This window comes from Acomys russatus, chromosome 16 (genome assembly GCF_903995435.1).
Source record: "Acomys russatus chromosome 16, mAcoRus1.1, whole genome shotgun sequence".
In the NCBI taxonomy this organism is placed as follows: Eukaryota; Metazoa; Chordata; class Mammalia; order Rodentia; family Muridae; genus Acomys; species Acomys russatus.
Window position 1 is genome coordinate 9,937,000 of NC_067152.1, and position 141,407 is coordinate 10,078,406.

Here is a 141,407-nt window from a genome sequence, read left to right on the forward strand (position 1 = left end):
ACAGTTTTCAAGAATCACTTCTCTCCTTCCATTCTGTGGGACCCAGGGATTGAACTCAGATTGTCGGGCTTGGTGGCAAGCACCTTTATCTGCTGAGCCATCTCACTGGCCCTAAGTATCACATTTTATAACTCTGATCCCCCTTCAGCCAAGACAAGCCAATTATACAACAGGCTCTCTAACCAAGCGTGACCTCCCCGTAAAAACTGCGGTCCGTAAACCATCCTGATCTTCTCTTGACTCTGCCGCCTTTTATTTCCCATCCCCTGGTATCATCCTCCCCTTTCAGCCAGAGTTACGACTTTCAGATGGATGACCACAGTCTCAATAATAGACAGGGGGCTATTTTATTCACTAAGGCACGAGGCTGTGGTACAGCTGGCAGGACGAGAAGGTGTAATTATACTGAATCTTAGAGCCACCAGCAATGAATTTCTGTATAAAAGACTAGATTTGCCATGTATTATTTACGCCGGCATCAATTTTCCCAGCTGGCTCTATTTACTGTGCAAACTCCCGGCTGTCTGTTTATGGGTTAGGCCACGGTTCAGCACCTCTGGTTACACTATACTGAGGAAGAGCCCCACGGGGCACCATGCATATGAAACAAGTGTCTGGTTCACTGGGAGCAGGTCACATCCTTCCTCCCTGGTAAATTATATCCCTGGGACAGCAGGCAGCTATCTTCTCACCTATCAGGGTGAGGTATGCAGCTGTGTGAGACCCAGGCAGCAAGCAGGGAAGGAAGAACTCCCACTGCCAGAACTCAGAAACAACCTCCTTGGGGGACACCAGGGGGCTCTATGGTTCACAAGGCCTCATATATATAAAGAGGTTTACATTTCTGAGGCTGTTTGTACTGAGCAACTCAGAGACAAAATAGGTACCATCTTGCAGGTGGGAAAACAGAGGCCAAAATAAACGGGGGTTAGGGGGAGCAAAGGCTTCCTGGCTCAATTACTGTGTGAGGGATGGGTTTAGGAGTCAATGGTGAACACAGGACCAGGAAGCTATTTATCCAGTCACTACTGTGTTTCTTCAGAGCTGTGCCAAGCTAGGTTGACATCAACCCTCAGTGGAAACGTACAGTGGACAAAGGAAGGAAAGCCGCGACGTCAGAGGTCTTCTAGGTCTCCTGCTGCAGCAGCCTCCGGCAGTGGCTCGGTGAGATCCCACACAGTGAAGCTGGGGAAACTGAGGCTTGTCTTCCGATGAGCCTGAGCCATCTGCACCGCCGGGTCCTAACTGGCAGCGAACTGGGAAGGAAGGTGTGAGGGCCTTGAGGCTGTCCCTTTTCCAACCAACGGTGTCACGTCTGTTTGTCAGGCAATTCTGGGCTCTGGTCCTCAGTCCCCAATGTCCCAATGTCTATCACCTCCCGTAGACCTGTTGGCTGGAAGAAGAGATAGGAGATGGGGGTAGGTAGAATTAAGCAATCTAAGCTGTGTGTGGTGGTGCTGCCTTTAATCCCAGCATTTGGGAGGCAGAGGCAAGCAGATCTCTGTGAGTTGCAAGTGAGGCCAGCCTGATCTACAAAGTGAGTCCAGGACAGCCAAGGCTAACACAGAGAGACCCTGTCTCAAAAAAACAAAAAAAAACCCAGCAAAAACATAATTAAGCAATCTATGTGGTTGGCTTTTGTTTGCTTGTTTGTTTGTAGACAAGAGTTTCTCTGTGTAGCCTTGTCTGTCTTTGACTCGCTTTCTAGACCAGGCTGGCCTCGAACTCACAGAGATCCGGCTGCCTCTGCCTCCTTGAGTGCTGGGATTAAAGGTGTGTGCTACCTTGCCTGGCTTTAAGTGGTTGGCTTTGTTTCATGGTTTCAACATCAAAGAATCCTTCAATGAGATACCAGCAGTGGAGAATAGGGCAGAAGAGGGAGGGAGGGAAGGTGGGAATGGGAAGATACAAGTGAGGGGATAACAATCTGGATGTAATCTGAATAAATTATAATAAGTGTTAAAAAAAGAGAGACCAGTGGTCATGGAACCACCCTCTCCCGGCCCGAGGTTCCCCGCAACACCAGCGCTGGCTCACCTGGCGGGGAGACTTAGTCAGACACACTGTGCGTTGGCCACTACCTAGTGTTCCAGCCCCTTCAGTGACATCCAGGAGAATCCGGGTGCTGGGCACGAAGCTCCAGGAGCGTCCCAGAGCAGGTTTGAACCTTCTACCATCCCTGTCTCTGGTCAAGTGGTTGGTCACCTGCAGAAAGGGACGAAGATCCATGACCGTGGTACCAAAGACACCTGTTCCTACAGCCTCCGTTTCAGACAGGAAACCTGAGACTTTTGGCTGGTGCTACAATTTAGAGCTGAGTGTAGAGCCTCAACCCAGGGTTCCTGACCTGAACCCGGTTTTCCACAAAGTCTTTGGGCCTGACACCAAGTAAGGGGCACAGGGTCCATTTATTCACTCTTTCCTTAAGTGGAGCCAGTGCTGGACTTGTAGCCGCGACAGGCATCCCATGCCCAGCCCTTTGTGTCTGGAGTGTCTGTGTATGGGGAAGAAGGAAGGTTTGGATGAGGAATCCCAATGTGGGACTAATTTTTTTTTTTTCCGACACAGGGTCTCTCTGTGTAGCCTTGGCTGTCCTGGATTCGCTTTGTAGACCAGGCAGGCCTTGAACTCACGGCGATCCTGGGATTACAGGCACGCACCACCACGCCCAGCTGGGATTTAAAGTGTGCATCACCACTGCCTGGCTCGACAGCACACTCTTAACTAACTTTCTAACTAACCTTGTTAAAGACAAAACAAAAATAACATGTCACTCTTATTTTCTGTGTTCTTACATATATATATATATTTCTATTTTCATGACTGAATGAAGAACCAGTACTCTCAACCACTGAGCCATCTATCTCTTATCCCCTATGTTTATTATTTTTAATTGTGTGAATGTTGGTAGTGCTGACGCCCATAGAGGCCAGAGTTGTCAGATTCCCCTGGAGGTAGAATTACAGGTCATTGTAAGCCACCCAGTGTGCCTGGGACTGGGAACTGGCTCATTCTTTAGATTTACCTCAATAAATACAGTTTAGAGATGAGTGTGCTGGTGCTCGCCTGTAATCCCAGCACTCGGGAGGCAGAGGCAGGCGGAGCTCTGTGAGTTCGAGGACGGTGTGGTCTACAAAGTGAGTCCAGGACAGCCAAGGCTACACAGAGAAACTCTGTCTCAATAAATAAATAAATAAAACTTAGGGGTTGGAGAGATAGCTCAGAGATGCTCTTCCAAAGGTCCTGAGTTCAATTCCTGGCAAGTACATGGTGGCTCTCAACCATCTATGATGAGATCTGGCACCCTCTTCTGGTGTGTAAGTGTACATGCAAACAGAACACTATACATAATAATAATAAACAAATAAATCTTAAAACAAACAAACAAAGAAAGCCGGGCACGGTGACGCAAAAATCGCCTTTAATCCCAGCACTCGGAGGCAGAGGCAGGCGGATCGCTGTGAGTTCGAGGCCAGCCTGGTCTACAAAGTGAGTCCAGGATGGCCAAGGCTACACAGAGAAACCCTGTCTCGAAAACCAAAAAAAAAAAAAAAAAAAAAAAAAAGAATGCTAGTTGTTTGCCACCTGTAATCCCAGCCCTGGCGTCCCACAGAGAACTGAGAAGCAGAGACTAGGGGAATCAGCTGGAGCAGAAGCAAAGTGGCTGAAATAAGACAGTCTTAAAAGCACGGTGGACAGAGAGAACTGGCTCCCAAAAGTTGTCTTCTGCCCTCCATGTGTGCTCCATGTGTGTGCCATGGCACACACATGCCTGCACTCTTCTGAGCATTAACACACACACACACACACACACACACACACACACACACACACACACAGAATAGATTATTAATTTAAAAAAAAAAAAAACAGAACAAAAAGCAAGATAGACAAAAAGCAAAGTAGTTCCTGGTCCATTATAACCCATGGTCCACGCTCCTCTCTGAGCTGTGGAAGCTGGGCTCTGGGCTCTGTTCCCTTCAGTTCCCGGAGGACAGTTAAGAGGAACAGAGGACAGTGTTCGAGGTGAAGCATCCTTACCACCACTGCCACACCCAGGTCCCGGGCCAGGATCTTGAGCTCTCGGGCCAGTTGCATCATCAAGGCCAGGCCTGGCGGGGAGGAAGAGACAAGAAAGGCAGCAGAGGTCCAAGGACAGGGCTGGGAGGTGAAGTCCCCACCCTGTCCCCAGGCTGTCCTTTAATACTTACCTTCCCTCTGCTGACCTCCCAGAAGTGGGGCAACTACCGCAGTGACAGAATCTACAATCATGACCTTCACGGTGCCTGAAGAAGCTGTAGCCTATTAGGATGGGGGGGGGGGGGGGGGAAGTGGGTAGTGTGAACCAGTGACCTCTAGGGGATGCCCAGGGCAGGCTCCTCGGCTTGTAATCCTGGCAGAGGCAGGGGCAGAGGCAGAGGCAGAGGCAGGGGCAGAGGCAGAGGCAGAGGCAGGGGCAGAGGCAGAGGTGGATCTCTGAGTTTGGGAGGCCAGTGTGGTCTACAAAGCAAGTCCAGGACAGCCATAGCTACACAGAGAAACCCTATCTCCAAAAAAAAAAAGTGGAGGCCAGTGGGATGGCTCAACAGACAAAGGGATTGCTGCCCAAGCCTGCTAACCAAAGTGTGATTCCTGGAACCCAGGTCAAGGTGGAAAGAGAGAACCAACTCCACAGAGATGGCCTCTCTGACCTACACACACACACACACGAAGTTTAGACCAGATGGCCTCTCTGACCTACACACACACACACACACACACACACACACACACACACACACACACTAATGAAGTTTAGACCAGGTGGTGTCGAGAGCTCACGCCTTTAATCCCAGCACTTGGGAGGCAGAGGCAGGTGGATCTCTATGGGATCCAGGCAGATCCTCCTGCCTCCACCCTCCCCGGTGTTGGAATTAAAGGCGTGTGTCCCCACCGCCAGGAACAAAAGTTTTTCTAATTGAGTTGAGTGAGTAATGCAGAGGGGAAGACAATAAGTCCTGTCCTCAAGAAGCTCACTGTTAGCCGGGCGTGGTGGCGCACGCCTTTAATCCCAGCACTCGGGAGGCAGAGGCAGGCGGATCGCTGTGAGTTCGAGGCCAGCCTGGTCTACCAAAGTGAGTCCAGGATGGCCAAGGCTACACAGAGAAACCCTGTCTCAAAAAAAAAAAAAAAAAAAAAGAAGCTCACTGTTGTACAGGCTGGTGGGCCTGTAAAACATGAAGCACTTGAAATTAAGCACTAAGAAATTCCACCTGGTGGAGGGGGTGGTGGAAGTGGGGGGGGCATGCATGTGCAAACACAGCTGCAGCTGTTAAATTGGGCATCCACTCCAAATATAGTCTGTGCTAGGACACCTGCCCTCATACAGCTAACACCTGGCCAGCTGGCTAACGCAGAAACAGGCAAATCAGCAGGCTCACCTGCTGGGCCATGGTGCCCCGAAAGTCGTGCAGCAGATCCAGCAACCGGAAGATGTCAAATGCGTGCACCACCTGTATCCTCTGGAGAGCACCTGCCTGGGAGATGGGGAAGAGAAGCAGGCCCTTGGAGACGGTGATCCAGGAAAGCCATAAAGAGTAAGTAATCACAGAGCTGAAAGGGCAAAGAGGCACTTAGACACGGTGCTTGGCATCCACAATGGCAAATGGATTTTGCCTAATGGGCCAGATCTCACAGTGGTGACTACCTGGGTGCTGAGCTGTAAGACGTTCAGAATTCAGCAGGAAGGATGGATATGATTGATTAGTGATGCCTGCCATGGGCAAGAAATGGGCTGGAAACAGAGATGCTAGGTGTTTGCCAGCTTTGATTTATGGTATGCAAAGACCTGGAAGTTCCTGGAGAGAATCAGTGCAGGCAGCATCCAAGCTGGGATGATGACGTTAACACCGGCAGCTTTGGGAACGCAGAGGACTCTCACGTTTCAAAGCAAGAGCTGATGACGACGTCATAGATTCATACCATGTAAAGGGTAGTGAGGTCTCTTAGCATCGGGATTTTTTTTTTTTTTTTTTTTTTGGTCGTATTGGGTTTTTTGTTTTGTTTTGTTTTGTTTTTTTGTTTTTAATGTATGTGCATTGGTGTGAGGGTGTCAGATCTCAGAGTTACAGACAGTTGTGAGTTGCCATGTGGGTGCTGGGAATTGAACCTGGGTCCTTTGGAAGAGCAGACGGTGCTCTTAACCACTGAGCTATCGCTCCAGCCCCACCATCGGGATTTCTTTTTTTTTTTTACATTAAAAAAAAAAAAATATATATATATATGTATATATATATATATATATTTATTTATTTATTTATTTATTATGTATATAGTGCTCTGCCTGTATGTACAACTGCAGTCCAGAAGGGGGCATCAGATCACATTATAGATGGTTGTGAGCCACCATGTGGTTGCTGGGAATCAAACTCAGGACCTCTGGAGGAGCAGCCGGTGCTCTTAATCCCTGAGCCATCTCTCCAGCCCCGGCATCGGGATTTTTCAAGGAACCCAGCTTACCTGTTTCTCCTCTTCTTTGGTTCTAGCCTGCAGCAGCTGGAGGAGGCGGGACGCCGTCATTCCTCCGTTGGTATCAACATACAGTACATTCTGCTGCAGGCTGTGGGCCACACTCGCAGCCACACAGAGACACACCTTCAGAGACAGGATGGGGTGCTGGGTAAATCTAAGCCCTTGGAAAAGAGCAAGGGCCGTCAGGCAGCTCCCCACCACATCCTACCCAGTCCAACAACATGCACTTGCCAGGGCCGTGCCTGCTCTTGGCAGCCATCTTGTCTGTTCTGACCATGAAGCCCACAGGGACACCTTCAAGAACACCCACCTCCTACTCCCCACTCCTCCCCCACCCCCTGCCACCCCCGCCAAGGAATCCAGGACAATGCACCCACCTCCCTCAACCCTCCCTACAGTTGGCCCCTTGAGTTACCTGGGTTTTGCCGCTGCCTGGGCAGCCAGCGATTTCAGTCACCTCCCCAGTATAGAGGCCAGCATCAAGTAGTTTGTCCAGGCTGGCGGCAGAAGAGGAGCGAACCGGAGGATGGGCAGAGAGAGGAGAGAAGAAGCTGTGGCACACGCCTTTAATCCCAGCACTCGGGAGGCAGAGGCTGGTGGATCACTGTGAGTTCGAGGCCAGCCTGGTCTACAAAGTGAGTCCAGGACAGCCAAGGCTACACAGAGAAACCCTGTCTCAAAAAAAAAAAAAAGAAACCTGCAGATACATTTGGAAAGTAAGCCAGGCCTGGTGACATAGGCCTTTGATCCCCACGTCAGGTGGGCCTGACCTCTGTGAAGTCAATGGCGACATAATGAAACCCTGACTCTAAAAATGTGTGTGTGTGTGTGTGTGTGTGTGTAGACATAGCTTAATGGTGTAGTGCCTGCTTAGCACATGTAAAGCCCTGAATTCAATCTCTAGTATCAAGGGGAAAAAAATGGGAGCTGAGGGGGGTAGGGAGCTGGCACTCACTAATGTAGAATCTTGTAATCTATGGACACAGCAAGTCTCGGCATTTATTTGGGTCACCTTTGATCTACTTCATCAGCATTTTTAATTTTCAGCATACAAATTCTACACGGGCTTTGTCAGATTCAGACCTTAGTATTTCATTTTCTTAGATGCAGCAGCAAATGGCACTGTGTTTTTAATTTCAGTCTTCACGTGTTCATTGTGAGTTCAGAGAAATGCAATTGATTTTTATGTGTTGATCTTGTATCCCCAGACCTTGCTAAACTCGCTTATTAGTTCTGGGAGTTTGTAATTATTTTTTATTTGCTTGTTTTTTGCCTGCCTCCCTCATCTCCTAGAAACACCCTTGGGGCAAAGACTGGGCCTTTATCCCTGCTGTGTCCCCAGTATTAGCACAAAGCAGAAAACCCTGAAGGCACACAGTAAATGTTACTGAAGAAATGAAAAGAACAGTGGCTTGACTGTTAAAACTCTGGCTGTGGAAGCCTCAGGGTGAACCTCAAAACATGGCCACTTCTAAGCCCAGTTCCGCCCCTGAACCTGCCATGAAACAGGTCATTACCCGCCATGCTCTGCCCAGGACAGGCACTGAAGATTCTGTGTCCCAGCCTGGACCAATACCTGACCATGCATCTCCCTAACTCAGCAAGAACAGTCCTGGACCGGACGGCAGGCATCTGAAGAGGTTCTTGGTGGCCAACCACAACCCATCAGCTCATGAGAAGCAGCAAGCAGCTGCCACTCCACCTAGTTTAACTCCAGGGGCCATGGCGCTCCTGCCTATCAACGTGCTCAGGTTTTTCCACCCACCCTGTGGCTCCTTGGAACAGGACACGTTAGGTGTGTTTAATAAGCATCTACTTAGTAGGTCTCCAGCCTCCGCTCTTTCTGAATCCCATTCTCTCAAGAGACAGGGGAAGCCTGGTTTCCATCACAGCAGTTCCTCCCCTCGTGTTCTCCCGGGTGGGGCCCAGACCAGCTGCATCCGCCACACAGTCAGAGAGTCTAGAGCTCCACAGAACCGCTTCTGGAGTTTAAGAACCCCATCCAGGTGGGGGCTGGCATGATGACTCAGTTGACAAAAGCGCTTGCCTTGCAAGCATGGGGACCTTAGCTTGAGCTTCAGAACTTACATAAAAAACCAAGTGGAGAGGCTGGTAAGGTGGCCGAGGAGCTGGCTCACAACTGCTGAGGGCATCTGGTACCTCTGGTCTCCACAGGCCCCTGCATCCACATGCACATATTCACTCACAGATACATTTACATGCTAATTAAACTAAAGTAAGTTTTTAAAAGAAAAGCCAGCTCTGGGTGGTGTGAGTTTATAGTTCCAGTGGTGGGAATGCAGAGACGGATGAGTCCCTAGGCCTCGAACTCACAGGATCCGCCTGCCTCTGTCTCTTAAGTGTTGGGATTACAGGCGGGTGCCACCACGCCTGGCTGAATCTCTGGTTTTTGACTCCAATTAAGAGTGGCGCATGCCTTTAATCCCAGCACTCAGGAGGTAGAGGCAGGTGGATCTCTGTGGTTCGAGGCCAGCATGGTCTACTAAACAGCCAAGACTACACAGAGAAACTGTGTCTTGAAAAACAAAACAAACAAGCAAACAAACAAAGAATCCATCACAGGGCTGGAGAGATGGCTCAGTGGTTGTTCTTCCAGAGGTCCTGAGTTCAATTCCCAGCAAACACATGGTGACTGACAACCATCTATAATGAGATCTGATGCCCTCTTCTGTCATGCAGATGTACAGGAAGACTGAATATACATAAATAAATCTTTTTTTCTTTGTTTGTTTGTTTTGTTTTTGTTTTTTCAAGACAGGGTTTCTCTGTGTAGCCTTGGCTGTCCTGGACTTGCTTTGTAGACCAGGCTGGGCGTGAACTCACAGCAATCCTCCTGCCTCTGGCTCCGAGTGCTGGGATTAAAGGTGTGCGCCACCACTGCCCGGCTCATAAATAAATCTTAAACAAAGCAAAACGAAACAAAAGAATCCATCACAAAGCCGAGTGTGATGGTGCACACCTGTAATCCCAGCACTCAGGGAGGCAGAGGCAGGCAGAATCTCTGTGAGTTCGAGGCCAGCCTCATCTACAAAGTGAGTTCCAGGACAGCCAGGGCTACCCAGGGAAATCCTGTTTCAATAAAACCAAAACCAACCAACCAAAGAACCCATCACTACATTGGGGGTGGGGTGGGCTGGAGATGGCTCAGCAGCTAAAACTCCCTGCTACTCTTGTAGATTTCAGTTTGGTTCCCTATAACACAGCAGATGCCTCACTCTCCCCGGCAACTCCAACACCATGAAGCCCAACTCCCTCTTCTGGCTTGCATAGGCATCCACATATACATGGCAACCCCCCCCCCACACACACACAAATAAACAAAAAAAGTTATTTTTGAGACAAGGTCTATTACATAGCTCTGGCTGTCCTAGAACTCACTATGTAGACCAGGCTGACCTCAAACTCACAGAGCTCCACCTGCCTCTGTCTCTCAAGTGCTGGAATTAAAGGCATAAACCATCATGACCAGCTAAAATAAAATCTTAAACAACAAAAGAAAACCAATCCACCAAACACTTAACTAAGAGATCCCACCTGTGTGAGGTACTTCCAACCCCACCTCCTGGCTCTGGCTCTGGGGCAGGGCACCTACCACTACAACCCCTCCGCCCCCCCTCCCCCCCCCCCCTGCCCCCTTACCTCTGAGCATAACAAAATGTGGAGGGACTACAAACCAGAACTGCCTAGAACGCAGGGGCTTGTGGGATTTCTCCCCACTGAACTTGTCACCAGTTTATTCTTCCAGTCACTCACGCAGACAACCTCCCTCATGGTTCCTGAAGACCTTATTCCAATGGAGATGAACAGGCAAAAGCTCTGACTTGGCAAGACAAACCATCCTCAGCGTTTCCCACGGTGTGCCATCTGCTCTACTGCCCTGCAAAACTTACACCCGCGTGCCTCAGCCCTCCTCCGAGAAGGCCTACAACAAAGGGCCCTCCTTAACCGTCGTTTAATGTGTGGCAATCACAAGTGTCACTTACTTCGACCACAGCCTCACCTCCAGAGTTGCAATGTTAACACGCGCTACACAGGCACAGCACACTGCAGGCAAGTCTGAAAACCCAGCAAGCCACCTTTGAGTCTTCAAACCCACACCCCATCTCATAATTAAGTCTCTTGCCACATCTCTCCTTCCACATGTCTCTCACAAACCCTGGATCAGACTTACACAACCCAAACCAGCGCCACCAGATCCCTGTTGGCGTCCCCTCGCTGGCCCGTCCAATCCACACAGCTCTGCCCCGTGGCCTACAAAAGCTTTCACAGTGGCCTCTCACCTTCCGGGGTACACCGGGAACACCCAAGCTACCATCTAGTTGAGCCGGTCCCTGACCCTGAGTCCCCATTTCTTCACATGTATAACGATGACTTCAAAGGGGGGTGCGCTCTCATTAGGGGTTGTGATGGGCAAATGAAACACATGCCGTGAAATGCTAAGCCCAGTGCCAGAGTCAAGGGAAGCCCTCAGGGAAAGCTCAGTGGTTGGTCTGCCCATGCCAAGGCCACCTGTGCAACTCCAAGCAGCCACCCCCCCCCAATCCTCCACCCCCTCCTCCACCAGGATGCCCGCAGCTGCAATCCCGCCAGCGTACCCCTCTTCACTGCTCCTTCTGTGTACACCGGTTTTTATAAGTTCCCTGGGCCCCAAAGCCACTGTGCCTGCCCGCTGCACTTACAAGTCTCCCATATACAGTAGCCACCGCGCTTGAGATACTGAGCCTCACTCCTGCAGATAGCATCTGCATGTGCCTGGCACCCAGTAGGCGCTCAGCCAATGTTTGATGGATTACAAACACAGACCCCCCCCAACCAGCGAGAGCAAGCACCAGACTGTGCAGACCTTGCCAAGAGGATGTGTTATGGAAACAGCAAGGGCCAGACCAATCCAAAGACCTTTGTGATGGCAGTGTTATTCATCACACTCCGCACAAACAGGCCAGGAGAGAGGTCAGGCTCACTTGGGCCAGAAAATGCCAGTTGTCATCCAATTCCTTCCCAACCCCGAACCACAGAGCACAACGTAACTGCTCTTTTCAGCGAGTGCACGTCCCCTGCATGCACATGTGTCATGTCGTGTCCGTGTCGTATGTCACACACACACACACCTGCCCCCCCCCCCCCCCCCCGACCCAGAATGGCAAAGATAACAGGCTCTGGCCTCACCTCTTCTGGCTCCTCCTCTTAAGCTAATCACAACGGAGGTCCCAGCGTTTCTCAACCCGAGGGTCGCGACCCCCTTTCCGGGTTGGACAACCCTTTCACAGGGGTTGCATATCAGATATTTTTATGATTTATAACAGTAGCAAAGTTACAGTCATGAAGTAGTAATGAAAATAATTTTATGGTTGGGGGTGGGGGGAAGTCACCACAACCTGAGGAGCTTTATTAAAGGGTGGCATCAGTAGGAAGGCTGAGGACCACTGTCCTGGGGTCAGAGCATAGGTGCAGACTCCCAGGAACTCTCAACCCTGTACCAGTCTCATTTGCCTTAGCCTTAAGTATCATGGACTCTGCTGAATAATAGGATATTAGTGATGTCTTGTGTTATAGGACGGTGGCTCTTGACTGGGAAAAGTTGGCTCCCAGGAGATACTGAGTCATACCTGGAGACATTTTTGATTGTTATAACTGGGGGCAGGAGAGGTGAGCTTGACATCTGTTGAGGAGAGCCCAGGGATGTTGCCAGATCTCTCTCAATGCACAGGATTGCCCTACCCAAGCAAATAATGACCCAAGTACCCAAGAGTGCTGAGGCTATAGCTTTGCTCTAAGGAAAAACCAAGGGGGTCCAGATGCCTGTAGGTTCCTTGACAGCTACAGACTACCCTCAGCAGCCCCGCCCTCTCTAGTCTCGGTTCAGAGAGACTCTGTTTTCACCTTCTTGCCCCGGTAGACATACAGACCTTCCAATGCCGGTGGACAGGATGGCAGTGGAAGTCTTCAACTCTTCATAGAGATCTGCGCCATTTAAGGGGAAAGCCGAGAACTGCGCCAGCAACACCCTCCTCAGGGCAACCAGGGCCTGCCAATAGGAAGGACATTCAGGCTCCAGAGCAGCCAGACTGCCCAGTGATCTACCTAGCCGGCATTTGCTCATCCCTGCCCTCCGCCCCCAGCACCCGCAGAGCACTCCGGGGGTCTAGTGCTCCCCTCCCCCATCTACTTCGGGGGAACTTTGATCCTGCAGCTTGGGGACCCGCTCTGGAAGACAGGTTGGCATGGAGCTTGCAGATCGCGAGCTCACCTTGTAAGACAAGCCACACTTCTGAGCTACTTCCTCTAGATCAGCAGCTGCCAGGTCCGCCACTGGAAAGAGACCAAATGCAACTGATTGGCCACAGGCATGGCTTAGCCTTGTCACGCACGCTTGCCTTTTCCTCTGCTGTGAATGGGGTTAAGGTCTTATTCTACTTCCAATCTGGAGCACTCAGGCACTCACGCAGGACCCGGCGAGGAGCCCAGCACACAACAGAGTCCTCTGCCCCCGGCTTGGCTCCCGCGAACCCAGCCTCCCCAGGAGGTCAGAGGAGGAGAGTGGCCTTCCTGTTAGAGCGAAGCACCCCGCACGTGTGCCAAGACCGTGGCACCAACCTCCGCGGTCGTGCCAATATTGTGTGCTACGCGCCCACGCGGTCACCTGTCTTAATCTTTCGGCCCCTCAGAAGCTGGACGATCTCCTCCGTGAGGCCCGGGCACAGCCCTGCCCTGAGCATGCCCATGTTCCCTGCAAACTTAGGACGCCCTGAGGGCTATCTGTCCCGTGGGCGCCCGCCGAGTCCCCAACTCCCGGAGTCTGTTGGTTTCACTTCGGGAAAGGACCCAGGCGCGCCAGCGCGGGAGGAGGGGGCGGGAGGAAAATGCAGGTCGGGATGAGGGACACTAGCTCTTCCCAACTCGCAGGACTGCCGCGCCCTGGGCCCGCCCCCTTCCCGGACGACGCTTCCGGGTTCCGCGACGGGAGCGCCTTTTGTGGGACAGGCCTGCAGCGCCATCTGCTGACCAAGTGGGCAAACGCGGCGGCCTTGAGACTCAGGCAGGGCCAGCCACCTTAAACACACAACACACACACACACACACACACACACACACACACACACACACACACACACACACACACACACACACACACACACACACACACACACACACACACACACACACACACACACACACACACACACACACACACACACACACACACACACACACACACACACACGATGGGTCGCATTTATGCTAAGGAGACAGACAATGAAGAGGAATCAGTTCAGATCGTTACAGACTGTATAATCAAGCTGAGATCCTGCAAAGCTCTCAGAGGGTACATGGACCCCTCTATTTTCCAAAAAAAAAAATTTTTTTTAATCTTCATGTATATTGGCGTTTTGCCTGCGTAGGTATCCGTGCACCCCCTTGCATGCCTGGTGCCCGAGGAGACCAGAAGAGGAGGTCAGATTCCCCTGGACTCCTGGACTGGGGTTACAGACGGTAGTGAGCCACCACGTGGGTGCTGGGACCTGAACCCTGGTACTCTGGAAGAGCAGCCAGTGCTCTTAACAGCCAAACCATTTGTCTGGCCCCATATATTCCAAAGGTTTTAATGCAAGTAGGGGAACACTTGGGTATGTAGAACATATGAGATACAGTTTACTATTTTTGAAATGTTCTCTACCACGTCCAGTGGAAGAAATAAAGCAATTTCCCAAACCCGTGTGTGAGGCTCCATTTCTGTCTGTACTCTGCAGCTGAAGGAATTGGAGTTTAAAGATTGTTACTGTCCTGTCAGGCGTGGTGGCGCATGCCTTTAATCCTAGCACTCGGGAGGCAGAGGTAGGCGCATCTCTGTGAGTTTGAGGCCAACCTGGTCTACAAAGGGAGTCCGGGACAGCCAAGGCTACACAGAAACTCCCTGTCTCAAAGAACCAAAAAAATAATAATTTTTAAAAATTGTCAATCTCCGAGTTACACAGCTGGTAAACACAGAACTGAGTCTCAAGTCCACTTCCAGCTGCAAAGCCAGTGTTGGAGAACTTGTTCCCTCTTCTCTCCAGAAGTTGTGGGTGTGCCTTCTACTTGTACCCTGCCTCTCATAGCAGAGAAGTCAGGCCCATTTTTTAGAAATATCTCCACGTGTTCACCATTGTCTCTCAATCTTTCAAAGTATTTGGAATTCTAGCACTAGAATCAGCTAGTCTGTGGCTTTCTCTACGCCTGTGCTACTGGCTTCCGTGGGACTTGAGTTTAGATGCCAGGATGGGGAGCCTTAGCCTCCGGAGGCAAAGTCTTTCTCTTCAAAGACTCTTTGGCTCAGGCCAGGTAGTAGTCTCTCTGTCAGTAGCCTGCCCCTCCTTCAGGGGACAGCTCTAAAGGCTGTTAAGCCCTTTGAAGTCCTTGGAGGAGGGCAGAGGAGCTGTGACCACAAACGTGGCCTAGAAGGGGCCTGTATGTGTTGGAAGGAACCGTGCAGTTTGTTTCTTGCCTTAGCCCAGAAACCCTGACCCAGGCTTTTGAGCTGTCCAGCTGCACAGCAAACCCCACATCAAGGGGAGGGGTGGCCCCCTAATTGTTACACCCTGTGACGATTGTGAAGTCAGCTCACTGCACACCTATCTCACCCAAACTAAGGGTGGGACCTTTGCCTCAGTTTCTCTCTGCTTCCTGATGGCTGGTTGTCCTGCACGGTGCTCTGATCCCACCAATACCAGATGGCAACGGAGGTGTTCTGTAAAGTGGGGGGTGGGGAGGAGGCTGTACCAAAGAAGGAAACTCTCAGTGTTATAACTGCAGTCGACCAGCTGTCGAAGTCCTGTCTAAACCCTAAGTTTATTAACCGGCCTGTGGCTACCAAAGGTCTCCCACTTTCCTCAAGACGCGGCTTGGTCAACTACCCAGAGGAAGGCACCACCGATGTCATGTAAGATACAATTTGGGGTCTTCCTTTCTAAGGCTGGAGAAACTTTGCAGGCCACTGTGGGGTCCTTCAGGGAAGAAAATGTTGTGTGTGTGGAGGGTGGTGAGGGCTCCCGCCTGCAGCCTACATCCCCTGAGCCCCACATCAGTTCTGAGAGCATGTGGGCTGCCCACTCTAAGAGACCTTGCTGGACTAGCCAAGGATTAGAATGCTCCTTCTGCTTAGCACTCTGTCCCATTCCAGGCTTTTCCTCTTTATTTCTACCACTTTAGTGACTACCTTCCTGCTGAGAGTCCAGTGAGTCTGGCTTTTCTCTACTCCATGCTGCAGAACTCTTTTTTCCCTTTTTCTTTCTTTCTTTTTTTTTTTTTTTTTTTTTTTTTTTTTTTTTTTTTTGGTTTTGTTTTGGTTTGGTTTTTGGTTTTTTGAGACAGGGTAATAGCCTTGGCTGTCCTGGACTCACTTCGTAGACCAGGCTGGCCTCGAACTCACAGAGATCCACCTGCCTCTACCTCCCAAGTGCTGGGATTAAAGGCGTGCGCCACCACCACCCGGCCCAGAACTCTTTTACTTTGGGTGAGAAATATGACCCAATGTCAAGCTGGGGACTACAAAGCTGGGAAGCATAGTCTCTGCCTTCAAAGAATGTCAGGCCTCATAGGTCTCATGCAAGTGGTGTAGGTTGTGGGGGACATCAGGGAACAGCGAGGGTGATACAGCACAGCCTGGTAAATGCCATCACAGGGCACCTTGAAAAGCCAAGCGTTTGGGACAAGGTGCAGAGAAGGACGAGATTCTAGAGGAAGCAGCGTCTAAAGAAGATCTCCAGGGAAAGGATGTTAAAAGGAGATGACACAGTCTCAATTGAAGTGACCCAGGAATGGGGCCTGGGCTTAGCTTAATGCTCTGCTGTTGGGGCTGGAGAGATGGCTCAGTGGTTAAGTGTGCCGCCTGCTGTTCCAAAGGTCCTGAGTTCAATATTCCCAGCACCCACATGGTGGTTCACAACCATCTGTAATGTGATCTGATGCCCTCTTCTGGCCTGCAGGTGTACATGCAGGCAGAGCGCTGTATACATAATAAATATTTTAAAAAATGCTCTGCTGTTACTGTCTTGAGCCGCCATGTGGGTGCTAGGAATATTGAACTCAGAGGTCTTCTTTTTTTTTTTTTTTTTTTTTTAAGACGGGTCTCTCTGTGTAGCCTTGGCTGTCCTGGACTCGCTTTGTAGACCAGGCTGGCCTCGAACTCACAGCGATCTGCCTGCCTCTGCCTCCAGAGTGCTGGGATTAAAGGCGTGCGCCAGGAGGCCTGCCTTGAACTCAGGTCTTCTACAAGAGCAGCCAGTGCTCTTAACCACCAGCCCCAGTCCTGAAATCTTCTACCTTTTCTTTCTCTTTCTTCTTTTTTTCTTTCTTTCTTTTTTCCTTCCTGAGACAAAGATTTCTCTGTGTTACCTTGGTTGTCCTGGACTCCCTTTGTAGACCAGGCTGGCTTCAAACTCACAGAGATCTGCCTGCCTCTGCCTCTCAAGTGCTGGGATTAAAGGAATGTGCCACTATGCCTGGCTCCAGATAATTTCTTTTAAAAAAGGTTCTGTGCTTTAATTTTCACTGAGATCTACAGTTTAGATGAGAGAGGGGTGTGTGCATTCTAGGTCACCATGAGCTATTGTGACCTGGCTGAATTAACCATTGTTTGTAGAAATATTCATGATTTACTTAGGGGTAGGAGTTGGGGGAGGGGGGAATCTCAGGCATGGAGTCCTGAGTTCAAATCCACATTGTACCACTTAGATAAATAACCTCAGCCAAGTTCAAGAGCTAACACCCATCCAGCAGGGTTGCTGTGGGAATCAGGAAACAGATGTCCTGCAAGCAGTCCCAGTGGTCTTCTGTGCCCACGTTAGCCCTAGGATTTTCAGTAGGAAAGTCTGTTTTCTTATTGTTGTTTTTCAAGACATGGTTCCTCTGTGTAGTTCTGACTGTTCTGCAGATGGCTCTGTAGACCAGGCTGGCCTCGAACTCAGATCCATCAGCCTCTGCCTCCCAAGTTCTGGGGTTAAAAGCCTGCACCACTACGGCCCAGCTTCTAGTAGGTGACTCTGAAATAGTCTTAGGACATTCTGGATAAATGATGTCAGCATCCTGACACGTCAGCCTATAAATAGCCTATAAATAAGCAGGACTTAAAGAATCTGCTTCAAGCTGGGCATGGTGGCGCATGCCTATAATCCCAGCACTCGGGAGGCAGAGGCAGGTGGATCGCTGTGAGTTCGAGGCCAGCCTAGTCTACAAAGCAAGTCCAGGACAGCCAAGGCTACATAGAGAGACTCTGTCTCGAAAAACCAAAAAAACAAAGAATCTGCTTCAAAAATCAAGGGCTGGGCCTGGAGAGCAGGCTCAGAGGTTAGGAGCACTGGCTGCTCTTCCACAGGTCCTGAGTTCAATTCCCAGCAACCACATGGTGGCTCACAAGCATCTAAAATGAAATCTGGTGCCCTCTTCTGGCCTGCAGGTGTATATGCAGATAGAGCACTCATACACATAAAATAAGTAAGAATGTAATTCCTTAAAAAAAAAAAAATCAAGGTCTGATGGGAGCTGAGGGATGAATAAATGTCTCAGGAATTTGTGGGTTAGAGCGCAGGCAGGGCATATGGCCCCTGAAGCACACAGGAAATAGGAAGCTGGACTAGTCTAAGGTAGACGGGGCTTGTTTACAGGCCAGGAACTCTTAGTGGTAGAAACCAGAAAGATAATAATTAGACATGGGACCAGAAGTCTCAGAGCACATCACAAGGGACAAATCAGTCTGTGATAGTTTTAGTTATATATGTATGTTGTTTTTAAGGACTTAAAAGCTAATTTTTGTTTTCTTTTGTTATATTTTTTGTTTTTCAGACAGGGTCTCTGTGTAGCCTTGGCTGCCCTAGACTCCCTTTGTAGACCACACGGGCCTCGAACTCATAGTGATCCGCCTGCCTCTGCCTCCCAAGTGCTGGGATTAAAGGCATGCGCCACCACTGTGTGGCTTAAAAACTAATTTTATCTTTTTTGGGGGGGGGATAGGGTGGGGGGATTGGTGCACACTTTATCAGCAAGACAATGTAGGGTCATGTATTTCCTTTTTTTGGTTGGTTTTTCAAGAGAGGGTTTCTCTGTGGAGCTTTGGCTGTCCTGGACTTGTTTTGTAAACCAAGCTGGCCTCAAATTCACTGGGATCCGCCTGCCTGTGCCTCCTGAGTTCTGGGATTAAAGGCGTGTACCACCACGCCCGGCTCATGTATTTCCTTTGTTAATAGCAAATAATAGCAACAATACACATATCCACGCAGGGACTGGAAAGATGGCTCTGTGCTTAAGTCTTGCAGAGGACCAGGGTTTGGTTCCTAGCATCCATATGATGTCACAACTATCTGTAACTGTAGTTCCAGTAGATCCAAATGCCTTGTTCCGGTCTCTGCATGCATGTGGTGTACACATACCCATGTAGGGAAGACACCGACACACATAAAACTTAAAAACAACCAAAATCCATGTCACACAAAATAAAACATGAAATAGACAGGACAGCCAAGGCCTCTGCTACATGTATCAGTGCAGACAAATCAAAACACAACGTGAAGCAGAAACCAAGTTTTGGATAGGTTATTACTGGATGATGCCTTTTATTTATAGAGTCTAGAGACAAGCAAAGTACTAGGTCTCGCCTTGGGTTAACATACATATGCAATAAGCCCAAGATGACACAAGTGAATAATAAACAGAAAACCAAAACAAAACCCTCTTACTCTGCTGGCTGTGTCAGCTAGAGGAAATGCAGTGTGAGAGAAGCATCCAGGAGTCTTAGCAATGGCAATATGGTTTTGTTGTTTTTGTTTTGATTTTTTGAGACAGGGTTTTCACTGTGTAGCCTTGGCTGCCCTAGACTTGCTTTGTAGACCAGGCTGACCTCGAACTCACAGGGATCTGACTGCCTCTGCCTCCTGAGTGCTGGGATTAAAGGCGTGCGCTACCACGCCCAGTTAGCAGTGTCTTAATTTCTGAAGTTGGATCAGAGCAAATAAAAAGTGTAATACGTGGGGCTGGAGAGATGGCTCAGAGGTTAAGAGCATCGACTGCTCTTCCAAAGGTCTTGAGTTCAATTCCCAGCAACCACATGGTAGCTTACAACCATCTATATATAATGAGATATGGTGTCCTCTTCTGGCTTGCAGGCAGGATACATAATAAATAATCTTAAAAAAAAAAAAAGTGTAACATGTTAGCCGGTGGTGGTGCATACTTTTAATCCCCAGCACTTGAGAGGCAGAGGCAACTGGATTTCTGTTGGTTCAAGGTTAGCCTGGTTTACAATGTGAGTTCCAGGACAGCCAGAGCTACACACAGAGAAACCCTGTCTTGAACCCTCCTCAAAAAAAAAAAAAAAAAAAAGAGTATAATATGTGTGTCTAAAATGTGCCAATTAAAAAAAAAAAAAAACAAACATAAAAATGGAGGGTGTTTTAGTTACTGTTCTATTGCTGGGAGGAGACACCATGACCAAGGCAGCTTACAGAAGAAAGCATTTGATTGTGGACTTGGCTTACAGTTTCAGGGGGCTAGCCCACCCATCGTCATCACGGCAGGAAGCATGGTGGCAGGCAGGCAGGTGCAGAGCTGGAGACATATCTTACATCTGACCCCCAAGTTATAAGCTCAGAGGGAGGGAGTCAGTGGCTTAGTTGGTGCTAGCTTTTGAAACCTCAAACACACCCACAGTCACATCTCCCACAAAGCCACACCTCCTAATCCTTCCTAAACAGTTCTACCAGCTGGGGACCAAGCATTCAAACATGTGAGTTTATGGGGGGATATTATCATCCAAACCATCACAAGGGAACAAGGTGTTTTGTTTTGTTTGGCTTTGTTTTTACTCTTTTTTTGAGTAGAGTCTTTTTGTTTGTTTGTTTGTTTGTTTTTTGAGACAGGGTTTCTCTGTGTAGCCTTGGCCGTCCTGGACTTGCTTTGTAGACCAGGCTGGCCTCGAACTCACAGTGATCCACTATGAGTGCTAGAATTACGGGTGTTGTTTGTGTCACCACACCCAGTGGGAACAAGAGCATTCCTCCAATATATGAATTGCACATAATACAGACTATTAATTTGATATGCTTTATAATTAATTTAGATGTCATTAAATGTACTTAAATATAAATTACATTAAATGTGAAGTAACAGTAACGTATTAGCAAAGAAAATTAGCTTAGCCAGGCATGGTGGCGCACATCTTTAATTCCAGCACTTGGGAGCCAGAGAGAGGCAGATCTTTGTGAGTTCGAGGCCAGCCTGGTCTACAAAGGGAGTCCAGGACAGCCAAGGCTACATACAGAGAAAAAACAAAACAAAACAAAACAGAAAACTAGCTTAATTTACTACTTTCTTATTAGGTACTTACGACACTTCTCTTTACTCTGGTCAGTTGCTGTGCTCATTTTTCTGAGACACTTGCACTTCCCATTTTGGTGGGAAGATTCTGCTTTATCAGTTTCTAAAATTGTGGTTCTCAGAACATTAAATATCAGAACCATCTGAAGATCCAACTTAAAATGCAGCTTCTGTCCCCACTGGAGTCAAGAATGTACCGTTTTAGTGAGCAGCCTGTGACTTTGAGGCCCTGCTGCCTGCAGTGGCCCGTTTCAAGCTATCTGACAGCCGGGGATGCTCATAGAGGGAGCTCCTGGGGCATGTGTTCAGGGTTCCTCAGGCTGGACGCCTTGTGGGTAGCCTCTGCCATCCTCCAACATCCATATCCTTCCCACTCCAGGAAGCAGGTACCAGTAGAAGATTCCGAATACAGCTCCGACGACACGAGCATGTCCCCCATATCATCCACTCTGTTGAACCCCATCAAACTGGCTGTGACCCAGCCCAACAGCAGCTTCTTTGCCGGGATGCTGGAAGGTGAGCTGAACAAACTCAGTTTGTCATCAGTGGCTAAGAACGCAGAAAAGGAGAATCTGGCCATCTGCCCCATCTTGTCTAAGTCCCAAGTGGCCACCAGGGGCCTGTTGGACCTTGACAACCCTGCGCTGGACACAGACACCTCCTCCACGCACTCTGAGTCTTCTGTGGTCATGGATGTGCCGGAGGCTCCCTTCATCTGCGAACACACTGCTGGTGACTCCACAGCTGTGGTGCGTTTTCCTCTTTGCACTGAGTGCTAAGCTCCACGGGAAGGCGAGGGACTCCCCACTGCATTCTGACCTCCCTCTAGTTCGACTGTTTAGAAATGGGTTCACTGCTTCCCTGTTTAATGCAGAGGAGATCTGGGCTAAGCTTATCAGGAATTCAGAGAGGAAGGTTACTTTCAACTGAGCAACGCCTAGACCTGGCAAGTGTAGAAGTGAGCTGCAGCCTTGGTGTGTCCCGAGGGCTTCCGACAGTCATGTTCCCAGCCTTGTCAATACCTAGACTCCAACTCCTACAAGGCTTGAGGGAGGCCTGACACTGGGCAGTGCTGACACAGTCCCTGGGGATGGAATGAGGTGAGTGGGTGGAGCTTCTCCTCCTTTCCTGTGCTGCAAGGCATTATGGTTGCATTTTCCTCCAGACCTGAGTGAGCTCTGGCATGCACAGGAATGTTAAGGGCCACTGTCATGGACTGCACCTTACGCCTCGCCCCTGCCCCCGCCCTCTCCCCACACCATCATGGGCCAGGCTAGACCTGAGGAAGCCTGGGCTCTCTCTTTCCCTAGATTTCCTGGATGTACGCTGCGGGCAAGCAGCAGGTCAGTTTCTACCAGGTGCTGCTGCAGGAGGCAAACAAAAGAGGCAACGAGGAGATGCCCAAGGTCAAGAACCGCCCGTGGATCTTCAACAAGATCCTGGGTACCACGGTCAAGCTGATGGAGCTGAAGCCGAACACGGCTTACTGCGTCACAGTCCGTGCAGCCAACACGGCCGGGGTGGGGAAGTGGTGCAAGCCCTATAAGGTAAATTCTGGAAGCAGAAAGGCCCAGGGCTAGGGAGGGAAGTCTGATCCTTAGAGAACAAAGTCAGAACCATTGGCCCGGATAGGTGAGAAACTACCAGGGGGTGGTCATGGGCAGAACCCCTCCCCCCTTCTGCCTCCCTGCCAAGACTCATGTCCTTGCTTGCTTTCTTTATGCCTGGGCCAACAAACATTCATTCCAGACTGTTCTCTGAGAGGTAGACAGGGTTAAGCTATTCAAGGCCCATTAGAGATGCAAACTGGTTGGTTAATTGTAGTAATACCATCACAATGTTATTTTCCAAAGCTATGAGGTCGCATATTCCTTAATTCCAATAACTGTGAGTGGACCAAGAATTATGAAGAGAAAAGGGGAAGAGACCAAAGGGTTTAGGGGTAGAGAGAAGCCCACAGTGACTGCGTTGCATGAGGCTAAGATCTTACTTAGCAGCAAGGTGGTGGAGACGCGAGAGAGCCCGGACTCTAGCCTGGGAAGGCATCCTGAGGGTGCTTGTTTTATTTCAGTTTGCAACTATGCCTACTGACTTCAACAGCTTCCCAGAGAACAATCCCATCCAGGTCACCGTGCAGCGCAAACAGCCTCAGCGGAGAACTGTGTCCATGGGGACGGATGAGATGCGGAGGCTGGAGGATCTGGAATACCTATATCCGTATTAGAGGAGGTGTGGCGCCAAGGGTATTCCTTGCCCACTGTCAGCCCTGGCCCCTAGTCCTCAGGAACCTGACCCATGCAATTTATTATACCACCAAGCACCATGCCAAAGAACCACTAGTCACCCACCAGCCCCAGGGCCCGGGGCACACACGTACCAGAGCCTCACCTCCCCGGGGAGCGTCCGTGGACGGAAAGGAGCCCCATTCATCTAGAGACACCTTGGACTGAGCCAGGCTCAGCCACTGCCCAAGAGCTTCTAGGCACCCTCCTTCCTCCCTGACCTGGGCTGGCTCCAGGTCCCTCATTAAAGAACTGAAGGCCCATCCAGTACCCTGAGGTAATGCTTCCTGTTGCTGTAAGCCTACGCTGGGCCAGAACACTGTCCTCTAGTCAGAACCAACAGCCCAGCAGGTAGAATAAAGAGTAAGGATGGCTGGGTGACAGGCCGACGCTCAGGACTAAGTACCCAGCTTCCCGGGAAGTCCTGGCTGAATGCTAGCTCTTCTCCTGTTGTGAGGTACAAATAGGTCAGTGTCTCCAGGGACTCAGGTAAATCATCTTAACGTGAGGCCATTCGGGCATGGGTGTAGGGTCACTGTGACACAGATATGCCAGACACTAAGCAAATATAACTGTGTCTCTCCTGCAGACCTATATTGATGCTGGGGGGTGGGGGGGGGGAGGCGGGGCTGAACACCCAGCTGGGTAATGTGCAAAATGTAAAAACCCCAAATAGAGCTGGGAAGCATTAAGGATCCAGTACTAGGCAGACCCAGAAATTCCACCGCAGATAACTAACGGCCACGAATAGACAATGCTGAGTCCCAGCTAGTTATTTACAGCAAGGGAACATGACAGCAGCTTCTTACAGGACAAAGGTCTAAGTCAAGGCCTGAAAGACTTGGGTATCCTTCATCCCTTCAAGGTCCTCTGAGAGCACAGTCCCTCATCACTCTGTGCCCACATCAGCTACAGCCGTCCCACACCACCGCCTCCCTGCTAGCCATCTGTCCTTTGGGACAGCCCTGGACGGTGACCATAGGTAGCATGGCCTTAACCTTTCTTGTGGCTGCGGTCACACTGGTCTCTTACTGTGAAGCAACAGAAAGGACAGCTTCCTGACCAGCATGGGCTGCTGTCATCCAGTGCGAGGGAGGGACCAATGGGCCATCTCAGAATCCTCCAATGAGGGGTGCTGGTGGTTCTAGGACATGAACACAAAATATAAATTATTTATTTGGCCACATACAGCCTTGGGTCTGGGCATGTACAGTTGACACTTGGAAAAAGGACACGGAAGCCAGAGGCCTGGCTTTTCCACTGCTGTCAGCACCAGTCAGTAATGCCCATAGCTTAGCTCCATGTTGTAACTTCCTGGGAATGTCACACACTGGGGACCTGTCCTGGGCAGGGGGCCATGTGCATCCGTTGGTCTCTGGCAAGGCAGGCAGAGGCTCAGTCCAGGTAGGGGTCAGGAAGCTGTGGAGTTCATCTTCTCCATCTGTGGGGAAGGAGGAGTAATGCGGGGAGGGATCCATGGCGCCTACACCCTGTGAGGAGCCTGGCACTGGCTCTAGCTCTGAAACTCAACTGTGTACCTCAGCCAGGACCTCTATTTCCGTCAATCCTGCCTTGTGGTCCTGCAGTGCCTACCAGCGAGCATCAAGTCACTGTCACAAGCACAGTGCTTTAGGTGTCAGTGTTCACCCTTCTGTGACCGTCCTGTATAGAAAAGTGCTGTGTCTGCACACAGAGCGAGAACCAGGATCTGAACCCAGGTCCCACAGCTACAAAGCCTGGTGCTCTATCAAACTACTGCATTATGGAGACCTGGTTCCCAAGCCCTCCCTCCGGAACACAAGAATGCCCCTCTGAATTCCAGGCCATGGCAAAGAGCAGAGAAGGGCTGGCCAGTGTGGGCCAGGAGACCTGAACACCCCAACACCCCAGGATCTAGTGCATCCACTCACATCCGGAGGCACTTGTCTTTCCCTCCGCTTGCTACTCTCTGGCCGTCTGGACTCCAGTCAACAGCATATACCTGAATGGAGGAAGGGGGTTGGACAGCGATGTGCTGACAGTAAGAAAGCCAGGGCCAATCCCAGTCCCCATGGCGTGACCTTACCTCATCAGCATGGCCTGGCAGGTCTGTGGCCAGCTTCTGGGCCTTCACATCCCACACCTTCAGTGTGCTGTCACTGCTGCCACTGACCAACAGCCGGCTATCAGCTGACCAGGCAATCTGGTACACAGCAGCCACATGGCCGCGCAGGGAAGCCAGGTACCTGAGCCAGGGGAAGCCAGTGATGGCTATTAGATCTTCAACATGTCCTCCGTGCCCACCACAGTAGCTCTCAATCTTGGTTGCTTGCTAGCATTGCCCTGGCCCCTGCTAGACCGTTTTAATCATTACTGGTCATTTACTATTTTGTAAAACTTCTCCAGTTGAATTGCTTTGAGGGTGCCTCTTGCTAAGCTTCCAGACCTGCACAATTCTGCATGCCCGAAAGCCCAATGTGCCACCTGCTTAGCCCATCTGCCTGGTGGCCTCCAACATAACAGGTGCCAGCTGACAGGTGGCATGGAGTTAACAGCGGGCCAGGCCCAGCTGGAGCTTTCAAGTTAATAGTCTAGCTGTGATGTCTGGTTAAGCCATTAGGCAGGAGACTCAGTTTCCTGGCTTTCCACAGGAACTAAATTACCATTCCAAAGAACTACGGTGTGAAAATACACAGTGAGCTGGGCTAGGTGGCGCACACCTTTAATCCCAGCACTTGGGAGGCAGAGGCAGGCGCATCACTATGAGTTCGAGGCCAGCCTGGTCTACAAAGTGAGCCCAGGACAGCCAAGGCTACACAGAGAAATCCTATCTTGAAAAAAAAAAAAAAACAAACAAAAACAAAACAAAACACCCCACAGTGAAAGACCATCCTTCTCGGCTCCCACACGTATCATACCTCTTCTCCATCCCAATAATGGCTCCCACCACGCTCCTCACATCAGGGCCTCTCAGACTTTAGCTGGGTGACCTTACAAGATGCAGACTCTGATTCACAAAGTTCAGACTGGAGTCCACATTTCCTTTTTTTTTTTTTTTTTTTGTAACCTTTAACTCAGATCCTTCTGCCTCTGTCTCCTGACTGCTGGGATTAAATGCGTGCACTACTGCCCAGCACAGAGATGTATTTTCTTTTCTTTTGTTTGTTTGTTTTTCGAGACAGGGCTTCTCTGTGTAGCCTTGGCCATCCTGGACTCACTTTGTAGACCAGGCTGGCCTCGAACTCACAGCGATCCGCCTGCCTCTGCCTCCCGAGTGCTGGGATTAAAGGCGTGCGTCACCACGCCCGGCTCCAGAGATGTATTTTCATGTTTAAATAAATACACGACTGCAGGTGCCTGTGACGGCCAAAGGCCTGGAACTGGAGTTACAGGTGGTTGTGAGCTGCCTGCTGTAGGTGTTGGGGCTTGAACTTGGGTCCTCTACAAGAACAGTATATGCCATCTCTTTGACCCCCACATTCTGCATTTCTGGCAAGTTCCCAGAGCTGTTGGTGCCACTGGTGTGTGGAACGCGCTCTGAGGCCAACACAAGAGGCACAACACAGTTCTAGCTGCTGTTCATTCTCTCTAGGGACGCTGCATCCCTACTGTGACTAGCCCTGAAGATGTCATTTTACCAATCGGAGTTCAGTGCTTAGGTGAGAGGCCTATGTGTCAGAAGCGTGGCTGAGGAAATTAGACCCTGTTAGTGTCACACAGGTAGAAAGTGGCGTCACCAAGTTTATGCCAAACCCCACTGCTGATATGGGCCGGCCCCCACGCCTCCACTCACTTGCCCGTCCTGCCATCCCACAGCTTGATAGACTTGTCGAAGGAGGCACTGGCCACGGTGCGGGAGTCAGGAGAGAAGAGCACCTGGTTGATGAGGGCCTGGTGTCCCGTCATCCGTGCAAGGGGCTTCTTGTCCTCTGCTGGGGACCACAGGAATAAGGTGAAGTCATCTGAGCCAGATACCAGCCTCTCTGGGCCTTGGCCCTGGGCAAGAAAGCACAGTGTGTTGGATGGGGTCAGATGCTGCCTATGCAGCAGTGACAGAGGCCAGAACGAGGGAAATGAAGCCTGGCCATAAGGAAAAGGAATTCTATACATATGTGGAAGGAATCCTAAGACACAAACCAAGGTACAGAATGGTGGTGAAAGGCTCAAGGGGCTTTGATATGTGGGTTGTATTTTATGTATATACGGTCTATGTATACTGATTGTACGAAGTACCAACTACTGGTAACCCTAGATGCTTCTAAAAGCATCTAGATGAAAGGTGCTACCATGCCTGGCTTTGGCGCCCAGCAGAGGCAGAGGTAGAGGTAAGTGGATCGCTGTGAGTTCTAGGCCAGCCTGGTCTACAAAGTGAGTCTACGATAGCCAGGGCTACATACAAAGAAAACCCTGTCTTGAAAAACAAAAACAAAACAAAAAACAAAGCAAAACAAAACAAAAGGCATGCATCACCATGCCCGGCCTGAGCCATCTTTCCAGCCCATGTTTTATAAATTTAAAAAAAAAAAAAAATCAAAACATTATTTATTATTTATTATGCAGAAGAGGGCACCAGATCACATAATAGATGGCTGTGAGCCACCATGTGGTTGAGACTTGAACTCAGGACCTCTGGAAGAGCAGTCAGTGCTCTTAACCCCTGAGTCATCCTTCCAGCCCCTTAAAAAATTTTTAAAAACTATTTTATTACATTGGTGTTCTGCCTCCATGCATGTCTGTGTGTGGGTGTCAAATCCCCTGGAACTGGAATTACAGTTATGAATAGTCATGTGGGTGCTGGGATTTGAACCAGGGTCCTTTGGAAGAGCAGTCAGTGCTCTAAACCGCTGAGCTGTGTCTCTAGCCTGGATCATAATCTTGTATCTTTTGAACCTTAAAAAATGTATATGTGCTCCTCAGACAACAAATAAGAGACAATAGAAGTAACTAAGATAAAAATTAAACCATGTCCAGTGATTAGCCGGGCGTGGTGGCGCACGCCTTTAATCCCAGCACTTGGAAGGCTGAGGCAGGCGGATCCCTGTGAGTTCAAGGCCAGCTTGGTCTACAAAGTGAGTCCAGGATAGCCAAGGCTACACAGAGAAACCCTGTCTTGGAAAAAACAAACAAAAGATTTAATGATTATGAAGGATAAACAGAAACACTGAAGCGGGGCTAGAAGGGAGAAGCCCAAGTGACTGGAGTTTCTGTGATCAGATGAGAAAGAGCCCTGAACTGGGGCTGCACGCTGGTGGCACAGACTCACCCGCACGAGGTTGTAGCGGCTCGCTGCCCTCTCCTTCAGCTCCTTCACTGTGCGGGTACCAACGGTGGGGTGAGGGAGGGGAAGAGATAAGGGAGACTGGTTAGGCATCCATCCACTAGGCTGGAGAACTGGGTCCCGGCCAGGCAGCCTGCTCCCCTCCTCGCTCTTACTCACAGGACCCCCGGAGGTCTTGGGCATTCACTGTGGCCTCAGCAGGCTCAAAGGCCCCCGTGCGTAGGGCATAGTCTGTGTTGAGCGTCATGGTGTTCACCCAGTGGCCATGACCTTGAAGAGTCCGGCACAGCACGCCCTAGGGCAGATGGAGACAGGTCAGATACACACACAGATACATAGGAGATCGGGGGGGGGGGGGGGGGGAGTGATCACACTGAATACCCCACCGTGGGATAGGTGACATGGGACAAGAAACAGGAGCTTGAGAATTTATCACTGATGCTTGATCATCTAAGTCAAACTGCACCTGGAAGCTCAAGCCCCCTCTTCATTTGAGAAATTAGTCCTGGCCTGTTTCAGGGCAGACGAATGCATCTGAGTAACAGGGTTTACCTCATCAAATGGGCTTGGTAGGTGGCAAACAACTAAAAGGCTCAACGATGACCCAGAATCCCCACAATGCTGTGGCACTGACCACTGAGCTGCCGCTCCAGAAGCCCTGGCTGGACTCCTGGGACAGTTCTGGACACACCAGACTCTCTGATACCAGTCTGTGACTGGCACGGCAATGACACCATGGTCCATGACCCTCTCCCAGCCCTTACGTCATGGGCCCTCCAGACTTTGATGGTGCGGTCCTGGGATGCAGAATAGAGAAGGCCGTCTCCTCCCCAGCGGAGGCAGGTGACTGACTGGGTGTGCCCGGTGAGGATGCGCTCGCAGCGGCCTGCAGTTGTGTCCCAGATTCGTACGCTGCCATCTTTGGAGCTGCTGGCCACATAGCGGCTCTCTGGGTTCCTAGTGAAAGGGGGAGGGTGGGAATGTGACCTTGGGCCTGATGTGGCACCACCTCTCTGCCCATACTGTGTCTCATTCCTGACCCAGAGGCCAGGGACAACCTGTCGAGACAGGTTTCTGACTGTACAGAGAGGCTGTGCTCAGGTGGCATGAAGGATGTACCCTCCCCCCCCACCCCCCATGTAGCAGGGGGTGTGGCCACGCAATCACTGACATCCCAGTGCTTCTTTCACTCTCTCCAAACAAAGTCTCCATACTGAGGAGGGAGAGGAGAAAGCTTTAATGCTAGTGTGTCTTAGCTAAGGTGCCACTTACATGTGAAGGGGCTCCCAGCTCAGGCCTGTGATCCACTTGCTGTGGCCGGTGAGGGGCCTGCCCACCTGCATCCCCGTGCTTGGGTCCCACAGGAGAATCTGAAAGATAGAAGCTCGTAAAATAACTTCCTGCAACCTGTCCCACCAAACACCTCCCAGCTAATCCCCCAACATGCCCTTCTAGAGACCCGGGAGACCATTCTCTGCCCATTTAGCCTGATGCCACGTACCTGGCCGTTCTTGCAGCCCGAGGCCAGTTTCTTGCCATCTGGGGACCAGGATATGCTAAGGACCCAGTGCCGGTGCCCTAAGAAAGCAGGGGAGGGAGAAGGGAGCTCCGTTCATCTTTATCTCTAGCCAGTGCCTAGCAGTGCATGGCATCCGATGAACGCTTCTCGACCAAGGGTCAAATAAGGAGAGGAGAGGGAGAGCACAGCCCGAAAGCTACAGCTGCAGCTTGCCGCAGGTAACAACGCCACTTTCTAGTAGCTGCACCCTTGACATACGGCCTGAGGTGCTTCTGTATACACAGCCCCTTCTAACATCAGCCCTAGGATGAAAAGCATAAATCATCCCTCATTCTCCAGATGCAAAAACTAAATCTTGGGCTGGAGAGATGGCTCAGAGGTTAAGAGCACCGTCTGCTCTTCCAGAGGTCCCAAGTTCAATTCCCAGCATCCACATGGCGGCTCACGACCATCTGTAATGAGATCCAGTGCCTTCCTGTGTCGGGAAGGTGCACATACGGGCAGAACACTGTATAAATAATAAATCTTTTAAAAAACAAAACTAAACAAAACAAAAAAATCTAAACCTTAGGTAGAGTTCAGGCCATGTGCTGAACTCCTTGATGTGGTCCCCTGACTACCAGCGGCACCTAGAACCTCTTAGAAATGTACTCAGGCCCCATCCTAGATTTGCTCAAACAAAAACTCCAGGAGAGTACAGAATGGCATAGTAAGGCTCCTAGCTGGCCTCTTGTATTTCAACAAGCCCTCCAGGTGACGCTGGTCCATGCCGAAGTCTGAGAAAGCTCCCGGCAAAGGTTGGGTTTAAGTCAAGTTGTCCCTGTTACCAGGGGTTCGGCTCCTCCTCGTATCCCACATTGGTCCAGCAGCTGCTTGTTTCTAAGTGGCTGACTGGCCTCAAGAAACTGGGCGGCTGTGAACAAGATGCTAATGGGCTGGATTCTTCTGAGCCCTACAGGAGCTGCTGAGCTAGGCACACTTGGCACACAGGAAGACCCCTTAACCGCACACCGACCTTTGCAGGTGAAATGCGGTGTCTCAGTGCTGAGGTCCCAGAAGCGCACAGTGGTGTCTCCGGAACCACTGGCTAGGTACCTGGGGAAGAGATGCTGCTTGACTGCTGCAGTGGCGGGGCCCACCCTGACCTGAGACACTACACATGTGCATTCCTGCTGCCTCTCCAACCATCTTCTGGGAACAGGCTCTCCTTTCCCTGGGAGGAGAAACAGGACACTGACACTATCTAGGAAAAGACCCCAGGAGGCCACGCTCTCTTCTTTCTTTTGACAGGATTAGCTACACCCATCCATCTGTCTATCTATGTACTTTTTGTGGGTTTTTTTGGCGGGGGAAAGAGTATTGAGACAGGGTTTCTCTGGGTAGCCCTGACTGTCCTACTTGCTCTATAGATGGGCCTCGTCTTGAACTCAGAGACCCACCTGCTTCTGCCTCCTCAGTGCTGGAATTAAAGGCCTGCACTACTACTACCTGGGTCAACTGTTTGTTTTCTTGGAGTACTAATGAGGAGAAATGATTTGTTTTCATAGGGAAGTGACATGCAGAAATCTGACTTGTTTAAGGAGCACAGCTTGGAAAGGGATAGCTCAGTCCTCCAGAGGTCCAAGATAGACTCTTCCCAGCCAGGTATCCTTAGCCTTTGGGGACCAAACCCCAATAAGAAAGTTTCTTACATGCAACTTGAGTCCAGACCTCAAGCCTATGGCAGGTAGCCTAAGACCCCATGGATCCTAACTCTGGAGGGCTTTCTCCATCCACCCCAGTCGGAGGCTGCATTCCCACAGCCCGCCGATTCTGCCGATGTCCTTACTTTCCCGTAGGGCTGAAGGCCACAGAAATGACTGCTTCGCTGTGACCCTCCAACGAGCTGGTGCACCGCGTCACAGCTCGGACCCTGAAGACAGCCTGGGGCTGGTAAATGATGTCGACGATTTTCTCTGTCTCCACAGACTGGGACTCCAGCGTCTTCCCCAGCGAGGACACAATCTCAGCATCGTGGACATAGAAAGCAAGGGGCAGGGGCTCCTCCTGAGGGCAAGAACGTGCAGTAAAGGGCAAGTGTGCCACTGAGGGATGAGGGCCTGCCCTCTGTGAAGGGGAAAGCCACTGAGCTTGCGGGGGTGGTGGGGTGGTAGGGGTGAGGCTATCTTTTTCCAGTCGCCTTGCCTGGGATACCCTCATTCTTCCCTACTGCATATGATCATATTAGACGACTGGGAAGTAATCCAAGGTCACTCACAGACTCTTGGAGGCCTTTTTAACTACATCTCACAACCTTGGGAAATAAACATTACTATCCCTACTTTATGTTTTAAAAAAAAAATGCTTAGTGCAAATAAGTAATTAGCTCAAAGCACTGACCCTCACAACTTTTTTTTTTTTAGGTCTAAGATGCGAGTCAGTTCACAGCCTCATATACTGTTTCTGAAACCACCTACACAACGTTGCACCTGTAAAATTAATATTCAAAGGTCGGGGGTCCACCAGCTATGTGCGTATGTAAACCTGCCACTCCACCCCAACAGAGGGCAGCATTAGTTAACACTGGCGGAAAGCTTAAGAGCACTGGTTTTGAGTGCAGTCAGACCGATCTGGGCTCCAATGCTCAATCCCAACTATTGCGTACCACCGCGTGAATAATTTAATCCCTCTGGGTATCTCTGTAAAGTGGGGATACTTATGTTGGGCTGGGACAAGGAGTCACGGAAATCCTGCATCCGCTTAATTCACAACCCAGCCTGTCCGCAGGTGGGACAATATACAGAACATTTTTTTTCCCCAGGGGCCCGCCAGCGCCACCAACTCCCAGTGAGCAGCCGGGGTTCCCGGAACACTGCGGCTTCATCTTGGGGTGCTCACCTGGGCCAGCAGCGCGTTGCATACGAGCTGCAGCTTGTCCGGCGTGATGTCCACGGGCACGTCGAACGGGGAGCCCAGCAACTGGCCGCCCTCATCCTGGAACTGCACGAGAAGCCGCTGCACGTCATCCGCCGCCGCCTCGTCCTGCGGAAACAAACCGGGAAGCTGTCAGCGCTCCTCCGCTTCTCTCCCTCCTGGGTACCCCAGGCAGAGACCCAGCATCCCGTCCTGTGCGCGTACACCCACCGCCACAGCGGCCGCCATCCTGCGTCCCCACGTGGAGGAAAAGCGAAGCGGAGGGACGGAGCGCCAGTTCCCTGTTACGCGGGGCAGCCGCGGGCCACAGCGCCGTCTCCTGTTCGGAGGAGCCAGGCTGCTCCGGAGGCCGAGATTGCCAGTGACGGCATTAGGCGGCCTCCTTCTGCGCCTTCTACGTCATCCCTCGCGGGATGTCCTCTTTCACCCACTGCACAACAGCGCCTCTTGTAAATTTTAGGAGATGACGGTAGCCAAACCGCGGAGAAGTTAGTTGATTTGCGCGCCTAGCTCACAGAGGCGGGGAAGAGCAGAGGCTGAGCATTCCCGGGTCCCGGCAGCATCCCTCTTTTCTTTATTGGTTGCTTTGTGGTTTGTTTGGTTGGTTCGTTCTCCCTCCTATCCTCACCCCACCCCCCGCCCGAGGCAGGGTTTCTCTGTGTTAGCCTTGGCTGTCCTTGACACGCTTTGTAGACCAGGCTGGCCTCGAACTCACAGCAATCCGCCTGCCTCAGCCTCCTGAAGGCTGAGATTAAAGGCATGCGCCACCATGTTTTGTGGTTCTTATCTATCTGTCTGTCTGTCTATCTATCTATTTTTTAAGAGATTTATTTATTTTTTTATTCATACAGTATTCTGCCTGCGTGTGAGCCACAGGCCGGAAGAGGGCATCAGATCTCATTATAGATGGTTGTGAGCCACCATGTGGTTGCTGTGGAGTGAACTCAGGGCCTTTGGAAGAATAGCTAATACTCAACCTCTCAGCCCTCTCTCCAGGCCAATTTATTTATTTTTGAGATAGGCTTTGTCTGTATAGCCTAAGTAGACTTTGAACTCTGTGATCCTTTTGCTTTTGCCTCCCAGGATGGCATGCTGGGATTATAGGATGGGCCACCCTGCCCAGCTGTCTTGGCATTTTACTGAGTTTTTTCAAGGTGATGCCCCCTACTGTATCTGCTTTTTCATAGGTAGTTTATTCTGTCTGGAACTGTTATGGACAGAATTGAGTCTCCACTCCCCTCATGTATAAGTTGAAAGAATACAGACCCTATTTAAAAAAAACTAATAAACTGGGCAAGGTGGCGTGCCTTTAATCCTAGAACTCAGGAGGCAGAGACAGGTAGTTTGAGGCCAGCCTGGCCTACTGAGTGAGTTCCAGGATATCCAAGGACTACACAGGAAAGCCCTGTCTTGAACAGTCAAACAAACACCAGCCAACGAAACAAACTAATAAAAGGTAAAAGAGGCCGGAAAGGTAGGGCCCCTAGCAGATGGAGTCATTGTCTTCAGAAGGGGAGAACCCTCCAAAGTGCACACCCGGCCCCTCCTTTCTCCTTCTCGATCTCCACCTCAATGTGCACTGTAAGCACACACAGAGAGAAGCTATGTAAACCCAGAAGATGGCTGGATGTAAGCAGGAGGTGGGGGTGGGGTGGGAGGGGGAGGGGGGAGCAGCCACACCAGAAGCCCACCCTGATAGCACCTCGCCAATACTGTACTCCCAACTCCAGAGCTGTGAGAAAGTACATGTCTGTTATTTAAACTCAATTACCCTTTGCTTAGGAAAAGCCTTTCCAAGGACGTTGTCTTTCTTGTTTTACGTTTCCCAAACACTCTGCCGTTCCTCACCGTCAGCCATGCAGTCATGTCCCCTGCTGGGATAGGAGACACAAGCAAGGCTTGTGGCGTGAATTACTGAACCAGGAGTCGAGTGCAAGGAAGTTTGGTCCAAAGGCCACAGAACCAAAGCTTCTCTGCTAGTTGACAACTTTTTATCATAGTAACTTATGGCTCGGGCCACAAATGAGGTTCCCAGCTTGGGATCCCACGAGAGCAGGGAAATCTATCCACCTGCCCCCCCCCCCCTTACTATTCAAAAACTGTGTGTTGAGATGGACATGGTGACACACAGCTCCGGTGGCTGTTCAGGTGGCTGAGGCAGGAGTGTTGCTGAAGTCTAGTGTTAAGGGACAACCCTTGTGTTCAACAGGGCAGTGGGACCTGTTGTGCAGCCACATTCTAAAAGCACAGCCGTACTTGCAGAAGCTGTTATGGGGCTCTTTGTGGCTTGTTCCTCGGTATCTTTCGGGTGTGTTTTGAAATATATGGGAAGTGTGGGGAGAAGAGAGCAAAGTGGAGCAAAGGACAAGAATGAAGATACCGCTGGGCGGTGGTGGCGCACGCCTTTAATCCCAGCACTTGGGAGACAGAGGCAGGCGGATCTCTGTGAGTTCGAGGCCAGCCTGGTCTACACAGTGAGTTTCAGGACAGCTGGAGCTACACAGAGAAACCCTGTCTCGAAAAACCAAAAAAAAAAAAAAACCAAACAAACAAAAAAAATAGAATGAAGATTCCATCCATCCATCCATTCATTCATAAAACACGTCCAGGGCACTGTCTGCCAGGCTCTGTACCTGGGATAGCAATAGGTAACACTCCTGAACAGCATCCTTGACCTCCTGAAGCAGACACTGAAGGGCAGCAGAGTTCTGACGCTCAGTCAGGATAGCCTTTTAAAGCTGGCTGAGGAGAAACGAACAATGCTGGCTCCCAGAGAGTGCCATCGCAGTGGCGATGGCCGCTTTTGAAGAGGGAGCCTCTTCTTGTCCTGGGAGATATCTGGATCAAAGGAAGGTGAGTCACAGTCCTGGAGCTCAGGGAAGTCCAGGTCCCCAGGGGAATTAAATCTGATGGAGAGGAAGCGAGCGGCCATCCAAGGGAGTCACAGCTAGATGGGGGACCAGCACAGGCAGGGAGGGAACGGGAGAACTGCGCCCCCAACCGGCAACCTACTCAACACACACCGAGTCAGCGAATCTCGCCGGGCTTTGCAAAAGCAGGCTCTTTTGAGCAGACACATCGCTGTGAACAACTATGAAGAGAAATCAGGAAGGGGTCTTCCACCGCTCTGCTCTCGTTTCCCCTCTGGGAAGGCATTTCTGGAAGTCTCCAGAGGGACCTGGGCAGCTGCTCTGTGCCCAAGTCTATCAGCCCCGTCAGCTGTCACTTTGCTCCTAAAATAGCAATAGCTGGGGGAGGGCTGTTTATCTGGGACAGATGAGGAAGTGGCATTGTAACTTTGCTTAGGCAGGGCAGGCCTCCAAGCGATATTCCTGTCTCTTCTGGATCTTTCTCCCACACTTTGAGGTGTGAGTGCAAAGTCTCCAAAGTCTTGCAGGACTGCCCCTGAGTGGGGTGCTCAAGGGCCAGAAGGTAGTCAGCCAGCGTCTCCACGTGGCCATGGATGTCCAGTCCGGGCAGGAGGAGGGCCCTGTATCAGTGACAGCTTCCAGGAGCACCTGCCGCCTGTGGCCAAATATAGTCTGGAGTCACTGGCTGGGGTGATAAAGTCTGCGGGCTAGGGGGTTGGGAGGAGCAGAAGGAAGCTGTGTGAGGTAAACTGCAGAGCTCAGAAGTGATACCCAGGAGACGGCATCCTTGAGAGACAGTGAGTATAGACTGGGAAACTGAGGGGGGGGGCTTTGGGGAGGTGGTTGAAAGAGACAGAGAGGGAGGGTATATGGACTCTGACAACCCCCTCAATGGGGGTCAAGCTCCAAGCAAATACCAATGTCCTTGGGGATAGAGTCAGTGGAACTGGGGGTGCTGGAGTGAATACCTCCCAGGCAGAATACCACCGTACATTGTGGAGGGGGGAAAACCAGGGGCGCTAGCTCTCAGGCCAAGATCCCTGCCGGGGGGGTTCCAGCAGAAGGCTGACCACACAGGGCTGCCGATGTCCCCACAGATGGCAGAGGCAGAGGCAGCACAACTGAAGGAGGAAGGGAACCAGCACTTCCAGCGCCAGGACTACAAGGCGGCTACCAAGAGCTACAGCCAGGCCCTGAAGCTGACCAAGGACAAAGCCCTGCTGGCTATACTCTACCGGAATCGTGCAGCCTGTGGCCTGAAAATGGTCTAGCAGACAGGACAACTTGGGTGGGCGGTGGGCAGTTAGGGGTGGAGCCAAGGTTGTGATGGCCTGATGGAAATGAGCCATCATCATCTTCACCATGCCTTCTGGACCCCTTGAGTTGGTATATGTGCCTCTTACTGGCCGGGCCAGTGCCCTTGAGAGGCAGAAACCCACCGGGCACAGTTGGCCCAACACATGTGTTTTTCATGTCTTGGGCCACTCCTTTTAAGAATAGCTCTGTGACAGCCATTGTTATCATTTCTATAGTGCAGTCAAGAAACCCAAGGTTCGCCTTGGCGTAGTGGCACACGCCTTTAATCCTAGTACTTGGGAGGCAGAGGCAGGCGGATTGCCGTGAGTTCGAGGCCAGCCTGGTCTACAAAGCTAGCCCAGGACAGCCAAGGCTAACACAGAGAGACTCTGTCTTGAAAAACAAAAACAAACAAAGAAACCCAAGATTCAAGCCAGGCGTGGTGGCGCACGCCTTTAATCCCAGCAGCACTTAGGAGGCAGAGGCAGGTGGATCACTGTCATTTTGAGGCTAACCTGGTCTACAAAGCGAGCCTAGGACAGCCAAGGCTACACAGAGAAACCCTGTCTTGAAAAACAAACAAAACAAAACAAAACAAAACAAGAAACCCAAGGTTCAGAGAGTATGAATAACTTGGCCAAACTTTTCCAGGTGGCAGAAGAGCTGGCATTTAGCCTGGGGTTGCCTGTCACTAAAACCCATACTTTTCTGTGCCGGGCGTCCGATAATCTGTAGTTCCTAGGCTAACTTCTTTCCTCGCTTAGGGAACACTGGTTGTCTCTATAGCGCCTTCCCATCGTCCCACCCCCCACTAATGGAGCTTCTTATTCCTGTTTCTCAGGAGAGCTATGCCCAGGCAGCTTCCGATGCTTCTAGAGGTGAGCTCCATACTTTACCCTCGCCCAGCATAGCTGAGCAGGAGTTTGGATCTGGCTTCCATTGGTTGGAGGTGCTGTTGCTAGTCTGTGGGTTCTGAAGGTCAAGGAAAAGCAGGAGATGGGAAAGAAACATCTGGCAATATTTAGCCCAGGGAAGGCCACTCCCAGGTGGGCTCAGGAGGGCTTAGCTTCCGCTTGAGAGCTCCAGGGCCAGACTCAGGATAAAAAGACAAAAGTGCAGGGATAAGTTTGGGCTGAAATAGGGAAAGGTTTTCTGGTTGTCCTGGAACTCCCTCTGTAGACCAAGCTGGCCTCGAGCACACAGAGGCAGCTTGCCTCCGCCTCCTGAGTGCTGGGATTAAAAGCCTGTGCCACCACCTTCTGGCTGGGAAAGTTTGTGTGTGTGTGTGTGTGTGTGTGTGTGTGTGTGTGTAGTTGCCTGGCTACCTCAGAGACGAGGGGGAGCTGAGCACCCTATTTCTTGGGGTATACAAGCACCAGTCAGATGGGCCCCTGATGGGACCCCTGTGATAGAGGAAAGCCTTGGGAATCAGATAGAAGTTGGGGTATGCTGCTGGGAGGGGTGCAGGGGGAGAGAACTTTAAGCTTTCTGCCAACCTTTGAGACTCTATGGATCTTTCTGTCTATCAAAATGATGCTATGAGCCAGATGGTCCCAATGGGCATCGCTAAGGAAGATGGCTTTCTTGGGCAGTGGGATAGGGAGGGAGGAAGAGTCTGTAGTCCAAGCTTCTCCTGAGGACCTCCCTGTCTCCTGTCTGTAGCCATTGACATTAACTCTGCTGACATCAAAGCACTGTATCGGCGATGCCAGGCACTTGAGCATCTTGGCAAATTGGACCAGGCGTTCAAGGATGTGCAGCGCTGTGCTACCCTCGAGCCAAGGAACCAGAACTTCCAGGAGACACTGCGGAGGCTCAACACCAGCATCCAAGAGCAGGTAAACCGGACTCTTCCAGAGAGAGAACTGTGGCTGCTCCCATCCCATTCTTAGGGAGGTCGGGAGGTGAGGACAGAGACAGTATGGAACGTGGGCACTCTCCATGGAAGAGACAGGCAAGTACACCTTCCTGCAAGTGCTGGAGAGGGCTGCGGTGCTGGCTGAGGGCACAATCTACTCACGGCTATAGTTCTTTTAAATTTCAGGTGGAAGCATTGACAAAAAATTATGATCACCTAGTGAGTCTGCACTGTGACTCTAGGGGAACAAAGGTAGCCAGGAATTCTTGGGAATGAGGGATAGAGGGTCAGAGTCTGTGGGAACATGAGACCTTTGCAGGAAAGATGGAGAGCCAGAACCAGAGATAAGGAGCCCTGTATCCCCCTAGCTCAGCTACTGACTTCTTTTTGGTTGACCCCTTAGATGTGTCGGTTTCCTCCTGTAAGAAAGAGCAGGAAGAGCCAGGCGTAGTGGCGCACGCCTTTAATCCCAGCACTCAGGGAGGCAGAGGCAGGTGGATCTTTGTGAGTTCAAGGCCAGCCTGGTCTACAAAGCGAGTCCAGGACAGCCAAGGCTACACAGAGAAATCCTGTCTCGAAAAACAAAAAAAAAAAAAAAAAAAAAAAAAAAAAAAAAAAGAAAAGAAAAAAGAAAAAGAAAAGAAAGAAAGAAAGAGCAGGAATCCCAGCACTCAGGGGAGGCAGAGACAGGTGGATCTCTGTGAGTTCGAGGCCAGCCTGGTACCCTGTCTTAAGCAAAACCAAGGGGAGGGGAGGGGGGAGAGAAAGAGAGAGAGAGAGAGAGAGAGAGAGAGAACACGCACAGGAGGGCTATAGCTCATTCAGCCCTCTGCTCCAAGACTCAGTAACTCCTGTGTGTCTGGAATGGCCTGTGCCTGGACCATGGCACACTGTCCAGAGTGCAGACTCAGTGTTGGGGAACTAGAAAAGAGATGGAGATGAGAAAAGGGGTGGGGGGAAGGAGGAGCCTGTCCACCCAAAGAGGTGAGCCCAGAGTAGCAGAAGTGAGGAAGAGCAGCTGTCAGCTGTAGGAGGCATGGGGGGAGCTGGCCAGCTGATCACTCGGGCCACCTTATGACGGATCCAGAGTGCTGCAGGGTGGCATGAGTGAGGGTCTCCAGCCCCAAACAGAATGGTTTCCTCTTCTTTGGCAGGATGCTTAAAATCCATTTCTGGTTAATGAGCCTGGAGGCAAATTTCTACTTTAGTCTCCCCTTAACCGTCTAATAGTTGACTGCCTGTGAGAATCTTAAGACTAAAACTGGCCCGATGTCTCCTGTGGCCGTTGTGATGGTTGAATGTAACTAGACTGAGAACTTTGTAGGTCAAAGATTGATTTTGCTCAACTTTTTTTTCTTGTTTCTTTTTCTTTCCTTTTTTTTTTTTTTTTTTTAGGGGAGCAGGTGAGGAACAGGGTTTCTCTATGTAGCTCTGCCTGTCCTGGAGCTCACTATGTAGACCAAGCTAGCCTTGAACTCACAGAGACCTACTTGCCTGCCTCTGCCTCCTGAGTCCTGGGATAAAAGGTGTGGGCTACTGTCCCTGCTTTTTGTTCACTTTTCTATCCCTGGCATCTAGAACAGTGCCTGGTATAAAATGGTCATTCAATTAACGTTAAAAATTTATTCATTTGTTCGTTCGTTCGTTCGTTTGTTTGTTTGTTTGTTTTTAGAGACAGGGTTTCTTCATGTAGCTTTAGGTATCCTGGAACTCGCTCTGTAGTCCAGGCTGGCCTCGAACTCACAGAGATCCATCCGCCTGTTAGGACAGCACTAGGATCCAGAGTATATCTTCTGTTTTCTGAATTGAATATACGAAGAGTAGGCAGAAATGGTGTGGGCCGGCTGCTTGCCTCACGTCGGGCTCTGTCCTCTCTCCCCAGCTCCGTGTGCAGTTTTCCACAGACTCCAGGGTACAGACGATGTTTGAAATCCTTCTCAACGAAAACAGCGAGGCTGATAAGCTGGAGAAGGTGAGCGATGAGTCATGATGGCCAGCAGGGGTCGCTCTCTACACGCGGCTCCCGATTAGGGTTTCCTTGACTTGAGAGGTAAGAGCGCTTGGTCCCTGAATATGGAGAAACCTTGCTCAGAGTTAATCCCACAGGAAACCGGCAGTACAGCAACCACATACGGTAATAGCTACACATTTTGTACAGGACACACACTGGAGTGAAAACACCCCCGCACAGTAGAGCCTGTTTGCACTCAGTCAGGTTGATCAGGAGTTAAAGGTCAGCCTAGGCTACATAGCAAGATCGAAATAAACCAACATAAAAATGTGAAATAATTAGGAAATGTGTTCTCAGATTCCACTAGACAGACTTTAAGTGTGCTGAAGCCACGGGTACAAACAAGATGGGCAACACAGCCACAGAGCACACTCACCAACGCAGCATCCTGTCAGAGAGCAGCACTCTGGACTTGTTTCCGTTTTTCAGCATTTTTTATTTTCTACAATTCTGTAAAAGGAGAAGGGAGTGTCTTAGAAAGACTTCCAAACCTTCTAGAGAGGTAAAGGGCATTAAGTCTAAGCCAGGCATAGGCCTTTAACCCCAACATGTAGAATGTAGAAGAGGGTCAGGCATTCAAGGCTAGCCTCTGCTACCTGGGACCTCTGAGGCCAGGCTAGGCTGCCTGACATGGCCAGTGAGATGGCCAGTGGGTAAAGGTGCCTGACAACCTGAGTTTGATTCCCACAGTGGGAGAGAACCATGTTGTCTTTAACATATATATCCCCTCTCCCGTAATAAATAAATAGTTAAAAAAAAAAAAAAAAAAAAAAAAAAAAGAACTTTAGGGCTGGAGAGATGGCTCAGAGGTTAAGACCACTGGCTACTCTTCCAAAGGTCCTGAGTTCAACTCCCAGCAACCACATGGTGGCTCACAACCATCTATAATGAGATCTGGTGCCCTCTTCTGGCCTGCAGGTGTACATGCAGGCAGAGCACTGTATACATAATAATAAATACATTAAAAAAAAAAAAGAGAGAGAGAGAGAACTTTAAATAAATAAATAAATTGGCACTAACCATTAGAAAGACCAAGGTTAGGGTGAAGCCACTGTGGCAAGTTGAACAGCAGGGTCAGATGATATCTTTGTTTAAAATCAGATGTTTTGCTCATTGAAATTTTTGGCCTTGATTTTGATTAAAAAGTACTTCATTAAAAAAAAAAAGTACTTCATTAAACATTACTTAATTGGATACTGGGCTTTTTGTTGTGTCCTTAGATTTTGCACCTTCCGGGAATGCCTAACTTGCCTCACTATAATTTTGGTCCCAAGAAACAAACACTGACACATCCTAATAATGTTTTTTCTCATTTATTTACCATATACAGAAGTCACACTGGGGGCTGGAGAGATGGCTCAGTGGTTAAGAGCACCACCTGCTCTTCCAGAGGTCCTGAGTTCAATTCCCAGCAACCATATGGTGGCTCACAACCATCTATAATGTGATCTGAAGCACTCTTCTGCAGAAAAAGCACTCATATACCATAAATAAAAACAAATAAAAAAATTTTTAAAAGTTACACTGATGTATTAAAGATATTGAAATATTTACTGGTAACAGTCATCTTAGCTAAATCTTTTGCTCTTTCTCGTGGTCTTTTCAGCCTTTGAGTGAACATTGAAACGTTTTGCACTTATTTATATTAAAAATTTGGTTGACGATGCCTGTGAGGAACCACGGTGTTTTGTGACCAACGAGTTCACATGATACAAAACGTGTTTTACAACTTCTCTGAGGCCCTAAGGGGGTGTGATGGATAAAGCCTGACCTGCTAGCAGCGTTCAGGTTACATCTACCTGACTCTCGGCCGTGTCCCTGACGACTCCCGTCCCTGTCTCCGTGGATTCTCTGGCCCCTTACTTCTCTGCACCGAAGGCCTTTTAAGGCTGAAATCTCAAGTGGGAAGGCATCAGAGTGAGGAAAGACTTGGTGACTTCCTAGTTCCTTGACTCAACTGCCTCTTTTTTTTTTTTTTCCGAGACAGGGTCTCTTTGTGTAGTCTTGGCTGTCCTGGACTCATTTTGTAGACCAGGCTGGCCTCAAACTCACATTGATCCACCAGCCTCTGCCTCCCAAGTGCTGAATTAAAGGCGTGTGCACCACGCCCGGCCTTCATTTTTCTTAAGATGAAGCCTGGGGGGGAGGGGGGGAAGGCGCGTCACAGAGATGCTATGACTGGAGTGACCCAGTAGCAGGACCTGAACTCAAACCCCTGGGCTTTCGAGTCCTATTTAGTACACTCTGCGCCCACCATCTTCCACCCTCCAGAGAACCCCCTCACAGCTTCAGATTCCCTCGGAACGGATAACAGGAAAACAAAGCAGGCAGCAGTCATGTTAAAAGGACCTGACTTTAACATGTAAACTATTTTCAGCTCTCCATCCTTTCCCATCCATCCGTAGCAGGCACACGGTTTTCTTTTTTACACCGTCACACACTGAGTGAATCTATGACCCCAATTCCACCTGTCGGCATCGTTTCATGTGACTTTGTTGTATCTGCGGCCTCACTGGCTGTGGCATATTTTCTCAAGTTGGTCCTTATACCAGTTGCTTTGATTTTTTTTTTTTTTTTAATTATGGTCTTGGGCTGTTTCCAGGAGTAGGTCTGTAGGAGGAGAGAGTACAGCAAGGTACTGCAGATACAGACGGTGCACTGGCCCCTGCACTGGGTTCATGGGCAAGGCCTCCATCTGGCTTCCTGACAGCCTTTGTCGCTTCTCTCTCAGGCTGCCAACAACCTCATTGTCCTGGGCCGCGAGGAAGCCGGGGCTGAAAGGATCTTCCAGAGCAACGGGGTTGGCCTGCTGCTGCAGCTTATGGACACTAAGCGGCCCGAGCTGGTGCTAGCTGCCGTGCGGACCCTGTCCGGCATGTGCAGCGGCCACAGAGCCAGGGTAAGGGCCTGGGGAGTGGGCTAGGTGGTGTGGATGGCAGCTGGTCCAAGGAGGCAGAGGGTGGCACGTGGTCAGGGCTGTGGCTGGCATGACTAGAACTTGAGACAGAGCCTAGAGGGTCCCCTGCCTCTCAGCCTGGGTCCTATGAATTATGGCTCCAGAGTGCTACAGGCTGTTTCTCTGAAAGCTGGAAGTGGGCTCGACTAAGCAAAGGTGGTGTTGATAGGGGATTGCAGGAAGAGCTGAACGCAATAATGTGTGTTTCTTCATATTCAGCCTTTGAGTTCAGTGTATCGTCTACACTTAGATCTCAGTGAAGTCCTGCACATGCACGGACTCAATGCCCTCAGGACTCCAGTATGGGGTGACATAGCTCAGAGTCGCCTGGGGGAGGTTTCCCAGCCTGTGGGTCCCCGCCTCCTCCCCCCTCCATCCCCCGCCACCCCAAGTTCCTTATTGCATTAAGTGGACAGGGTGGTCACCACCCACTTTTTTTGTTTGTTTGTTTTTTGTTTTTTTGTTTTTTGAGACAGGGTTTCTCTGTATAGCCTTGGCTGTCCTGGAACTCACTTTGTAGACCAGGCTGGCCTCGAACTCACAGCAATCCACCTGCCTCTGCCTCCCGAATGCTGGGATTAAAGGTGCATGCCACCATGCCCAGCCTACCACCCACTTCTTAACCTGGGTGCCAGACAGAAGAGAGGGGCAGGGTGGCTGACTCTGTCTGTTCCTTCTGGGGCGTAGGCCACAGCCATCCTGCACACAGTCCGCATAGAGAGAATCTGCAGCCTCATGGCCACGGAGAATGAAGAGATAGCCCTGGCTGTCTGCAACCTGCTCCAAGCCATCATCGACTCCCTGTCTGGGGAGGACAAGAGAGAGCATCGAGGGAAGGAGGAGGCCTTGGTTCTAGGTAGGAGATATTTTTCTGTTCTGGATCAAGTGGACTTCAAGACAGAGCCAGTCTGGGGCTGGAGAGATGGCTCAGAGGTTAAGGGCACTGATTGCTCTTCCAGAGATCCTGAGTTCAATTCCCAGCAACCACATGGTGGCTCACAAGCATCTATAATGTGATCTGATGCCCTCTTCTGGTCTGTAGGTGTACATGCAGGCAGAATACTGTATACCTGATAATAAATAAATAATACATCTTAAAAAAAAAAAGACAAAGCCAGTCACCACCTTGTGTTGGCATCTCCTGCGTGCAGAGGTGGCCTGGTTTGATTTTAGTATGTATGTTGAGGTTATAAAAAAGGAAAGTGGCATAAGCTACGGAGTATGGAGTTGTCAGCTTTTCATCCTGGAAGGCGCTATGGTAGCAATGGCTATATCAGTGTGACTGTGTTCAATGCCACTCAATTTTATACTTAAAAATAGTTAAAATGGTAAATTTTATGTTAATTGTATCTTATAGTGTAACAGAAGCTCAGTGGGGTGACTTGGGAAGACACAGAAATCTGTGAGGAAAAAATGTTCTCCTAAACAAAACCCAAACTCAATCAGAGAATCACCAGAGCCTCCCATATTTTCTTATCCTTGTAAATATATTTATATAAGTATCAATTAAAAATTAGAATTCTGAGCCAGGCAGTGGTGGTATGCACCTTTAATCCCAGCACTCAGGACGCAGAGGCAGGTGGGCCTCTGAGTTCAAGGCCAGTCTGGTGTACAGAGTGTGTTCCAGGTCAGCCTGGTTACACAGAGAAACCCTGTCTTGAAAAAAAAAAAGAATTCTGCTACAGGTATTTTTAAACTGTCTTCCTGAGTGAGATCAATGTTACCTGCCTTGTGCTTGGAGTGTGTGATGTCCCCCACAGGATTGTGTGTTTCCATACCTGGTCTCCAGTTGGTGGAGCTGTTTTTAGGAAGTTATGGAACCTTCAGGAGGGCCTCAGTGAAGGAAGTGGGTCAAAGGATTCCAGCTGTCTCTCTGTCTCTCTGATCTATGTATTCCGATCCACTCAGATAAGAGCAAGTAGCCCCATGCTTCCAAGGCCACAGCTATGAGCCACTTTTTCAACGCCCTTTCCAGCAGGAACCAAATGTAGCTTTTCTTCCCCAGATTCCTAGCAAGGTGTACTGAACCAGTTGTGAGGAAAATAACTGACACACACATACACCATTTAATATCATTCTTTCTTTTTACACAGGGTCTCTCTATGTAGTCTATGCTGGCCTTGAACTTCCCCTCCTCCACTCTGAGTCTTCCAAGTACTGGGATTACAGGTGTGCACCACCAAGCCAAGCCCATTTGATAGTCTTAAAATTATTCCAATTTTTTTTTTTAAGAGAAAGCATTCTTTTTTTTTTTTTTTTTTTTGAGACGGGGTTTCTCTGTGTAGCCTTGGCTATACTGGAACTCTCTTTGTACACCAGGCTGGCCTCGAACTCACAGAGATCTGCCTGCCTCTGCTTCCCAAGTGCTGGGATTACAGGTGAATGCCACCACGCCTGGGTATTCCAATATTTTTAATAATTACTTTTATATTTCTTTTCTTTTTGTGGGGTTGAGGTTTCACTATATATCCCCAGCCGTCCTGGAATTTACTATGTAGACCAGGCTGGTCTTGAACACACAGAGATGCACCTGGCACTATTTCTTGAGTCCTGGGATTAAAGGAATGTCTCGTTTACGTTTGATTTGTTTTCTTTTTCTTTTCTTTTCTTTATTTATTTTTGGTTTTTCAAGACAGGGTCTCTCTGTGTAGCCCTGGCTTTCCTGGACTCACTTTGTAGACCAGGCTGGCCTCGAACTCACAACGATCCACCAACCTCTGCCTCCCGAGTGCTGAGATTAAAGGCATGTGCCACCATGCTCGGCCTTCATTTTATTTTATTTATTTTTATTTTTGATTCGTTTTCAACACACACACACACACACACACACACACACACACACACACACACCAAAAAACCAAAACCAAAAACCAAAAAAAACCAAAAAACTCTTAGTTTTCTTCCAGCACATAGAAGTCCTAAACATTATTTCATAAGTTCTTGATTAGCTGTCAGGATCAAAAAACTGTATTATAAACAAGTTGATGATAGTTCCATAAATGTAGATACCACAAGTCATCAACAATCTGTGTTACCGGATATTGATGTGACTTAAAATTTTTACACCCCAACATTCCATTCTTTAGTTTCATCTGTGTTTGCAGCTGTAATTAATTTTTTGGGGACAAAATCATAGAGATGGGTGGGTGTTCTAGGACTGTGAAGAAAAGTGAGGCTCTTTCTTCATTGTCCCCCCTCTCTCTCTGCTTTTTGTTTTGTTTTTGTTTTGAGACAGAGTCTCTCTGTGTAGCCCTGGCTGTCCTGGATTCGCTTTGTAGACCAGGCTGGCCTCGAACTCACAGCGATCCACCTGCCTCTGCCTCCCGAGTGCTGGGATTAAAGGCAAGTGTGCCACCACCGCCCGGCTCCTCATCCTTTCTGAGAGGAACAGTAGTTTGTACTCTTGTTATCCTAGTCAAGCCCGGAAGCTTGAAGCTGTGCTCTTAGGAGCCCTGAGGAAAAAGGAAGGCTTTGTTCAGGGGCCAAAGGGTAGAAATTTGCTCCTCACTGCCAAGGGTGTTGAGAGTGGCAGGCGTGTGACAAGAACAACGAGGAAGAGAGACTAAGAGACTACTGGAGGGAAGCGGTGTCGTGCCTCTGAGTTGGCACTCTTTCATGGCCTGGCATTTTCCATCACAGCAGCCAGTCTTTAGCGTAGCCCAGGGAAGAGGGACAAGGCAACTCTAGGACATTGGATCCTTTGAAAGGAGAGTTATAGATGGATGTGAGCTACCATGTGGGTGCTGAGAATCAAGCCCCCGGGTCCTCTGTAAGGACAGGCAATTCTTTTAAGCACTGATCCATCTCTCCAGCCCCCTGGAAGGTATTTAAAAAATAAGTTTAGCAAGTGGGGGGTGTGGTGCATGCCTGTAATCCCAGCACTTGGGAGACAGAGGTGGGTGGATCACTGTGAGTTCGAGGCCAGCCTGGTCTACAGAGTAAGTCCAAGATAGCCAGGGCTATACAGAGAAACCCTGTTTCAAAGAACAAAACAAAAAACTTTTAGGGCTGGAGAGATGGCTCAGAGGTTAAGAGCACTGTCTGCTCTTCCAAAGGTCCTGAGTTCAATTCCCAGCAACCACATGGTGGCTCACAACCATCTATAATGTGATCTGGTGCCTTCTTCCGGCCTGCAGGTGTACATGCAGATAGAGCATTCATACGTTAAATAAATAAATTTTGGTTTTTCGAGACAGGGTTTCTCTGTGTAGCTTTGGCTGTCCTAGACTCTCTTTGTGGGCCAGGCTGGCCTTGAACTCACAGCAATCCGCCTGCCTCTACCTCCCAAGTGCTGGGATTAATGGCATGCACCACCACGCCCGGCATAAATAAATCTTTTCTAAAAGAGATTATTAGCTGGCTGGTGGTGGCACATGCACTGGCACTCAGGAGGCAGAGGCAGGTGAATCTGAGTTCAAGTCCAGCCTGGTTTTAAGTTCCAGCATGGCCACAGTTACATAGAGAAACCTTGTCTCGAAAAACAAAACAAAACAAAACAAAACAAAATAGTTTACTAAAACCATACAAAGTGTCCCTGGATTACTCCAGTCATTGCCTGGCAATGGGGGTGGGGGCTTTCCAAGAACAGGGGCTGTTTGAAGACAGAGGGGCTATTGGAGGAGACAGTGTTTGATGGCCAGAGTGACCCTTGGGGGTCTGTTGCTTGGGGATTTCTTTGCTTTTGTGAGGAGGAGGTGTGAGGTGGATAATACTGTCTTGGGAAACTCACATGTGCCCTGTACCAGTTACTTTTGAATGACCAAGGTCTTCACACCGGACAACAGCTTCAGGAAGGATCTATTTTGCTTGCATGCTCAGAGGGTTTATCCAGTGGTTGTTTCAGACATCATGCTGTGGGAGCAGACAGAGGAGGAGGTCGCTCACCTCATGGTGTACTAGAAGAGGAGTGGGGGAAAGGAAGAGGAAGTAGAAGAGGGGAAGGAGGAGGAAGAATAGAAGGAAGGAAGGAGAGAGATGGGAGGCATTATCTGGAACAAACAGCTCTCAAGGATCTGCCTGGAGTAACTGCCTTCCTTCAATCAGACTCCATCTCCTACAGGTTCCAGACTCCAACCCTCCCACCGCCCCATAGCACCATCAAGCGATAAGCATCCCACATAGTAGCCTGTCAGGAGGATGTTTCCTATTCAAACTGTAACACTCAGAAAACAGTGGGTTCAGGCCTTCCAGAATCCTTCTAGAAGTTTCTGCCATTCATGGTCCTCTCTATTTGCTCTTCTCCTTTGTTCTTCAGACACCAAGAAGGACCTGAAGCAGATCACCAGCCACCTGCTGGACATGCTGGTCAGTAAGAAGGTGTCCGGGCAGGGCAGAGACCAGGCACTGAACCTGCTCAATAAGAACGTCCCCAGGAAGGACCTGTCCATTCACGACAACTCACGCACCATCTATGTTGTAGATAACGGTGAGATGGGGCGAGGAGAGGGGCTTGAGGTTTGGTCATGCTGGGAGGGTAGGCTCAGGGACCAGTCTTGGTATAGAGAGAAGAGGGAGGATGTTGTCTGGAGACTGTCTTCTGTCAACTGAAGACAGGCATTAAACACATTAGGATCCCTGTGGGCTCGATGAAGTGGGTAGGTCAAGGCTCTGACTTAAGGGCAAGGACATACCCAGAAATGGGTAGCATCCCAAGACATTGAATAGAGCCACCTAAAAGACAGGGTTGAGTGTTGGTAACAAACAGGACTCTACCAACCATGGGGTAGCATGCCTGATGTCTCATGCTTGCTAAAACACTGAATGCCTTCCAAAGGGGAGAAGATGATCTCACACGTGCTTTATAGCAAGCAAAGTGAAAATGCTCTACCTAGCAGCTAGTCACTAAGTCCACGTGGGCGTGTGTTGTCTCCCGAATCAACTCCATCTGTGTAGGAACCACACCTGTGGCGTTGGAATCTGCCATGGTTAATTCTCCCACAGGGTTTTATGACATACAGCCCAGGCCTTGTTCTAGAAAACCCAAGTCAACTTCCATTAGATAACACAGCCCCACACACCCACCCAGCACAGTGCATATGCAAGTACTTAGATTTTAAGGCTTGACCCCAGTGCTTAAGGACCTCTGCCATGCACCCCCTACCCCAGTTCTGGTCTCTGCATATGTTCTGAGAGCCAAGCAGTGCTGACCCTGCTCCGCACTGGGATGAACTATGTAGTTTATGGGATGGGGAAAGTGTGTGTGTGTGTGTGGAGGGGGGGAACATTTCTTATTCTCCTCCTTGGTTGGAAGGCACTAACCTGAATATCACTCACGTGAAAACCAAGTGCATTTAGAAATCCCAGTAAGACCAGTGCAAAGCTGCATCATGATGCATGTGTGTAATTTGGACAGGGCCAGTGAGGGTGTTTCAAGAGACTCAAACCCAAAGTAAGCTCCTGGCTTAGGAGGAGGCACAGACTGACAAGGGGGGATGTCCTGGGTATTCTCACAGGAGAGAAGTGAGAGGGGTCCATAGGTAAGATGGAAGGGCAAAGTAAGAAGTGAATTTGGGATAGTGGAGCAGGTGCACTGAGGTGTGTGTGTGTGTGTGTGTGTGTGTGTGTGTGTGTGTGTGTGTTGCCAACCAGGTTTCAGTGTCTGGGTTAGCTCACCAGGCCCTCCCTTACTTACATCAGAACCCTTTTGGTATATGAGTTTGTGACATAATAATAAATATGTGTTTAGCCTCTACACCCTCTATGAGTTATGACATGTAACTCATAAAACTGTTCTGATTTTCAGTAAGCGTCTTTTATATGCTGATGAGACTAGTGGCTGGGGTGCCTGCGAGAAGTTTAGAAGGAGCAAAAGGAAGTTTCAGGGAAGCTAGCCATGTGATCAGAGATGGGGAACTTTCTACTCTTCCCATCCTCATCCCTCACCGAGACCTTTGACCTCACTGGAAAGGAGAGAGCCCCAGATCGAGACAATCACTGACAGTGATGTAATTAATCATGTCATATCATGAAGTCTCTTTTTCAATGAAGCAAAATGCAAACCCACCCCTAACTGAGGAAGGTCAGAGCTTCAGGGATGACAGACATGCCAGGCCTCTGGGAAGGCAGCACCCAGCACCTGATGATTCTGGAGCTCTGCCTCCATCCCTCTCCCCAGGAGCCATCCCCATACATTATTGGCCTGATAAGGGGATCCTGAGGGTCTCTGTTTGTAGGCATGTTGGGCCTTTCATATGCAAAGGAAGTACTCCCTGCCCTGAGCTCTGTCCACATCCGGTTGCCTCACTGGCATCGTTAGCACTCAGTACCCATTCCTGTCATGTTTACGTGCCCCCATGCCACACCGTGTTAAAGGCAGGACAGATACGGGGCTCGATTACTAATCTACTTACTCAGAGAACACGTGAATCTTGAATTTAGTCTGGCGGAGGAAGCCACTGAAGCTTCTCCAGTAAGGAAACGAGAAGAGATGATGATAAACCTCCTAAGGAAATGGTAGATGTTTGAAGAGCGATTACGCTTCCGGGTGGGAGCTGGGCCATTTCTGTGCATTATCTGACCAAGTCCTCAAGTCTATAAATATGTTGTGGCTTTTTTCACTTTTGTAAATGAAATACTGAGGATACTGAGGCCTGAGGAAAAGACAGTATGAAGTCGTATATGAGGAAGTTCAGATACAACCCACGAAGTGAGATCTACTACTGCTGAGTTTAAGTATGGTAGAATATCGGCCACGCAACAGGTGGCTTCCTCCACGGGGCCAGAGTCACACAAAAGGCAAGGGCCTCTTGTCTCCCCACCAGTACTCTGAACTCTGGAGAGGCTGTGTACTGTCTAAAGCCATAGCTGGTGGGGAGCAGGCGGTGAGACATTTTTGAGGGGGACAGAGACCCTCAGGAATATCACTTGCTATTGTCACCTCTTAGGTCTGAGGAAGATCCTGAAGGTGGTGGGGCAGGTTCCGGACCTGCCCTCCTGCCTGCCACTGACTGACAACACCCGCATGCTGGCCTCCATCCTCATCAACAAGCTGTACGATGACCTGCGCTGTGACCCGGAGCGCGACCACTTCCGCAAGATCTGCGAGGAGTATATCACGTGAGTTCCCCGGAAGAGACAATAGCCACCTACGGCTGTGTAGCCGGTCACGCCCACCTTCAGTAACTTACAGAAATAATGGCAATTTATTACCCCTCAGTTGGATGGGTATTTGGGACCTGTGTATATACACTGTGCGAGTGTGGCTTGGGGCCTCCCATCAAGTCACAGTCACCCTGGCCTGGGCTGTTAGCCATGCTTGATGACATCAAGACTGATGGCTTGATGGTTTGGTTGGGGTTTAGAAGATGCTTCTAGGAGGTTCTACTCACATGGCAATGCACTGGTGCTGGCTGCTGGTGGAGAACTGTAGATGTGGACCACTCCATCAGCTGGTGGAGAACTGTAGACGTGGACCACTCCATCAGCTGGTGGAGAACTGTAGATGTGGACCACTCCATCAGCTGGTGGAGAACTGTAGATGTGGACCACTCCATCAGCTGGTGGAGAACTGTAGATGTGGACCACTCCATCAGCTGGTGGAGAACTGTAGATGTGGACCACTCCATCAGCTGGTGGAGAACTGTAGATGTGGACCACTCCATCAGCTGGTGGAGAACTGTAGACGTGGACCACTCCATCAGCTGGTGGAGAACTGTAGATGTGGACCACTCTATCAGCTGGTGGAGAACTGTAGATGTGGACCACTCCATCAGCTGGTGGAGAACTGTAGATGTGGACCTACTCCATCAGCTGGTGGAGAACTGTAGATGTGGACCACTCCATCAGCTGGTGGAGAACTGTAGATGTGGACCTACTCCATCAGCTGGTGGAGAACTGTAGACGTGGACCACTCCATCAGCTGGTGGAGAACTGTAGATGTGGACCTACTCCATCAGCTGGTAGAGAACTGTAGATGTGGACCTACTCCATCAGCTGGTGGAGAACTGTAGATGTGGACCATTCCATCAGCTGGTGGAGAACTGTAGATCCCCCATGTGGTCTGCTCCATCAGCTACTGAAGAGTCTCTTTCTCCCCTTACATGCTCCCCCCACCCACTACTTTGAAACAGCTGTTTGTTAATTCCAGTGATCCCCCAATGTGTACATTGTCCAGATTTCTGGAACACTATTCATGTCTCACAACCTGGGGTGTGGCTTAGGAAGCTGCACCCTAGATGGGACCTAGGTGGGTGAAGACTTTTCCTCTATGTCCTTTCTGTCCTCCTAGGGTGACCCGCTGCTCTTATAAAGCCAGGGAAGAAACCTACATTTATTTTGCTTTTGTTTAGAAAAGGTCTCACTACGCGCCACCTACTGGCCTAAAACTCTCTATGTAGATCAGGCTGCCTCAAACTAGGAAAGATCAAGTGCCAGGGCTGATTATTTCATCCCTACTTTTTTGTTTGTTTACTTGGTTGGTTTTTCGAAACAGGGTTTCTCTGTGTAACAGTCTGGGCTATCCTGGACTCACTTTTGTAGACCAGGCTAGCCTTGAATTCACAGTGATCCTCCTGCCTCTGTCTCCCAAGTGCTGCCACCATGCCTGGCTTTCACCCCTACTTTTGGGTGCTCCCCCCACTGCCTCAACTCATGATGTCCCAAATCACTTGACCAAGGGCACTTGTCAGGTGCCTCACTGGGCCTGTCTGTGGCTGTGACTATGTACTGTCCCCTCCGAGGTTGGGAAAGCTGGAGCTGTTGGCTGACAGCCATCTTTTGGCTGACAGGGTCTTTTCTTGGCCCTGCCCCAGCTCAGGGGGCCGTCTCACCCTTCGCAGCGTAACCAGTATCTAGTGACTTGTCACTCACCCCAATTTGAAGTGACCCTCTAAGGCACCCCAGCTCAAAGCTCATCAAGGGAGAAATTTTGGGGGTGACTGCATTGCAGGACAGTGCACCATCTCTCAGCGCTGCTTCCTTCTCTACCCAATAAATTTGGTTGACCCCCAAAGCCAGAGTGTGCTTCCAGGGGGACATACCTCGTGACTAGCTGCGATGTCATTTATCCTTCAAAAACAACAGCAAATATGCTCTGTGTTTATAGGCCAAAAGGCTGACACTCAGAATGGTTCAGTGAAGTGCCCAATGTCAACGTAGCTCATGAGTGGAGGCAAATTTAAATCTCCCCCCTACATCTATTCTTTTCACCCCCTTGGGCTGATTCTCTTGGTCACTCTTGCCCTCTGTTTTAGGGGCAAGTTTGATCCCCAAGACATGGACAAGAATGTAAATGCCATCCAGACGGTGTCGGGGATCCTGCAGGGGCCCTTTGACCTGGGCAATCAGCTGCTGGGCATGAAAGGTGTGATGGAGATGATGGTGGCCCTGTGTGGCTCGGAGCGTGAGGCAGACCAGCTGGTGGCTGTGGAGGCTCTCATCCACGCCTCCACCAAGCTCAGCCGCGCCACCTTCATCATCACCAACGGAGTGTCCCTTCTCAAGCAGATCTACAAGACCACGAAGAATGAGAAGATTAAGATACGCACCCTGGTGGTGAGTGGACTGGGTACTGAGTGCTAGAGGTGCTGGGATGAAGGAGATACGACCCCATCCTTGGGCATGTATGTGTCTTTTTTTTTTTTTTTTTAAGACAGGGATTCTCTGTGTAGCCTTGGCTGTCCTAGACTCACTTTGTAGACCAGGCTGGCCTCAAACTCACAGCAATCTACCTGCCTCTGCCCCCTGAGTGCTGGGATTAAAGCCGTGAGCCACCACGCCCGACTAATGTCAATTTTTTTTTTTTTTTTGAGACAGGGTTTTTCTGTGTAGCCTTGGCTGTCCTGGACTCACTTTGTAGACCAGGCTGGCGAACTCACAGCGATCCACCTGCCTCTGCCTCCCGAATGCTGGGATTAAAGGCGTGTGTCACCACGGTCTGGCAGCTGATTCTTCTTATCCCTTCTCCACAGGGGCTCTGCAAACTTGGCTCAGCTGGGGGTTCAGACTATGGCCTCAGACAGTTTGCTGAAGGGTCAACGGAGAAGCTAGCCAAGCAGTGTCGAAAGTAAGAGTTATGTCTCCTGGACCCTCTACTTCCTCATGGGTCTCTATGGGGGGCTTCTAGAGGGGTGTGCTTCCGTGACATCAGGTGGGAAGAGACCCTTCACTGGATACCTGCTATCCTGAACCCGAGTCACTCTTTGCCAGAGCCCTAGCTCCCTCCCCAGCGGTTTCTCCACTTCTCCACTTCCAGGTGGCTCTGCAACACTGCCATAGACACCCGGACACGGCGCTGGGCTGTGGAGGGCCTGGCCTACCTCACGCTGGATGCTGATGTGAAGGATGACTTTGTCCAGGACATCCCTGCCCTGCAGGCCATGTTCGAGTTGGCCAAGGCAAGAGTGGTCCAGAGGAAAGGGTGCGCAGCCCTGGTGCTCAGGGCTCTGCTGGCTGCCCCCTCCCCAGTGAAGCTGCGTTGGCTCTTTCATTGAGTGGCCCTCATCTTGCCTGGTTGTAGGATTCATAACTCTGTCTTGGCGAGATGACAGGACAACATGTCTAGGCAGCGAGATCCTGAGAGAGTTTAGACAGTGCCGGGCCTCTCCGGGTAGTGTGGGAGGGGGTTCACTAGGATCAGCTTAGAGGCTTCCACTGACAGACCACCAGTGACTCCTCTCTGATTTTTTCCTAACCTGGGGCCTCCAGACCAGTGACAAGACCATCCTGTACTCAGTGGCCAACACCCTGGTAAACTGCACCAACAGTTACGATGTCAAGGAGGTCGTCCCTGAGCTGGTGCAGCTGGCCAAGTTCTCCAAGCAGCATGTGCCAGAGGAGCACCCCAAGGTGGGTACCCGGAAGCTCGGACGAGGAGCTGTGCCGTTTGACTATGACAATAGTAGTGTTTCACCACTAGGTGGCGCTCATGATGTCTGACTTTTAATTTTCTGACTGTTGTGGGGCGGGGATGGCTGACGATTTTGAATCTGATTAAATAGACCTAACCGAATGTTTTGCAACATTTGTTGCTGATTTCATGGACACTTACGTTTTATTTCATGCTTTCAAATAATAAACGTTTGATTTTCTGGCATATCTGGACTCAGGGATATGAATGACAAGTAGGAGCAGAGGTTCCTACGGCCAAATGTCACAAAAAACCTATAATACAAGGGTAGGTATGGAGATGAACCCTATGCAAGAATATATTTGCATGTCATTTGCATTTGAATGAATATGGAAAAACACTCCCAGCTAGTGAGATCCTTTGACTTTTAGGAAATGATAAAAGTCATATCTATGCTGCCGAATGGAACGGTGGGCAGTAGAGAGGACTTAGCCACGCAGTGACGTCATTGCCACAGGACCACTGCTGGCAGTTTCTTGTGTTACAGAGAATCCTTTTTTCTTTCTATCCTCTATAGTTAACAATCAGAATCTGAGTGTCGCTTTGTGGCAGACATTGGGAAGATACTCACGTTGCCAGCTCATTCTCTTAATGGTTTTCATTTCTTTTCTTTCTTTCTTTCTTCTTCTTCTTCTTCTTCTTCTTCTTCTTCTTCTCTTCTTCTTCTTCTTCTTCTTCTTCTTTGTTTTGTGTTTCTTTTCTTTCTTTTTTAAAAAAGATTTATTGATTATTTATACAGTGGTCTACATGTACACCTCAGGCCAGAAGAGGGCATCAGATCACATTATAGATGGTTGTGAGCCACCATCTATTGCTGGGAATTGAACTCAGGACCTCTGGAAAAGCAATCGGTGCTCTTAACCTCTGAGCCATCTCTCCAGCCCCTTGTTTTGTTTTTCAAGACAGGGTTTCTCTGGGTAGCCCTGGCTGCCCTGGACTCGATTTGTAGACCAGGCTAGCTTCCAACTCACAGCGATCCACCTGCCTTTGCCTCCCAAGTGCTGGGATTAAAGGTGTGTGTCCATACCGGCCTAGCTATTTTCATTTCTTTATGATATAGGGCATTTCATTTCTTTATGATATGGACTCAGTGTCTCGTGCATGCTAGGCAGATGCTACCACTGAGCTCTATCCGCAGCCCTTACTATGCACCATGCCCCTGTCCTGTCCACTCCCCCACTCTGATGATCTGTCCCAATGACTCTACCTGGCGCTGACTGACAACTGGTCCCTTCCTCATGTCCATCCATTCGTCCCCTCCAGGACAAGAAGGACTTCGTAGACATGCGGGTGAAACGGCTCCTGAAGGCAGGTGTCATATCTGCCCTGGCCTGCATGGTGAAGGCAGACAATGCTATCCTCACGGACCAGACAAAGGAGCTGCTGGCCAGGTGCAACCAGGGTGGGGGCAGGGAGACTGGAAGGCGGGAGGCTGGGTGGAGGGGTTAGAATGTTTGAGGCTAAGCCAGCGATGAAGGATATGGAGAAGAGGTCACTACAGTTGATAATTTGCATCAGAAGGTGACCTCCGCCCCTTTAATCACCTTTTCCTCAAAGACGGAGGGTAAGCCAGAGGGCTGGCTAGGGTCCAGGCAATAAATAAGTCCCAACCACCCGGACTAGAAAGGCATCCAGGTGAATGGGCTTCCAGGAAGTCCTGGTATCGCCTCCTGGTAGCAGTGATAACTCAACAGAGTTATGAAGGAAGAAAAGGAGCCAGCCAAATGCAGGGAAAGGCAGCAGCCGGCCTTTCTAGGCTTCTGCTGTTGTGCTGGGTTTCCTGGTTCTGACTGGCTTGGGTGTGATTCTTGGGAATTCGGTACAGGAACAGCGAATATTCATTCTCCCTTATCGTTGGCACTGCAGGGTGTTCCTGGCACTCTGTGACAACCCGAAGGACCGGGGCGCCATTGTAGCTCAAGGTGGTGGCAAGGTAATTAGGCAAGATGAGCTCCTTGCTGTCCTAGAAGAGTGTGTCTGTCTGTCTGTCTGTCTGTGTCTGTGTGTGTCTGTGTGTGTGTCTGTCTCTGTGTCTATGTGTGTGTCTGTCTGTGTCAAGACTTCTCTTGCAGTGCGAGTTTGCTCTACTTCTTTTTAGCTGTGCGAACTTGGGCACGGTGCTCTCTCTGAACTGTAATTTCTTACTATGCAAAATGGAGAAGAAGAATCATAGTCTCACTTTTCAGAACGCTGTGAGAAATAGATTAGGTACACTCTATTCACAGTAGCTGCTCCATAAATGGTGGCTGGTAGGATTATACTTAGCCCGGGCAAAGTGTAAAAAACAAACAAACAAACAAACAAACCAAAAAACCATAGCTACTATCATCATCATCACTCAAGACAGGGTCTCACCATGTAGCCCTGGTTAGCCAAGTTATTACCGTGTATGTAATCCAGGCTGGACTTGAAATTGTTGTAATCTTCCTGCGTGCTGAGAGTTTTGCCCTGTGCTACAACACCTAATAAAAGTCAACCTATTGAAGCCGGGCGTGGTGGCACACGCCTTTAATCCCAGCACTCGGGAGGCAGAGGCAGGCGGATCGCTGTGAGTTCGAGGCCAGCCTGGTCTACAAAGGGAGTCCAGGATGGCCAAGGCTACACAGAGAAACCCTGCCTCGAAAAAACCAAAAAAAAAAAAAAAAAAAAAAAAGTCAAGCTATTGATTATTTTTTCCAAAACTGAGGGAGGAGTGAAGGTAGGGACTCTGGTAGTCACTGGGAGCCAGGGCGGTGAATCCTTGACAAGTATTTAATTGTTTTATGTGGTGTTTGGGTTGGTCAGACTTTGCCTCTGTGGCGGATGTCTGAGATAACTTCAGAGGAAGAAAGATTGATTGATTTGGGTTCATGTTCTCAGGGGTTCCCTTTCCCGATGGGCTCACTGTGGCTCAGCAGTGAGGCAGAGCCTCTTGGCGGCTGAGTGTGAAGCCAAGCAAAGTTGCTGGTTTCGTGAGTCAGGACCAAGTGGGAGGAAAGAGAGGGAAAGAAGAAAGGAGGGAGAAAGGAGAGAGGGCAGGAGGGAAACAGGATACAACCCTTAAAGTCATGCTCCAGCGATGTATTCCTTCTCACCACGCCTTTCCTCCCAATAGCGCCTTCAGCAGTGAGGTCATCAATGGGTTAATCTGCAGATTAGCTCAGAGCTCTCCAGGGTCCAGCCTCTTCCCCATCCACTGATAGCTGGAAGCCAAGCCTTGCACACAGGAGTCTTTGAGTCTTTGGTACTTTGTCTAGATAGGAGCAATGTTTTTTTTTTTTTTTTCAAGACGAGGTTTCTCTGTGTAGCCTTGGCTGTCCTAGTCTCACTCTGTAGACCAGGCTAGCCTTGAACTCACAGCGATCCACCTGCCTCTGCCTCCCGAGTGCTGGGATTAAAGGCATGCACCACCACACCTGGCTCCAGGAGCAATGTTCTGAAGCTGTTTATGCTCCGAATCTCTGATGAGACAGATGAATGGATGGACGGACAGACAGAGGACAACTGGAGCCAGAGGAGGAAGAGGCCTCTGGATGTCTGTTGCTGGCTAGTGACTGCTCTCTCTCTCTCTTGCAGGCCCTGATCCCCCTGGCTTTGGAGGGCACAGACGTGGGCAAGGTGAAGGCGGCCCATGGGCTAGCCAAGATTGCTGCGGTTTCCAATCCGGACATTGCCTTCCCTGGGGAGCGGGTGGGTATTTGAGAAGCAAGGGATGGGGGGAGAATGGGGGGGTGAACGGGAATGAGGGTGCCATCATTGCTCTTAGGGGCATGTCCCCTCATCTCCTCTGCTAGGAGAGGGTTGTGGTGCTGTCCCAAGGAGGATAATGAATCAGAGGCACCTGGAGACCAGGCCTGCCCTACCTCTCATGAGCATGGTTGTCCTACCAGAAATTTAGCCTTCTCACCTGCACAGTGAAAGGGAGCAACCCGACCTCCCAGGATCCCAGAATAAACCAGATAGAGTGGGAAAGAAAGGGCTTTGGAAACATAAAGCTCCAGATGCAAGACACGGGGAAATACTGGCATCTCACCTGAACCGTGTATTCCCCGCAGGTGTATGAGGTGGTGCGGCCCCTCGTGAGTCTCCTGGACACACAAAGGGACGGCCTTCAGAACTATGAGGCCCTCCTCGGACTCACAAACCTATCTGGGCGCAGCGACAAACTTAGGTAAGCAGGGCGAGTCGAGAGGGCAGAGAGGTACAGAGAGGTGTCCGTTCATAGAGTGTTTGGATGAAATTTTGTACGTACCACATACTGACCCTGCTGCTGGAATGACGGCATCAAAGGCAAAACAAGGCTAGGAGGGGTTTGAGCTGGTACCTTATCAAAACATACAGGGAGCCGGGCGTGGTGGGTGGGTACACGCCTTTAATCCCAGCAGTCAGGAGGCAGAGGCAGGAGGATTGCTATGAGTTTGAGGCCAGCCTGGTCTACAAAGTGAGTCCAGGACAGCCAAGGTTACATAGAGACCCTGTCTTGAAAACAAAACAAAACAAAACAAAAGAAACAAACAAACAACAACAACAAAACCCACACAGGGATAGTATAAAGCGGATGGCACTGCCTCCTAAGGCAGAAAGCAACGGCCAGCTGGACAGAAGGGTTAGCGGGTAACCCTTCTTGGAAGCAGAGAGATGGTGGGCTGTATTTTAAGTGGCAGACAACCTGGTCTTACTGGCTCCTGCTTGAAGGAAGTGTACCGACTCATGCAATGAAGTTGGGGACAAACCAGTCAGGTGTGGTTCGATGCAGGGATTACAAAATTACTGATCAGCCAGTCCCCTCCTCCCCCCTTCCCTTTTGTTGTCTTAACTTCCAGGTGGACTTTTTCTCCTCTCTCATGGTCACAGGCTGTCTCTCGGCCTCACATGCAGAAGGAAAAGGGAGAGAATTTCCTTGTCCAATAATAATAAAGACGACTCTCCAACATTCATCCTGGAGCCCTTTGCTGTGCCTGGGAGACAATTGTCACGTCCTTTAATTCATATCCATTGGTGCCTCTTCTGGAGGTGGCCTCGGTGCCCTGGACAGGCTGAGGACGTGGAAGGGGAGGGACCTTGCGTAGATGGAGGAAGGACCCTGCGTGACCAACATCCCATGCTCACTGCTGGGGGGGGACTCAAGGCCCTTTCTTCCTCACCCTTCCCCTCTACTCCAGACAGAAGATCTTCAAGGAGAAGGCCTTGCCAGACATTGAGAACTACATGTTTGAAAATCATGACCAGCTGCGGCAGGCAGCCACCGAATGCATGTGTAACATGGCGATCAATAAGGAAGTAAGGCTGGGGCTCTGGAGGGATGGGGTGACCAAGATAGGGATGCTGGGCTTGAGATGAGGCTGGGGCTCTGAGATGGTACAACAATGCAGCATTTTGGTGAGAGAACCCAGGAGCCCCCAGTTCACATGTAGACTGTGGCCCCCATTTCCCCGGTGGGAAGAGCCCTAAGGCAACATTTTCATAGCATAACATACCAGGCTGAGTCTTAGTCTGGGTGAGACGGAAGGAACCATTTCCCTGAGTTAATGAAGCCTAAATAATGTCATGCCAAGGCAAGCTGGCAGATCAGGGCTCTTGGAGGTCAAGAGAGGCTAGACCATTTGTAGTCACTAACGAGCCACAGGACAGTAAAGACATGCTAAGGTACAGTTCTGGATCACTTTAGAACACCTCTCTTTGAATGTCACCAGGGCCATGGAACCTGCAATGCATCATAGCTTTACTGACCACGGGATAATCATAGGATATATAAAGAGCACCAATTTTGGGGCATACCATAAGGCTTCATAGTAAAGAAACCAGACAAATTATGACTCTCTAATGACTATCTTCTTTTCATGGTGACCAAGCATCACTGTGCTTGCATGGTACATCAGAGATGGGACAGGACCAGATCTGAGACACTTCTGGAATGTGAGCCCTCCCTCATGCAATGACAGTGTGGGCCTGAGATTCTTCATGTCTATACCTAAATCAACTCCTAGACCCTCTCCTCTAAGCAGAGGGGTTTTCTAACTTTTCTATTGTTGTGATAAAACACCAGTGCCACGGCAGCTTATAAAAGAAAGTGTTTGATTTGGCGCACAGTTTCGGAGCATTAAGAGTCCATGATGGCCGACCAAGGGAACAGCTGAGAAGCCACAACTTGATCCACAAAGGGAGAGCACTAGAATCACAGGTCTTTGCAACCTAAAGCTACCCCCAGTGACATGCCTCTTCCACAAAGCCACACCTCCTAATCCTTCCCAAACAGTTCCACCACTTTTTTTTTTTTTTTTAAAGATTTACTTCTTTATTCTGCATGCAGTGCTCTGCCTGCTTGTACCCATGCAGGCCAGAGGAGAGCACCAGATTACAGTATAGATGGTTGTGAGTCACCATGTGGTTGCTGGGAATTGAACTCAAGACCTATGGAAAAGCAGTCAGTGCTCTTAACAGCTGAGTCATCTGTGGCCATTCCTATTCTAACCAGCACATGGAGGAAAACCCAATTTATGAAAGCTTGCTAGAGTAAGGCAGCAGGGACTGAGTTACCAGAGTCCACTAGAGGGTTAGCCTAAGGCTGAGCTGGTACCTGGCAGTTTGTATGGGAGGAAAAGAGGTGCATCCAAGGAGTCAGGGATGGTGGTGGGGTACAAAGAGGGCAATGTGACAGACTCCTCCCTAGGGGGAAGTACCTGCTGCTGCAACAACAGAATCAAATTACACAGTGGTCTTAAAGGGACAGAAGTTCACTTCTGATCATGTCAGAGGCCATTGAGTTGGTGGCTTGTCTAAACAGTGACTTGGAATTCAAGCCTTCTGGGGCACCAAGAAATGCCTCCCTGGAGTGCTCTCTATTTGGCAGGGAGTAGGAATGACCGTAGAAGGCAAATCTGTGCCACTTACCCAAGGTGGCCTGCCAGTGACAGAGCTCAACTCTGCTTCCACTCTTCCATTCAATCACTGATGAGTGGATCGTGGCCACATTGAAGTGTAAGACAAGGGGGGGGGGCTGCAGTCCTTGGTGGGGGCAGCTACTTCCAGTGACAGCTGGGCCCACAAGAGAGGACCATACTGACCTCTTCCTTCATACCCTCCGCTCTGATGGCTACTGCTCTAGACCCAGGGAGATGCAGATGGAGGGCCTTACCTGGGTATCTGTGGCTGCTATCCTCTTTCAGAGATTTACATTTTGGATATTTGCACCCAACCGAATGGGAACATCCTAATTGTCCTTGTTCCCAGGGACAGCAAACCCATTGCACAGCACGCCCCAAAGCTCCCCCGAGCTGTCATGGGAGCAGTCTGTATTCCCCAAAGAGAAGTCACATCTTTTCCTAGTGTAGAGATGCAAACAGAACGGGCAGACCACACAATATAGGGGAGGTGGGAAGCACCCCCTTTCTCTTTAGCCCTTTGGCTGTGGGGATGTGTAACCCTTTCTCTCAGGCAATGAGGAAAACGCTTTATGCAGGAACAGCTCAAAGCAAATCTCTCAGAGATCCTGGGTCAGAGGCCAGAGATCCTCTCTCCCTCGCTGGGAGGTGCAGGTGTGGGGCATGTCTCACCAAGTGCTACACCTGCCTGTACCAGGTTCAGGAGAGGTTCCTGGCCGATGGGAATGACCGCCTTAAGCTGGTGGTGCTGCTCTGTGGGGAAGATGACGACAAGCTGCAAAACGCAGCCGCTGGAGCCCTGGCCATGCTGACTGCAGCACACAAGAAACTGTGCCTCAAGATGACACAGGTGGTAAGAGCAGGCTGGGGACAGGGGAGAGCTGGGTAAGGTAGAATCTCCCAACCCTCGGACCACACTGCCCCAGCTGGGAGTTGGTCCCCAACACCTAAAGTGAAGGAGGACTGTGCCTGTTGGCCTTTACTACCACTGTTTGGACTTCCTGAGTACATTAGCTAAAACCCTCTGACCACAGTGTGTCCCGGTGCCTTTTGGGTGCACATAAGTTCTCCTGAAGTATAGTTACAACCTGATACACATTATTGCTGAGGGGCTCACGAGCTCCCCAGTGAAGTGTGGGAGGGGTTGGGACACTGCAGGAAGCTGGTGGTGATTTGGCAAGCAGGCCATAGGTTTCCTGCCACGGACAAGATGATTGGCTGTCATGGTAAGGCTGTGGCCACCTCAGCAGCTGTAATGGGAATAATGCTGTCAGTCTCAAGGGTGAATATTTTGTTGACTCCCCACACAGGCTAGCTCAAGGGCGTTCATCTCCATTAGAGTGAAGAGGTCAGCTCAGTTCAAGCATCTAGAGTAGAGGCTGGCTCCTTTACATGGTCAACTGAAGGGTGTGTGTGTGTGTGTGTGTGTGTGTGTGTGTGTGTGTGTAGTCTCTGAGTTCCATGGAGGCTTTCTGTCCTGCCATTGGAGGCCTCTGCTGGGAACTGCTCCTCTTGTGTAGACTTTGGACTTCAGTCTCTTTTGCTGTGGCAAGCTCTTCAAAACTATAATGCTTTTAAGCATCACCCGTGGAGATAGAACAGTTTCCCTTGGTATTTTGATTCAATAGATTGGGGCCTGGGAGGGGACTGCTGGCCTGGGGACCACACTTAGGAACCATTGTTCTAGAGTTGCTTTTCCTGGAGTAATTAGGGGTCCAATGGACATGTGGTCAACCAGGACACTTTGGTGACCCTTTGCACTTCTCCTAGGTGGGACGCTGTCCTAAGGGGATGTGTATAGGACAATATATATATATATATATATATATATATATATATATATATATATATATATATATACACATAATTTGATATTTCCAATCACCTTGGAAACTAGAGGACTCCTATCTCCTAATTTTTCCACTGGGGAAACAGATTCAGAACTGTCACCTGAGGAAGAGCAGCAACAGATGAGGCCATGCGCATGACTTAGGTGAGGCCATGCAGATGGCAAGTGCTGAATGGGGCCCGAGGACTGCTCTCTTTGAATCCAAACTCATACAGAAGATGTTTCTTCTGCTCTGCTACCTCATGCGTGCCTGTCCAATGCCAGGAATCAGCTCCTGGATGTGCCGTCAGCTTCCTCCCTGTCTCCCAGGGTGATGAGGGAGGCGGGGCACTCATATATAACAGTCAACTGTTGTGGCTGGCGGATGGAGAAGGAATGAGGACAGGATTCGCTTTGGATTCTTGCGTTGTTTAGTCCAGTTGAAGCCAAGGCTGGAGAGCATGCCTGTGTGCCTGGAGCGCTGATCTCAAAAGGCACCTGGTTTTACAGAAGCAAGCGTTGTCTGTGTGCCCCGCTCGAGGCATCTCCTTCCTTAGCGTTCTGTATCTTCATTCTGCTGAGATGCTCAGTGGACTTGTCTTTCTGTTTTTCAAGATGCTTAAAAAGATAAATGGGTGGGGGCTGGGGAGACAGCTCAGTGGACAAACTAGTTGTTGTGCACGTGTGAGGACCAGAGTTTTGGATCCCTAACAACCGTGTAAAAGGCAGGCAGGCATTGTGGATGCTTGAGATCCCAGCATCCCCAGGGGCAAACTGGCCAGCTAATGCAGCCAATCAGTGAGCTCCGGGTTCAGCTGAGAGATGCTACCTCTCCAAAGAAAAGTGGAATGTGAGCCAGGCGTGGTGGTGCACGTCTTTAATCCCAGCACTCAGGAGGCAGAGGCATGCAGATATCTGTGAGATATGAGGCCAGCCTGGTCTACAAAGTGAGTCCAGGGCAGCCAAGGCTAACACAGAGAGACCTTGTCTCAAACAAACAAACAACAACAACAACAACAAAAACCAAAAGAAAAGTGGAGTATGATTGAAGAAAACACCTGACATCAATTTCAGGCCTCTGAATGTACACACAGACATGTGCATGTGCACCTGCATGCGTGTGTATCTGCATACATGTGAACATGCATATATATGTGCACACCACACACACAAACACAAGCAGAATGAATGGATGGATGGATGGATGGATGGATGGATGGATAGATGGACAGACGGATGGGGATGTTAGTCTATTTTAGTCTATTACTGTTTACAGATATGTCGTTATAATCAAGTTATTTAGCTGTGGGCGTGGCCGATACTTTTTTGTTTCTCTTGTTGTCATGTCTTCTCTCAGCATCCTCACTGATCCCCCAAATCATCCCTTACCCATTTCCACTCTGCAGACAACCCAGTGGCTGGAGATCCTGCAGCGGCTTTGTCTACATGACCAGTTGTCAGTGCAACACCGGGGCCTGGTCATTGCCTACAACCTGCTTTCAGCAGATGCAGAGCTGGCCAGGAAGCTGGTGGAGAGCGAGCTGCTGGAGATCCTGACTGTGGTGGGCAAGCAGGAGCCGGATGAGAAGAGGGCAGCTGTGGTCCAGACAGCCCGGGAATGTCTTATCAAGTGCATGGATTATGGCTTCATCAAGCCAGTGTCATAAAGCGTGGTCCACAGGGATGCTGGGGTTGGTCCTGATCTGGGATCTGTGAGCCGGATCCTCCTAAAGGGTCAGTTCAGCTAAGGATCACAGAAGTGGAATGAAAGTTCGGTACAAAGGAAAGACTTGGTTGTTCCCTGAGTTGTGAATCTTCTCCTTGGTCCTGGGAAAGTTTGAATGTTTCTCTGGGTGCCTTACTCCCATCTCCCTAAATTTGTCATATCCCAGAAATTCCTAGGGTAACTTCTCTGTGCGATCAGAAAACAAGGAGGATGATTCTGTCTGTCTCTGTTCTGAAGATAACAGGCTGTAGGCTGATCTCTTTGTTTTGTTTTGTATTTAAAAAAACCTGTGTAGTGCCAAGGTGGGAGCTAACAGGTGTGAGACCATAAAGATCCACGCTGTCATCCAGTTTGGATGCTGCTCTCTGCTCATTGTCATGACCTCCTTCCCGTACATTGAAACCATGTGTCCCAACTGCATGGGCCCTGTCCAAGCCCCATGCCCACTCCTGTCACCCAGCTGCAACGATAGCACAGTTTATGGTCACAGTGGGACACGGTTTGTCTCAGAAAGTCTTTCGTGCAAGACAGATATGATGACTACCAATAAGATCAACTCAAAGTCCTCTAAGCAAAAGATAAATAAACATTAATGAATATTAATGTTAGTCTCCCAGGGAAAGGTCTGACATTGCTAGACCCAGCTGAGTTCAATGTCATTACTGGCATTAGTCTGTGTAGGAGTGTTTTTCTTCCTCTTAGTTCCACATCTGATCTCTGCGTTCCTCTGAGTTGACCTCATTTTGTGGTAAGCTCTCTGCTCATGCTAGAAAAAGCAGACACTAACAGCTCTGGACTTATGTAGTTGTTATGGTTCATTCTGGAAGAGAAGAAAAAGGACCAGTGGCTTAGCAGATACCCACAGACACAGACTGATTAGGGTTAGCAAGAAATGTGTCTCACCACACAAAAGTGTACTTTGGGCAAAAAAACTCACCCACCCCCACACACAAAACATAACCAAAAAAACCAACCATATATTCTGTGTATTATACTTAGCCACAGAAGAGTGGTACACTCATTTGTCTCTTAATATGAACTTCCTAGGATGATTAAGAATGCTATTTCAGGGTCAGAAAGATGGCTCAGTGGTTAAGAGCACTGGGATGCTCTTCCAGAGGACCTAGGTTTCAATTCCCAGCACTCACATGATGGTTCACAACTGCCTGTAACTCCGGCCCCAGCAGATCGGATGCCTCCTTGGACACTGCACAGATGTAGTGTACAGATTTACACATAATCAAACCACCCATAAACACAGAATTAAAATGAAGTCTATCTGCCTTATGATTTATAGCAGTAACAAAATTACAGTTATGATGTAGCAACAAAATAAATGGCTGGGTGATAGCGGTTCATGTCTTTAATCCAGCACTCAGGGGCAGAGGCAGCTGGATCTCTGAGTTCAAGGCCAGCCTGGGCTACACAGATAGTTGCAGGACATCATAACTTTAGTATGCCTCAGTTCTACCCACACTTAATGAAGGGTCAACAGCTCTGAAGCCAGATGTGGTGCCACATCTGGATTACCAGCACACAAGAAGCAGAGGCAGGAGCCTCATGAGTTTGAGGCCACTCTACATATCGAGGCCATGACTAAAACAAACAAAAACACTTGACATCAGCATTGGCTAGAAAGTGACATTCGAGTTTTTGGCCCTCGATACAATAATTAAATTATTTTGGTACAGTAGATATAAATGTCTAATATCCCTGGGATATCAGATGGGGGGCAGAGAGAGAGAGAGAGAGAGAGAGAGAGAGAGAGAGAGAAAGAAAGAGAGAGAGAGAGAGAGAGAGAGAGACAGAGGAGGTGGGGGGAAGGGAGATATTGATTGATTGATTGATTGATTATTGGAAAATGTTGTACTGTCAGGATGTGGGTAAAATCTTAATGCACTCTCAGAGAATGGGCACAAACATAGGAATCAGAGCTTCTCAGCTCTTTTCTGCGCTCTGCTAACTCACACATGGGCTTGTTTCCCAGTAGGAAACTGCTGACTAGACACTTTTATTCTGACAGAATGACAATCAACACCGGGCGGTGGCCTTTTTGAAAATATACGTTAATTAGCCATAAGTGACATGCTGGCCCTCTGCCCAGACTCTCCTCATTCTTTTCCACACTTAGGGGTGGGGTGAGTGGGTACACAGTAAGCTACTTACAAGAAACCTTTCTCGGACATAGCTCACAGGTCTAACCCGTTTCCTACCTCGTGAGGCTGGTTGGACAAATCTCATCTTTGGGAGTTGGAGAGATCACATTCCTTAGTGTGAGCTTTCTGCCAGCGGTCCAGGAAGAGGCAGGGGAAAGCCCTCGCACTTGCTGGGGAAAGTGAGTTTCTTAATCTGATTTTTGCTGCCTCTCATTATCTGGATGAGAGGCAGTTAAGAAATGATATGGGTGGGGCCTGGGCGATGACTCCATTGAGGACCTGAAGATGGTCACTATGGTCCATTTAAAAATCTGGGCATGGTGGTAAGTGCTTGTGATAGTACGGTCGGGTGGAAACAAATGGGTCCCTGGGATTTGCTGTGCAGCCGGCTAAGCTGGATTGTTGAGCCCTACATCTCAGTGAGAGCACCTGTAATGAAAAACCAAGGCAGGAGCTAGAAAGTTGGCTCAGCAGTTACGAGTTCTTACTTGTCTTGAAGAAGACCTAGGTCCTGATCCCAGCATCCACATGGTGGAAACTGCAAGAAATTTCCACACCGGGGTATATGATCCCCTCTGGGCTCCTTGGGTAGCAGCATTCATTCATGTAATCCACTTAAACTCATGTGGGAGCACACAGTTGCACATGAATGTTTTAGAAATCTAGAAATAAACAGGCAAAATCAGGCTGGCTGGCACTGGAGGAGAAATGACACTGGAAGTGATTCTTTGACTTCCACACGCATGCTCAGGACAAATGCACAGCCACCCCATATACGCACCCCGCTTCAAATTAAAACAGAAACCAGTGATTGTTCGTGGCCTACAGCGGTGGCCCAGTGGTTAAGAACACTGCCTGTTCTTCCAGAGGATCAGGGTTCAATGCCCAGCGCCCATGGGCAAATCATAAGTGTCTGTAATTCCAACTCTGGGGAATCAGAGGCATGCACATACATATAAGCAAAACATATATGCTAAAAAGAAACATTAGCAAAAAAGAATTTGTGTATGGGTATGGTGTGTGTGTGTGTGTGTGTGTGTGTGTGTGCACATACTACTCAAAAAGGAAGCTTACTTTACTTAGCCAAGAGTAATCCTGGGTGTGTTATGTGGACTGAAGATCAAGAGCCAACCATGATGGCGCAGTGCTCAACCACAGAGCATCTTCAAGTTGGTGGAGCTGCGAGTTGCATCGCAGTGCTCTGGCATGGTTGTCTTTAGTTAGTTTTTTTTGGTTTTTGGTTTGTTTGTTTGTTTAATTGGCTGAGGTTTTTTTTTGTTTTTTTTTTTTTTTTTTTTTTTGTTTTTTGTTTTTCGAGACATGGTTTCTCTGTGTAGCCTTGGCCGTCCTGGACTCACTTTGTAGACCAAGTTGGCCTCGAACTCACAGCGATCCACCTGCCTCTGCCTCCCGAGTGCTGGGATTAAAGGTGTGCGCCACCACGTCCGGCCCTAGTTAGTATTTTTAAGGTCCATATGAGTCAGTGGGGGATCCTGTTCTTAAATTGCGGGTGTTTTAGAAATAGAATAAAGGGCCCATGCCCTTTATTTTAAAATGAATAAATGTCATCTGGAGCTTGTTTTTTTTTTTTTAAAGATTTATTTATTACGTATACAGCATTTTGTTTGCATGTACACCTGCAAGTCAGAAGAGGGCGCCAGATCTCATTATAGATGGTTGTGAGCCACCATGTAGCTTCTGGGAATTGAACTCAGGACCTTTGGAAGAACAGCCTGTGCTCTTAACTACTGAGCCATCTCTCCAGCCTGAGTTTTTTTTTTTTTTTTTTTTTTTTTTTTTTTTTTAAGATTATGTGTATGTGGCAGTACACGTGAATGTAGGGGCTGAGAAGACCCCGCCCCCTGCTTGAAGTGACAGGTACCTTCTCACCCATCTCAGTGGTGAGGACTGACCTCTAAAAGAACAGGATGCCCTTGACTGCCGAGCTCCCCCTACAGCCCACTGGAGCAGTTTGATATTCAAGGAAAAATGGGCTAGAATGCCAGGGTCCCCCCCATACCTTTTGCCCTCACACAAGGATGTCTGCTGCCCGTGGCACATCTGTTACGGCCGATGAGCCTGCACTGGCACAGCACAATCTTTCAGAGTCCGTGCTCTGTGTCAGGATTCACTCTGGGTTGTGTAGCTTGTGGATTTTGAAAAACACCATCACTACAGTGTATGCAGAAGAGGCTGTCACTGTCCTTAAGGCCCTCTGAGCACAGTGCCAGCCAGGTAGCTTCTTGGTAGGCAGTGGCTGCAGCACACACAGGAAGTGTGGTGGTTAAGCAGCTAATTTCCTTGTTATCGAGAAATCGAAAGTTTCTCCAGCTGTTTTGGGCCTCCCTTTTGTTTTGTTTAACAACTGCAGAGAGAAAGAAAACATGTGTGCAGAAAGAGACTGGACGGGCAAGCGAGGGGCAATCCATTCCCGAGCTGACTCTTGGCGCCTGCTGTCTCCGACTCCGCCTGATGCTGACTCAGACCCCGGATCTCTTGGAGGCGTTTTCTCCTCTAGGTTATAGTAAAACTGCAGTCTCCCTTAATCCAATCGTACCTAGCTAAGCTACTGTGCTTTGGCTTTATGATCTTGTTTTTTTCCTTCCCAAATCAGGGTTTCTCTGTGTAGCCCAGACTGGCCTCGAACTCAGAGATCCATCTGCCTCTGAATCCCAAGTGCTGGGATTAAAGACTGTGCCACCACTGCCCAGCTATGAATTTCTTTTTTAAAATATATACTTCATGCTGAGTGATTTCTTTCTGTTTGATAGGTTACAAGAACAACCACCTTAGTTATAAATGTTATACATATATGTCTTATTTTTTATTTTATGTGTATGAGTGTTTGCCTCCATGTGTATCTGTGAACCATGCACACGGCCGTGCTCTCAGAAGTGGATGTCAGATCTCCTGAAAATGGAGCTACAGAGAGTTGTGAACCATCAATGTGGGTGCTGGGAATCGAACCCAGATCCTCTGGAAGAGCAGGACATGCTCTTAACTGCTGAGCCATTTCTTCAACTTCCCAAGCACTTGTTCTTAAAATTTAGCATGAATTTTCAAAAGGTCTCCAACTTTAAACTTCAATACTAACTCAGCCCAAAGACTAGGTAGCTTAGACTTGCAGGACACTCCAAGAAAACAGGGTCTGATTTTTTTTTTTTTTCTTACTGAAAAAGTCATAACATGGATACTTTAGTCCTAGCTTGAAGCATTTTTTTTTCTTATTTATATATATATAAAAAAATAAGACTGGGTGGTGGCGGCGCACGCCTTTAATCCTAGCACTTGGGAGGCAGAGGCTGGTGGGTCTCCATGAGTTTGAGACCAGCCTGGACTACAGAACAAGTTCCAGGACAGCCAAGGCTACACAGAGAAACCTTGTCTAAAAAAAAAAAAAAAAAAAAAAAAAAAAAAAAAAAAAAAAAGTTGTAAAAAGCTTTCATTACAATGGTTTTGCATTTATTTGCTCACATGCATATGTGTGTGTATATACGTATGTCCATGTGTGTGTCTACGCATGTGCATGGTGCGTAAAAGAAGGTCAGAGGGCAACTTGTAGGAGTTGGTTCTCTCCTCCCACTATATACATCCTGGGTATTGAACTGAGGTGTCAGGCTTGACAGCAAACCCCTTTGCCTGCTGAGCCATCTTGCTGGCCTCAAACTGCTTTTCTGGTTAAGAGCCATGGTAGGCCACTTTCCGTTTCCAAGGATAGCAGCTGCCTGGGAGGCCTTGCTCCCATCCCAGCGCTGTGTTGCCGCCCTCAAACTGAGAGCATCCTTGCAGCCAGGATGACTTATTTCACTTTTATTTTATTTATTAACATTATTTTTTAACTTGTGTTTGTTTTCAAAGCAACCTGACCACAGTTTTCCCTGGCTCCGTTCCTCTCAGCACCTCCCCCACTCCTCCCAGTACCCTCCCGCCTTCCCCACTTCCCTTCTCCCCCAGATCCACTCCTCCTCCATTTCCCTTTAGAACAGAGCAGGCCTCCCAGGACTGTCCACTAAACATGACACAACAAGGGCTGGAGAGATGGCTCAGCGGTTAAGAGCACTGGCACTTCTTCCAGAGGTCATGAGTTCAATTCCCAGCAACCACATTGTGGCTCACAACCATCTATGATGTGATCTGATGCCCTCTTCTGGCCTGCAGGTGTACATGTGGACAGAATACTTACTGTACAAATGCAAATAAATAAATCTTAAAAAAAAAAAAAAAAAGACACAACAAAGTACAATAAGATACGCACTAAGCCTCCTATCAGGGCTGGCCAGGCAACCAAGAAGGAGGAAAAGGGTCCCAAGAGCCGAGGGAAGAGTCAGAGACCCCACCTATATATGCACGCACGCACGCACGCACACAGAGTGAGGAGTCTCACAAAAACATCCGGCTAAACAACCACAGCAATGTATGCAGAGGACCTAGCCCAGACCCTTGCAGGCTCAGTGATTGCCACTTCAGTCTCTGAGCCCTTATGAGCCCTGCTTAGTTGAAGCATGCAGGCCAGTCCATGTTCTTGTGGCGTCCACAATCCCACAGGCCCCTACACTTGTTTCTCCTCCTCTGCAGAGGGGGCTCCCAGAGCTCCAAGAGGAAATCTTCAATTTTGGCTCTCTCCTTGCCTAATCTTTGGCTGCAGTGACCTCTCCCTATTTTAAGGCCAGTTGAATCACATCATCTATTGCATTAATTCTCTGCCAGGAAACACTACGGTGCTTTCCAGTTCTTGGGAGTAAGATGGAGATTTGGGGGCAAAGCCTGAGCCCTGGCACCCCAATAAGCTGAACTCAGCAGCCTGTCCTTTTTTTTTTTTTACATTAAAAAAAATTAATTTATTCAGATTACATCTAAATTGTTATCCTATCACTTGTATCCTCCCGTTCCTCTCTCCTTCCCTCCCTCCAGCTTTCACCCTATTCCCCTCCCCTATGTCTGTGACCAAGGGGGACCTCTTCCCCACTATATGGTCATAGGCTATCAAGTCTCATCTTGGTAGCCTGCTTATTCTTTCTCTGAGTGCCACCAGGCCTCCCCACCATGGGGAAGTGGTCAAATATGGGGCACCAGAGTTTACATCTGAGTCAGTGCCCACTCTCCACTCAACTGTGGATAATGTCCTGTCCATTGGCTAGATCTGGGTAGGGGTTCAATGTTTACTGCATGTATTGTCCTTGGTTGGTGCAGTAGTTTCAGCGAACCCCAGGGCCCAGATCTGCCCATCCTGATGTTCTTCTTGTAGGTTTCTAGCACCCTCTGGATCCTTCTATTTCCCCATCCTCCCATACTTCTCTCACCTGGAATCCCAATAGGATGTCCTCACAACTATCCCAATCTCCTGATAAGTGAAGACTTTCATGGGACATGCCTCTTGGGCTAGTGTCCAATTATAAGTCAGTATATACCATGTGAGTCTTTCTGCTTCTGGGTTAGCTCACTCCCTATGATCATTTGTTCCATCCATTTGCCCACAAATTTCAGGATTTCCTTGTTTTTCATGGCTGAGTAGTATTCCATAGTGTAAATGTACATTAGTAGCCTGACCTTAATACAACAATTATGGAAACAAGTAATAGTGAGGAGGAGGAAGAGGAGGAGGAGGAGGAGGCGAAACAGAGACAGACACACACACACACACACACACACAGAGAGAGAGAGAGAGAGAGAGAGAGAGAGAGAGAGAGAGAGAGAGAGCAAGTGAGCAGTGTGGCTCCACTGGGAAAAGGAATAAGTAAAGGGGTTCAGTGACCCACAAGTCCTCCCCTAGGCACCGGCATGAAGCTCAGGGTTAACCAGAGGCAAAGTGTGTGCATAAGTATGTACCCCTGGTCAAGGTGTAGCCATCTTGCGTTCCCTCCAGTCTGTCCTGCAAGATGGTCAGACAAGTTGTCAGAACTGTGTGGAATCTCTTCCTGGAAGCCTTTCTTTCTCTCTCTTTCTCTCTCTCTCTTTTTTATTTTTTTCCAGCGTGAGATCCCCAGGCAATTTCCAATCCTCAGGGTCCACTGTCTCAATGGTCTGACAACCCAAAGGGCGGGCACTCTCTACAATAGTTTTGCTCCTGTCAAGGTGATCATAATCTGAGGGAAAGTGCCAAATGAATGTTCCAAGCCACTTCTGTTTTCCTGTTCACTTAACAGGAAATCAAGAGTTGGACAGGACTAAGCTTCCTTAATAAGACATCCATCTACCCACTGGGATAGGAAACAGGTCAGGACACTCTTGGACCTTAGTGTAGGTGTCCTGAGCGCCAGAAAAGCAGGACTGGTTCTCCCTCCATTAACCATGCTATGCACTGTTTATTTAAACATGTGCTGATAAAATGTCAAACTCCTCCTCCCACTGAACTTGTTTTGATACGATTCTGTTTGTTTGTTTGGTTTGGTTTGGTTTTGGCTTTGGTTTTTGAGACAGGGTTTCTCTGGGTAACAGCTCTGGCTGTCTTGGAACTTGCTCTGTAGTCCAGGCTGGCCTCAAACTCACAGAGATCTGACTGCCTCTGCCTCCCAAGTGTTAGGACTAAAGGTGTGCGCCACCACTGCCTGGCCTTGATAAGGTTTTTTTCTACTTTGTCAAATGGCAAACATTGTAAGGAGCATTTATGAAAAAATTGACTATTAACTTGCTGTCAGGAAAGATAAAGAGGCCTAGAGAGGTAGCTCAGATCTGAGTTTCATTCTTGAAAGTCATGTTCTTGTGATTCCAGTGCCTGGGAGGCACACAAGCAGCTCCCCGCGACTTGCCCAGCAGCTATCTTAGCCTACTTGGTGAGTTCCAGGCCACTGAAAGACTACCCCCCCCCCCCAGTCCATTCCCTCCATCCCCCAATCTGCCACCTCCCACCTCCCACCTCCCCAACCTCCAACCCCAGTCTCAAAACACAAGACAGATGCTGTTTACAGAATGACAGATGAGATGCCCTCTGGCCCTCGGATTGTAATGCATATCTGTAGACACGTGTGTACCTGCACACACATGAACACACACAAGGAGAGTGAGAAATGTGTTTTTGCTTAAAAGGGAATATTTTATACCAGCTATTTGGGTTTCAAAAAGAAAATATAAAGGGGCTGTCTAGGCTCTATGCTCCTAGCTGCTTTCATGGGTGTGGTCATCCTATCCCCGGCCCGTTCCCCCTCCCACCTCAAATCTCTTCAGCCACAAAGCCACAGATTTCCAACATCACTTTCTCTTGAGCTTTTCATGGAGCAAGACTTACTGATTGCAGCCTCCAGCTGTGTTATGCAGACTGCAGGAGAAGGGAGTGCTGGCAGCTGAGTCCCTAACTAACCGCGGGATTATCAATGGCTTTAACACCCGCCCCCTTCTGTTTTTTTTTAGGGTGCTTCTTTAGTCTGTTGGGGACAGGAAGAGAGGAGAGAGGGATTTGTTTCCCCGGCTTTAGGGGTTCTGGGGCTGTCGGCGCCTCGGTTATAAGAAGAGAAATACGTACTTGTCACAATATTAAGCAGAGCCTGAGAACAAATTTAGGGGTTGGGGACTTAGCACAGTGGTAGAACACTTGCCTAGCAAGCTCAAGGCCCTGGGTTCGGTCCTCAGCTCTGGGGCTGGTAGAGGTGGGAGGGAAGACAAAATAACAAAAAGACCAACAAAACAAAACAAAAACAAGGTAACTAGAACCGGAGCAAACTTAGTTCCAAGTATCACAGGGTCCGGCGATCTAGGCTGGAGTCAGCCCTCAGGTAGCCTTATCTGGCTCCCTCCCCCCTCCCGCCTCCAGTTCCAGCATACCCTGCTCCCGATCCTGCCTCAGCCCCATGTAGCAACCTGTCCTGTAGGAAGCGGCGTCTGGAAGGTGCAGGCAGAAGAAAGCAGGGGGAATCCACAGTCTCGAACGTGTGTGGAAGTGGAGGCAGAGGAGAGCTTTCTTTTTCTGCCTCGCGTTCTTCCCGATGCCCTGAAGATCGCGGTCACTTGGTGAGCTGAAGTCCTTAATGTGACAATTCCAGCAGAAACCGAGGAAAAGGATTCTGGGCCAGTGGAGTCTGGACTGTCCCGAGAAGGGCCAGATAGGTTCGGAGAGGTTTGGGGGGACATGAGATTACAGCAGGTTTCCTTCCCTGAGTGACCCCAGAACTATAACCTCCCCATTAAAATGAAAAATAATGATAAGGGGGGAACGTCCTATTCTTTCTTCTCAAAGTTAACGAAGGTTGTTGGCAGCACTGCGGTTTCCTGGTCCACGTGAACAGGACTACTTGTAGAAAATAGTGCCCCACCCACCCCGTGCATCGTCACTGCGCTCAGCTGATATAAAGACAAGAGTTTGCAGGGTAAAAGTCTCCACTGTGGACCCGGACACTTCATCTCTTACACCGGGAGGCAGGCGCGCTGCGGGGGACAGATGCCAGCGGGTAACGGGTCCCCTATAGTCCTTTGCACGATTTTTCTCAAAGCCGGAGTCATCAGGTCTCTCGGCGAGGTTGTGGGAGGTGTGGCGCCTGAAATTCCAGAGTTTGCTTTTCGCTCATTATCCCCAGGCGACAACTTTTAAGGACCGCCGGCTGGGGAGCGCTGGGAGCCCAGAGGCTTGGGCAGCTGGAGGGCTTGGGACGGGGAATCCCAAACTTCCCCAAAGCCAACCTTGTAAGATCTGCCTGCTTCACCGGAGAGCAAATAGCTCAATCTGGTACTTGGCGTTCTGAGGAAGGAGGCCAACTGAGGTCCTATCCAGGGGGCGAGGGGGCAGTGTCGAGTCTATCACCAGAGCCGCCTCTAAGCCTGGCTTGGTGCTCACTGGTCCAGGGGGGCGCGCAGAGCTCAGTTTCCATGACAACTGATAACTCGGTTAACAATAGTTAAATAAGGCAGTCCAAAGAAGCAGGTCTCTAGACTCTGTTTCCCTTTAACACGGGGTAGTTCGGAAAGCAGAAAGGAGAGCGGAAGGGAGGAGAGATGGGGGCATTTGGTAGTAGCTCCTCAGGTCCTAGGATTGAGGTGAGGTGGTGGCTGGCGGATCAAAGGCAAGCCCCTGAGAGGAAGTGGGTGCAGTTTCTGAAGTTCTTCCTGGCCCTCCCTAACCCAAAAGACCAAAACTGGGCTTGTCCTGACTAGGAAATAGAAACTGATCTCTAATGAGGAGGGGGTGGGGTGGGGTGGGGTGGGGCAAAGGACGGCGGGGGGGGGGGCGGCGAGGGGTGAGGGGCGGGAGCAGGCAGAGGGGAACAGAGGTTTCCTGTGGCTCGATCTATACCAGAGCACAGTGACTTAGTGTGACAGCGTCCTGCACCAGAAGGAAGGGTTTAAATGCCAGAAGGTATTTAAAAACTCATCGCAACTTTTGCTCTCTGCCAGTGAGAGAGTGTTGTGGCCATGGGCTTTCCTGGTTCGATACGAGTTATGCCCATCAGAAAGCAGAAATGTGTTTCAGCATTACTGTCACGGCAGGAGGGCTTCTAGTAGCCGCTGTTGAGCCCAAATAACAATCTCTGAAGTCCTGGTGTTTTGGAGGACTTCTTCGTTAGCGAAAACATGAAACAAAACACAACGAAAAACTACTCTCAGGGTTCTTGAGGATATTACGTCCTGCTCTTACTTAACTGTAAGGGAGGAGAGGAGGCTTCTTTTGTGTTGCTCACAGCTGGGAAAGCCAGCTGTTTTCCTCACTATACTATAGGGGACTTGGAGCCTGGAGTGGTGGTGCACACCTTTAATCCCAGCAGAGGCAGGTGGATCTCTGTGAATTCGAGGCCAGCCTGGTCTACAAAGGGAGTCCAGGACAGCCAAGGTTACACAGAGAGAGCCTGTCTCGAAAAACTAAAAAACAAAAAACAAAACAAAACAAACAAACAAAAACCCAAACAAATAAAACAAAAAACAAAAACAAAACGAAACAATAGGGGACTTGGTGGGTCTAAGAAGTCTAAATTTACAGCAAGCAAGGGAAATGGAAAACAAAGATTGAAGGCATCTAGAAGTCTTAAAATACCAGGTGAGACTCACACCTCTCCCCCCATAATCCCAGCACTGGAGAGAGAGTTGCAGGTGGATCTCTATGAGTGTAAGACCAGCCTGGTCTGCATAATGAGTTTAGGTCAACCACATCTGCAGAGTGAGACCTTGTCTTTAAAAAAGTCTCAAAGTGCAGTATGCAGAATTAGAGCCACTGATTTTTTTTTTTTAAACCATAGATTTAGTTTCTATGGGAAAACAAATCAGCAGACACGTGAATTTCCTGGTGGGTTTTGAGCTCATGAGATTCCAATGGAACATTTAAAGCTTGTGTTTTCATGAGGATTTATGCATGTTTGCCTTAGATTTATTGAGGTATTACTGAAGTCAACTCAGGTCAGTTGGGAGAGCAGCCACTGAGCCACCTCTTCAGCACCTCCTTTATCTACTGTAAAACTGGGTTTCTTCTTTCTTTTCTTCCCCCTCCCTCCTTCCCTCTCTTCCTCCTTTCTTTCTGTCCACCTTTCTCCCAACCCTTTCTTTCATTATACAGGGTTTAGCTATATACCCCAGCCCAGGTTGGAAATCCACTAAGCACTGGAATTTAGGTCACCAAGGTGGTCGGCGAGCCCACTTTCCTGCTCTCTGGCTCTGTTTGGTTTCTGGTGGCAAGAAGAACAAACACAGGGTGCCCATCTGCGAGGTAAGCGCGGTGCTGTCCGGCTACACCCTTCCTTCTGTTGCCTCTGCCATCTTCTGAGTGTAATTTAGATACAGATTCTTCAGCAGATACACAAATTTGCAAATGTGTTCTTCAACCGGGTGCTTATATTTTTCACTCTCAACAATATCTTTCAAGAAGGGAAAGTCTTAAAGGTCAGTGTGTTGAGATTTTCTTTTCTGTTTTTTTTTTTGTTTTTGTTTTTGTTTTTAAATGATCCGTCTGTTTGGGGCTAGGGAGGTGGCTCAGCAATTATTTGTCCAGAAGACTTGGGTTGATTCCTAACTCTCATGTGGTGGCTCACAACCATCAGTAACTCCAGTTTTGGGGCATCTAACTCCTTTTTCTGGCCTCTACAGGAACCAGGCACACACACACACACACACACACACACACACACACACACACACACACACACGGACCAAACACCCAGATACATAAAGTATAAATAAGTGAATTATTTTTATTTTTATTTTTTGTTTTTCAAAACAAGGTTTCTCTAAATATCCTTGGCTTACTTTGCAGACCAGGTTGGCCTCGAACTCACAGTGATCCACCTGCCTCTGCCTCCCCAAGTGCTGGGATTACAGGCATGCACCACCACTCTGGGCAAATAAATGAATTTTTAAAAGACCTATTTATTTTATTTTATGTGTCTTGGTGTTTAGCCTGCATGTTTGCCTATTCACCACGTGCATACAGTGCCCTTGGAAGCCAGAGAGAGTGTCAGATTCCATGGAACTGGAGTTACAGACAGTTGCTAGCTACCATATGGGGCTGGGATTTGAATCCAGGTCCTCTGGAAGAGTACCCAGTGCTCTTTCACTGAGCCATCTCTCCATCCCTTTAAAAAAAATATTGTGCATTTGGGGCTGGAGGGATGGCTCAGAGGTTAAGAGCACTGACTGTGCTTCCAGAGGTCCTGAGTTCAATTCCCAGCAACCACATGGTGGCTCACACCCATCTATAATGTGATCTGATGCCCTCTTCTGGTGTGCAGGTGTACATGCAGGCAGAGCACTGTACACATAAATAAATAAAAAAACATTGTGCATTTAATGTCATTTATATGAAATGTCTGCCCAACCCAAGAGAAAAATGCTGAGTGAGAGAGAAAGACAGACAGACAGAGGGACAGAGATAGAGACACAGACAGACATAGACAATACAGAGAGAACATGAATTTGATCAAATACTCTGTAGCAATCAAACCACAACTTTCTGATTGTTCAAAGGTTAGTTGCCTAATAACTGGAAATCTCCCTAATTTTACCTCCACTTTCAAGCCAGGAAGCCAAATATGTTCTCCAGATTAATCATGAAGAATGCTCTGTTTCTAGCAGCTTGCCTCCCCGCCCCCCCCCACTGATAACAATGTCAGTCAGACCATACCCAAGCCTTCCTTAGTCGTTGCTTTGCAGGATTTCCAACTCTTCTGCCTGTGTTTGTGGTCCAGCCAATGCAAGTGGGGGTGGATGACTCCCTTCTTATGGTGAGCTCAGAATCAATACCCCGCCCTCAAGTGAGTGCTCTTACTGATATCCACAGTTTCCAGGAGGTTCCAGAAAGACACCCTCTTACCACCTCCTCCTCTGGATCCCAGCCTTTGGCCAGCGAGGAGCCCACAGGGCCTCTGGTGCATTGCCAATAGGAGCTTGTTGATTCTGCACGGCTGTGGTAAGTGAGCACTGCCACCGAGTTCTCTTCGTATTGAGGTCTCTGCTATTTGCTTTCAGTTTGATACCTGAGTTTTGTCCAAGGCTGTCATTTTGTGGTGTGTTTGGTATCATCAGTCTCTTTCTTTTTACCCCCTTCTCTCTTGTTGTTGTTCATAACAAGGAGAGTTGCAGGGCAGAACTGACCTTACAGACCAACGAATTTGCAGTTTTCCCTGAACTGGTGTCCATTTAGACTGAGAACCATAGGTCACTAATAAAACCAGATATGGCTGGCTCTCCATCCACCCTGAGTTTTTGTCATGAGATTTTAGCTTTGATCCAAAAAGCCATTACTCTGGTTCACAGGCAGCCTCTTGAGGGGACACAGATTGGTGTTTGTGTTCAAAGGTTGGTGACATGAGGCACAGGGTGTGGAGATGTTTTTCATTCTTCCCGATGGCTGACAGCTCTCCAGAGTGTTCAAATTCTAGATACCCTATTCTTAGGAGAAAAAAAAAAAAAAAAACTTGCTTCTTACATGTATACTACTAAGTACCTTCCTAAATGTCTAAAGCCTTCATTAAACGTCCACCCCTATTGCTCCAAATAGTCACTAATTTTGTTTATATGTTGCCCTGTATAACTACAGGCATTCTGTCTGCCTGATCAGATTTGCATTGCATGGATATTCTCTGTGTGTGTGTGTGTGTGTGTGTGTGTGTGTGACTTTTTTGACACAATAGAAACCAAAAGGATCAGAGGATTCAAAACGATCCATTTACTATTAACCATGATAAATTCCTAACAAAATCAGATTGCAGTTTAAAAAAAAAAATCTTAACAATTCCTTAGTCTTCATCAGCGGAGAGAGACAAGGCACCAAGAAAACTAATAAACATCAGCATCCCGCAGCGTAGAGATCACTTTTGATCAAGGAAGCATCCTCCCTGGACCGTACAAGTACTACTAGAAAATTTCCTGGGCTTTGCAGATGACCCAAGAGACTTTGCCACTGAAAGAACTTGAACAACGTTGTCCCCCAAACCATACATAGCATAAGGCCTGGCAAGATGGCTCAGTGAGTAGAGGTGCTTACACGTAGGCCTGGTGTCTTGAGTTCCATCTCCAAATCCCACAGGGTGGGAGAGATCTGACTCCTGAGAGTTGTTCTCTGGTCTCCACGTGCATGATGTGAACTGATTTTTAAAAGAAAGGAAAATCAGGATGACAGTGCCCTGTGGCCATGTCTGTGATGAAAAAGTGGGCATCCTGTGGATTCCACCTCCTTCACGAAGCTCAGGCTATGTGGGAATAAAAGGCCAACTTCAGAAAGGCATCCTTAAACTTGATTTTCCACCTTTTCCATTCTTGTCCCATCCTAATGGTTTTATCTTTCTGGGTTTCAGGAAAAGACTTCAGCTAAAGGCCGAGAAGATGAGTTTCACGGCATATTTGGAAATGAATTTTGCGGAGTGTATTGCAAATGGAGGAAAAGCCACCCTTGGGGTTAGGCAAAGGTTGGCGATGGTCCCCGCACACCGGACGAAACAGAATGAAGTCATCTCGCAAGCAGTATGTGCTCTACTGAATTCCGGTGGGGGAGTGGTTACGGTTGAGATTGAGAACGGAGACTATAATTACGAGAGTGACGGGGTAGGCCTGGATCTGCCCCCACTGTTCAGAAACCACTTAGACGAGATGCTGCAGGGCAGGCTCTTTTTAATACATGTAAATTCGTGGGACGTGGCAGCCTCGGGGCGTTCGGCTCGCTACCTTGTGCTCCAATTTGTACCACAGAGTTGGGACATTTACTGAGGTCATGGATTCTCGAGAAGCCCTGCTATTCCTCAGAAGAAGGCTTGAGGCTCTTTCACCTGATTCACCGAGGCCACAGGAAGCTCCGCTTGACGATCAGGCGGACTTAGCTTCCGGTTTATTTGATGGCCGGCAGCTCCAGTACCTGCGAAAACTCAACTTTGCAGAGTCCTTACATGTTGAATTTCAAATGTTCTCGGCAGACCTTTCCCAGGGCCTTAAAGAAAGACTCCCCAAGTGTGTTTCCGCACTTGCCAATTCTGGAGGGGGATACGTGGTTTTCGGCGTGCATGAAGAGACCCATCAGGTCATTGGATGTGAAAAGGAAAAAACAAACCCTTCCCACTTGCTGACGACTGTGGATGGCTGTGTCAGGAAGATGCCTGTCTATCACTTCTGTGCACAGAATCATAAAGTGCAATATATAGCCAAAGTCCTTGAGGTGTATGACAGAGAGACCCTCCATGGGTATGTCTGTGCAATCAAGGTAGAACCGTTCTGCTGCGCGGCATTTGCCAAAGCCCCTGATTCCTGGGAGATGAAAGACAATGATCCGAAGCAGCTGGCCGCAAAGGACTGGACAGCTTGGATGGTAGAAAACGACCCAGGTCAGGGAACAAGATTGAAAGGCGTAATGTTTGCTGGGGGTGGGGGTGGGGCAGAGGGAGATGTGGAATTCTTTGGAATTTGGGCGGGGGGTGGGGTGGGTGGGAAGAGGTTGATCCCGGTAGATGGTGGGTCACTGCCCTTCCCTCTGGCCACTCTCATCTTGAATATTCTGCACGCATCAGAGGCTGGTGCAGGGGCAATCTGAACTACTGACTTATATCCCACGTCTTTTCTTTTGTGGTTGATTTCTTCTTTCTTTTCTTTTCTTTCTTTCTTTTTTTCTTTTTTCTTTTTTCTTTTTTTTTTTTTTTTTTTGAGTCAGGGTAGCCTAGGCTAGCCCCGAACGCAGACCGCAGATGCCTCCTGCTGCAGCGTTCAAGAGTCTTGGGTGAAAGACGTGAAACACCCTGCCTGGGGCAGCTTTTGCCATGCTCCCATTAAAACCCGCTTCCTTTCCACTTAGCAGTTTTCATTTAACTATTCAACTATTCAACTTTTCGCACTAACAGATATGTTCTTCCTGACAGTTTCCTCTACCCCTCCTTAGAAAGCACTCTTTTTTAAGAGATTAATTTTATTTTACACATATAGGTATTTTGCCTTCATGTTATCTGTGCAATGTGTATGTGCAGTGCCCTGCGGAGGCCAGAAGAGGGCAACGGATCCACTGGAACTGGAGTTACAGTTGGTTGTGAGCTGCTTGGTAGGTCCTCTGGAAGAACAGCAAGTGCACTTAACTGATGAGCTACCTCCCAACCCATAAAAATTATTCTTAATCCTTTCTGAGCTTCCCGTGAGCAGTGATTTCCACGTTTTCCCGTTTTAGGAGCCAAGGCACGTGATGTTAGTCATACTGAAAGGCTAGAGAGCAGGGAGGTAATAGCCATCTGCCTTCGGAAAAGGAAAGATAAGTGAAATCAGATGAGGGAAAGCTAATGGTGACGTCAAAAGTAACAAACAGAACAAGCGCAAGGGTCCATTTCAGAGCTATTCAGCGTTCTGTGCATTTGCCCTTCACGTCTTCTGTACACATGTACTTAAAACAGTATTCTAACAAACAAAAACGAACAGACCAACAAACAAGTTCATTTCAATGTGATTAAAGAGTAAGGGTTTGGAGAGGCGGCTCAGAGGTTAAGAGCACAAGCTGCTCTTGCAGAGAACCCGGGGTTTGGCTTCCAGCTGATCTGTGCCTGAGAAGCAAATATCTGCAGACCCCAGCCTTGAGTTTCCCATGGCTCAGCTAAGAAGTGGGGGGAGGGTGCCTTCTGTGTACTCACGCTTGTTTCTTGTTCCCTCAGAGCTTTCCGGGTTCCCTCAGATGATCCTCGCGAGGAGTGTGTTGGACACCACACCCCGCAGCAGGCCTGTGTTCATACATAAAAATGTGAAATGTCTGGAGGAACTGCAGAGGGACCACTTTCCAGGTAACCGTCATCTCTGGCCGCTTTGGAACTTGTTGAATGGGGGTGAGGGTGGGTGGAGCCTTGATTCTTATGTCCGTGTAAAACCACTTGTGGAAAGTTTAAAGAGCTGCGGCTTAGCAGTTAAAAGCACTGGCTGCTCTTTCAGAGGAGCCGGGTTTGATTCCCAGAACCCACATAATGACTTACAACCATCACCACAATGGGGTAAGTGTATTGCTTGATAGAGAATGGAACATTGGCAGGGGAAATGGGTGCACTGTCGCTAAGTGCAAGCACAGGGCTGAGCGTGGACAATGTCCAGGCTCATCCTGTCATGCCCTTGTTCACGGATTGTTCACGGATTTACTCGGTTCTCTTACTGATTACAGAATGTTTCTAAACGCGGATTTCTTCTGTTTCACTTATTTCATTATGGAGGCTTTTCCATATAGGTAGGGCATAGGACAAAGATATAATTTAATAAGTAATTATACTATGAGACTCATGTAATCACCTAAATAAACTTAGTAGCTACAACTCTGCAAGTACTCTGCTGCCATTTATTTTTCGGATTCCCTTCTTTTGATGGACTTTCAGAAAATGTCTAACCTCTCTCCCTCACACTCCTCTCTCTCCCCTCTGTTTGTCTGTCTTTCTTTTCTCTTTGCTTTTTTCGAGGCAGGGTTTCTCTGTGTAGCTTCTGGAACACCCCTGTAGACCAGGCTGTACTGGCACTTTTTTCTACTTTAAGCAGCACAACACACATTTTCCTCTGAATAAGTGACATGTTCTTAGGATAAATTCTAAATTTAGATGAACATTGCTGAAGCGCAATCCAAAATAAATGCCCAGACCCATGCTCACCAACATGCTCCTACCACAGTTTTTTTCTTCTAAAAGAATCTTAGAAGCATTGTGTCTTATCAATATTATTTTGATGCCCAATATATTCAGTCAGTGAGCTGATTTGGAGAGAATTGCCAATTTTACAATAGTGAATTTTTTCATAGTTCAACATGCATTGTTTGGTTGATCACACAAATCCTTCTTACATTTTACTAAAACATAACAATCTACTATGATTTTACTAACTCTGAAAAATAATATTGCTAATTAAACCATAGGATGTGTGACTAATGAGACATTGAAGTACATTTACAATTAATGAAATGTGGCATATATCCCAGTCATTTCAAGGCTCTATAACATTGTTCTTTCATATGTTAATGTCATCCTTAGAGTGGGCACTTTCATGATAGTGGTCTGCCCAAATGCATGAAAAAGCTTAGCTCTTACTTAATAGACTTAATGAATGTAAAAAGAAAAGTAATTTTGAGTAACCTGTCCTATACTTACGGATTTTTATTTCTTGCACTTGTTTTAGCTCATTGGTTAATTATTCCAAAAATAATGTTAAATTAAAATAGTAGTATAAGCTGGGCAGTGGTGGCGCACAAATCTAATCCCAGCACTTGGGAGGCAGAGGCAGGCAGATCTCTGTGAGTTCAAAGCCAGCCTGGTCTACAAACTGAGTTCCAGAACAGCCAGAGCAACAAAGAGAAACCCTGTCTGAAAAAAAACCAAACAACAACAATAACAAAATAGTAGTAGAAAAAAATGTAGTAGGATACACTCAGAGTTCAGTCCATTTTGCTCAGAGATAATGCTGGCTTAGCCCAGATAAGCTTTATTGCTGTGTCCAAGTTGTCTGCCAACTAAGCATCTCCAACATGTACCTCCTGTTGTGACAGCCTCTCATTTTTATTTGAAATCTTCATATTGCTCTCTATAAAGGCTTAAAAAATTAATCGTTCAGGGCTGGAAAGATGGCTCAGCAATTAAGAGCACTGTTGCTCTTGCAGGGACCCTGGTTGGATTCCTAGCGTCCACATGATGGCTGACACACATTTGAAACTCTAGTTCTAGGAGATCAGATGTCACCATCTGGTCTCTGCAGGCATGGTATGCACACAGTACACAGACATCCGTGCAGACAAAACACCCATATGCGTAAACAAATGAACAAATCTTTAAAAAATTAATTAATTGTTCAAATTGCTATCACGTGGAGTGTCTATAGTCCATCTAACCCAACACAGAAATATGGACTCATCCTTGGCTCTATTGTTTGAATTTGATTTTTGTTGTTGTTGCTATTTTTGTTTGTTGGTTTGTTTTGAGACAGGGTCTCACAATGTCCTTCTGGATGTCCTAGAACTCACTATGTAGACTAGACTGGCCTTGAACCCACAAAGATCCACTTGTCTCTGCCTCCCAAGTGTGAATTTGACTTCTTCTTGAAGAGGATTCATAGTTTGGGTTAGATTCCAATCAGGATTTGTAACTGTCCAAATTTTTAAGAAACACACACACACACACACACACACACACACACACACACACACACACACACACACACCCTCTCTTTTACTCTCATTAGCGTCAGTGTTTATTCCAGAATGATTGCCACAGCAATGGTGATTATTAGCTTGCCTTGTGAGTCTGATTCTTTCTGCTTCTTTCCTTGTCTAGTGTTACCCAACAGGATTACATATACGCCGGAGAGCGTCTACAGGGACCTTTTCTCAGACCACAGAGGATTAAGAAACCTGATAAGTTCGGAAATGCGCTGTTTCTCTCAAGGAATATTGATTTTCTCCCACAGCTGGGCTGTGGACCTAGGTCTTCAAAGGAAGCAAGGTGTCATCTGCGATGTCCTTCTAATTTCCCCAAACAATGTCCCAATCCTGTACACCATTTGCCACAAGTGGTGTCTGGGGTACAGGGCGTATTCTTTAACAGTCGCCCGTACCCTGAAGCAGAGGCTGGTGACCATGGGTGGCTACACCGGGCGACTAGGCATTATTCCTTTGGTCTTCAAGCTGGGTCCTGATCAAACAGAAAGGGCCGGCTCAGAAATGCCGGTTTACCCCGAATCCTATAACTTCACAACCGTGCAGCAGATGGAAGCTCTGTTGCAATCCCTTGTGATCATCTTGTTTGGGTTCAGATCCTCCTTAAATGAAGAGTTAAGCTCTGAAGTTGTGACCCTACTCACAGACCAACAGTATCAGGTGCTCTCAAAGAATCTTCGCAAGAGTAGGGAGCTGTTTGTTCACGGCTCGCCTGGATCGGGGAAGACCACTCTAGCGCTCCGGGTCGTGGAGAAGATCAAGAAGGTATTCAACTGTCCAGATGGCGACATTCTCTACGTCTGTGAGAACCAGGCTTTGAAGAGTTTTGTGAGGTATGCAGCCTGACTCTCCATTCATTTCTTTCCGGTGGGCGATTGTAATGGGCGTGGCTTTCTCAGGCCGAGCTCTGGCCGCTGCATTATCACATTCAGGGGACTGTGGGTTGACTCGCTTTGCCTGACTGAGGAAATCTGACTGCGTTTCTTACACTTTCAGAAGGAAAAACATTTGCCAGGCAGTGACACGGAGAACCTTCATGAGAAATACCTACGATAACGTTCAACACATCATCGTGGACGAAGCTCAGAATTTCCGAGCCAAAGACGGAGACTGGTACGCAAAGGCAAAATCCATCGTTCAGAGAAGGAGAGACAGCCCGGGAGTTTTCTACATTTTTCTGGATTACTTTCAGATCAACCACTTGTGTTGCAGTGGCCTCCCTAGTCCCCAGCAGCAGGACCGGGTATTAAAGCTCCCCAGGATGCTCCGCACCGGAGACAACATAACCAACTACCTACAAGACATAATGCAGCAAATCAGAGAGGCCTCCCCTGAACGTCCCCCCAGAGGCTCTGAGCTTGGACCAAGAACCTGAATGGGACCAAGGTGTCACAGGCAATTTAGAGATTACCGATTACTTGAATTTGGAGCAGATGGCAGTCTATGTGGCAGAGACATGCCAGTGTCTCTGGCGGTCTGGCTATTACCCCAGGGATGTCGCCGTTCTTTTCAGCAAGGCCAGAGATGTAGAGAGATGCAGAGAAAGGCTTCTGCTAGCGATGAGGAGGAGGAGCATGTCTCAGCTCGGCAAGGAACCCAGTTCACCGGTGCAGGTCAGGGACGGGTTGGATATCCTGGGTAATCACATCGTGTTGAACAGTGTCCACCGATTTTCAGGCATGGAGAGAAGTATAGTGTTCGGGATCATTTCAGTGGAATTCGAGTCAGCTATTTTCTACAACATTCTGCTCTGTCTGGCTTCCAGGGCAAGAACCCATCTGTATATTATAAAGCTTTTGCTCTGATAGGAAGTTCGGTCTCTAGAAGACTTTGAAACTCTTTGATCTAAACCTTTATAGCACCAAAACATTTAAACATACGGTCAGCCACTCAGGGCAAACAAGTGCAGGTGCATGGGATTCAGACAGTAGTAAAAGATAGCAGAGCAATTGATTAGCGGGCACAGACTCATTCGCCCTCTGTTAGAGTGGTGTGTGTGTGTGTGTGTGTGTGTGTGTGTGTGTGTGTGTGTGTGTGTGTGTGTGTGTGTGTTGGGGAGGATTGATTGTTTGGGGTAGGGAGGGAAGAGCTAACCATGAGAAGACTGCTGAACTATAACTTCTGGTAGACACAGATATTTTTCTTGTTTTTAATAGTCACCTGCAGAAACGCTGGATCCTGGTGTACGGGTCAAAGCATGAAGTGTCTGGGTGGGGTTGCGGGGGGTGGGTAGTGTGTCTGCCTTTAGCAGGGCATGTTTTGAAATTTAAGTTCACACTGCAGTTTTAGAGTGAGACCAGTTTATTTTTGTGTTATTTTCCATTTTGCTTTTTAGTGGTGTTACTATCTTTGCTCTTTGCTTCATGCCTGACTAGTTCATTCAGAATCTCTGCCCTTTGACTCGGTTGTCATATTGTCCCCATGGAGACTCCAGAGTTACTACAGCCAAAGTGCCATGGGGAGATGCGCTCCATGGGTTTAATGGTTTGGAAAGTAGAGGCCTAAAGAGGACGAATGCACAGATCCTAAGGTTGACACCCCTTTACACTTGGTTTAGTAACCATAGTGTGCAAAAGTAAGTCTAATATCTGTTCTCCGTGTTCTCAGTAGTTCAACCAGTCCTTCAAGGGCCGTTGGTGAAAGATGCTCATTCATCATGTACTTTAGGTTTCTCAGAAATTCAATGTTCAGAGCCAAACAGACTCATCTTTTCTGGGAGACACCAACGAACAAAAACCCAGAACTAATTTTCTATTAATAAGCACAAAAGCAAATCATGGAAATGTAAGGGAATTTAAATATATATGGAAAGTATGATATAAATTGAGTAACTTGGAGGGAAAAAAAAAACCCCACGTATTCTAATAGGTGGATCCGAGCCTATAATGTTTGTATGAGTGTGTACAAGTAGGGATGAGTGAGGGCGCATAGGCAGCAAACTAGGCAAAAGACAAAGAGGCCTGGGAAAAGAAAGGGATGGGGAGTAGGAACAACAGGGCACATGTGATATGAAAGCAGAAAGGATGCCGTGGGGGAGACGGAAGCAGGGCCCGGGGGTGGCTCAGTGAGGGGGGGTTGAACAGATATTAGTGAAATACTGTTAAAAAAAAAAAAAGCAAACTTGAAGGTAGAATTGGTTTGCTTTTGGCAGCTAGTTAGAGTCTTAAAAATTCATACACAAAACAATTTACTTCTAGCCAGGCTGTGGTGGCACACGCCCTTAATCCTAGTGCTTGGGAGGCAGAGGCAGGCAGATCTTTGAGTTTGAGGCCAGCCATGTCTGCAGAGGGAGTTCCAGAACATACTAGGCTACACAGAAAATTCATGTCTTGAAAAGCCAATAAAAATAATAAACGATCCTAGAAATCTACAAGTAGAACAATATGATAGGCAGATTTGGGCCCAGGGGTCCCGCTCAAACTAAGGCACCAGCCAAGGACAATACAGGAGGTAAACTTTAAACCCCTTCCCAGATCTAGCCAATGGTCAGAACATTCTCCACAGTTGAGTGGAGAGTGGGGTATGACTTTCTCACGTACTCTGGTGCCTCACATTTGACCATGTCCCCTGGAGGGGGAGACCTGGTGGCACTCAGAGGAAGGACAGAGGTAGCCAAGAAGAGACTTGATACCCTATGAGAATATACAGGGGGAGGTAATCCCCCTCAGGAACAGTCATAGGGGAGGGGAATAATGGGAAAATGGGGGGGGGGGGGGAGGAATGGGAGGATACAAGGGATGGGATAAACATTGAGATGTAACAAGAATAAATTAATAAAAAAAAGAGAAAAAAAGAAAAAAAATAAATGAATGAATAAATAAATAAATAAGAATTTAAAACAAAAGAAAAATTTATTTCTGAAAAATTCAAATATGTTCAATTGAAACCGTATGATTAATCTGTGACGAACTGGTTTTCCTACAATGTGGGATATATGATAAATGCCTTGCAATAGATTTTTAGCATGGGAAAGGTAGTATGGCTTCCAATAAGAAACTAGGATAGAAAAGATTAGGCTGGTCCCTGTGGTGCATACCTTTAACCCCAGCATTAGGGAGGCAGAGGCAGGAGGATCTCTGAGTTTGAGGCTAGCCTGCTATACAGAGTGAGTTTCTGGACAGCCAGGAAGGTCAAGAGGCAACATTCTGGGGGAAATTCTGGTAGCAAATACCATAAATATTTTTCTCTAAAGTTCCTATACATGGTGGTTTAATTCCAGCACTCAGGAGGAAGAGGCAGGTGGCCCTCCATGAGTTCCAGGCCAGCCAGGGCTACAAAAATAAAATAAAATAAAATAAAATAATCTATATATAAAAGAGGGTATTTTCAAGATTAAAAAAAAAAAAAAAAAAAAAAAAACGTAGACAAAGCATGTGACAAGTGGAAGGGCACAGAAGGGGTTTAAATAGTTCCTACACATGGAGGCAGTGCTTATGGTAGCATGCATGTCACAGAGTCAGTGTGTGCAATGACGTGCCATTCGGAGAGAGATGCTTCTATGTTTTGTATTTCCAGAAAGATGGAGCAATGGGGTATGAAATGCTGGAATGCTTGTAACCTTTTACCTTGAGATTCAGCTGTCAGGAGCTTACTCTACACAGACAACTTGTGCTCGTGTGAAAGGCTTTTGGGTAGAAGAGTAGAACTTGGCCAGGTAGTGGTGGCACACGCCTTTAATCCCAGCACTCGGAAGGCTGTGAGTTCAAGGCCAGCCTGGTCTACAAAGTGAGTCCAGGACAGCCAAGGCTACACAGAGAAACCTGTCTTTAAAAAAAAAAAAAAGGAGTAGAACTTTTTTTCTAGTAGCAGAAAGCAGAACAATAGCAAATGTATTTCAAATGGGCCAAAGGGGAAAATTTACAGACTATCACAACACATCATCATACCGTGAAGATAAAAAAAAAAAAAAAAAAAAAAGCGAGATCTTCATCGTATTTATGTGGGGCCAACTCTAAGATGCTCTGTGAACAAAGAATCATCTGAAATAATGTCTATCCTGTGCTTCTAGAGTTGACACACATGCTTGCAGATGCATTAAGGACTTTTGAAAAAATATATTTTTAAAAACTGGGAGAGATATTTGACTCTGGGAAAGGAAAATTCTTGTCAAGGGAGAAAGACACCTTTCGCCTTTTCTTACTCTGGATTCCGTACCAGGTGGTACTTGATGGAATTTTCGGATTGCTTGTTTTTACCTATGAATGTAATGTCTTTATAAATTACTTTTTCGGTTTTTATCAACCTGTGTGCTGGATAAACATTTCATAATCATAGTGGATACTGATGTATAGTAAATGGGGGAATTTGAAAACTATGCAACATAAAATATTTTTTTTTTTTTAACCATGTAGGAATTAGAAATGCTGACACTTTGTCGTATTTGCTTCAAGTTTGGTTTTTTTTTTTTTTTTTTTTTAATAAAAGACATAAAATACTGCAGCTAAGCTGGAATTACTCTTCTGCATCCTTTTGCACTCTTTCCCTTCCTTTAAAGACAATGACAATCAGGACTTGACAGATGATGACATCAGACCTCACTAACCATTAGAATGAAGTGAAGGTGGAAGGCAAGACTCTGACAATTCAAATGACCGGCAACCGGTTTCTATGGCAACAGTAGTAATTACAAAGAGAGTAGAAGGCTGGGAAAATAGCCCAGTCAGTGGAGTGCTTGCCACGCTGAAGTCAAACCTTAGAATCCATGTATAGAACGGGGAGGGGCCAGGTGATGCACACGCAATCCCAGGCCTGGGGAAGTGGATACAGGCTCCTGCCCTCCTTGAGTTTCTGCTCTGACTTCCCTCAGTGATGGACCGGTACCTGGAAGTGTAAACCTTTTCCTCCTCAACATGCTTTTGGTCCTGGTGTTTTGTCACAGCAGTAAAAATCCTAACTAAGACAGTGTGCTTGGCTTACCCAGCCCTCTCTTTTCCTTGTTAAAACGTCATGGGCTTAGACAAATAAAGGTACCCATACAGGGCTTTATTGGGGTCTCTGCTGTAGCACAGTGAGGCAAAGCCCAGGATCAAGGTCTCCTGGGCTGACATGCTGACAGTGACAGGGAGGCTACTTAGCCACCTGGAGTGACAGTGACTTGTCCTAGAGTCTCTTTAGGCTGCTGCTAACATGGTGGCCTTGCTCTGAAACAGATGCCATGGTTTCTGTAGGAGCTCTGCAAGAACTACCACAGTTTCTGCCACCTCCTGGACGTGTCCCTGTGACATGTGCTGACAAAACAAGACCTCTTCAAGCACCTGTGGGCACTTAAAGCAGCCAAGTTGAGAACATCTGTAGCTTCCACAGAAGTAGTGGGAGTCGGGTGTTGAGATATCCCAGGAGGGAGAGGCTCTTGCCACCAAAACTGATAACTCAGTTTGATCCCATGGTGAAAAGAGAGAGCAGAGTCCACAAGTTGTCCTCCGACTCCCAAGGAGCGTGCCTTCTTGACACAGTAAATAAATACATAGGATTTTAAGTATCAAACAGTCTGGGCCCGTGAGAATGACAGTAAGAGCTCTGGGCGCCTGCCTTTCTCTGACTTACTGTAGGTAGTGCCAACAAGGCCTCCTTCACTTGCAGCTTCTTGTTGTCTGAAAGACAGATTTCTTAGTGTTTGTAACAGAGATCTGTCAGGTCCCAAAGAAACCTGGGACAAGGCTCACTCAGGACCCGCAGCTCCTCCAAGCCATTTGCACCATATGCCTCCCATACCTGAAACCTCTCGAGCCCAGAGTCTGGCCTTTCCTTCCCCTCCCCAGCTTCTTATTCCTACATATGCCTGCCATTGTAGCCATGCACGCTCTTGGTCCTAGGAGACTCTTTCAGTCTGATCTTCTCTCTCTTCTAATCATCTCTTTCTTCTTCCTCTCAAACTCTACCAGGCCCCCCTCCCCCATACACCTCTTCTCTCAGGCCTGGTTTAGTCTGGACCCTTCCAGAGGCCTCTGGCTGTGCCCTTCCTCATATCTACAATAAAACCTTCTCCTCAACCGTACCTCATTTTCATTCAAGATCTAGGTAACACTAAATCCTGTTTTTCCCAGTGGACTTTATGCAATATTTAGCTCCTAGCCAAATGCCTTTATGGACCCAACCGACAGTATATCCTCTTGGGGAAGGTCAAGTTCCCTAATCTGTCCCATAGTGACACCTAGGCAGGGTCGCAAGGCTGAGACAATTGTGTAGTTTTGCTGGACCAGAGATGATAATCTGTTATTTCTTGGTATAAGAGGGGATGCCCTGCCCCCCTGCCCTTTCTGTAAAACAGCTTTTAAATTAAATCAATTTAAAGTAAAGACAAAGTTTAAAAATCTATGCATAGTAATCTTTTTTTGTTTGTTTGTTTTGATTTTTCAAGACAGGGTTTCTCTGTGTAGCGTTGGCTGTCCTGGACTCACTTTGTAGACCAGGCTGGCCTCAAACTCAAAGAAAGTCTACCTGCCTCTGCCTCCTGATGCTGGGATTAAAGGCGTGCGCCACCACCACCTGGCTGCATAGGTAATCTTCAAAGAACTATGTGATGTGAGCCCATCTTGAGATATAAGCAATATGTGTGGCTTGCTGCCATCTTAGCAGCACAATAGAGCTGGGCAGTGCTGGAGACCTCACCCTGGTGTTGTAGTGCAGGAGAGCTGCACTGGCTAGTTCACACAATGCTGCAGCTGAAAGGGGCCAGAGGGGGCCAGCTCTGCTATTCTCATGCCCTCAGGGATGGCTCACTCACACCACACCAGCAGGTTCAGATCCAGGGCTACCTCAACATCTACCCCATCTATGAACCATTGGAGCTGGTGAAAGGGCTGGTCCTGCAGATCCAAAGCTGCAAGACCTCCATGACACAGAGCAACAACAGGATATCCAAGAGGAGACCTGGTGTGGATCCAGTATCGATAGTGCAGCAGACTCCAGAGGCCTCAAAGCAGACCAATGACTCATTGCAATGAATATTTGTATGTAAAGATGTGTGGACAAGCCTGATGTGGTGGCGCCCGCCTTTAATCCCAGCACTCGGAAGGCAGAGGCAGGCAGGTCACTGTGAGTCTGAGGACAGTCTGGTCTACAAAGTGAGTCCAGGACACCCAAGGCTACACAGACAAACCCTGTCTTGGAAAAAAAAAAAAAGTTCTGTAACCTACAACAAAGCATACAACAAAAATCAATTAATTTCCAAACAATGGTCAGCATAACCTGCTCATTATCTTTTAAACAACACACAGGAGGCAGAGGCAGGTGGATCCCTGTGAGTTTGGGGCCAGCCTGGTCTACCATGGGAGTCCAGGACAGCCAAGGCTACACAGAGAAACCCTGTCTTGAAAAAGAAAGAAAGAAAGAAAGAAAGGAAGAAAGAAAGAATTGTTTCTATGTAAACCACTCGGGAATCATTAGGGATAATCTCACTGCACTCAAAAAGAAAACAAAACAAAGTTGCAAAAAAGGGGACCAGAGATGAAATAAATGACTGGTTCTTATTCTCATTTTCAGGCTCCTCTTAGATAGTATCTCTGTTGTCAGCAGTCACAGGGAAGTTGGCTCTTCTGTGTCTTTTAACTACTGTCATCTTGGATCTAGTAGTCTTGGGTTCCCAACACCCCCCAATAGAGCTAGTCCTATGACGTGGTGAGCAGAGACTCTTGCTTTGACCTCTGGGCTTCTTGGGTTGCTGAACTGGTTGTCAGAAAAGTTAACCGAACTTACTGTGTGACAGATTTTGATTATGAAGGAGAGATTGATTCGTTGTTACATAGATCAAAAGGAACTGTGGGGTCAGATGGAGCGGTGCACGCTTTTTAATCCCAGCACTCCAGCACTCCGGAGGCAGAAGCAGGCAGATCTATGTGAGCCTCAGGACAGCCAGAGCTAAGTAGAGAGACCTTGAGTGACAGTTTAAATGAGTATGGCCCTCATATATTTCAATGCTTTGTCCCTGCTAGTGGAACTGTTTGGAATGGGTTAGGTGTGGCCTTGTTGGAGGAGGTATGGCTTCGTTGGAGCAGGTGTGCCCCTGGAGGTGGGCTTTGGAGTTCCAGTAGCACCCAGGCCCAGTCTCTCTCTGTCACCTGCTGATCAGGATGGAAAGCTCTCAGCTACTGCTCCAGCGTCATGCTTTTTGATCCTGCTGTGATGATCACGGACTAACCTTCTAAAAATATAAGCGATCCCTCAGTTAAGTTCTTTTATTTTATAAGAGTTGCCTTGGTCATGGTGTCTCTTCACAGCAACAGAGAAGGAATTGAGATACCTTGCATATTATATATATTCTAAATAACTCTCTCCCATGAGCTCTATTACCCCAAAGATGTGTCCCCTCCACTGTTTTGTTTGTTTGTTTTGTTTTGTTTACTAAGAGCTCTATTTAAAGCAAGAATGATATGTGTTCATTTTAGGACTACAGAAAATACAAGTCAGCAGAAAAAAAAATCATTTATAATTTGACCGATGAGATTGGACTCCTTCATTTTTCATAAGCTCATGTGTGCCCACATATAATATGCAAAGGTACTCTTACCTTGCCTCTCACACTACTTGGTAACCTTTTCTCACCTACCAGAAGCTCATGTTTTTACACATCAGGACAGAGCTCTTATTAAACAAAAGCCAGGGGCCTGTAGATTGGTTTCAATATAAGAAACATTAAGATACAGTCCAGAGCGCTATATAAAACTACCAACAGCAACAGATTCAGTAGCAAGACGGGCAAATGTATGTTAGAAAGAAGTCGATAAAAAGAAAGCTATATTTCATGGTAATGAAATCAAGGTAACCTACATCAACATGGGGATAAGGAGGGTTTTGGCCAGCCTTCTAAAGCATCACCAGTCCTTTGTCTCTCATTCTCCTTATCTTATCTGTTTTTCTTTTCTTTCTTTCTTTCTTTCTTTTTTTGTTCGTTTGTTTTGGTTTTTCGAGACAGGGTTTCTCTGTGTAGCCTTGGCTGTCCTGGACTCACTTTGTAGACCAGGCTGGCCTCAAACTCACAGTGATCCACCTGCTTCTGCCTCCCAAATGCTGGGATTAAAGGCGTGCGCCACCACACCCAGCTTCATATGTTTTTCTAAGTGTATCTCCCAAATGCCCGCTGCTTGTCTCTGAACTCCTAGAGCGCCTGAGTCAGCCTGTCCTCAGAAGTTTCTTCTGATCCGTTCTTCTCTTCTGGTTCTTCCTCCTCCTCTGGGTTCCTCTATTAGGGGCACGATTTCATTTTGTGTGCATCTCTCTTTCCTTTCTCTTTTGCATCTTCCCTCCTCTTTGTCTTTCTTTCAATGCAAGCATTCCAAGTACTGATCTGGTCAGTTTATCCTTTTTTTTTTTTAAACCTTGAGCGGTACAAAGAAGAGACCTGCAGGCACACTGCAGAATTTAAGTGGACTGTACCCTTCCACTGGCCTCTAATCTTGCTGCCTGCAAGGTTGCAGAAAGCTGGTACTTAGAAGAAAACATAGACCAGACTATCCACTTAATAGAATTGTGTTTTTAGTCTTTTTCTTCATATTTATAAACCATTTTTTAAAAATAAATGTTATTCACTGATTTAAAATGAAAGTCTGCTTTCTCTGTTTTAAAAATCAGTGTGACTTACTATATTGTGTTGTTTTAATCTACAGTTTCAGTCCTTGGGGTTTCGATATTTTCACAGCATGCATATGTGTGCATTGTTTTTTTAAAAAGATTTACTATATATTATTATGTATACAGAGCTCTGCCTGCATGTACATCTGCAGGCCAGAGGAGGGTATGAGATCACACTATAGATGGTTATGAGCCACCATGTGGATGCTGGGAATTGAACTCATGACCTCTGGAAGAAACAGTCAGTGCTCTTAACCGCTGAGCGATCTCTCCAGCCCCATGTGTGCATTGTTTTGCCATTCTTTTATCCAACTTTGTTTTTAGCCTCAGATCCACAGTTAGTTACAGTGTCTGTTAGCAATCCTCTTTTCCTACATTTTCTAAAAGTTTTGTTGTCTATTTATCTCTGTAATGTCCTTTCCTGAAATATAAAAGGATCTTTCACTCACCTTCTTCAGTTGTTATCTGGGAGGCTCACTGCCTCTGTCTGCTAACCTAGGTCTGGTCCTGGAAGCTTCTAGCCTCTGTACAATCTAACCTAGGCCTAGAATGTTTCCAGCCTCTGAGACTTACTGCTTAATAAACTCTTTCTTGTTCTTACTGAGATCTGGGCTGGCTGGTTCAACTCAGCTGTTCTGGCTCAAACTCCTCTCCCAGCTGACTTACTCAATCTGGCTTTTCTCTCAGTCCCTGAATTGCTCTGCTTGGCCTCAAATTAACTCTAGCAATCTGCTTTAATATTCTGGCTCCTTCTCATTCTCTGACTCATTCAGTCTTCACCTCTGTTCTCTCTCTGCAGCTTGTCTCTCTATTACTGTCCTGGTAAAACTGCCTCCCCTTAAGTAGCTTCCCTTTCCTCTCTCTTCTCATGAGAGTTGGGTGTATCCTAATCTGCCGAATCTTCTGATTTGTCACTTTTTCTGCCACTCAATTAAACATCACTCTCAACCATGGATGCTCCCTTCTACAAACTAACTTTACCTTCATTGTTTGGGATTAAAGGCATGTACCACCACGCTTGGACCCTAGCCGTTCTTTACCTGACACTTGCTCTATACCAGGCTGGCCTTGAACTCAGATCTGCTTGCCTCTGCCTCCTGGATTAAAGTCGTGTTTGAATTCCAAATGGATCACATAGACCTAGAAGGTCTTTGGATGTGACCTCTTGCCAGAACAGCCATGCTCTTAGTTATAATCCCTCTATACTGAAGGACCTCAGCTAGATTATGCTTTCCTATTAGTGGCGATTGAACCTGAACCCCGAAGAACCTCATGCATTCTGTTCAAGCACTCTGTTACTGAGCTGCATCTCCTGGGACTAAAAATGATGAGAAGACTTCAGGATGTGCTGTAGTGAAATATAAAATAAAGCCTTTAAAATATATGCTGATTTATTTGAATAAAACTGTTAGACCACTAGAGAGACAAAAGGCCATATTTACTGTATAGCGTCATAATCTCCAACATAGCTTGCTAGGGTTCAGGAACAGCCGCATATTGACCACTGAAACACCAGACTCAGATTGACGGAAGTTTATTTGAATGCTGAACAAGAACTGACCAGTCAGGGTCATAGCCTGTAAATTTAGACTGTGACATCGGTAACAAGAACTGACCAGTCAGGGCCACGGTCAGAACCTGGGAATCAGACTGCGACACTGATCTGCTTCTAAGGCAGGCTTTTAGAAAGAAAAACTAACCAGGTAATAATCAGGCAACCAGCATTTTAAGCTGTTGGCTGGGATTTAGGGTAGGAGACCTCTTGGGGACGTTTCAGCTCTCTGGGAGCAAAGAACGGGGCAGGATGTTGCAGCCTTAACGCTAATAGAACATTACTTATCTTTAAGTCAAGCAGAACATGTACTTAGCATCTATTGTTTTATTCTAAGCAGCAAAGCATTGAACCTTCCTGGTTTTAGGCACATGGGTCCTGAGAACTTGAACTTAATTTCACCTTATAATCAAAATGGAGACTTGGAGTCCAAATGGCTTCTGATAGGCTAAAAGCTGGTGTTAACAGAGGAGCTACAGTCATGTTAGGAACTAAATAAAGTAGGTCTCAGCAGAGGGGCTACGGGGCATAAGCAGGTTACAACAAGTTGTTATCCCTAACAAATCTGATTAAAAACAGAAGGAGGGAAGATGTAATGTAAAGTAAAGCTTTAAGTGAAATGTACAGTAAAATCTTTTGTGTCTGGCTTTGAGTGAAATGTTTCAACAAAACCTTTGCTTGCTTTGGGTTAATCAGCAGAGGCTGAGAAATTGTTTCGAGACTTCTTGGGTCTTGGAAAAAATGTTTCCTGGAAAGTCTGTACTAGGTGCTATGTTGGAGCTTGCGTGTACACAGACCTTGGTGCTAAGACACTCCTGACAAACCTGGAGTTCTTACTTTTGACTGTGTCTAGTCATGGTGAAAAGGGACTAAGAATTGTGTGGGCTGTCTGTTCTCTCCGGCAGCAAGGGCAAGCTAACTTTGGTAGTTACAACCTTTCCCAGCCCCAATTAGCCTTGTATAATGTTTGAATGAAATAACTTACTGAGTGTGGTGGCACACGTCTTTAATGCCAGCGCTCTGGAGGCAGAGGCAGGCAGATCTTTGTGATTTCAAGGCCAGTCTGGTCTACAAAGGGAGTCTAGGAAGGTCAAGGCTACCCAGAGAAATCCTGTCTCAAAAAGCCAAAAGAAAAAAAAAAAAGAAAAAAAGAAAAGCAAAGGAAGAAAAAGAAAGAAAGAGAGAATTGGATTGAGCTAGCTGGTGTCAGTCTTTTCCAAGAATGCTGAACCCCCTCTGCTCCTTCGGAAATGAAGGCTTAGCATCTTGATGAGATTCTCTCTCTACTGCGGCATGTTGGAATACATTGTATTTTGGTGTGCCTCTGTATATTCAATTGTTAATTGCTGAACTGACAGAGAGCTAAGGGCTAGCCAGATTTTAGTATTGCTTTTTTTTTTTTTTTTTTAATGGACCATCACCTGTCTTGTATTTTGTAAGCCCAGAAGATGAAGGTCACCCAGCCTTTAACTGCCTAAGACTTAGATCAGTGCTGTATGGATGCTGCTTAGTTATAATAAAGAGCTGGGTGCTCAATATCTGGGACAGGAAGTTCTAAAGTAGGACTTCCGGGCAGGCACAGACATAGGCAGAAGTAGAAGATTCAAGTAGGAAAAGGAGAAAACCAGATGGGTTTACAGAGCTGGGAGGTAAAGCGCTAGCTACGTGGCAGGCTGTAGGCTAGACAGCCTGGTTTAAACAGTACCTGGCTGACAATTTGTCATAGAAAAAAATGTCTAAGCTTTAAAATATTAAAATGCATCCATGTCTTGCTCATAATGTGGTGGGATCGCGTACCTACGATCATCATTAAACAATATATACAGATGATTCCTTGCTCTGGAAGCCAGACAGAGCAGTAGGTTGTGGAAAATGGGCGGTTCAGCTGCACAGGGATCAATACCAAACACGATGCTTCTTTCCAGGCCTGAGAACCGACGGATGCTGTCAAACATGTCAGAAGTACAGACAAATGCATCATCCGTACGAGACTCTCTCTTCTTCCTTATTTCTCTCTGGAATATACTTTTATAGCCTTTCTTTTCCCTGTCTGTGCTAAAAAGCACTGCAATATCGTGGGGAGAATAGCCATTACTCAAGAAAAAAATCACACTTACTTGCTACATAGCTCACCATCTCTTTCAAACTCAAGTACCTAAGTTCACATCTGCCGGATACACCTGGAGACCAGTTAAATTCGTGGACCATCTCCAGGGACTCAGGGGGGATACTGTATGGAGGGTTATTTCTGATTTCTTGCATTATTTTCTGTAGGAACGCAGCTATTTTATCTGCATTTCGTACCACTTTTGTCAGCTCTTCCTTTGGATCTTGCCGTGAGAACTGTGGGAGGCCACTCTCTTGCAAGTGACTGGTCTGAAAATAGTCCAGAAAGATCCAGAGAATTCCAGGACAATCTCTCTGTCGCTGAGTGATTCTTTCTGCTTTCTCATACCAGTCTCCATCCTCGGTGCGGAAATTCTGGGCCTCATCAACAATGATGTGTTGGATCATCTCTGTCTTAAAGTGGTTTCTCATGAAGGTTGTTCGTGTCACCACCTGGCAGAGATTTTTTGCCCTGTAACAGTGAGAAGAACATTATCTTTTTTTCTAACTGTTTCACATGCTGTTGCATTGTGGTCATGGGTCATTTTACTGTCTAATTCTCAAGAAGCATGGTATCATAACAGACAAATTCAAATGCAGATTGGTAGCACACAGACGTACAATCCAAACACTTACCGGATGAAGTCCCTCAAATGCTGATTTTCACAGATGTAGAGAATTCTATTTGTTTCACAGTGGAATGTGTTTTTGATCTTTTCCATGATTTTTATGGCCATGATCGTCTTCCCTGAGCCCGGCAAGCCATGCACAAACAGTTTTCTGGTTTTGCGGAGACTTTTTGAGAGTATCTCATACTGTTGGGCTGTGAGAAGATTCAAAATTTCACATCCAAGCTGGTCACTCAAGAAAGACCTGAAGGTGAGCAAGACAATCACAAGAGCCTGCAGCAAGGCTTCCAGTGCCTGGGCGTTCACAAGCTTATAGGAACTTGGGTAATCAATAGGAGCGACTAACTCCCGATGGGTCTCAGCACTGTTCTCAGGACTCAGGCAGAGAACCTTGGTCAGGACACACAGCCTGCCAGTGTAGCCACCGGTGGTCACTAGCTTCTGCTTCAGGGTAAAGGCAATACAGGTGCAGTAGCCCTGTCCCCACTCTTCCTGCTTCTCAAGGATGGTGTAGAGGATGGGGGTGCTCTTCTCTGCAATCAGCAGAGCATCACAGATGACTCCCTGCTTCTCTTCCAAGTCCAGGTCCACAGCCCAGCTTCTCGAGATGATCAGCACCCCACAGGAGAAAGGGTGCACTTGCTGGCTTATTAAGTCCTCTAGTCTCTCGTGCTGTGAGCACAGCTCCGTCCACAGGGATTTAGGAGTATAGCGTAACCGTCCTGGTGACACTGGACAGGAAAAGAATAGATAAGATTTCAAATAAATGTTTGTATTCCTTTGAATGACTCACATATTCTGTTTAAATGGAGAATTAAGTAGACGGCCAATATACAGCAAATGCAATGGCATTTTTTTTGGAAGGTTTTTTTTTTTTTTTTTGTCTCATATGCTTTATCTGGAGACATATATATATATATATATACATATATTCTTACAGGTCATTTGCTTACTTATTATGGTTTCTGATTTTGTGTTCTTATGGGATCGATGTGTGTGTGTGTGTGCGTGCGCGCGTGCATGCATGCTCTGTATGTGTTTCTTGTTCTTTTTCTTTGGTTCTTTTTTTTTTTTTTTTTCCTGGTTTGTTTGTTTAGTTGCCTGTTTTCTAATGAGAGAAAGAGGATAAAAGGGTGTGGATTTGAGTGGGTAGGGAGGATCTGTGAGGAGTTGGGGAAACCATAATTAGAATATATTGTATGAAAAACTCTATTCTCTGTCTCTGTCTCTCTCTGTCTTTGTCTGTCTTTCTGTCTCTGTCTCTGTTTCTGTCTCTGTCTCCATCTCTGTCTCTTGACAGGCTTCTCTGTGTAGCTTTGGCTGTCCTGGAACTCGATTTGTAGACCAGGCTAGCCTTGAACTCACAGAGATCTGCCTGCCTCTGCCTCCTAAGTGCTGGGATTAAAAGTGTGTCACCACACCTGGCGAAAAAACTCTATTCTCAGTAAAAATTAAATTTATGAAACATTATACATTTATATAAAAATAAAAAGGAATGCTAAGCCCCTATGTATAACACAAGAGACATTTTAGAGAAAGTCCATCTGTATGCATCCACCTTGAGTCATATCCCACCAAGCTGATGGAATGATGTTGCTTTGCCATTATCTTACAGAGAGGTCTGGGCCAACCAAAATGGAATTTATTGCGCCTAAAGAATTGAAAAAAAAAAAAAAAAAAAGCCGGGCGTGGTGGCGCACACCTTTGATCCTAGCACTCAGGAGGCAGAGACAGGTGGATCGCTGTGAGTTCAAGGCCAGCCTTGTCTATAAAGGGAGTCCAGGACAGCCAAGGCTGCACAGAGAAACCCTGTCTCAAACAACAGCAAAAATAACAACAACAACAAAAAAAATAACCAAAAGAAAAAAGAAAAAAAGGGGAGGGCAGGGGGAATAAATCTATGCAGTCATTCTTGCATCAGATTCCTTTGTGGAAAGTTTAAAAACAATCTTAGTAAGCTAATAAGTAAAAATAGCTCAAAGTAAGTTAACTTTGAGAATGGACCTAACGCCATCCTGACACATTAATTACCAGGGTAATTAATACATGTTTATACCATGTACATGATGTCTCTGTATCAGATTTGATTAATAGATCTCATGTATGTTCAATGTGTGACATTAATGAAGCATTTCCTTCCTTCAGAAACCTGGATCTTTTCTAAGTAGGATTTTTTTTTTTAAGACAAAACATTCTACAATCTAACATTACCCATGGTGTGAAAGTATTATTTTGTACCAAGATTAGACCCTGGGGACTCTGCTTCACTACCTCCCTTCAAGACAAATTACAAATGGCTCCCCAGTGCCCCCCTATCTGTCATGTGAATGCTTATGTTCTTTCCTTCATCCTTAAAAGCTGACTAAAGGGGACAACTATGTCACCATGCTTCTGTGTTAAGGCCTCGGCGATGACTGCATTGGTGCAGTGAGTTCCAGGACCAGGACCAGAACTCCTTAAGAAGCTGCCCCAAGTGTACACGCTCCAGCCCCATCCCTGGGAACAATAAGCTTTAAATTGTCAGAGGGGACATTGGCCTCTGCATATTCAACTATCAGGTTTTGCTAGTCCTATGCTAGATGACTTCAAGGGTCCCTGGACCTCATCCCAAGAGGTTTGTAGCACGGTCCCTTCATAAGCTGGGTGTTGCAGAAGCCAATCTCATTGACTTCTTTTTTTTTTCAATTGATATTTAAAAATTTTTTTTACATATGCATTTATATTTTGGGTTTTTTTTTTTTTCGTTTTTTTTTGTATTTGTTTTTCAAGACAGGATTTCTCTGTGTAGCCTTGGCTGTCCTAAGCTCACTTTGTAAACCAGGCTGGCTGCAAACTCACAGCAATTCACCTGCCTCTGCCTCCTGAATGGTGGGATTAAAGGTGTGCGCCACCATGCCTGGCTTACATTTATTTATTTTTTATTTTTATTTTTTTTTAATTTAATTTTATTTTTTTTTCTGGCTTACATTTATATTATTATACTTATATAAGATAAATTACATAGAACAAGAAAAACTATGAAACAACCAGGAATTGTATTAGTGTTACATTCATTGTGTTTTGGCAACCTTGAAGAAAACATTTTCCTACCTTGGTGAGTCTAAAATTCTGAATGTAAATCAATATCTATCTTATCTCACCTCTATCAACTTAAAACATCTATCTATACCTAAAAACATCTTAACTTCTAAACAACTAAGCTTAATTGTGAAATTAAACTATTTGGTCTTCAACCCCATCAGAGACTTGAGGAGGAATAAAATTAACTACCTGAGTAAACAGGAAGTGCAGATTAGCAGCTTCCAAACTGGGAAAAAAAAAAAAAAAAAGACAGAGACAGTTTGTTGCCTGAAAAGTCACCCATAACTCTCTATAATGTTGGAGCATCATCTGTGGCCTTCTGGTCTGATATATCTGAAAGACATATTTGTGAGGCAGGAACTATTGAGGACATGCTTAGCCGGTCTTAGTAGAATTTGGCCATCGACTCTACTTGCATCCAAGCTTGCCTATTTTTAGGCAGGATTCTGTCAGTGGTCACTGACTTCTTTTTAACCAAAGGTATCATTTCTCTCAGTGGAAAAGCTAGCTGTTCATACCTGGAAATAAACGCTTTTGCAGATCGACTTTATGTTCCAGTCCTTTCTTAGAGTACACTGGTCTGCAGCGTGGAGGGCTGTTGGATAGACTCAGCTGACATTCAAAGTTTTGAGACAGGTCACTGAGGGAAGATTGCTGGTTGGGAGCTGCCTCTGTGTGACACAGTGAAGGAAAGGAGTCAGAGTGAGAAAGCATAGGTTCTATTCCAAAAGGGGAAAATTGGAAGGCCGTCAGGAGCCCCAAGATCCAGAAGATGATATGAGCAGCCCTGGTGAACAGACCGGAAGCCCTACCCACATGACAAAAGCACAGTCCTCAGAAACTTCCAATCCAATTGGAGGTTCTAGGCATCATGGGTAAGCAACGGAGAGGAGGTTCACTTTGTCAATTCACTGGGCGCCAACTTGATAGTGAACGCACTGGTCAGTACTGAGCTACCCTGGTGTCCTGATAGTAAGCAACATTGTCAAATCAGGGACCCTGGTGTCAGCCTGCCACAGTTCCAGGGTAGGAGACAGCTGTGAACCATAAGCATGGGCAAGAAAGGACAAGGCGCCGACATGCCAAGTAGTTTAGGCAGCAGGAGGCTGGACAGAAAGTGATGGTTGGGAATGGAGAGATGGCTCAGAGGTCAAGAGCACTGGCTGATCTTGTAGAGGTCCAGGGTTTGCTTCCCAGCACCACATGGCGGCTCACAACCGTTTATAACTGCAGTTCTGAGGATCCAATGCCCTCTTTTGGTCTCCTCAGACTCGGAAAGCACGTGGTGCAAATACATTCATGCCAGGAAACATTCGTACATTAAAAAATAAAATAAAATAAAATAAAGCAAGGGAAGGCATAATGAGCGGAAGCCTGCCCTGTGTAGTATAAAGCTGAGCCTACAATCTGAAGATAATTGAGGGTCTAGTAGCCATGACCTTGATATAAAGCGCTGGCCCAGCCAACAGTAAATAAATATATATGCACTGTATGTTAGTGCATTGGATTTCCTGAAACACTACCAGACACTAAGGGACAGATAGGTCAAGATACAATAATGGTGAGTGGCAATGTCCATCAACAGGTAAATAGATGTGATGACTGTCCCAGCCATCTACAGAATGTTCCACTTAACAGCTGCAGAATACATACTATTTCCAGAAGCCCATAGATCTTCCTCCAGTGTAGATCACATTGCAAGCCTCTAAGCAACTAATAGGACGGAGAGGTTAAAAACACTGCCTGCTCTCTCAGAGGACCCAGGTTCAATTCCCAGCACCTACATCATGGCTGATACTGTCCTGTAATTACAGTTCCTTGGCATCCATGGCCTATATATTAAAAAAAAAAAAAAAAATTAGACTTTATCACTGACGGATGGGTACCCTGCATATGTGCTTTAGCAGTTGCTAAGGCCCTCGTCTGTGAATCCAAAAACCTAACCTTTGGGTCTCCTCCCACAACCTGCCCCACCCCTTGATGTATAAAGGCTTACAAACTCTACCTCCCTCTCAGGTTCTCTCTCTAGGTGGCACCAGTAAGAGATGCCACACCTACTTTTGAATCAAGCTCACCCTTCAACATCTCAAATTTTCTTCCCTGACCAAACACAGACCACGCTCCATCTCATTCTTTCGTTGAATCCTTAGAAGAACTACTGTCCTGTCTCTCGGACCTATGGTGGGCACATTGCCTTGGGCTACTTACTTATACCCAGTGCATAGAAGACAGTTCCTTTTTATACAAGGGGCTCTGAAAAGCGGGCTATGCCCTAGTGTCGGATCCCTTACTCTGTCATCTCCACTCCCTCTTAAGGAACTTTACTGACCACCACCTATCCTGGCCATACGCCAACTCCTGTCTGTCCAAATTCCACATTGAGGATCTGGTCCTTTCCTCCCCCTCTGGACCAATGACCCTCACCCTGTCTTCCTAAACTGAAGGACCCTTTTAAGGTAATTCTTGTAACCTCTACAGCCACTAAGCTCGAGGGTCTCTCTTGTTGGATTCACCTAACCCACTTGAAGCCCTTTCACTCATACTCTTCCACCTTAAGACAACAGCACAGGGCTCTGCTTCCTTAAGTCTCAGAGGATGCTGAGATCCACCACCTTGTTCCCAGTTCCAGAAGAATGAGGTTGGAGAGATAGCTCAGTGGTTAAGAGCACTGTCCGCTCTTCCAAAGGACCTGAGTTCAATTCCCAGCACCCACATGGCAGCTCACAACTATCTGTAACTCCAGTTCCAAGGCATCTGACACCTACATACCAATGCACATAAAATAAAACTTAAAAAAAAAAAAAAAAAAAAGAATGGCCAGACAGATCTCAAGACTGTGTTGTTACCTGTGTATCCTTGCTGAGTCCCTCCCCTACCACGAAATAGGATCCTTCACCTCTAAATCAGGGACTCCTGGGATCCCAGGTGGGAAATGGCTTCTACCTTTCAGTAGCAGGATACAAAGCAAACAAACAAAAAAACCAATATATGCCATTGGTGATGGCCCGTGCCTTTAATCCCAGCCCTCGGCAGGCAGAGGCAGGCAGATCCCTGTGAGTTCGAGGCCAGCCTGGTCTATGGAACAAGTTCTAGGGATAGCTATGGTTACACAGAGAAACCCTGTCTCAAAGCAAGAGCAACAAGCACAAGGGTTCAGAGAAAGCCAGCCTCAGGAGGTGTAATGAACTCAGATTTTTCAGAGTGTGAAGGATTCAGAGGAACTCAAAAGAGGCAGAAAGGACGGAGAAGGAAGGACTCTTGCCTCTTACCTGGGCCAACGTCCATCAGCATGCCTACCCATTCCTCGGTGCTCAGGCTGTACACACCTTTCACCTTGTCTACCATGAATGAAACAGGAGCTCCAGAGAACACTGCACAGCAGAACGGCTCTACTTTGATCACACAAAGATAACCATACAAATGTCCCTCTCGAAACACGTCGATGACTCTGGTCTCGTAAGACACCTTTCCTTTACATGAAGAAAAATGGAAAACTGGCAACTTGGATATTGCTTCATTTGCCACTGTTTTCAAAGAGTCGCGGTCCACATGGTCTTTTGGGCATCCCAGGACTCTTTTACTCTTATCGTCCACTCCAATGAAAAGATAGCCTCCGTGTGTGTTTGCAAATGCGGAGATGTACTCTGGTGTCACACTTTTTATATACTCTTGGGCATGTTTTGTAGAGAACTGTTTAAACTCTATGGATGTAGTTTCAGGAAAAAGCAAGCTTTGACCATATTCAAGTTTCTCACTTTGGAAAATTTCAAAAGCAGGATTTGATTCAGGGCTGCTCCCAGACATAACCCTGGGAATTTTAGCATGTGGCGCTCCGTCATCAGTCGGATTACACTTGGTGTTCCTCTTCTTGTCTTCCAGAAATTCAAATGCAGCTCTTGAATCCATGAGAAGTTTAGACGTTAAGCCTCTACTGTACAATGAAGAGCTGAGGCTGCAAATTCGAGGCTTGGTAAAACCTTCTTCAGGGCCGCAGCTCCAAGATTTAACAAAAATGTAAAACCGGTTGCCTCGTTGCTTGGTCTCTAAGAAAGCATGCAGATTAGAAGATGGACCAAGCTCCCTCAAAGACTGTTCCAAGTCCAGGCCCATCTCCACAGGATGCTCACTCTTGTCAGCTTTCTGCATCTCAATAACTCCTCCTCCAGAGTTTAACAGAGCACAAGCAGCCTGGATAATTCTTTCTTTCTCCTCTGTTTTCTTCCTTTTGTCCATTTTCTTTCGATTTTCTTCTCCGAGAGTCACTTCTCCTACATAGATGACCAAGTCTGGGTGAGATGGGATCACCTCCAAGGAAGGATTCATCTCCATGCTGATCCTACAGGCAAACAATCCAAACACTTGTGTCACTTTTACTAAAACTCTTAATTTCCCCATAGCACACAATTTATTCATCTACTTATTAAAAGTATTTCATATAAGCCAAATGTATCCTGTCGAAGTAACAAAATATCGAGTAAGATAAAGATAGTTCTTTTCTCTTTAGAAACTGTTTTGAGGGGATAGTAGAGAATTTACCATCACATGGATATGGGCTATAGCAGGAGAACCACACTGAAACAGTGTCTGAACTAATTTGGCTATTAAACCGTATTGATAATGCTCTCAGGAGGAGATGATGTCATCTATTCACCAGGATTGTCAGGGTGAAGCCATCAGCATTGAGGTATAAGAGCAGGGGGGAATCAAGTAACGCAAACATGTACAATAGCACAGCTTGGAACATATTTCTTTTTCTTTTTAATTTTAGTAATGTATTTTATTTGAATGCATAGCTCATCAATCTTTTTAAGTTTAAAAAAATTTTTTAAAATAACTTATTCAGATTACATCCCGATTGTTCTCCCCTCACTTGTATCTTCCTGTTCCCCGCTCCCTCCTTCTTTCACCCTATTCCCCTCCCCTAGGCCTGTGACAGGAGGGGACTCCCTCCTCCACCATAGGGTCACAGGTCTCATCCGATAGCCTGCTTCCCCTTCCTCTGAGTGTTACCAGGCCTCCCTGCCAAGGGGAAATGGTCAAATAGGAGGCACCAGAGTTCATGTCAGAGGCAGTCCCTACCGTCCACACAATTGTGGAGAATGCACTGTCCATTGGCTAGATCTGAATAGGGGGTCTAGGTTTACTGCATGCATTGTCCTTGGTTGGTACAGCAATCTGTGCAGGGCCCCCTGGGTCCAGATCTGCCAGCCTTGATGGTCTTCTTGCAGGGTTCCCGGACCCTCTGTGTCCTTCTATCTCCCCATTCTCCCATGCCACTCTCACCTGGAGTCCCAATAGCAAGTTGGAACATATTTCTAACGAGTTAGGAGCTAAATAAAGAACATACTGTAAGGAGGGGTCAAAAAGGACATGAAAAACCAGAGGTAGGAGAAAAAAACGAAAGGAATATGGTATGGGGCATGGAACACAAGGCCACTTGCTGAGTTTTTTCAGCTACGTGAGCTGCTGACAGGTACTGCAAGGTGAGATTAGAAAGTTTTATTATATGATAATAGTAAAATGTCAGGCAGCGGTGGTACAACCTTCAATCCCCAACACTGGGGAGGCAGAAGCAGGAGAGTCTCCGAGTTCCAGGCCAGTCTGGCCTGCAAAGTGAGTCCAGGATAGCCAAGGCTCCACAGAGAAACCCTATTTTGGAAAAAAAAAAAAAAAAAAGTGGGGGTGGAGTGTTTCGTGAAATGACCTAACTGGTGACTTTGAAAAGACCCCAGATGCTTTGGCCAATAGATGTCCAGTAAGCAAAGCTATATTAATTTCCACAGTGGGTTGAAGAATGAATAAATACCAGGTACAAAAAAAGTCACTAGATAAACTTACAGAACAACAAAACAAAAATAGGTAATGAAATATACATAAAGGAAGAAAAGTTGACAGTTCTCTTTTTTTCTTTTTTAAGATGAGAAAGTTAACAATATTTACCGTGGATGAGAGAGAGCCAACAAGGAAGTGAGAGCTTAAAGACAGAGCAGGAGGCTCAGTGACTAAAACAGTAGACACCTGAGAGTCAAGGTTTGGAGAAGACTGTGGTCCGGAATCTGGAAGAAGATGGAGAAGAGGAGAAAAGCAAACCGCTGGCCTGAGTGAGGTTAGGTTATAGCTGTGGGGAGGAGGGCTGGCGAGTCTTCTAATGCATTCCCCCTTCTAACGCAGAGCCACACTCTGGAGAAATGTAGTGAAATAGAGCAAGGGACATCTGGAGAAATCTCACAGCAGTGTGGGGGGGAAGGACGTGCTCATGATAAAAAAACGAGTGAACCGCGTGTCTTAGCTACCTTTCAGCTGCTGTGGTAAGATACCCTGACAAGAGCAATTTAGGATTGCTTGTTATGACTCCACATGAGAAGTACAGATTACAACCCCCACTCCCGACTCCCCTTGTCTCCCCCCTCTCCCACCCCTCTAATACTCACCCTCCCACCCCAGGCCCCTACCTTCCCCCCTCACCCCCAACCCCTCAGTCAGGAAGTCAAAGCAGCTGGAGTTTACACAGCTGGGTCACGATGTAATCAGGCAGGAAGATACCTGAGCTGCGCTAGCTTGCTCCTGTTTAGTCAGTCTAAGAACCACTCCCTGGAAATGGTGCCACCCTCCTTTAGGATGGCTCTTCTCACCTCAGTTAACTTAACCCACATAATCACTCACAGACATGCCTGCAGATTAAACAATCCCTCAAGTGTGTGTGTGTGTGCGTGCGTGCGTGCGTGTGTGCGTGCGTGTGTGCGTGTGTGTGCGCGCGCGCGCGCGCGCGCACGCGCATGCGCCTTGAGACCTTTCTCCATCAAGATGACATGCCGTCATGCATCCAACACACATACATTTATAAAACATTATAATGACTGGAAAGAGGAATTTTGTAGCTAGGCATGTACATTATGATAGTATTTGCATAAAAAGCTTAAAGGCTTGGGGAGATGGCTCAGTGGCATATGAATGTTTTGCATGTAAGTATGCCTGTGGAGGTCAGGAAAGGGCATCAGATCCCCTGGGACCAAAGTTATGATGGTTGCTCACTGCCATGTGGGTGTTGGGAATTGAACCTGGGTCTTTTGCAGGAACAAGACATGTTCTTCAGTGCTGAGCCATCTCTCCTGCTCCAGATAGTTGAATTTTTAGGAAGTAAAAAAAAAAAAAAAATCTTAAAAATGTCATATGACACAGACTAAAACTGTAGTAGAGTTTGTTAGGCAAAATGCCTCCCAACAGTAAGTGAGAGGGGCATGACACGGAGGGGCTTGTGGGACAACTGGTCTATAATAAATGGCATCCCTCCACAAGAGCTGAAGAAAAGCAGTCATTGTCTCCTTTACACAACCAAACAGGCCTCTGACCGACGACGTGTGTCCAAAGTAAGAGTGAGGACACACACACAACTCTAGCTGGGCTGGAGCAGTACACTGGACAAAACAAACCGGGACTGGCTATCTTAGGACAGAACCGGAACAGAAAGGAAATGGGCTGTAAAGCAAGCGACATTTGGGAAACTGAAATCATAGGGTCCTTGGCTCTTTTCCAATAGCTCCAAGGTGATAAACTCCGGGTTAGATAGTAACTATTCCCTTTCTGCCTCTTCGCTCCTCAGTTAAGGATTAAGAGGGGTTGCTCGGTTGCATCTGCCAACTCTCCAAAAACATTTCTATTTTAAAAACTGCATCTTGGGGCCTGAGGCTTGCACTTTTTGAATCTAATTTGCACCTGCTGCTGAGCGCCACCTGTGCATGCGTGCGTGCAAGCGAGCGATACCGCCCCCCCCCCCATCCTGTCCCTCACTCCTCTGCCCATCCCCCACCCCGTGCTTCCCCTATGCTGGCCTGATCAGGCTCCCACCCACCCGGATCATTCCTCATGCCCATCGAGTCCTCAGCACCCACTTTAAAAGGAACTAGCTGCTGAGTCTGATAAACTATCTGACCCTCAGGCAGGAGAGACACACAGATGTCACCTCGGGCTTCTGGGCTGCGCTGGCCACCAAGTCCGGATCTGGAGGGGGTAGAACTCGGTGGGGGTGAAAGGGGAGCTGAGGGTCTCTAAGCAACCCGCGAAGAATCGGAGCTCGGCAGGCCTGTGCGCTCCGGGTCCCAGCACCTAGGCGGTATTGAGATCCCGCCTTTTCCTTTCCAATGGTCGGCTCCTCCCCCAGCCTCCTCCCCTCCACCCCGCCAAAGCCACCGAAAGAGATCAGTAGGAAGCTTACTAAATACGGGGAAACTTGAAACTCAGAATGTGTTTAATAAGTTAAAATTTTAATAATTCCAAATTTTGGATATATTGGAAACTCCAATATATCTGATTGTTTCGGGTTGTTCCTGCTGTTTTTAGTTTCCCTGTTGGTCTCCGCCTTCTCCCCACTTTCATTCCTCCTTCAAGGACCCATCTACTTATCAACCAATCAACCAATTCTATCCACACGCCTATATGAATTGCACAAGACAAGATAAAACGCACTCAAAAGGAGAAAAGCTCGTCCCCAGACCCTCTTACAACCACCAACCATCCACCCCTGGTCCCCTCAAAAGTCGCACCGGCTCCCACCGTTTCCAATCCGCGGGAAAAGACTCTTGAGAAGCTCTGTCTCCTTCCCCTGGCCGCCTTGGAAACAGAACTCAGCTTCCCGCCCAAATGCTGCAGAGCTGTGGTCGGGTGGTGGTCCACTTGTGGATTGGTCACTCGCCTGTGAGGCTCAGGAGAGCAGCCCGGATTCCAGAGTGGGTTTGGCGGTGGTCACAGGGTGTTTGCACCAACCCTTCTAAGCTTTTGAGGAAAACGAAACTGCTCGGATTTTCTAGCCTGATGCGTGTTTTTGGCCTGCTGCCAGGTTGAGTTCACTGTTGGTTCACGCTGGATTGGACTGTCTAGCTGCCCTTTCTTTAGCTAAGCCCCCATCCTTGGCCTTGGGAAGAGCTCCTCGCTGCAGGCCTAGCCCAGTGATTTATAGCCCTCTGTGGGCCTTCTCAGCCTTTAGACAGGCTAGTCTCTGCTGTGGAAAGCCTGGGGAGCGAACAGAGATTGACGCTGGTCCCGGGGAAGGAGAGTGAGAGCAAAGCTTTTTTCAGGATCTCAGCCCCTGGCCTCAGGGGTGAAAGTTGATCACTGTTAACCCCTCACACTTGCAGATCTTTATATGTTGTGCGTACCTAATGCATGGACACTTATTACATATGGGTAACACAGATAACGACGTCACAATATGTATTTTAGTTCATAATCTGTTTGGCCATGGTTCCAAACCTCCCATTTCAGTATGTTTTTATACCACCATATTCTTTTTTCTTTAAAATTCTTATTTTCCAGATTATGCAGTGTTGAAAGAAAAAAGACTGCCAACTTAGAATTCAATAAGCACACACACACTGATACACAGACACACACACTGATACACAGACACACACACAAAAACACACACAGACACACAGACACACATACTGATACACAGACACACACAGACACACAGAGACACACACAGATACACACAGACATACACACACACAGACATACACAGACACACACAGACACACAGAGACACACACAGACACACAGACACACACACACAGACACACACATACAGATACACACAGACACATGCACACAGACACACACACACACAGATACACATACACACAGGCACACACAGACACACAGACACACAGATACACGCACAGACACACAGAGACACACAGACACAGACACACACACAGACACACAGATACACACAGACACACACACACACACACACACGTTTCATCTAGTGGACAGAATATAGTGATGTCCTTTCCTGGCAAAACAAACCGATTCAACAGGGGCTTTGTCAACAGCAGATTTTTATTTTTATTTTTTTATTTTTTTAGAGACAGGGTTTCTCTATGTAGCCCTGGCTGTCCTGGAACTCTCTTTGTAGACCAAGCTGGCCTCGAACTCACAGAGATTCACCTGTTTCTGTCTCCCAAGTGCTGGGATTAAAGGCATGTGCCACCACTGTGCAGCATCACCAGCAGATTTTTGTCACATGAAATGTTAAAAGCCTGGTGGAAATTTGTGACACTTAAAAGCACACAAATGAAGCTTATACTACAGGGGCAATTATGTGTAGTGTAAATTAATCTTTCTCAGTGTTCAAAAATTACTGAAAAGATAAGGATACAACTATGTTATGGTGCTTACAAAATGTAGGAATAAGCAATTGTGCTACTTAAAGGGGTTTGGAAAGGTGGCCCAGTGACATATGATTGTGTGATAATTACGGCACAAAAGATGGAAGGGGAAATGTGAGCCTATTGCAACGCCTGTGCATCATCCATGAAGTGGCATGTAAGTCATGTGATAAGTTAAACACAGGTAGTGTAAGCCCCCAAGTTGCCACGTTCAGCAAAATGGAATCAAAAAGCAAATATGTTCTTTAGTGTTTTGAATAAAAATGGACCCTAATGGCCCACGGAAGTGGCACCTTTGGAGGTGTAGCCTTGTTGGAGTGGGCGTGGCCTTCACTAGGGGGAAACAGGCTTTGAGGTCTCAGAAGCTTGAGCCGGGTCCAGTGGCACACTGTATCTTCCTACTGCCGGAGATTTGTAGATAGAAACTCTCAGCTCCTTCTGCAGTGTCTTCATGCTACCACGTTTCCCACCAGGACGATAATGGACTAAAACTCTGGACTGTAAGCCAACCCCAATGAAATGTTTTTGTTTTTGTTTTTGTGTGTGTGTAAGAGTTGCCTTGGTCATGGTGTCTCGTCACAGCAATAAAACTCTAAGACACATACTAGGTCAATAGGTGGAAAAGGAAACAGCGTTATTTTGTGTTTGTTATGTTATTTCATCTATCATCAGCATCTATTCATCCACTGTTATATATGTATATTTCTATTTATCTATCTATCTTTGACCTATTTACCTATCTGTCTATCTATCATCTATTTCTCTATGTATCATCTATCATCTATGTCTCATCTATGTATCTATGTATCATCTATCTGTCTATAATCTATCAATAAATCTATCTATCTATATTTATCATTTATCTATCTATCTATCTATCTATCTATCTATCTATCTATGAGCCACAGGACCATCCTACTTCCTCTTTGTTCTTAGCCACTCATAACTGAGCTTAATGCTTAGGCAGGCAGCTTTCTAGATAAAGTTAGGTACCTTTTCTTCTCTATGACTCAGTTGCTTCCCTTAAGAGCTGCGTGGTCAGCAGCAGCCACTCTGGCTGGGGTGACACGGGATCTCAGAGTAGTTTTAAGTTTCACTTCCCTGAAGATTAAGCATATTGAAAATGTTTAAGAATATTTATCGTAAAAAAAAAAAAAAGAAAACAAAGAGTATTTATCGATCATTCATATTTTCCCATCTGAGAAAGCTATTTAGTTTATTAGCTCATTTATTAGCTGGATAGGATGATTTGTTTTTGAAGGCGTTAGCTCATCTATTAATAATATAATTAATATAATGTGTATTAATACTGTGTCTGTGTCAGTTTTTGAGATTATTTCCAGTACTAGTGGACTCTTTTTCAGAAAGCCTTGCCCATGGGTGTCTTTTCAAGGGTTTCTGTTGTATGTTCACCAAAGTTGTTTGTCTTAACATTAAGGCTTTGAATAATTTTGAAATGGCTTTAAGAAAAACAAGAACAAACAAACAGGGTAAGAGATAGACCTAGTGTCATTTCCCTCTATATGGAGAGCCAGCTTTCCCAGTACCATTTATTTAAAAGGCCGTTTTCTTCTTCTTTGTCGTCTTCTTCTTCTTCCTCCTTCTCCTCCTCCTCTTCTTCTCCCGTTATTATTACTGTTGTTATTGAGACAGGGTTTCTCTTAGCTGTCCTGTAACTTGCTCTGTATACGAGGCTGGCCTCCAACTCACAGAAATCCACCTGCCTCTGCCTCTTGAACTTACCAGTATATGGCTTTGTCACAACTTAGATGGCTGTAACTGGGTGGGTTATTTCTGGGACCTCTATTTTATTTCACTGGCTTACGTGTGTGGGGCTTGTGGCAGTACCGTAGTGTGTTTGTTACTATGGCTCTGGACTACAGCTTGAAGATGAGTCTTGTGGAAGCTCCAGCATTGCTGTTTCTGCTGAACGTCAGTCACTTAAGCAACTTGGGGTCTAAGGTGACAGGTGAAAGTGTTACTTCCCCTTTAAATGCAGACTTCATCCTCTGCCTACTGAGCCCAGTCCAGCTCCCTGCATGAAACTATGACAACGGGTGTTGGTTAGAACCTGCCAAGACCCACTGAACTGTGTACAGGAGAATGTGGAGACTTGCTTTCTTTCCTCTTTTAGGTCTTTCTGAATGCCCTACATTTTTGTTAGAAAGAGACATTTTAGCTTCCCTCGAGGGCAACCCTTCCACTGGTCCCAGAGCATATGAGGGCTGTATACAGAAAAGGCAAAAGAGCCTAGCTCAAGGTTGCTCCAGAAATATTTCCTCAAGGAAGTCCTTGACTCTAGGGTGTAGAGACAAAGAACACAGAAAAACTACATCCTGGTTGGCGTTTCAGGGGGAAGTAAAGCAAGCAAGCAAGCTGTTTAATAAGAGCCAGAAGCTCGCAGTTAGCTGGGACATCTCCACCCTGAGTTCCTAGGACAGGGTTTCGGGCTTTCCCACGGGAGTTTCCAGAGCAGGGTAGAAAAAGGGAGGGGGGAGAGGGAGGGCGCAGTTTCGGTTTAAACCAAGATGGCTTCAGCTGAGACAAGGCAGAGAGACCTTTGCCCCGTTACACTATCACAAGTATTTAGAGACCTGCTTGGGAGGCACTGGCTGAAGAGCAGTTCTCGCGGTGTCAGAAAAAAAATTCATTTAAAGGCAAACAGGAATTATGACTGGGTATGATTAAACGCCAAAGAAAACATCTACTAAGACAAGGACAACCACAGCTGCGTCAGGAATGAACTAAAATAGTAGAAGTGTTTGGGACTGTTGAGTCTAGCTGAATCACTCCTTCATTATTTGCCCCTAGATCCCGAGGCAGTCAATACTCCACAGTAGTTTATAATACTGGAAGTACTGAAATGCTACATGGAGATGCCATGGGGTCACAAGGCCATATCTGAGGCCCACCCTTGACACTAGTAACGACATTCTGCTGTGCTTGCAGACAGAAGCTTCCCTTACCTGTCCTCTGAGAGGCTCCATCCAGCGGCAGATCGAAACAGATGCTGAGACGCACAGCTGATCATTGGGGGAAGTGTAGGGTGTCTTTGTGGGAAAGTGGAGGGAAGGATAGAAGGCTCTGGAGGTGACAGCAGTACCACAAGAAGACCAACAGAGCCAATTAACCAGGGCCTAGAGGGGCTTGTAGAGACTGAAGCACCAACCAAGGACCATGCATACACTGGACCTAGGCCCCCTACACAGATGTAGCCGATGGGCAGCTCAGGCTTCATGTCTCCTGATATGGACTCTGTTGTCTGCTTTGCGATCACTCCTTCCTGGTGGGGTTGCCTCACCAGGCCTCAGGGGGAAAAGGACTTAGTACTAATTTGACTTGATGATCTGGGAGGGTGGCTAGGGCGGGGAAAGAGGAAGGGTGGGTGGGAATGTGAGGAGAGGAGGGAGGGGCTATGATGAGAATGTAAAGTGAGTACATAAATTATTTAGTTTTTTTTTTTTTAAATACCCACCCTGTTGGGCTGGAGAGATGGCTCAGAGGTTAAGAGCACTGACTGCTCTTCCAGAGGTCCTGAGTTCAATTCCCAGCAACCACATGGTGGCTCACAACCATCTATAATGAGATCTGGTGCCCTCTTCTGGCATGCAGGTGTACATGCAGGCAGAGCACTGTATTCATAATAATAAATAAAACAAAAACCAACCCTCCCCGTAATGCGCATTCGAGGTTGCTCTGTGAGAAGTTTTTCTCTCCAAGCTCAGTAAGACTCTCAATCTTTGGTCACACTGAGTGGACGTTGGGTCTCTACCCCACAACAACAGCAGTCCATGTATGTCAAGAGTCCTTGACTCTAAAGAATAGCTGTTTATTTCAGTACATAGGTGGTCTCCTCATTTGTAGGTCTCTATTAACGTTTTAAACTTTCTCACAGCCACAGGATACTGAGTATACCCACAAAAGGCCCAAATAACCCAACACATGCTAACATATTAGAATATAACTCAATTCAGGACAACAGGCTTTGGCTCCTGAAAAAACAAACAAACAACAACAAAAAACAAAAAAACAAAAAACAAAACCATCCTAAAAATTGGGCCACCCATCCCCCCCGGAACTCCCCAAGGATTATTGCCAATGATATTTAGCACATGGATGTTACTCGTGACCTTAGCTTTGGGAGGCTGAACTATGTTCATGTCACTGTGGATACTTAGTTATTCATTGCTCATTTTTGCGGTTCCCCTATCTGGAAAAGGGGTGAGGGATATTATTACCTTTTTATTCAGTTTTTGCTGTTCTAGGCCCCTGAAGAATATTTAAAAAAACAAAACAAAACAAAACAATGATGTTCCTACAAACCAACCGTTGCCTCTTCTAGAATTTTACCAACAGTTTGATATAACCCATACCACAGGCATTTCAAGTAGCCCTCAGGGTCATTCTTTTTCTTTCTTTCTTTCTTTCTTTCTTTCTTTCTTTCTTTTAAAGATTTATTTATTTATTTATTATTTATACAATGTTCTGCCTGCATGTACACCTGCACACCAGATCTCATTATAGATGGTTGTGAGCCACCATATGGTTGCTGGGAATTGAACTCAGGACCTTTGGAAGAACAGATGGTGCTCTTAACCTCTGAGCCACCTCTCCAGCCCAATTATTCTTTTAGGAACGAGCTAATGGACAACTTAAACATTATTTTAAAATAGAGGAGACAGGTAATGTGGCTGGTACTCACAATATTTTATCTTCTGTTATTCATGCTTTAAATTTGGGCAAGGTTGGCCTCACTGCTGCAGAACATTTTTGGGCCTCTCCGAAAAATTTCAGGGCCATAGTTCTTCTGAGAGATGCTATGCCTGGCCAATTGAGTTGCCTAGCTCCCGCAATTGACTGAAGCCACAGCTATGTTTGTATTTCCCCCCCCCCCGGCCCCCCCGCCCTTTCAGGCTGTTAAAAAGTTGGTGTGGATACCTGACAAATGCCCTTGTATCCTGGCAACTACAACTGTACTGATCCTGGCAATTGCCACTTTTAATAAAGGGATAGAAAGTCTGATTGCTCTCAATAAAAATTGTCAAAGCCTCACTCAGTCTTGCTGTGGCCCCTCCAACCGGCCTGGTTTAATTCCTCAAGGCATTATCAGGTGACCTTGGCCCGGAAAGTAATTGAGTGCTGGTGCTTACAAACAAGCCTCAAATGCATTTGCGGGCTTTAAGGAGACAGTAGCTCCTATTGAAGATGAAGGATGGGCTGGGGGGCAGTGGCTAGGCATTGCCTTGTCAATCTATTAGTAAAAACTGAGCTACTGTGCAGGCTGGATATCGGGAAACATTCACAGGTCGGGGAGTCTCCATTTTGCCTGTCACAGCCTCTGGATGAGGAAACACTCAGAGAGACAATCACAGAGACCAGGAAGGCCAGAGACCAACACCCCAAAGATACAAGTGACAGAATCTGGGCTCAGACTGGGGAGTGAGTAAAGAAGGCTAGTCCTGTCCTCAGTGGCTAGGAACAAATCTTATCAACCGATATCCTGGAATTTGATAGTTCCGAGCCTGAGGCGCCTGGATCAAATTTTAGAGCCACAAACCCGTCATTTACTGCTAAGGGGCTGTTCCAAAGGTGTACAATATACCCACTGCGGGTTTTACAGTAGCACATTAATGCTGAAGTGTGAGAGCTGTGCTCTGGATATACTGATTACAGTACTGTGCTTCTTCCCACACTCCCAAACACCTCAGAGTCATCCCCAGCAAGAACGTTAACATTTGCCGTCTTAAGCAGATACGCGATAAAGAGCTCAGAAGAATCCATCTGCCCTGCCCCACAGAGTGCAAATATACATGTGACCAGCAGAGGGCTCTGGAAGACTACAAAGGAGACTACTGATGTGCTTGACAGTAGACAGCCGGTATCTGTCCAGCACTGGCACAGCCTCAGCATAAATCACAGGAAAAACTGAGTCCATAAGCTTGTCAGACCCTCTCTGTCCTCCACAAGCTGCAGTCTCAAGCTTTCAAGGACCCAGAAAGAAGCTGCCCCAACACCCACTCCCCCCCCAGGGGTTCCCTTTTAAAAAATTACACATCTGGAGTTCTAGCCCAGATAGCAACTTCCTGGATAGCCAGAGCTACATGGTAAGACTCTGTCTTATAAAATAAAATGAAAGTACACACGGTAGGATTTACTTTGCTATACTGTAAATTTTTTTTGTTTTCTTTTTTATTCTCCTTTATACAATTATGTAATTTTATACAGAAACTATACACATGTATAAAATCTGAACAATACATGCCTAAATGAGTCTTGAGTTATTACAGAAATCAGAGAGAAACTAAAATTCCCTATAATCAAATGAAAATGAAAATATGGCCTACCAGAACTTGTGGGGTCTGACTAAGGCAGATTTAAGGGGAAAGTTTATAGTTGTGAATGCTTACTTTAAGAAATCAAAGACCTCAGATGGGCATGGTGGCACACACCTTTAATCCCAGCACTTGGGAGGCAGAGGCAGGTGGATCTCTGTGAGGTCGAGGCCAGCCTGGTCTACAAAGAGAGCTCTAGGACAGCCAAGGCTACACAGAGAAACACTGTCTCAAAAACAAAAACAAAACAAACAAAACAAACAAACAAACAAACAAACAAGAAACAAAACCAAGAGGACTGGAGAGATGGTTCAGTGGTTAAGAGCACTGGCTGCTCTTCCAGAGGTCCTGAGTTCAATTCCCAGCAACCACATGGTGGCTCACAACCATCTATAATGTGATCTGAAGCCTTCCTCTGGCATGTAGGTGTACATGCAGATAAAGTACTCGTATACATAAAATAATAAATAAATCTTTAGAAAAAAAACCAAAAAGCAAAACAAACAAACAACTACTGAGCCATCTCTCCAACCTTATTTTTTGGGGCTGGAGAGATAGCTCAAAGGTTAAGAGCACTGGTTGCTCTTGCAGAGGTCCTGAGTTCCATTCCCAGAAACTACGCTGTGGCTTATAATCATTTAAATTGAGACCCGGTGCCCTCTTCTGGTGTATAGGGCATACATGCAGGTAGAACGCTGTGTACTTGATAAATAAACCTTAAAGAAAGATTAAAACATTCAAACCGAGAAGCATTGGTGGCAACAGTAACAAAGAACAGGGCAGACATTTATGAAGTGGAGACTAAAGAACATTACCAAAAAAAAAAAAAAAAAAAAATCCACCAACCAGTTAATTGGTTCTTTGAAAGAAATAAACAGAAAACCTAAAGGCCTCAACCCTACATAAAGAACTAGAGGCAACTAAAGCATGCTGAAAATAGGAGAAATAGTCTTTCCCGGAGAAGAGCATATCAATTAATTACCCAATACAAAATGGTCACCCCCTGAAAACATACATATAAGTGACAGTATATAGACTGAACATTATATATAGGAATATATACATATGTGTATGTAACAACAATTAATGAAAAAGAGGCTATGAATTTGAAAGGGAGCAAGAAGAGGTATACGGGAGTACTTGGAGGAAGAAAAGGAAAGGGGGAAATGCTGTAATTATAATCCCAAAAAATAAAAACAAAGTAATAACAATAAAAACCCAGAATTTACCCACTTTGGGTCTTCCATTTTTGGGGGGACTGTTGGCCACCAGTCCACAAGGTCGAGGGGAGCAGAGCCAGGGCCAGGGTATGAACTGCTGAAAGTATGACAGGTTCACAATGCAGGACCAGCTTTAATGAGGCAGATCAATTTTATTGAGTGAGTGAGGGTTATATAGAACTCTGGGAAGTGGGTGTAGGGGTTCCCAGGCTGAGTGTACATAATTGGTTGGGTAAGTTCGTCTTGGAAGAAAGGAAGTTAAGCCTATAACTTCCTTAAGGATCATGTGACATTCCTCGTGTAGAGGGGGTGGGGTTTCCGAACCCCAGGCTCAGTGACTGAAGATGCCTATTTGTTTCTGAAGCTGGTGGTGGAGAGACATCTACAGCCTGGGCTCCCGAGGGCGCTCTCTGTCTCTCTCTGGCCTCTGCTCTCCTGTTGCTCTTGCAGCCTCTTCCTGCTCCTCCCCTGGACCTCCACTGTAGCTCTTGTCTCTGCTCTTCTCTGCCCTGCCCCCTCACCTCGTATGCACTGGCCCAAGGTCCCCAGGTGTAGTGTTTTCTTCTTCCCAGCACCCCTATCTCCCTCTCTCCACATAAAAACAAAACAACAAAAAACCAAAAACTCAAAATGATCATACACAGAAAATGAACTTCTTCATGTTTAATGTTTAAACTGGACCCTGAGGGCTAGAGAGATGGCTCAGAGGTTAAGAGCACTGTCTGCTCTTCCAGAAATCCTGAATTCAATCCCCAGTAACCACATGGTAGCTCACAACCATCTCTAATGAGATCTGGTGCCCTCTTCTGGCATGCAGGTGTACATACATGCAGGAAATTGTATACATAATAGATACATAAATCTTAAAAAAAAAAACAAAAAAAACAAAACTGGACCTTGATGGATAAATGAATAATGAAAATTTGGTTCATATACATAATGGAACCTTTTTCAGCCACAAAGAAAATATAAAAATGTCAGGAAATTGGACAGAAATAGAAAATACTATGTGAGGTGACCCAGGCTCAGAAAGACAAATAGCACATATTCTCTCAAATACAGATCTTAGCCTCTGACTGTTGCTCATGTGTTGTGTATCTCATGAGGTTCTGTATGGGTGGAGGCCAGGAAAGAGGAGAGAGCCCGTGAGAAGTGGAATAAGTCTTGGTGTGAGGGTGAAGAGAATAGTACCTGTGCTGTACGTGATTGAAAAGGGGTACACTGGGGTGGAAGAGCACGGGGGTGGGGGGAGGTGTGGAGATGTGTGTAGGACCAACTAAAGCTAAATATGTATAAAAATGTCATAAGAGCTATAACTTTGCAAACTGATTTGGATTAATGAATTAGTAAACCAAGCATCTGCTTACCAGACTAGACACTGAATGCCAAAAGCAAACAATTGCATCTTGTATGCCAATTCCAATAAACCCACAATCTAATTCCCCATGGAGTGGCAGGGCTCAGGAGCATCAAGAAAGAATTTTACTTTACAGGTATTATCTTAGTGACTGGGAAAGATAGCTCAGTCAACAAAATGTACACAGCAGGACCCGGGTTTGGTACCTCAAACTCACATAAAATGCTATGATTGCAATCTCAGTGCTGGGGAGGTAGAGACAGGAGGACCCCTGGGGCTCATTGGCCAGCCACCTTAGCCTGCTTGGTGATCTGCAGGCCAATGAAAGACTTTACCTCAAAGGATGACAGCTGATATTGTCCTCTGATCTCCACAGCACAGGGCACACAGGTACACAAGAATCTGTGAAGACATGTACATCCCTCAATATGCACACATACACACACACACACACCACAGAGTGTCACATTAAACTGTAAGGATGTGCATTAAAGACTGCAGTTAAACATGTCAAAAGAAAAAAAATTTTTTTCAAAATAAGTCCCCAAACATCTTGAACCTACCCTTTGCTGAACTTATTAATTCATTTTTAAAAGCCCTCCCTTTTACTAAACAGGAGAAAGTACCCAGCTATGTATGTGTTGGTAAATGTTAGCATAGGCAGAGACACAGCATAACATTTGAGTCTAATGTACATAGAAAACAGTGGGTAAGCTGGGTAGCGGTGGCCCATGCCTTTAATCCCAGCAGAGGCAGAGGCAGGTGGAGCACTGAGAGTTCGAGGCCAGCCTGGTCTACAAAGTGATTCCAGGGCAGCCAAAGCTACACAGAGAAACCCTGTCTCAAAAAAACAAAAAAAGGGGCTGGAGAGATGGCTCAGAGGTTAAGAGCACTGTCTGCTCTTCCAGAGGTCCTGAGTTCAATTCCCAGCAACCATATGGTGGTTTACAACCATCTGTAATGTGATCTGATACCCTCTTCTGGACTGCAGGTGTACATGCAGGCAGAGCACTGTATACATAATAATAAATAAAGATTTAAAAAGAAAAAAAAAAAAAAAGAAAGAAAACAGTGGGTAAACTGTAGTCCTATGTGTATCTGGGGGGTTTGGCATCAGATGTACGTTGGGGGATGAGGGAAGGCAATAAAGAAGCTGTCTACACGACTGCTCTATAGTATGGTTAAGGTTTTATTGAGAGAGAACAGGCAAAGGCATCTGGAAGAGTCCATAGGAGGGAGAGAGAGAGAGAGAAAGAGAGAGAGAAAGAGAGAGAGAGACTGAACCTGGCCAGTAGAGTGGGCATGGCCAAGGCTATCTGCAAGAGAAAAGAGAATGCAGCTGGGTGTGGTGGCGCATGACTTTATCCCAGCACTCAGAGGAGGAGGCAGTCGGATCGCTGTGAGAGTCCAGCCTGGTCTCGAGTCTAAGGCTACACAGAGATACCCTGTCTTGAAAAACCAAGAGAGAGAGAAGGCGGGGGGGGGGGGGGGGGTGGGGAGTGAGTAGCTGCAAGGGAGGGAAGGGCCACAAGAGTGGTCTGGAGGCTTTGAAATGTTTAAACAAGTGCTTGTGAGTAGGGACTGAGGGAACCTGGAGACCAGCATGTGCCTTGATATACTGGTAGGCACATGTTAACTGGACAGCCACACTTCCGTTTGGATAGAAGTAAGGGAAATGACTCATTTTGGCAGACTTAAACTGGCTGCAGAAGTTCTTGAGAAATGCTGGCTTTTTATCTCCTCCCCAGAAATCCTCCTATTGTTAAGGCTGTTCTGGATATTTGGACTGCTTTTTTTGGGGGGGCGGTGGGGCTGGAGTACGCATGACTACCCAAGGCCCAAACACCCTCCTGTGTCCAACAGAGCAAGGCAGAAGAACGTTTTGCCCCTCGTAGCTCTCCAGAGCCAAGTGGCAGTATTGATCGCATTCAGTAATCACCACCCTCCTTCCCCCAGCCCCCCTCACCGCCCCCCCCCACCCGCCAAGACAACAAAGGATAAAAATGAATTTGTAATGGACAAGTGTGGAGATTCTTTCTCCACTGTATTCTGTTCAAAGTATTTCTCTACAGAGTAAGTTGAAAACCCCTGAAAAGGGCAGAAAAATCTAAAAGACAGGGCTGTCGAATGAAATAAAATAAAATAAAATAAAATAAAATAAAATAAAATAAAATAAAATAAAAGGAGGACATGACTGCTTCTAGGTTTGGAGGAGGAGATTTGTGATAGATATGAATTATATTATTAAACAAATATGAGCCTCAGTTATTTGCGAGATAGCTGGCTTAAGAGAGAAACTGGGAAACGGTTTTATAAAAATAACCCTAACGATCCCCTTTATCCTGACCTTCATATTCTTCCTCTTTATCTCGTTATGCCCAAGTCTCGAGACCCCCGCAGACCACCAGAGACCAGCCTGATGCAATTTACCCTGGGTCTTTTATTGAGCAAGCTCCGGAGCAAAGACTATCAGTTCCCCAGTAACTGGAGGAAGGTGGCGGCCTGGTTTCCTTGGGGTCCAGGGTTTATAAAGGCAAAAACCACAAGAGGGACTTTCCAAGCCTTGGCCTTACCTGATTGGGTAAGGGGGTTACAGGGGAGTTGGCCTTAAAGCGCAAGGGGAGATTTTTATCTATTTGACACTGTGGTCTTGTCCCGGTTGCACCTGATTGGCTGGCTGGCCCTGGGTGCAAGTTTTCTGGGAGCCGTTACCACCTGTACTTTTGTGCGGTTTTCCGAGAACTTGGGGAAGGGGGAGGGTCACCATGAGGACAAGTTGGAGGCTTGGTACAAAATGGCATCTGTTTGGTCCCCATAATCCTCAATTCTCAGTCCTTCATCCTTCTCCTCCTCTTCTTCTCCTCCCTCATCTTTTACGCCAGGATCCCAGGAATTCTGCAAGGGCCAGGGCTGAACACCATCTTTGGATCTCTCCTGTCTCAAGTGCACCTGCCTGAGAGTGGTGTGCAAAGCCTGGGTGTTCGCTCTGCTGTCTGCTCTGTCACACTCAGGCTTTTCCTCAGATACGTTCCAGATTTCCTTTGTATCTCTGTGGACTCTAGAGGTGCCTCCATTGGCACTCTAAATCAACTCTTCAGAGAGAACTTTAGTTTTGAGGCGCTGCAACCTTCTTACTTAGTTTCCCCGTCACGTCTGTCTCTGGTTAAAGAACCTGTCACTTCTTTCCCTCTCCGTCTGCCTCTCCATCCAGTGCAGACACTCGTGGGTGGCTGACTGATGAGGTTACCCTAACTGGGGGCTGTAGATCACTTTTAATCTACTCCGAAACACGGTTGGCAGAGTTCGGTCTGTTTCTGTTCTATCTTCAATGTGTTGGGGTCCAAGAACCCAAAACAACCCAAGCAGTCACAGGAGTCCTGCAAAGCTAGATCTTTATTTAAATTAGGCAGCAAAAACTGACCAGTCAGGGATGACAATAGCACAGACTGTGTCTCTGAAGGGAAATTGCGCAGCATATTTAAAGAATGAGACCACAAAGCTAAGGGGAGTGGAGAGGGCTATAGCGTTGTCCAATCATATTTTGACCCAAGGGGTTGGGCAAGGGAATCCCCACTGTAGGGTAGCCAGTCACAGGAAAGGTAAACACTGGTGATTAGACCTTATCCAGGCCACCTGGTTCCAAAGTCTTTGACTCAGAGCCTTGGTGGGCAGGCCTCATCCGGGACCCTTGGCTCTTAACTCAAGATGATCAGGGGGCAAAGGATGGTTTCTGGGCCTGGGACCATGAAACTCTCTTTGACCCCTACCAGCAAGATGAAGAAGTTGTCCCTGAGATGGCTGGATTCAGACAACTGTCTCCTTACAAATGCTCTCCCGGCCAGCTTCTTCCTTAAGCCAGGGCACTTCAGTTTGTACTTTGTCCTGACGTTCAGTGGTTGGCTGCAGTTCTTGTCTGAAGTCTCTTCCACCCCCACCTGCACTTGGGAGTTGAATTCCTTCTGGCTGACTTTGGAGCAGCTCAGAAGAGGGAGGAGAGAGAAGGAAGGAAGGAGAGCCGAGAAGCCAGCTGGAAAGCCTGCAGCACACAGCCCGCAGCCGCTTAGCCCAGCAGTCTCCTGTATCAGGATGCTATAAAAGGAACTTTTATTGCCCTGTTTCAGTTGTTGTCCTGGAAGCTTCTAGCCTCCATACAATCTAACCTAGGCCTAGAATGTTTTCAGTCTCTGAGGCTTACTGCTTAATAAGCTCGCCCTTCCTAGTTCTTGCTGAACTCATAAGTGGCTCATTCAATTCAGCTGTTCTGCCTCCAACTCCTCTCCCAGCTGACTTATTTAATCTGGCTTCTCTCTCAGCACCTAAATTGCTCTGCTTAGCCTCAGACTAACTCCAGCATCTGTTCTAATCTTCTGGCTCCCCCGAATTCCCTAGCTCATTCGATCTTCATTTGAGTCTAGCATGTTCTCTCTCTGTAATCTGTCTCTCCTTTACCATCCTAATAAAACTTCCTTTCTCTCTCTACATCGCCCCTTAAATAGCTTCCCTTGCCTCTCTCTTCTCCTGAGAGTTGGGCACATCCTATTCTGTCAAATCTTTCTCTGATTTTTCACTCTTTCTGCCACTCAATTAAACATTTTCAAACATGGCGCTTCCTTCTACAAACTAACTTTACCTTCAAGTATGAGGTTAAAGGTGTGTACCACCATGACTGGACCTAAGCTTGTCTTTACCTGAAACTTGCTCTGTGCCCCGCTGGCCCTGAGCTCAGTTCTGCTTGCCTCTGCCTCCTGGGTTAAAGGCGTGTTTGTATTCCAGCCGGATCACACAGACCTAGATCATCTTTGGATACGATCGCTTGCCAGAATAGCCATGTTCTGAATTAAAATTCCTCTACGAGACACTGCTCCTCCCTGGTTCCCCCTTGGTCCCCCCACTTTTCTTACCCCTCTTTCCTCCTCCCCATGTGCCTCAAAGAACCAGAACCATGTTGGCTGGGTCTGACCTTGTTCTAGCCCAGTGACTTGCCTTAGGAAGAGGGAGGGTGCATTCCTGGTTCAAGGTTCTGGCTTTGAGTGGGGGAAGAGGGTGGCTCACTGGACTGGGTTGACTGACTCCCTCCCCCAAGCAACTTCCTTCTCCACCTCCTGACACCCAAGCACAGAGGAGTTTTTTTTTTTTTTTTTTTTTTTTTTTTTTTTTTTTCCTTTTCCCTCTTTCTGGTTATTGATTCAAATAACCTAGTTCAAGCTTTGCATGTTTTCTTTTTCTTTTATTCCTGACACCCTGGGAAATCCCTGCACTTCATTTCTTAAATTAAAGATTAAAGAAGAGATTCTTAAGGTCAGTGAAGTGATTTCCTGAGAGCTGGCCTGGCGATGACAGGAGATGAGGCTCAGCCCACGTGGAGGAGCCCTGGTTCTGGACCCCTAGGGTGGAGGGACAGTGGGACTTTGGGCTGTACTTCTTCCAGCAGGCAGTGGGTCAGGAGCAGGGTTGGGGTGATGCTCCCCAGACAAAGCGGTTCACAGCTGAGATGCCCCAGTGAGCTGCACATTTCCACCCCCTGTATTTCCAAGCCTGTGGTTTTTAGGAGAACAGGGAGTAAGAGAAGGGGACAGTGGGCGAAGCAGGGGCAAAGCTCATCATCAAAATGTAACTAAGAAACCGGATGTTTTGTTCAGCTCCTATGCACTCAAAACCAGACTCAGTTCTTCTTTTTTTTTCCCCCCAGACTCAGTTCTTAAGGCTAGTTTTTGATGCAACAAATTAAGGAAGTTGTACTATAACAAAGTGGCTGTAGGAGAGGAGTATCTCTCCTGGGAATCCCACAGAAACTCATCTTTTCAGAGGGCCTGGGATCCTAGAAGCACCGAGATGGGTCTCACCCAGAGGGGTCTTCCCTGTGGAGCAGTGCGCTGCAGTGTCTTAATCCCTGAAACAAAGCCCTGCTGCTCTGGCAATGCCCGCCACAGTGGCGACAGAAAGGCCCCGATTACTCAGCGGCGAGCTTTGTGATTCATTCTGACCAGTAGAAAACCAGTTGCGAGCTTTGTGTTTCATTCTGACAAACAGAAATCCCTGGGCATCTTCCTGCTTCTTCTCCCTACGCACTTTCACTTCCGGGAAGGGCGGCGCTTAAAGACACGTAGTTCTGAGGCAGGGGAACGGAACTCTTTAAGTGTCACAGGCTACCCGCGAAGACATCACTTCGCCAGGACTTGTAGCAGACAGGAGGGTCTTTCTCACACGATACGAGCCTGCCTCACCTAATGTGGGAGCGCCGACTCGGGAGCAGACTTGGGCCCTAAATTTCAGGCAACTGAGCAAGGCAACCCGGAACTCAAGGGTGAGTGACCACTGAATTACAGCCTACTCAAGCCTCAACCCCTTATGCCTGTCTGTCCCTCGCTTTCATCTGGGGGTACAGTCTAGTGGCTCTGGAACCAAAGTACAGGCTCTGGAGGACTTGTGCACTGCTGAGCTGCCGGGAAGAGCAAATGCCTTTGTCTGCTTGGGGTGGAGGGAGGGTTTAAGAGTCCAGGGAGAGAACTCAGATACTGCCTGGTCTGTAGTGAGGCAGACAGCAGAGGGTGACAGCATAAAATGCGAGCTAGGGGTCGGGTACATTTTGGCGGGTCGTGCTAAGGTGTACCCCTGAAGAATTATGCCAAGCAGCAGGTCTAGTGTAAGAGGTTTGTTGGGGGAGGGGAGAGCAAAAGGCGTCTCTGAACTGGGACGCGCAGACAGGCAGACAGATGAGAGAAGGCAGAGATGGGGCAGAGAGGGGAAATACGGGAAAGGAAGAGGAAAGAGACAGAAGGGGGAGGGAAAGAGAGGGAGAGAGGGTCGGAGAGAAGGAGAGGGAGGGATCTGAGGTGTCTGGGTGCCCTTTTATCCACAGCACATTCCCGGTGCCCTTGGCAGCGGCAGGTGATGATGTCAGCAGCTGCTAGGTCCCTGGGTACAGTAGAACAGGCTCCCGCTGGTCTTCAGAACCCCTTAAGAGTTCCCCATTTTCCTAAAGACCTGGCCCTGAGGTTAGGTAAATATGTCCACCAGGCAGAGAGGAACTGTATTCAAGACCGGAAAAAAAAAAAAAAAGCCGGTGGTGGTGGTGCTGGTGGTGGTGCATGCCTTTAATCCCAGCACTCAGGAGGCAGAGGCAGGCGGATCTCTGTGAGTTCGAGGCCAGTCTGGTCTACAAAGTGAGTCCAGGACAGCCAAGGCTACACAGAGAAACCCTGTTTCGAAAAAGGAAAAAAAAAAAAAAAAACCGGAAAAAAGAAGGATAAAGAACTTCAGTTTTGGGGGCAGGGTGGTGGTGGTGGATCTGATTGGGAAATCACCTAAAGCTGCGGGGAGATTAATGAATTTACATGCCTGGGCTTGTGACTAACCTGAGGAACAAGTCTCAGGTTCATGCCTATCAGATGTAAATTTTAAACCATTGGCAATTTTACGTATTCACAGACGTGGGAGTGAAATGGCATTGTCCCAGGCTAGCCCTTGGCTCCTGTAAATGTGGCTGCACTGTAACCCTTGACTTCCCTAGGGCAGTGGTGTGTGTGTGTGTGTGTGTGAGAGAGAGAGAGAGAGAGAGAGAGAGAGAGAGAGAGAGAGAGAGAGAGAGAAGCGTAGTCCTTTTGCCCTTTGGTGTGAGATATGATTTCTGTCCCCCTTTCCATGTGTGGAGTGAAGCAGGGTCTTGGCTGAGGACAGGGCCTGCTTAGGGGGGTGCTGGACACCAGGAGGGCCTGGGAGGGAAGGAAGGACAGAGGTTGCTCAGCAGTGCTCAGAACAGGGTGGGGCTGCCGCTTCTGACTGGGCAGAACTGAAAGGAGTCCTTTAACCTTGTAAGGCTCTTTGCTTTTGCTTTTGTAATTTGTACTGTGATGTCTTTAATAGTGTATGATCTTGGGGATTAACAAGAAAAAAAAAGGGTTGTGGCTTAAACAGCGATGTGTGTCAAACTGACAAGGAGTCAGTTATGCTGGCTTGCTTTGCGTCAGTGTGACACAAACTATAGTCATCTGAGAGGAGGAAACTCGATGAGGAAAATGTTTTCGTAAGATCGGCTGTAGGCAAGCCTGTAGAGCATTTTCTTAATTAGGTGTTGATGGTAGAGGGCCCAGCCCATTGTAGGTCATGCCATCCCTGGGCTGGTGGTCCTGGGTTCTATAAGAAAGCAGACAAAGGAAGTCATGGGGGACAAGCCAGTAAGCAGCACCCCTCTGGTCTCTGCATCAGCTCCTGCCTCCAGGTTCCTGCCCTGTTTGAGTTCCTGTCCTGACCTCCTTCAATGATGGCGTCTGATGTGGAATTGTCCGCCAAATAAACCCTTTCCTCCCCATCTTGTTTTTGGTCACAGTGTTTCATCATAGAAATAAAAGCCACAGCTAAGACACCAAGTCAACTTACAAAGGAAGAATTGAATTTGTCTTAGGGTTTTAGAGGTTTAGAGTCCATGATGATGGGCAGAAGGAACAGTTGGGAGCTTTTGCCTTGAGGCAAAAGAGAAAGAGAGCGTTAAGTGGGGATGTGTGAGTCTGTTAAAACCCCAAAGACCATCCCCAGTGACAACCCTTCTCCAACAAGGCCACACCCACTAAATCCTTCCCAAACAGTGCCATCAACTTGGGGAGAATTATTCAAACATAGAGTCTGTGGGGGCCGTACTCATGCAAACACTACAGATATGAAATGACAATTCATGCTTTGGCAACCCAGGTGCTGGGAAGGTAGGGGACACCCACATATATGGCTCCCAGTGTCCTCTTCAGGTCAGGATGGAGGATTTCTCCTATAGGGGTCATAGAGAAATGGACTCACATCTGGGCAGCCTTCTTAAGATAAAAAAAGAAGAAAAAGAAATTGGAATTAAGGAATATTATTTACTTGTAACATGTTGGAGTTTGGAGGACGGAGGTCAATGTCAGATGTCTTTTTTTGTTTGTTATTGGTTTTCTGTTTGCTTTTGAGACAAGGTTTCTCGTAGCCATGGCTGTCCTGGGACTTGCTCTGTACACCAGGCTGGCCTCGAGAACTCACAGGGATCTGCCTGCTTCTGCTTCTCGAGTACTGGGATTAAAGGTGTGCACAACCACCGCCTAGCTGTCAGATGTCTTTGTATTGTTCTCCATCTTATTTATTTATTTATTTATTTATTTAGTGTGTTTGGTGTAGGTGGAGCATTCCATGGCTTATGTGGAATCAGAAGACAAGGAGACATGTTTTCTCATCTTCCACTATGTGGGTTTCAGGATATGAACTCATGTCATCAGGCTTGTTGGAGTGTCTTCACCCCTGAACCATCTTATGGGCCCTCCTCTTTGTTTGTTTGGGTTTTGTTGTTGTTTGTTTTTGGTTTGTTTTTTGTTTTTTGAGATAGAATCTCCCGCTGAACCTGGAACTCACCAGGTAGCTAGACTGCGTGGCAAGCAAGTCCCAAGGATCCCGCTCTTTGTGCCCCAACAGTGGGATTTTAGGCACATGCAGTCATTCTCAGCTTTTTATGTGGGTCCCTGGAATCCAACTCAGGTCCTCATATCTGCAGAGCAGGCACTTCACCTACTGAGCCACCTCCCCAGCCTCAGAGACCGTAAGTTTCTCTTCACACTGAGGCTGAGAGCATGCTTACGAATCAGAAAGGGGAATGGAGGTGCCCTGGCAAGATCAGGAGAGCAGGCTTCATTCCTAACCGGCCACTTTTAACAACAGCTCACGAAGTTCATGAATAGTAGGAAATCGTAAGCCGTGCAAAGGAAGGAAGCAAATGGGCAGGGTCTACTTCTGAGAAAGGCAAGATCCTAGACCGTAGACAGAAACCTTCAGACACTTGACGTGATATCCACTTGCAGAGAATAAGGTTAGGGTTTTTTTCTTTTCTCACACCACATTACACAATCAAAAGAGGAAAAATGAGTTAAATACATAAATTTAAGACCAGAGACCAAAAAACTACTAAAAGAAGACACAGGAAAAACAAAAGGTTCTGTGACATTGGGTTTTTTTTTTTTTTTTTTTTGCAAAGGTTGTTTGGATATTGCCCTGATTGGCTTTAACTGTCAACTTGACACAATCTAGAATTTTCTGGAAATAGTCCGTCAATTGTGGCATTGCCTATATCAGCTTGGCCTGTGAGCACATGTGTATGAGATTGTCTTGGTTGTTCATTGATGTTGTAGGGCCCAGACCACTTTGGGCAGCTCCATTCTCTAGGCAGAGAGAATCTAACAGAATAAGAAAGGTAGCCAGAAAAAAACAAAACAAAACAAAACAACAACAAAAAAGAAAGGTAGCCAGCCGGCAACATCCTCCATGGTTCCTGCTGTATTTCTTTGGTTGTAAAGTGAGTTCTTTTGTCAGAGGTAATATGTGGAATAGCAAGCAGCTCTGCCTTCATGTCCTTGCATTGTCAGCCCTCGATAATGGATGGAATTATTTGCAAAAAAAAAAAAACCCATTCTGTCTCAAAGCTACTTTTGGTCAGGATATTTGTCACAGTAACAGAGAGGAAACAGGTATAGATGTGATCTCCTAAAGCACATGCAAAGAAAAAAGAAAAAAAAAAAACTCAAAGTAGGACCTGCAATTCCATCAAGCTGGAACTTTTCTGCACAGCAAAAGAAGCAATGAAAAAAAAAAAAAATCTACAGAGGGAGAAAATGTTTGTAACCCACACATCAGATAAGGGGTTAATATCCAAGTAGATAACGCACCCAGCCAAAGGTTAACAAAATAGCTTAATTGCAAAATGGATGTAAGAGACACTAATTGTGAATAATTTGAAGCTGGGCTGGAGAGATTGCTCAGGGAGTGGTTAAGCGCACTGGCTGATCTTTGGAGCACTAGGATTCATTTCCCATTAGTCATGTGGGGCTCACAAGTGCCTGTAACTTCAGTTCTAGGGGATGTGATGCCTTCTTCTGGCCTCCAGGGCTACTGCATGCACATGGTACACAGGCATACATGTAGGCAAAACACCAATAGACATAAAAGAAGTCTTAAAAATTACCTAATTAGAGCCTATCGTAAAGAAAAAACCAACACCATACAGATACCACTGAGGGTTTATTTAAAAGAAGGCTGAACACAATACTGAGAACTGGAAAAGAGACGAGAGAAAATTAAAATTTCAAACAGGCTTGGAACATTACATCTGAAAAAGCAGTATGCATATAAGTTCTGCTAATGAGTGCAAAGTCTGTGATAACCGTTTCTCCACCTGCACACTGCCTGGGCCAGTGGCACACGTGCAACCAAGGACTGTGCTGTTGGTCTCATAATATGGAATTTGGTCTCCCCTGGTTAGGTCTCATTCTAATGGCTCTGTCTGTTTTCCAGGAAAAAAAGTTGAGCTTGGAACTGCAAAGGTTGCTGGGAAAATGGGCATCAGTGTTGATCTGGAAGACAGGTCTGCTAAGCTGGTTCTTAATGTAGGGGCAATCACACTTGGAGAGAAGAACAGAAAGGGAATGAAGAACTGCCTCAGGAAGAGGGAGAGGGAAAACATGTCTCAAGCCATGTGTGCGCTACTGAATTCTGGAGGCGGGGTGATCAAGGTTAAAATTGAAAACAAAAATTACAGTCTCCTTAGGGATGGGCTGGGCCTGGATTTGGAAGCCTCTCTTTGTAAATGTCTGCCGTTTATTCAGAGGCACCTCGACTTCATGGAGCGCGGAGGCTACTTTTATATCTCCGTGAAGTCATGGAGTCTGGATATCTTCGGGCTGCCGATTGGCACCCTGAGAACCAATTTGTATATACGAAGCCTGTCTTCCTCAGTAGAACTGAGTGCTGCCGCTGCTGCTGAGTTACTCCAACAGCTGGAGGAAACTGGAGGGAGAGCCTGTGTCAGACCACGGTGGCCTGCCAGCAGACCCTGCCCTGGAATAGAAGGAGAGAGTCTCCTGGAAGACTTGGCTGTTGCATTTTTTAGCAAGACGGAAGTGCAGTATGAGGAAAATTTCCCGTTTACCAGATCCATATATGTCGAAGTGAAGTTGCTTTCTGTGAAACAACTGCTAAAATGCGTTAGAGAGCTCATCCCTCGGACTGTTTCTGCTTTTGCAAACACAGACGGGGGATATTTGTTCATTGGTTTGGATGGGAAAAAGCAGCAAGTCATTGGTTTTGAGGCAGAGGAGGGCGATCTTGTGCATCTAGAGAGTGAAATAGCAAAGTGCATCCGACAGCTGCCTGTCACTCACTTCTGTGAGGAGAAGGGGACCGTAAAGTACTCGTGCAAATTCATCGAAGCGCACAAGTCCGGGGCTGTGTGTTCATACGTCTGTGCGCTCAGAGTGGAGAGGTTCTGCTGCGCAGTGTTCGCTGCAGAGCCTGAGTCCTGGCGTGTGGAAGACAGCTGCGTGAGGAGCTTTACCACGGAGGAATGGGTCAAGCTCCAGATGGATCCCACAGCATGCTGAGGAGGGGGAGATTGTCAGGGGCTGTGATTTAGAATTCATTGAGTGCTGCCCACTGGTTGGCACACCCACAATGGGTGGACCCCAGAGAGGCAGAGCCCAGGAGACTTCCGTGTCCCGAGGACGCCATGCTGCTATGGAGCATCGCTCCGCCTTTTGTCCTTGTGGTCACCACATCTCCTATGAGTTGTTTGAGAACTCTAAGAGAACTCTAAGGGGCTTCCAGCCCTCACAGGGCAGCGTCACTGGCACTCACAGTAACAATCCTCGATCTCTTTCAGGCACTGCTGCTGGAGCAGATTAATAGGTCAACCAGCATCCTTGAAAAGAACCTGGCAGATGTAGATTGTTAGCAATGATCACTATCCTTAGAATTTGGAAAAACAGATTGTTCAGCAAGGTTAGCTAAAGATGCTTTTGCCAGCGCCTCTGATGTAGAAAATCTTAGAGAACAGTCTGAAGTTAAGAAAAGTACACTCTTAATAGTAAAGCTAGGCTGGCCGGGCGTGATCCCAGCACTCGGGAAGCAGAGGCAGGCGGATTGCTGTGAGTTTGAGGCCAGCCTGGTCTACAAAGCAAGTCTAGGACAGGATAGCCAAGGCTACACAGAGAAACCCTGGCTCAAAAAACAAAAAACAAAACAAAACAAAAAAACACAAACAAAAAAAAGTAAAGCTGGGGACTTTTTTGAGGGTGGTGAGCAAGAACAGTAGCCAAGACTAGCACTGGCTGATGTGACTCTTTCAAGCTGGGCTAGTGACTGAGAGGATGGTGTGTGTGTGTGTGTGTGTTTTAACTGTTTGAGATTGGGTTTCTTTTGTGTTATCTTGGTTGTCTTAGACTTGCTTTGTAGACCAGGCTGGGCTTGAACTCACAGTGATCCACCTGCCTCTGCCTCATGAGTGCTGAGTTGATAATGACAATATGTGGAGGAGATTGATTTACATTCAAAATTTTAGACACATTAAGATAGGGAAGATGTTTTCTTCAAGGCTGTCAAATACAAATAGCTGAAAACTAAGATTGTAACATTTATATAATTCCTGATTGTGTCATGGTTCTTCTTGCTATAGGTAATCTATTGTATATATGTGTTATAATATAAATGTGTATGTAAAAAGTTAAAAAACATGATTTATTATTTCTTTGTAACTGCAAAGTGTAGCCTGTTGTAAAGAAAAGCTGGCTGAGAAATTACCTTGCTTGCACACACTTTGTTAATATATAGTAAATTGCTTAGTTACAAATGTATGTGTTCTTGGGAATAATTTGTTTTTCATATTTGCTTCTCACCTATTATAAAAAAAACATTTCATCATATGAGAGTGCTGGGGACCATTTTTTGCTTATGTATGTTCATTGTAAAATTAACTTAAATAAAAATAGAACATAACCACGTTGTGATTCCTATATTCTTTGAGACAGGGTTTCTGTGAGGCCCTGGATGGCCTCAAACTCACAGAGATCCACCTGCCTCTGCTTCCCAAGTGCTGGGATTAAAAGTGTGCGCCACCATGCCTGGCTGGATTCTTATACTCTTGAAAGTTCTTGCTGGTATGTAAGCTGTGGGAGAAATGATAAAGAGGTTGCAACTCCCCTCTTCCGAGTTTGTTCCATCTACCAAATGTATATATGTATATATGTGTATATATACAGTAGCTGGTTGGGTTGGAATATTTTTCCGTGCACAAAGGGGTGTGTGTGTGTGTGTGTGTGTGTGTGTGTGTGTGTGTGTGTGTGGTCTGTCTTCTCTTTCCTTTTTCTAGACACTTGCCACAATCAGTAGAAGCCCCCACCAGTAACAGTCAGTTCTGCCCGCCCCCCCCCCTTAGCACAATTGGTGGAAGCCCCCACCAAGAAGCCACCAGCCCTGGCCTTCCACCAGCAATAATCAATTCTGCACCCCTTCAACCCACTTACTGCTAGCAATGGAAGCCCTTTGGGTAACAGTCAGCTCTGGCCTGGAGAATTAAGCCTTTTGCCCTCAGAGAAAGTCCACTGTGTGATCAGCCTGATGCGTATCTATGCCCTGCCTCAGTTTACTCTGTGGAGTCGACAAGGGGATTAATACTCAGTTTACATTTGGCAAGTGGCATAATGCCTTAATTAGTGATTGGTGTGGGAGGGCCCAGCCTCTCAGCAATAGAAATCCTAACAACAATACCTGCTCTGTGTAATGTCTGTGTGAATAATTTTGTGTGTGTGTGTGTGTGTGTGTGTGAATAAATTCTTACTGCAGCCCACTAGCTGTGCTCTCGGTAGTGGGGGTGAGAATGGGTTGAGTGAGGCCACTGATGTGGGGTTGTGGCTCAGACTGACAGGAACAGGAAAAGAAGGCAGGAAGTGCCCTAGTGGGCACTAATTTCTTTTTCAGTTCTGGAGTCTAGAAGCCAGAAGGGCATCCATCCTTTGCGGGAGAGAGATGAAAAAGCAGTGAGGAACCTACAACAGTATACAACTATGGAAATGACACAATGAAACCCAGTATCCTTTATGCTAAAAATGAACTCAAACCTAAACTAAACATGGTAGCACATGCCTGTAATCTCAATACTGGGGAGGTGAAAGCAGGAGGATCAAGAGTTTAAGATATTTGACTACACAGGAAGTTATTTGAGTGTCTCAAAAAGGAAAACAAAAAGTGATGAAAATAAAGGGAAAATAGGTTAGAAAAATGTAAAAGCAACATTGTTTTTCAGGCATATACTAGTTTCTTCTGAGAAATGGTCTCAAATTCAATGGGTCAGGAAGTTGCAGTTGCTGGGCTTCCCCCTTGAGGTTGGGAGGGAAAACACAGTGGGCGGGGGTGTTCTGCTTTCGTTTTCTGAGAAATGAAAACCTAACATGGGTGGGGACCCTGAAATGAACACAGAGCTGGCCCTTTGCCTGGACTTGCCTCACTGCTCAGGACTCAGATTTGAGAACTCTTTCTTCCTGAAGGTTTCGGTCCAGCTCAGCTCAGGACTCCTGAACAATTTTTCTGGATCATTTCCTGATCTGGCTTTCTGGAACCTTTTTCTGCTTTCAGGACACCAAACCCGTGGGAGTTTTTGGTTCCCCAGGTAAATACAGCTTGTTTCGAGAGACTCAAGCCATAGATATTCGGCAGAAAGGATGGTGGAACGAGAGACCACCTCAGACCTCTAATGTGAAAACCCACCTTGTGACTCTAGAGCCTTCCAGACACATCTGTGCTTGCATAGAGGCCCAGGTGGGCTCACTGGCTCCCTCTTTTCACTGACTGGAACAGAAGGTCAATTCTGATGGTTGTCAGCGTTTAACCACTGCTCCCCAGGACATCTTTTGCTTCTGTCAGTCTCCACTTAGTATATTGGTGTGGCTTTTCTTGAGGAGATGTGAACAAACCCCTTTTCATTCCAAGTAGGCTCTGAACACAAGAACAAAGAAATAGCTGCACCCCAATCTAGCGTGGTAAATGAAAGGCATTATTAGTGTTACTTGCAGGACTGTGGCTCACACCAAGGCAACCCATCACCAAAAGCCTAGGCCAATGCAGCGCAGGGAGGCTGCATCCTGGGAGCTCATTATACACGCTGCAGGCAGCTCCTTCAGGAGAATCGCTTTGCCTTTTGTCAAAACTCTTACTGTCTGTAGTTTAGAATCAGTTATTTGGGGAGTTATGATCTTTTTGGACACTCATGTTAGCTGATTATCTTGGGGTTTGCTTGTATATTTCTTTTTTTTTTTAAATATTTTTATTTTCGAATCATGCAGTCCAGTCCTGCTCATCTCCCTGTGCCCTCACATTGGCACTTCACCCTTGCAAGCCCCGCCCCACCTCCAAACTAAAACTCACACGCACAGCATAGAAAACATCTCATCACCGAAGCTACAGGATGTCACAGTGTATCCAACAGTATACCCCTTTGTCCCCACATCTTACTTTCAAATGTTCATTGCAAATGAGTTGTTGGTGTCATCATTAAAAATGAGTTGTGTAGGCTCAACTTTCTTAACCAAAATATTTTATTAACAACTTATTGACCGAGCCTATGTCAATTATAACCCGAATAACCAAAACAGTAGGAAATGAGGATTAATTGACACAACAACAAAACCTTAAGGATATCAGTCCCGAGGAACGATTCCCCAGTCAGGAGCCGCAAGATTTCTTCCACTGGAACCGGGGGTAACCAGACCCCAGAGCCTCAGCAGGAGCCGGAGCTCTGAAGCCTTCCCTCAAGCGGTTTTCTCTAGGAGCGTCTTGAAGGGCAGCGATGAACAGCCAAATCTATCCCAAGTTTCCAATCTGCCCACCGCCGGTTCTGGGCTCATTTATATATCTCCTCCCAGAGTCTGTTCACGGGATCTTTTTCATCTGGTAGCAATTAAGCTCCTGCACGAGGTGGTTGCTCTTCTAGTGAATTAACATCACCTGTTCTCTTACTAGACCGTTCCGATCCCACACTTGGGGTCCTAAAGAACAGGTTTCTCTCCTTCAGAGTTGCTGGGGCTGAATGGCTCAGAGGTTAAGGGCACCGACTGCTCCTCCAGAGGTCCTGAGTTCAATTTCCAGCAACCACATGGTGGCTCACAACCATCTATAATGTAATCTGATGCCCTCTTCTGGCCTACAGGTGTACATGCAAGCATAGCACTGTACACATAATAATAAATTAAAAAAAAAAAAAAAAGAAAAGAATGAGATGCCATGCAACTGAGGGAAGGGGAGAGGAGTTAGGGCCTGAATGTGCCATGAGCCATGAAGTAGAAACAGAGAGACAGTGGCGGGGGTGGGGTGGGTGTAGGGTGGGGGTGGCTGGTTGGTTCTTTTATATCTGGTGCCTCTAGCACACACCTGGTGGCAGGCAGAAGATGATGATGTCAGAGTTTGCTAAGCAGATCAGATCAGCTAGCTGGCTAGCAGATTGGCTTGTGAACTAACAGTTGGTCTGGTTCGATGTCTCTCCTTCTGTGACACCATCAATACTGGATCCTCATGGGGACTCCTCCAGGTTATCCTGTTGTTGCTCTGTGTCATGGAGATCCTGCTGTTTTGGACCAGCAGGACACGTCCCAACCATTCACAAATGATATAGAATTTGGGATAGGCTAATTCAGAGTCCTGGGCCTGGGCCTGGGCCTGGGTGGTAGCTGAGCTAGCTAGTCTGCCGCCATCTCTCCCACGCACCACCTCACTTCTTATCTGCAGGAAGATCTCTCCAGCACGGCTCTGGGCAGGCCAACCAATGCAGCCATTGGCAG

At 47.3% G+C, this 141,407-nt stretch overlaps 7 protein-coding genes across 8 annotated transcripts; 4 read left to right on the top strand and 3 right to left on the bottom strand.

The window, feature by feature from the left end:
- Positions 1-1,137: 1,137 nt before the first annotated feature.
- Positions 1,138-13,454, bottom strand: Rad51d (RAD51 paralog D). The gene is made up of 10 exons (XM_051158131.1): positions 13,172-13,454; positions 12,779-12,840; positions 12,438-12,556; positions 6,926-7,007; positions 6,499-6,633; positions 5,421-5,516; positions 4,212-4,302; positions 4,042-4,112; positions 2,038-2,205; positions 1,138-1,393 (listed from the first exon to the last, which is right to left on the bottom strand). The coding sequence occupies exons 1-10, from the start codon at positions 13,251-13,253 to the stop codon at positions 1,310-1,312; spliced, it is 990 nt and encodes a 329-aa protein (XP_051014088.1). The 5' UTR covers positions 13,254-13,454; the 3' UTR covers positions 1,138-1,309.
- A 1,785-nt stretch (positions 13,455-15,239) lies between these two features.
- Positions 15,240-23,098, top strand: Fndc8 (fibronectin type III domain containing 8). The gene is made up of 4 exons (XM_051157805.1): positions 15,240-15,448; positions 21,254-21,623; positions 22,185-22,421; positions 22,946-23,098. Exons 1-4 carry the CDS (start codon positions 15,240-15,242, stop codon positions 23,096-23,098), a joined length of 969 nt encoding a protein of 322 aa, XP_051013762.1.
- A 1,213-nt stretch (positions 23,099-24,311) lies between these two features.
- On the bottom strand, positions 24,312-33,189 carry Nle1 (notchless homolog 1). Of its 2 annotated transcripts, none has more exons than XM_051158134.1 (13): positions 33,056-33,189; positions 32,810-32,953; positions 31,761-31,978; positions 30,948-31,027; positions 29,915-29,991; positions 29,686-29,783; positions 29,178-29,370; positions 28,573-28,708; positions 28,399-28,445; positions 26,929-27,131; positions 25,222-25,381; positions 25,067-25,137; positions 24,312-24,597 (listed from the first exon to the last, which is right to left on the bottom strand). In XM_051158134.1, exons 1-13 carry the CDS (start codon positions 33,071-33,073, stop codon positions 24,585-24,587), a joined length of 1,458 nt encoding a protein of 485 aa, XP_051014091.1. In that variant the 5' UTR covers positions 33,074-33,189; the 3' UTR covers positions 24,312-24,584. The 2 variants fall into 2 exon arrangements, with proteins under 2 accessions (XP_051014091.1, XP_051014090.1); XM_051158133.1 differs by having other exon boundaries at positions 33,050-33,088.
- Positions 33,190-36,812: 3,623 nt separating this feature from the next.
- Positions 36,813-66,365, top strand: Unc45b (unc-45 myosin chaperone B). Its single transcript, XM_051158135.1, has 19 exons — positions 36,813-36,980; positions 37,853-37,889; positions 38,674-38,849; positions 40,752-40,841; positions 43,612-43,779; positions 44,524-44,692; positions 49,091-49,261; positions 51,720-51,891; positions 54,027-54,327; positions 54,744-54,838; positions 55,028-55,175; positions 55,480-55,620; positions 56,945-57,072; positions 57,548-57,614; positions 59,237-59,350; positions 59,716-59,831; positions 60,823-60,940; positions 63,239-63,394; positions 65,776-66,365. Exons 1-19 carry the CDS (start codon positions 36,813-36,815, stop codon positions 66,034-66,036), a joined length of 2,796 nt encoding a protein of 931 aa, XP_051014092.1. The 3' UTR covers positions 66,037-66,365.
- Positions 66,366-81,466: 15,101 nt separating this feature from the next.
- Positions 81,467-88,634, top strand: Slfn5 (schlafen family member 5). The gene is given in 7 exon segments (XM_051158136.1): positions 81,467-81,623; positions 81,952-82,300; positions 82,302-82,968; positions 84,271-84,396; positions 86,908-87,622; positions 87,786-88,112; positions 88,114-88,634. Coding segments are annotated over 7 exon segments (2,673 nt in total). The 5' UTR covers positions 81,467-81,615; the 3' UTR covers positions 88,595-88,634.
- A 12,005-nt stretch (positions 88,635-100,639) lies between these two features.
- Positions 100,640-112,788, bottom strand: Slfn11 (schlafen family member 11). Its single transcript, XM_051158137.1, is given in 6 exon segments — positions 100,640-101,015; positions 101,017-101,485; positions 101,650-102,373; positions 105,242-105,394; positions 107,993-109,059; positions 112,684-112,788. Coding segments are annotated over 5 exon segments (2,763 nt in total). The 5' UTR covers positions 109,053-109,059; positions 112,684-112,788; the 3' UTR covers positions 100,640-100,658.
- Positions 112,789-135,103: 22,315 nt separating this feature from the next.
- LOC127200072 (schlafen family member 12-like) lies at positions 135,104-136,383 on the top strand. Its single transcript, XM_051158138.1, has one exon. The coding sequence runs from the start codon at positions 135,141-135,143 to the stop codon at positions 136,182-136,184; it is 1,044 nt and encodes a 347-aa protein (XP_051014095.1). The 5' UTR covers positions 135,104-135,140; the 3' UTR covers positions 136,185-136,383.
- Positions 136,384-141,407: the final 5,024 nt, after the last annotated feature.

Coding starts and splice junctions, on each gene's coding strand:
- Rad51d (XM_051158131.1), bottom strand. CDS start 13,253: ATGGGCATGCTCAGGGCAGGGCTGTGCCCGGGCCTCACGGAGGAGATC. Junction 4,113..4,211: donor GGGAGGTCAGCAGAGGGAAG/GTAAGTATTAAA, acceptor CCTCCCCGCCAG/GCCTGGCCTTGATGATGCAA. Junction 1,394..2,037: donor TGACTAAGTCTCCCCGCCAG/GTGAGCCAGCGC, acceptor CTCTTCTTCCAG/CCAACAGGTCTACGGGAGGT.
- Fndc8 (XM_051157805.1), top strand. CDS start 15,240: ATGGCAACGGAGGTGTTCTGTAAAGTGGGGGGTGGGGAGGAGGCTGTA. Junction 15,449..21,253: donor GAAGGCACCACCGATGTCAT/GTAAGATACAAT, acceptor TTCCCACTCCAG/GAAGCAGGTACCAGTAGAAG. Junction 21,624..22,184: donor CTGGTGACTCCACAGCTGTG/GTGCGTTTTCCT, acceptor CTCTTTCCCTAG/ATTTCCTGGATGTACGCTGC.
- Nle1 (XM_051158133.1), bottom strand. CDS start 33,073: ATGGCGGCCGCTGTGGCGGTGGGT. Junction 31,979..32,809: donor GCAACGCGCTGCTGGCCCAG/GTGAGCACCCCA, acceptor TCTTGCCCTCAG/GAGGAGCCCCTGCCCCTTGC. Junction 29,992..30,947: donor ACCGCATTTCACCTGCAAAG/GTCGGTGTGCGG, acceptor CTGCTTTCTTAG/GGCACCGGCACTGGGTCCTT.
- Unc45b (XM_051158135.1), top strand. CDS start 36,813: ATGGCAGAGGCAGAGGCAGCACAACTGAAGGAGGAAGGGAACCAGCAC. Junction 55,176..55,479: donor TCGAGTTGGCCAAGGCAAGA/GTGGTCCAGAGG, acceptor TGGGGCCTCCAG/ACCAGTGACAAGACCATCCT. Junction 59,351..59,715: donor TTGCCTTCCCTGGGGAGCGG/GTGGGTATTTGA, acceptor TATTCCCCGCAG/GTGTATGAGGTGGTGCGGCC.
- LOC127200072 (XM_051158138.1), top strand. CDS start 135,141: ATGGGCATCAGTGTTGATCTGGAAGACAGGTCTGCTAAGCTGGTTCTT.